General features: G+C 52.2%; 8 protein-coding genes and 2 long non-coding RNA genes across 17 annotated transcripts; 6 read left to right on the forward strand and 4 right to left on the reverse strand.

The window, feature by feature from the left end:
* Nucleotides 1-1,151: 1,151 nt before the first annotated feature.
* Nucleotides 1,152-9,607, forward strand: KLHL40 (kelch like family member 40). The gene is made up of 6 exons (XM_008154593.3): nt 1,152-2,426; nt 3,612-3,772; nt 4,051-4,158; nt 4,292-4,477; nt 5,679-5,825; nt 6,593-9,607. Exons 1-6 carry the CDS (start codon nt 1,257-1,259, stop codon nt 6,702-6,704), a joined length of 1,884 nt encoding a protein of 627 aa, XP_008152815.2. The 5' UTR covers nt 1,152-1,256; the 3' UTR covers nt 6,705-9,607.
* On the reverse strand, nt 7,449-14,674 carry HHATL (hedgehog acyltransferase like). Its single transcript, XM_008154586.3, has 11 exons — nt 14,569-14,674; nt 14,139-14,206; nt 13,534-13,647; nt 13,197-13,391; nt 12,617-12,826; nt 12,068-12,239; nt 11,469-11,613; nt 11,330-11,365; nt 8,255-8,456; nt 7,746-7,887; nt 7,449-7,587 (listed from the first exon to the last, which is right to left on the reverse strand). The coding sequence occupies exons 1-11, from the start codon at nt 14,672-14,674 to the stop codon at nt 7,463-7,465; spliced, it is 1,515 nt and encodes a 504-aa protein (XP_008152808.2). The 3' UTR covers nt 7,449-7,462.
* Nucleotides 14,675-21,964: 7,290 nt separating this feature from the next.
* CCDC13 (coiled-coil domain containing 13) lies at nt 21,965-52,792 on the reverse strand. 3 transcript variants are annotated; one of them, XM_008154578.3, is made up of 16 exons: nt 52,631-52,792; nt 51,132-51,358; nt 48,826-48,974; nt 46,632-46,774; nt 45,428-45,517; nt 41,704-41,820; nt 40,452-40,556; nt 38,200-38,361; nt 37,306-37,482; nt 35,609-35,815; nt 33,626-33,768; nt 33,058-33,141; nt 30,780-30,902; nt 25,674-25,825; nt 22,954-23,068; nt 21,965-22,396 (listed from the first exon to the last, which is right to left on the reverse strand). In XM_008154578.3, the coding sequence occupies exons 2-16, from the start codon at nt 51,350-51,352 to the stop codon at nt 22,237-22,239; spliced, it is 2,148 nt and encodes a 715-aa protein (XP_008152800.2). In that variant the 5' UTR covers nt 51,353-51,358; nt 52,631-52,792; the 3' UTR covers nt 21,965-22,236. The 3 variants fall into 3 exon arrangements, with proteins under 3 accessions (XP_008152800.2, XP_054585652.1, XP_054585653.1); XM_054729677.1 differs by lacking the exon at nt 52,631-52,792 and adding an exon at nt 52,409-52,443; XM_054729678.1 differs by lacking the exons at nt 21,965-22,396; nt 22,954-23,068; nt 25,674-25,825 and adding an exon at nt 30,078-30,153.
* Nucleotides 52,793-52,803: 11 nt separating this feature from the next.
* On the forward strand, nt 52,804-60,184 carry LOC129152138 (uncharacterized). The gene is made up of 3 exons (XR_008558859.1): nt 52,804-52,858; nt 56,413-56,724; nt 59,692-60,184. It is a non-coding gene; the product is annotated as an uncharacterized LOC129152138 (long non-coding RNA).
* Nucleotides 60,185-61,134: 950 nt separating this feature from the next.
* Nucleotides 61,135-70,025, reverse strand: HIGD1A (HIG1 hypoxia inducible domain family member 1A). Of its 3 annotated transcripts, none has more exons than XM_054729680.1 (5): nt 69,950-70,023; nt 69,692-69,760; nt 64,298-64,412; nt 63,109-63,243; nt 61,135-62,158 (listed from the first exon to the last, which is right to left on the reverse strand). In XM_054729680.1, the coding sequence occupies exons 3-5, from the start codon at nt 64,392-64,394 to the stop codon at nt 62,109-62,111; spliced, it is 282 nt and encodes a 93-aa protein (XP_054585655.1). In that variant the 5' UTR covers nt 64,395-64,412; nt 69,692-69,760; nt 69,950-70,023; the 3' UTR covers nt 61,135-62,108. The 3 variants fall into 3 exon arrangements, with proteins under 3 accessions (XP_054585655.1, XP_054585654.1, XP_027990697.2); XM_054729679.1 differs by lacking the exon at nt 69,692-69,760 and adding an exon at nt 69,128-69,360 and having other exon boundaries at nt 69,950-70,010; XM_028134896.2 differs by lacking the exon at nt 69,692-69,760 and having other exon boundaries at nt 69,950-70,025.
* Nucleotides 70,026-70,087: 62 nt separating this feature from the next.
* Nucleotides 70,088-83,886, forward strand: LOC114228543 (uncharacterized). The gene is made up of 3 exons (XR_003614696.2): nt 70,088-70,320; nt 78,547-78,713; nt 83,617-83,886. It is a non-coding gene; the product is annotated as an uncharacterized LOC114228543 (long non-coding RNA).
* A 7,410-nt stretch (nt 83,887-91,296) lies between these two features.
* Nucleotides 91,297-123,268, forward strand: ZNF662 (zinc finger protein 662). Its single transcript, XM_054708134.1, has 5 exons — nt 91,297-91,352; nt 91,616-91,667; nt 115,883-116,009; nt 116,658-116,771; nt 120,635-123,268. The coding sequence occupies exons 1-5, from the start codon at nt 91,297-91,299 to the stop codon at nt 121,666-121,668; spliced, it is 1,383 nt and encodes a 460-aa protein (XP_054564109.1). The 3' UTR covers nt 121,669-123,268.
* ACKR2 (atypical chemokine receptor 2) lies at nt 93,269-106,920 on the forward strand. The gene is made up of 2 exons (XM_028134739.2): nt 93,269-93,323; nt 102,194-106,920. Exon 2 carries the CDS (start codon nt 102,208-102,210, stop codon nt 103,459-103,461), a length of 1,254 nt encoding a protein of 417 aa, XP_027990540.2. The 5' UTR covers nt 93,269-93,323; nt 102,194-102,207; the 3' UTR covers nt 103,462-106,920.
* Nucleotides 106,908-108,995, reverse strand: LOC103300174 (5-beta-cholestane-3-alpha,7-alpha-diol 12-alpha-hydroxylase). Its single transcript, XM_008157049.3, has one exon. It carries the CDS (start codon nt 108,859-108,861, stop codon nt 107,368-107,370), a length of 1,494 nt encoding a protein of 497 aa, XP_008155271.1. The 5' UTR covers nt 108,862-108,995; the 3' UTR covers nt 106,908-107,367.
* Nucleotides 123,269-123,336: 68 nt separating the features above from the next.
* KRBOX1 (KRAB box domain containing 1) lies at nt 123,337-128,672 on the forward strand. 4 transcript variants are annotated; one of them, XM_054729817.1, is made up of 5 exons: nt 123,337-123,426; nt 125,033-125,114; nt 126,971-127,097; nt 127,622-127,729; nt 128,406-128,672. In XM_054729817.1, the coding sequence occupies exons 2-5, from the start codon at nt 125,082-125,084 to the stop codon at nt 128,516-128,518; spliced, it is 381 nt and encodes a 126-aa protein (XP_054585792.1). In that variant the 5' UTR covers nt 123,337-123,426; nt 125,033-125,081; the 3' UTR covers nt 128,519-128,672. The 4 variants fall into 4 exon arrangements, with proteins under 4 accessions (XP_054585792.1, XP_008152769.1, XP_054585793.1 ...); XM_008154547.3 differs by having other exon boundaries at nt 127,625-127,729; XM_054729818.1 differs by lacking the exon at nt 123,337-123,426 and adding an exon at nt 123,571-123,620.
* Nucleotides 128,673-137,629: the final 8,957 nt, after the last annotated feature.

Raw genomic sequence — 137,629 nt, forward strand, 5'->3', positions numbered from 1 at the left:
AAAAACCTGGGGGTTTGAACACCTAGAATAGTCGAATCCTAGGAAATTAATTTTCTAGCATGTCTGACACCTAACAGTGTTAATACCCTGTGACTGTGTCCTCCTAGGAATACAGAACCTCAGTGCTTCTGAACCTCAGCAGAACTGAGCTGAGGCCCTCCTACTCTAACTCCTCCACCTCCTCATAGGGTAGGAAGGGAAACTGAGGCTCAACAGAGAGATCTGACCTGCTCCCGCCTCCACAGAAAAGTGGCCACCCATGCAGGAGGCAGCCAGTCGGTGATTCTCTCTCATCGTTGATGTTTTTATCTCTCCCTCTTTCTTCCTCTCTGAGATCAATAAAAATATGTAGTTTGCCCTAGAAGGTTTGGTTCAGTGGATAGAGTGTCAGCCTGCGGACTGAAGGGTCCCAGGTTCAATTCCGGTCAAGGGCATATGCCCGGGTTGTGGGCTCGATCCCCAGTAGGGGGGTGTGCAGGAGGCAGTCGATGTTTCTCTCTTATCACTGGTGTTTCTATCTCTCTCCCCTCTCCTTTCCTCTCTGAAATCAATATATATATATAGTTTGTTTTTTTCTCCTAAAAAGTGGCCATCTTGTTTACCTAAGACACCTTCTTGCTTTCTTGCACAGTTGAAGGAGCGTCTCAGAGCTGGGGCAGACCTGGGAGAAGATCTTCCCCTTTTAAAGGGGGGTGCAACAAGGTCCCCAACGACTGAATGCCATGCTCAAGTTCTCTGAGCACAAACCCAAGCACACTGTATCCAGAGGTGGCTGGAGCGGGATATACTCCAGAGAGGAAAGAGAGGCACCTGATGGAAAGACCCAGAAGGCATGAAGGGAGACCCAAGGTGGGACTCCAATACCCGCCCCTCCCTGATGGAAGGGGCAGAGCTTGGGTCATCCCCTCCCCCAAGGGGCACTGCCCAACCTAGGAATGCGATCAAGGCCATGCTGTGCTCCATTTAGAAATGAGGCCATGAGGCCCTCCTCTTTCCAGGAGGGCCCAGAAACCCCACTCCCCGTCCCATGAGTCCGCGGGGCTGAGTCAAGGCTGCTGGGAAAGGGCCTCTGCCCAGCTGTCCCCTCTGCGTCATGTGCAGGAGGCCAGGCAGCTCGCCTTACAGGGCCAGGCCCACCTCTATATATAGCCCACCAGGACAGCTGCGCAGACTGAGCACCGCCCAGCAGGAGAGCAGGGACTACGGAGAGGAGGCCCCCCGGCACCCCTGGTCCCCCGCACCCTAGGCCGCTCACCATGGCGCTGGGCCTGGAGCAGGCGGAGGAGCAGCGGCTGTACCAGCAGACGCTCCTGCAGGACGGGCTCAAGGACATGCTAGACCACGGCAAGTTCCTGGACTGTGTGGTGCGGGTGGGCGAGCGCGAGTTCCCGTGCCACCGCCTGGTGCTGGCCGCCTGCAGCCCCTACTTCCGGGCGCGCTTCCTGGCCGAGCCGGAGCCGGCGGCGGGCGAGCTGCGCCTGGAGGACGTGGCCCCGGACGTGGTGGCCCAGGTGCTGCACTACCTGTACACGTCGGAGATCTCGCTGGACGAGGCGAGCGTGCAGGACCTGTTCGCGGCGGCGCACCGCTTCCAGATCCCGTCCATCTTCACCATCTGCGTGTCCTTCCTGCAGAAGCGCCTGTGCCTCTCCAACTGCCTGGCCGTCTTCCGCCTCGGGCTCCTGCTGGACTGCGCGCGCCTGGCCGTGGCCGCCCGCGACTTCATCTGCGCGCGCTTCTCGCTCGTGGCGCGCGACGCCGACTTCCTCGGGCTCTCGGCCGACGAGCTCATCGCCATCATCTCCAGCGACGACCTCAACGTGGAGAAGGAGGAGGCGGTGTTCGAGGCGGTGATGCAGTGGGCGGCCGGCGGCGGCGGCGACGCCGAGGCCAAGGCCGAGCGCCAGCGCGCGCTGCCCACCGTGTTCGAGAGCGTGCGCTGCCGCCTGCTGCCGCGCGCCTTCCTGGAGAGCCGCGTGGAGCGCCACCCTCTCGTGCGCGCCCAGCCCGAGCTGCTGCGGAAGGTGCAGATGGTCAAGGACGCGCACGAGGGCCGCCTCACCGTGCTGCGCAAGAAGAAGAAGGAGAAGGGGAAGGAGGCGGCCGGGCCCAAGGCGGCTGACAAGGGCACCGGCGACGCCAAGGCAGAGGGGGAGGAGGAGGACGACGAGCGCGTCCTACCTGGCATCCTCAACGACACGCTGCGCTTTGGCATGTTCCTGCAGGACCTCATCTTTATGATCAGCGAGGAGGGCGCCGTGGCCTATGACCCGGCGGCCAATGAGTGTTACTGCGCCTCCCTCTCCACGCAGATCCCCAAGAACCACGCCAGCCTGGTGACGAAGGAGAACCAGGTCTTCGTGGCCGGGGGCCTGTTCTACAATGAGGACAACAAAGAGGACCCCATGAGCTCTTACTTTTTGCAGGTGCCTTGCCAGCCCTGGGAGGGGGCGGGGTGGCCAGTGCTGGGGACTGGGGTCAGCCTTGGGGCCCAGGAGAGACCTGTGTCTACTTGTTGGTGAATGTCCTCGGTCTACGGTGAGCTGTAGACCAGGGAGGTTCACTGACAGCCACTTGCCTGAAAGCTGAAGGCAGTGATAGACAGGGGACAGTGGCTCCATAACTTCGGTGTCTCAGCTTCAGGGGGATGTTAGCCCCAGGATAGTCCGATATGTTGGAGGCCTTGGCCCTGCACAAGGGTTGGGGGGTCAGGCCCAGTGAGAAGGAGGAGCAAGGTCAGTGTAGGGGTTCTGGGCAGGGCCTTTGCCTGAGTCGGGGACTGGAGTGTGGAACAGTGTGTCCCAGACAAAGGGATCATCCTGCCTAGTCCTCCCATTATACAGATGAGGAAACTGAGGCACAGGAAGGACCAGTAGAGTGGGGTGCCCAGTCCAAGTTGTAGTGGGACTGTGGGATCTCAGAGGGCAGAAATGGCTTCCTGGTGGCAGGCCCTGTAGGTGTGGGCCTTGCCACTTGGGTGGAATCTGGAGACCTGAAGGGGAGGGCGGTGGAGAATGAGCCTCGTGAGTGGTGGGCACAGGTGGGCACATGTTCATTCCCTCTGGGCTTCCATTCATAAGTGAGGGTATTATTCCTCCTGCTTGGTAAGGTCATTTGAAGGTTAAATGGCAGGTATAAAGTGTTCATCAGTACAGGGCTCAGTCTTCAGAAAACTTTTCAAAAAGGTGAGCCACTGGTGTTGTTATTATAAGACTGTCCAGGTGGACAGGAGACAGACTCGCACCGTAGGCTTTAAGGGGTGAGTGGCAGAGCTGGCTGTGAGTGGGTTTCCTGGGCCATGGGATGAGGTGGAGAACAGGGGACAGGGAGGTGTACAGGGGAAGGGCCCGGCCCCGGGGAAAGCTGCCCCATCCTGGTGCTATAACGGCGATCTTCCGTCATCTGCCTGTTCAGGAATGGGGTGGAGGTAGGTCAGCTTCCTCACCCAGAAAGGAGGAGGGGCACTGCCTCCAGGAACCACCTCCACCTGCGCTGGCCCTACCTGGAGTCTTGGACTCCTCGGTGACCTGGGTGGTCTGATGGGGCTGAGCTGGGCTGGGGCTGGGACTGGGGGCGTGGGGGCGGAAGCTGACTGGACCCCCGGTCCGCAGTTTGACCACCTGGACTCGGAGTGGCTGGGGATGCCGCCGCTGCCCTCGCCGCGCTGCCTCTTCGGCCTGGGAGAGGCTCTCAACGCCATCTACGTGGTCGGCGGCCGGGAGCTCAAGGAGCGGGAGAGCAGCCTGGATTCGGTGCTGTGCTACGACCGGCTGTGAGCGCGGGCAGGGGCGGCCGCCGGGGCGGGGGTGAGGATGCGGGCGGGGCCTGGCGCCAGGGGCGGACCGTGGGGTGTGGCCAGGAACCCGACCGAGACCTGAGACCCGGTTAGGTAGGGGCGAGGCGGGATGGTTGGCAGGTGAGATGGAAGCAAGGAAACGAAGGTCTGGGGAGTTCTGGTAATGTATCGGGTGCACCCCCTATACGTGTTGGGTGGGTGGGTGGGTGCAGAGACAGAGACTGAATGTGTTTACCCTCTCCCCTCCCCTCCAGGTCGTTCAAATGGGGAGAATCGGACCCGCTGCCCTATGCGGTGTACGGCCACGCCGTGCTCTCCCATATGGACCTTGTCTACGTCATTGGCGGCAAAGGCAGCGACAGGTGAGGCTGCGGCCTGGAGCGGGTGCAGCAGAGGGCTGCGGGTGTCCTGGCTGCCTGGGGAGGGACTGGACCAAGAGGGGGGAGGTGCCCTGCTCCCGCTTCCTGGCCCTCACTCACTGCCTCAACCCCACAGGAAGTGCCTGAACAAGATGTGCGTCTATGACCCTAAGAAGTTCGAGTGGAAGGAGCTGGCTCCCATGCAGACGGCCCGGTCACTCTTCGGGGCCGCCGTCCATGACGGCCGCATTTTTGTGGCCGCCGGGGTCACCGACACAGGGCTGACCAGTTCCGTGGAGGTGTACAGCATCACAGACAACAAGTACGCCGCTTGCCTCCTCTCTTTCCCCCTTCCCGGGCAGGGCAACCAGGGACCGAGGGCCTCCCTGGAACCCCCTGGCTGTGTGGCTTTGGGCCCATGCCAGTCCTCTCTGAGTCAGCCCCGGAGAGCAGCATAGCTCCTGGATTGGGTCTTCACAGTTGAGCTTGGACATCAGCACAGAAATAGTCCCTCTCCCCTGATCAGTAGTGAGGTGGGCTTCCCCCACAAGGTGGGGCGAGGGTGATGGCCAGCCTGGTCGGCAGGAGAGAGCTCCCAGGAGTGGGGTAGGAGATGCCGGGTTCCTCATTCAGAGACTCACACCAGGCACTGGCCTGGTACCAGGGATGCAGGGGAGACCAAGCCACCCTGCCCTGGGAGGTCAGGAAGAAGACAGCTGTGATGGGAGAAGGATGCCCAGGCCAGGGACAGTTGGTGCCGAGGCAGTTAGGAGAAAAAGGCTGGCCGTTTGGAGGAATTGCTCAGGTTGGATGGAGTGTGGCGAGGGAGGAACTGGGGCTGCAGAGGCGGCCAGCAGGGCTGAGGAACTTTATCCCAAAGGCGATGAAATGCCCCCGAGGGGTTTTGAGCTCACGTCTGTGTTTTACTAAGATGCTTCATGCAGCTGATGTAGGGGCGGGGTGTGAAGCGAGTCACACCAGCAGAATGCGTGAGCTGGGCCTGGATTCCCAAGCCCTGGGTAGTCGGGGACCTGAGAGCTGTTTTGGAGGGTGGGGATGAAGACTCCTTAAGAGTAAGTGGACTGTGGGAGAAGGGGTCAGGGCAGGAGTCCAAGGGGGTCAGGGGGCTTAATGGCCACTGAGCTAGCAAGTGGGAGCAAGTGGGAGTGGGAGTGAAGAAGGGACACTGGGGAGGTCCATAGTGGATCCTGGGGGGCAGGTTGGGTAGCATGTCAAAGGGACAGTGAAGGGAAGTATTGGGGGGGGGGTAATTGAATGGGAAAGGAAGTGAATACCAGAGGGAAGGGGAAGGGGAACAGGGTTGGCACACTCTGAGGCCTGGGCAGGGGCACCAGGTGGGCATTCTTGAGAAGGTCCAGAACAGGAGGTTGTGTTGAGAGCCTGGGACCCTGGGGTTCAGATTTCAGAGGGGTGCGACTGAGGCTGTGGGCGCTGGGGCGGGACCGTCACTCGGTTTGCTGAGGCCTCCGGGTGTTGCACCTCCTCCCCCTCCCTCCCCCCAGGTGGGCGCCCTTTGAGGCCTTCCCGCAGGAGCGCAGCTCGCTCAGCCTGGTCAGCCTGGCGGGCACCCTCTATGCCATCGGTGGCTTTGCCACTCTGGAGACTGAGTCCGGGGAGCTGGTCCCCACAGAGCTCAATGACATCTGGAGGTGAGCCTGGCCCCGGGGAGGTGAGGGGCATCATGAGCAAGGCTGACGGCTCACAGCATCGTGGCCGGGCACCGAGGCACCTGGCAGGCTCTTTGGGGGAAGAGCTGATCCCTCTTCTGAGAGCCCTGGTGGGAAGGGACAGTAGACCCCGTTCAGCCCCGGTTCTCTCCAGTTTGGTTGGGAAAGTCTGGGTGTGCACACATGACACCATGCCCCACCGTGGGGCCCAAGCTTAGGGCACAGACCCATGGAAACAGGTCCCAAAGTAGAGGGGCCCTTTCCTCTCCCCTCCCTCCTGGAGGCTCTAGGGGGAGAGCTGGGGCCAGGATTGAGATTTGCCCGAGCCCAGTTTCACAGAGCCATTGCTTTCCATGGCTGGTCCTTCCTGGGGATGGAGGGGAGAGGCCTGGGCCACCTGGGGCACCTTCTGATCCGGCAGCCTCCAGGGGGCATTGCTGCTGGGAGAGTGGGAGTTGGGGGGACTTGGAGGGCTGAGGAGGGAAATTCTACATCTCGAGGGAAGATGTAGACCTTCTTGGAGGAAGGTGCCCTTCCTGGAATGTGGGGTGGATGTTCTCTGGGGGTGAGTCTTGTGGGAACCTTTCCCAGAACATGGGAAACCTCTAGGAGTGGACCATTCTCCAGGGCTGGGGTAGGGTGGGGTGGGGACTCCTCAGGGGTGGGCCTAGGGCACCCAGCCACCCCTTCCTGCTGGGTCTCCCTCTGAACTCGGCTGACCAAGCTCCTTGTCCCTGCCCCGCCTGCAGATACAATGAGGACGAGAAGAAGTGGGAGGGTGTCTTGCGGGAGTTGGCCTATGCCACCGGGGCCACCTTCCTACCGGTGCGACTCAACGTGCTGCGCCTGACCAAGATGTGACCAGCCCGGAGGGCCTGAACGAAGCACCGTCCCATCCTGTGGCCCGCACGGGCCGGGCCTCCTGGGGGCTCCAGGGATGAGGCTGGGAGAGGCCAGAGCCCACCTGGACCGGTGATAATGGCCGAGTGGCTGCTTCAGCCGGGGAAGGTAATAGCTGCCCAGTCCTAGCCTTGGGGCAGGGACGAGGAATTTTAGGCCTCTCTGGTGTCTCTGTATCCCCCTGTTCTTGAGCCAGAACCTCAGGGTCATATCCCAGGCTACATCCCGGGCCTGTCCCAGCCAGGCTGTGTGCCAGCAAATTCCCCGCAGGACCCAGTGCTGGCTGCCAGATGGGAACGGTCCCCACCGAGCGCTCCCTGCAGCACAGATAGGTCTCCTTCTGTGAGAAGAATAAAGTGCCTTCTGAGCGGGCAGCTCAGGGTCCGGAAGCCGGGGCTCCAAGAGTTAGTGACCGGCTAGTTTGAAGGTTTGGGGCTTTAATGCTCAGATTTGGGGTTACCCGGGTTGGTGGTCTCTGCCCTCCATGTGGGTGTCTCCTCCACACTGCGTGTGCCAAGACCTTGATCCTCTCCCCGAGGCCCAGAACTCCCTGCTCCTCACCTTGCGTGGACAAGGAGCCAGAAGACTGCTGGGGGGAAGGGAGGGACCAGCCAAACTGTGATAGAAAAGTCCTTTATTCTCTTGGTCAGGCCCCATCTGGCCTGGCCTGGCCTGGGCCCAGGAATGGCTGAGCCGAGCCGTCCCTCCCCCCCTCCCGCCTACTCCGACTTCAACTTGTCCTGATTCTGCTCCTCCTCTAGCGCCAGGGTTCGCTCTCGCTCCTTCACCAGCTGAACACCACAGTAGGTGACAAACAGGATGGCCAGTGTGGTCTGGGGAAACCCTGTGGAGGGAAGAGGTCCTGGATGACGCTCCTCAGTCATGCCCCTCCCACTCGACCCGCCCTGGGGAATTGCGGTGAGGTGGGGGCATTGCAAAAGGTCACGGTCCTCGAGGGTGCTGCCGGGCACGTTCTGTATCCACCCCCCTCTTGTCCCTCACCTGAGAGTATCAGGCGCCGGGCGACCAGCTCTGTGAACTCCAGGCTGTTCAGGCTTACAAGGTTGTACATGATGATAGCCCAGAAGTTCATGGCCCCAAAGATGCCCCGGACCCTGCGAGACATCTGCTCCGACATAGAGGCCTGCACGGCGCAGGAAAGCATTGTCAGTGTGGCAAGAGGCCCAGAGGGAAGAGGTCATGGTCAGTCAGAGGCCTTCCTACATGGCCACGGAGGCCCTGGGATATGCCCGGGTCTGAGAGTCCCAGGCCAGGTCTCTCTCATTGTTAAAGATGGGCAAACTGAGGTCTGGAGAGAGGGCAGGGCCTGACCAACATAGCCAGCCTGGGGGTTCCACACCACATAGAAGGCAGGGAGGGCCAGATACCCCCAGGGGAGCCATTGTCCTGACAACCAGGAGGGTGGTGGTGAGAAAGTTCTGGACTGGGGACCAAGGGTGGCTGGGAGCCTTGAGAGAGCAGCGGTGCCCAGCCAGCCCCTCCCTGCTCACCTCCATGTGTGCCAAGGGCTCCCTCTCTGCCAGCTTCTGCACCCAGAGCTCAAAGTTGAGGCCAAAGCAGTTTAGGAGTGACCACAGGTAGACAATGTCACAAGGCCCAAGCCACAGCGTGGTGACGGCAAACGTGGCCACGGAGGCCGCCAGCTCGGGGATCACCTCAGAGTGCTCCCCGCCGATGTGGTCGTACACGTACCTGTGGGAAGAGGCGGGTAGGAGACGGGCAAAGGGTACCCAGCAGGGACAGCCTTCCTCGATGCACAGTCAGCATTCCTGACCTCAGGTGGCTTCTCTCCGTGGACCCAACTTCGGAAGGTGGAGGGCTCAGCCCGGGACTCCAGATCTCCTCCAGCTATGCTCACTCAGTCCCCGGGTGGCCGCATCCAAACCCAAGGCTCTGAACACTGCCTATGCTGAGGAGCCCCAAACCTGCGTCTTTAGCCCAGTCTCCCTCCGAACTCCTCTATCCCACCGTTACCAGACTCCTCACTTGAAGGGCAGGTTCCCCGATCCCTGCCCAAACCCACTGCATCCCCATCTCAGTTCATGACACTACCGTCCACTCCGTGGTAGGCCGGGAGCCTTCGTGCCTTCCTGCATACTCAGTTCCCACCTCCACCCACATCCGCGCCTACAGATGGGCTCCACTCAGCCCGGGCCACTGCTCACCACCTCCACTACCACCATCCTAGTCCAGGCCATCTCCTCCCACAGAGATGAAGGCCCGTCGCTAGGTCATCTCCCTGCTTCTGCCTTGGCCCCCTACCCTCACAGCAGCTAGCGGCATCATTTGAGAGTGTGGCTTGGATCACATCACTCCCACAATCAAACCTTTGCCCCCATTACAATGAGAATAAATGCAGCTTCCTTGCTGCGGCTAGACGATCCCAGGTCCTCTGGATTCTGCCCACCTTCTCACCGCATCACCACCATTCTTGCCCTCGGGAACTCTGCTCAGGCCTCGATGGCCTTCCTGTCCCTCAGACACAGCGAAGTCCCTGCCTCAAGGCCTTTGCACCCGTTGCTCCCCTATCGCGAATTATCTTCCCCACATTCCCTGATCTCTCAAATCTCAGTTCACATATCATCGCACAGAGGTCTGCCCAGATCCTGTGGCCAGCCTCTATCCCACTATGCTGTGTGCATTTTTCCATAATGCCTACCACTCCCTAAAATTGTTTATGTGTGTGTTTACCCGTTTGTGGTCTGTTTCACCCCACTAGACTGTAAGCTCCATGAGCTTGGGGTCTTTGCCATGCTCACTGCTGTATCCCCAGTGCCTAGAACAGTGCCTGGCACGTAGTAGGTGCTTAATAAATATTTGTTAAATAAATTCAGTAGACAGCCCATTGAGTAACATCCTTGACCTCTTCATTTCCAGTGGTTTCTTTTCCAGTCCACCTCAGCCACCCACTCCCATGGCCACACCCCAACTTTGTCACCACTTGAAATTTCACTAATTCCCATTCTTCCCCCAGTCCCTCCTGGCCTGGCCTCCCAGCTCTGTTCTCCAATCTCATTGGCACCCACCCTTCCTCATCTTCCTTAACAGGCTTATATTCAGTGAGTCATCATTATAAATAACCTAAAACCCCTTATTCCTCACCTCTTTCTTCTTCTCACCCACCTGGGAGGGCCCAGTCACCCACTTTCTCCTCACCAGCACCCAAGAAGCTAAGCGCTGATGGGGGAAATCTCACACCTTCACACATCAGAGTCCATAAATCCACTGTCTCCAACCTCACCTGGGCTCTCAATGCCAAGTTTTCTCTAGTCGGCTTCTCCCACGCTCTGCAGTGGATATGCCACCCTTATCTCCCCTTGTCAAGGGGAGTGGGTGTGGGGGGATCTAGGCAGGAGGGTGGAAGACACACAGATGCCACCTCCCTCCATGCCCCCAACCCTGCCTCTCTCAGCTGATGACCTCACCTCCTACTTCATGGAGAAAACCAGAGCCTTCAGGTGGAACCCCTCACCTTCTACATGAACCTGCTATCCTTCGGCAGCACGATGGCTTCCTGTAACCTGAAGCCAGGCCTCTGCTGGTCCCATCTCCTTCTCCCTCCTCAGGGTCCTCACTCCACCCATCAGTCCTCTATCCTGCATCACCAACTCCTTCCTCTCTATGCAGTACTCCCTCCAGCACCCAAGCATGTTCCACTATTTCTTGTCTTTAAAACCCCCACATCTCCGCCAGCCACTCCTCTGTCTCCCCCTGTAGTGCCAGGCTTCTTCCCGGAGAGGTCCACACATGAATTCCCCTGTAGTTCCTCAGTTTTTTTCTCACGCCTCACCTGCCCCGGCCTCTCCCGTGAAAGGCTGAATCAGGACAGTGAGGGAGATGATCCATGCCCCCAACACTAACGCTCAGTGTCTAGCTTCCGTGACCCCAGCAGCACCTGGCCCAGTTGCGCCCACCATACCTGGATGGTCTTCTCTGAGTTCCAGGATGTCACCTGGCCTTGGCTTTCCTCCTGTTCCAGTGACCACTCCTTTCAGTCTTTTCCACCTGCTCTTACTTCTCCCCCAACCAGAGTTCTTCCCGGCCCAATCTCGGCTACCCCTTCTTTACTCTTCTCACTCTATTCTCTCTCCTTGGGACACCCCAGGCCGAAAGACCACCCACACCCATAATGCTCAGAGTTCCATCCATCCTCCAGGCTTCTCTGAACCACCTCCCTGAACTTCCACAGATGAATCTCCCAGAATCCAACCAGACATTTCTCCATTGGAACCCTTTCTGGAAACCACACCTCCATCCTCCCAGGCTGTAGATACGAGTCTGGGAATCATCTCCCTCACTGTCCTGATATCTGCAAATGATGGCCAAGTCCTGCCCAGGCTTCCTGTTGTGTGTCTCTACTCGGACTGTTTCTCTCACCTCCAGGGCCCCACCCCACAACAAACCTCTATGCCTTTGACCTAGACTTCTCCCACGATCTCCTCCCTGTCCTCCTTGCTTCCTCTGGGCCAGGGGTGATCTTTCCAAACATGGGCCAATCTCTGCACTGCCTGCTCAAACCCCTGGCACGACGACTGTGACCATCTCCCCACCCCACCCCGACTCACTTGCAAAGCCAGTCATTGATGCCACGGTCAAAGTGCCTGTGGGAGGAGGGCAGCTGGGTGTGAATCACGTCAGGGAAGGGGCTCAGGAAAGGCAGGGAACCCAAGGGCGTGTCCCCAGATGCCCGATGCCCACACTCACGTTTCCGCAAAGATGTAGAGTGCTGTGATGCACTTGGGAGGCTGGGGCGGGTCCAAGTGGTCGAGACGCGCCACCGTGTTGACTATGCCGAACAGGACAGCGGCCTTCACCCAGTCATACACCAGGTTTGAGTAGGCGAGGGCAGCTGGGGACAGCATGTTGTCACGGCCTGACGGGTGTTGCACCTGTCTTCCCACCCCAGACACCCAAATCTAGGGAGACTCACTGAGTCTGGTTTTCTGCTTCTGACAATCTCCAGGTCCGGGAGAAGGTCCTGCTGCCCAGATCGCTCTATGGGCACCCCGCTCCCCACCGCCTGGATCCTGGCCACCCCAGGGAGACCCCATCCCATTGTGGAGATCAGCCCGAGGCCCCAGGGAGGTGGAAAGGGCTCTGTCCCATACCAGTCTGGCTTCACAGGACAAAGAGGACAAGTCCCACACATGTCAAGGAATGAGTTCCTGCTCCCACACCCTCAGATAGGTGCTGTGCCCTTAGGGTGTCAGCTTCCCCAGCGGTGACCCCATAGGAATATAGGTCTATCTTTCTGGGGTGCTGGCCCAGACCCCATCCCTGTTCTGGGTCCCCCGCGCACCCACCGAGGGCGCTGTCCGGCAGGCGGCTGGCGAACTTGAGGTCACTGGGGATGGTGAGGATGTAGAAGAAGTGGAAGAAGATGTCCACGGCTATGATGGCCGCCACGCTGAGGCCCGCCTGGGCCCGGATGTGCCACAGCTCACCCTCGCGCCTCACCGGTTCCACCTGGCTCACCTGGGGGATGTCAGGATGTGAATGGGAGTCACTGACGTCCTGGGGATCTGAGGGTGAGGGAGGCTTGCCTCCATCCTGGCAGCCTGGCCCGAGGGTGAAAACACCCGAGGAGGGTTCGCAGCTTGCTAGGGGAGACCCAGTCCTGTCTTGGGAACCCCATTTGAGTAGGAGGAGAGTCCTGTCTGGGAGGAGACACATCTCCATCTTGTGATCCTTGGGGGGACGTAGAGGGGATGTGGCCCAGTCCTGGGGTCTGAGGAAGGCCGTCATGCCTGAGGAGGGGGCACAGCCCGCCCTGGGAGTCCTCTCAGAGACGGGAGCCCCTGCATGAAGAGGGACAGTCAGCCCAGCTCTGAGAGCCACAGGGTGCCCCTCACCTGGGCATGGAAGCGATCAAAGGTCATGATGGGCCCGAAGAAGAAGAAAGGCAGGTAGAAGTTGTACTTGAGCAGGTCCGCCAGGGAGTAGCGGCGATCCGGGTGGGCACAGCTCTCTAGCGCAAAGCTGGTGCACCGCAGCACCGTGAAGCCGCTGCCCCCCTGGAACAGCACCTCTTGAAGATCAAAAGTGCCCGTTACAAACCCGTTCTGGATGGGAGAGAGCAGGCCGCCAGCTCACCAGGTGCCCCTGGTCTCTGGGAAGCCCACCCAGCTTCCCCAGGGGCCCAGCCTGGTCCTGTCCCTTCCTCTCTCCAGACCCAGTCAACGTTGGCCATTCAGGGCCAATTCGTGGTAAGGGCTGGGGCAGAGCAGAGGATGAGCTGGACACGTCCGTCCCTGCTTTGGTGGAGGGGACCACCTTGTAGGCAAGGCATCCTCCATGGTAAAAGGCTGGGAGACAGCTGGGAAAGTGAAGGAAAGGCTTGGGGAGGTTGGGAGGGAAGGGCTTTGGATGGGGTGAGTGAGGTTTGAGGTCCTATCCCTGCCCCCTCTGCCCCTGCCCCTCCCTGTTGCACACCTGCCAGGAGATTAGGGGGTCCAGCTTGAAGGAGGCTAGGCTGGCCATGCCGAGGCCCAGACAGAGCCAGGGCTGACCCAGGAGTGAGGCCACATAGTGGCCGACACAGTGGCCAAGCAGCAGCAACAGGTACCAAGGGCCCATCGTGCCCACCACGGCCAGGGCTCCGTACACAGCATACATCCAGGCGCGGAGCTGTGGGCAGGGGGGAGGGGGAGGGAAGGCTTCGTTTACCTGTCCATACGCATGGAGGTGGGACCCCGGCATGGCTCCCCACACCCCCTGTCGCTGAGGAGGAGCTGGTGGGGGAGGCTGGGGTGGCTCAGGCCCTGCTCACCTGCGGAGCCACCATGGTGCAGAGTTTAGCAAACAGCACATGTCCGGAGAGGGTGAAGAGGATGACATTGCGGAAGGAGCTGAACCACATCACCCACTCGAAGTCAGCCACGTCCTGGGTGGGCCCGGGCAGGTTAAGGTGGGGCGGGGGCAGGATGGGCTGGCACTCCGGCTGCTCAGAGTCCCAGCACGTCCCAGCCCCCAGGTTCTTCTTACGCGTGAGAGCAGAGCCATGGCTGGGAGCCCTGCCTTCCCCTCTGAGGGAAGCACCAGGCAGGGAGACAGAGAGGCGTGAGGGGCACCCTGTGGGCTGCTCCGCCCCTCAAAGCTCACCCTCTCCCCGGCCCGTTGCCTGACGTGAAACCGTTATTGCATGCTGCTGGAGGCCCCTGCTAGGCATGTCTCCATTTACTTCCTGAATGAGCAGGGTCTGGGCAGGAGGGGCCAGTGGAGAAAGGGAAGGTGCTGGAGCTCACATGAGAGACCCTCCCCATTGTGAGCCCCCTGAACATATGGAGAAGGGGAGCATCAGGACCGGTTTGGGGTCAGAGAGATGTGCCAGGGGCCAGGGACCCCAGTCAGGGACCTGGGGTGTGAAGGACCTACCATCTTCCGACCAATGTACTCCCAGCCGGGTCGCACAGACTCCCGGAAGGCCTTCCTTTGGGCCCCATCTGAGAACAGAGTGTGGCCTCAGCGGGAGGACCGCCCCGCCTCTCCCATGCCTGCCCTGCACGAGGCTGGCCCCCACCTTAGAAAGCCTGCGTCTCTCTCTGCCTGTTTCTCTCTGGGCCTCACTGTATGTCTGGGCCCAGGTCTCCCTAAGTGTCTGAGTGTCTCTCTCTCTCTGTGGCTCTGTGTCCAGGTCTCTGTCCGTGCTCCTGCGTCTGTGTCTCCCTGTCAGCATACCTGGCTCAGCCCAGTCCCAGGGCCCAGAGACTACTGGAGCCTCTGAGTTTCTGGCCTTGCTGGTTGGAACTCTGAGGCCCCAGAGAGAGAAGGGTCCCACTCCCCTGCCCAGAGGCCCAGCGGTTACCTTGTGAAGCCTCAAGGAGGCCTTGGCCAGCATAGGCCAGGGCCCCACTCAGCACCAGGGAGTACAGGCCCAGCTCCGCCGCCGGCAACGCTGTCTTGATGCCCATAGCCTGGATGTGGCTGGGGAGACAGAGGGGGCGAGGGCACCGCTGACCCCCAGTCCTGCCTAGCCCACCTTATGCTCCCCCACTGAGGTGGTGAGGACCCCACTCTTGAGACTGCCCCTCTTGCCTCCTGGGGGTCTCATCCCATCATTCTTCCCTCCCCCCATCCCCAACTCCTCCCAGGCCTCCCCCACCTCCAAGCTCCTGTCTTTCCCCTTGAAACTCTTGAAAGCACACTCTCCACCCTCAGCCTGCCTTCCTCAGCTTCATTTACTCCCATACCTTGCGGGGGGCTGGTCCCCACCCTCTGCTCATACTGCTCCTGCCCAGGCCTCAGGTGCCCTTCATGGGGAGCAGCCCTGTCTGCATCACCTCAATCCGTTTCTGGCCCTCCGGGTCCCCGCCCCCTTCAGTAAGCCTCCCTCAGTCCTGACAAAGCCCCACCCCTCCCTGTCCCCTTCTCTGACTTCCACACCCTCCTGAGCCGCCGTTACTTTCCCTGACCTCCCCAGGTCCAGCCCCAGCACCAAGCCTCCAGCCTCTCGCTGACCCCCACGCCCTCAGTCACCCCTTGAGCCCCAGCCTGCCCTGTCCCTGGTCCCTGCCTGTGTCCCTGGTCCCTGCTGTGTCTCTCAGTGTTCTGTGTAGTCAGGCCCTGGATGCTGGCTGGAGGCTGTGCTATTTGAAGAGTTGCCCTGGGGTAGCGGGAGTGGGGCCAGACGGGCACCAGGGAGGGCACTGGCCGCTGTCCAAGGTGCTGACCGTATCAGGCTCAGGGCGAGCCTAGCCACTCCCTTCTACCAGAGCCTGGTTTGCCCCCAGGAGCTCTGCTGGGCCATCTCTGGGACCTCAGCGAGCACCTATTCCTTCCCTATCTGGCTCCAGCCTGGCCCTGGACCTTCCCAAGGGCCCCGTGGGTGACAGACTCAGGGCCCAAATTAAAGGGGAGGTGGGGGGGACATGTATCGGCACCCTCTCGGGCTGGGCCGAGCCAAAAGGTAGCAGGCATGGCTCTGTCTCCCAACCCAGGTCCCCTCCCTCACCAGGTCTGATAACGGCTCTCCTAGGCCCCCAGTGTCAGCATTCTCCCTATTACACAGGTGGAGGGGCCGTGGAACAGAGAGGCGCGGGGACCTGTCAAGGTCGTACAACAAAATGGACAGGATCAGGGGTTCTCAGTGAGCCCCTCTGGGGTCACAGGTAAAAGGACCATTGCTGCCCCTTCCCAAACCGGGGGGTGCTGCTGCGCCCGACTTCTGCGCGGCCGGCCTGAGGGCTGAGCCGCCTCCTCATCGGCCGGCGGGGGTAGGGAGGCCCCAAGGATCAGGTTAATGGAGCAGGAGCTTGAAACCGGAGCACGGTGAAGAGCCCGCGAAATAGCTTTGTCAGCTGCCTCCCACTCGCCACTTTCCAATTTTAGCTCCCCGTGGCTGGTGCCGGTGTCCCGAGTGAGGCCTCTGAGCAGGGCCAGGGCTGGCCCCCGGCCTGGGACCTCTCCCAACAGACCCCCAGACCTGGGCCAGTTTGTGGACACAGGAGTCCCCCCTGTCGCCTGGTCCTGCCGGCTTCGAGCACACCTGGTGTAAGAGCCCATGTTGGGACCTGAGGTCTAAGATGAGGAGCCTGGGGAGGGCTCTGAAGGTCTCAAGGATCCCAGAGTAGCTGCATCCCCGGCTGGCACTGACCTTGAGGAGGCTGTGAGGGGCCCTGGCACACTGCCCACCTCGGGGCTCCGGGGTCCTGCGTCCAAGCGTTTGTCCGTCCGACCAGCTGGGCTCTGGGGCCACGGTGGGGTCCGTCCAGCCCTGGGGTCCCCACCCCCTCGAGGCCGTGAGCGGTGAGTGGTGACAGCAGGAGCAGGGGGAGGAGGAGGGCAGGGAGGAGGTGGCCTGCCTGGAGCGGAGCTGAGCGGAGTGGAGCCGAGCCGAGCGCTGCAGAGCGGCTGGCCACAGGGAGCCGCAGGGAGGATCTCAGTGGGGGTGGGGGTGAGGGTGGGGGTGGGGGTGGGGGTGGGGGTGGAGTGGAAGGGGTGGCCAGTGTCTCAGAAAGGGACACCTGGGCCTCATTTTAACCTGCCTCCTTGGCGCATAGAGTCTGTGCCTCCTGTCACTGCTAGCCAGAACTCCCCTCTTCCAGGTGTCCCTTGCTGGTCTCTCCAGGCCTGTGATCCCTGCGGCTACCACACACACACACACACACACACACACACACACACACACACACACACACACACACACAACTTGCATGATCAGCTCCAAGAACTCCAGCCTGCACCTTTACAAGGGAACTCCCATGGGCTGACCCAGGGCAGACCACCTAGCCCTGCCCTAGGCCATTCCATCAATTCCATCGTGCAGAGAGTCCCCAACCAACTGGGGCTCCTCTGGGGGAGGTGAGGAGGGGGCAGGGCCTCACTCTGGGAAGGCGCAGCCAAGTCCGCAGCCCAGCCTATCGGATGGGGCCACCCTGAGAGGACAGGAACCTCTGATAGTCCCCCTTTAAAACAGGGGCCTCAGAGTCTATGGGGGACTCTTCATGCAGGTGTGTGGGGGCCAGAAGTTGCTGTGTGACTATAATCACAGGACAGGCCCTGGTGCCACTGCCGATCCCAACTCTGGCCACAGGCTCAGGTGCAACTGGGAAGCAGGGCCTGCTCGCCTACCCCCAGCAGGGGCACTTCCAGGGCCTGAGCAAGGCCTGGGAAGGAGAGAGAGACCCATACCCTCCCAACAGTGCTTCTAGGCAGTGAGCTTCCTCCCAAGCATGCAGGCATGCTGGCCCAGAGGCCAAAGCTTGGAGACCCCCCACACACACACTCCCCACAGTGGCTAGACCTGCATCACTGGTCCCTGACCCTGAGAAGTGTGAGGGGCGATTACTGCACAGTGTGGGGGCTGGGTGAGGGCTGCCGTCGGGATCCTGGGCACTAGAGGGGCCAGCATCAGGGAGGGGTGCCCGTGGGAGTTAGGGAGGGATTCCTGGCCTGGGGTGGGGGCCACCTGAGCAGAGTCCTGAGAGAGTCGAGGGTTGTTAGGAGTAAGTTCATCCCGGTAGCCAGGTCTGGTTCTAAGGCTGGGCATGGATCAACTCTTAATTTCACCAGCACCTGGAGGGAAGGTGTTACCCTTAGCCCCACTTGATGGGAAAGGAAACTGACGCACCAGGAGGTTACATGGTTGAGGCCCGTCCCCTGAGCTTCTTGAGCGGACGGCCCTGCAGGGGCCAGAACCCAGCTCCCACTCGCGCTTCTGGCGGAGGCCACCGTGGCCCTGGCCGGCCATCCTGCCTGTGCCCTCAGGAGGCTCGAAGACAACGGTCTTGCTGGTCTCTCCAGGCCTGTGATCCCTGCGGCCACCACACACACACACACACACACACACACACACACACACACACACACAACTTGCATGATCAGCTCCAAGAACTCCAGCCTGCACCTTTACAAGGGAACTCCCATGGGCCGACCCAGGGCAGACCACCTAGTCTTCCTAGTCTGAAGAAGCGGACAAGGTGGTTTGGCTCCACAGTTAAGAGCACAGGTCCAGCCAATTCACTTGAACCTGAGCTGCACCTCGCTGGTGTGACCCCTTCTCTGCGCCCCAGATCCTGCCCTGACCATGGTGCGTTCCTGAGGGGCTCGGCAACTCACTCCATGGCCAGGGCCTGGCTCACTAAATTGCTCATAAAGAGAAGCTGAAACCCTCTCACTGGAGAGGCCCAGAGAGGCAGGTCTCACACACACAGCAGATGTTCACCCGGGGACCCCCTCACAGCGGGGTCTCTAGGGAGCTCGGCATGGAGGGCTAGGGAGGCCCTTGGACCTGGGGCTGGATGGCCCAGCTGCACTCTGTGTGAGGGGTGGCGGGAGGCGAGAGTGGCTGGTGTGGCCAGTCCACAAAACGAGGGGCAGGAACCCAGCACAAGCGTAAGACCAGCACATGGACCTGGGGTCACAAATGGAAAGATGTGGTGGGCAGAGTTCCTTTTCATCTCTGCGGGGGTTTTCGTTGTTGTTGTTCAAAGTAAAAATGTGGGGAAAGCTCCCGTGTGTGTGTAAAATTGTTTTGTGTTGGTTGTGTGCGTGGTGTGTGTGTATGTTTTGTGTTGGTTGTGTGGGTGGTGTGTGTGTATGTTTTGTGTTGGTTATGTGTGTGGTGTGTGTGTGTGTGTTTTGTGTTGGTTGTGTGGGTGTGTGTGTGTGTGTTTTGCATTATGTGGAGAAGGGAAGGGCAGGCAGGGACTTCCTTGTGGGGTGGCGGTAGGCTGGCTGAGACGGGGAGACGGAGAGGCTGGTTCTAGACACTGGATGCGGGGCCCAGAGGAGGGACCCAGGGCCACTGGAATGTGTCTGGGGCTTGAATCAGCCTGAGCCGCACCGCGGTCTTGTCTAGCTCAGCTGTGGAGCCGCAGAGGCCCCACGGGGACGGTGGCCAAGCCACACCCATGGCTCTACCAGGTCTCACCTGTCAGTGTGGGAACCTGAGCGCCCAGGTCGGCGGCACCTGACTGGGGTACAGCCAGGGAGAAGCCTCACGTGAGGCCTCTTTGATTGTCCTTGCCCCTCCCCCTCCCACCTCGTGGCTCTGGGCAGGGTGTTCTCATCTGTGAAAGGCAAGTCCAGCCCACCTGCTGCCACTTGCCAAGGGCTGGGAACGGCCCCCTCAGGCCCCAGGGACAGGTGGTGCTGCTCAGGAGGGGCCCTGGGCGTTAACCTGGACGGTCCAGGCTGCCCCCTCCCCAACCTGGGGTAGGTCCCTCAGGGCCCCAGTCCTTGGCCCCTTTGACAACTCTTCCTTCCCTTCAGAATCCTGCTCCCAGGCTCCCCTGGGCCTCTCCCTCCCACCCGCCCCCACTCACACCTCGGAGATCTGGACAGCCCCTCCGCACCCAGAGCTGGGCCATGAGCCCGGGAGCCTCAGCAGGGAAGGTGGAGGCTCTGCGGTGCCACCTTCTGTCTGTACTCCCACCCCGACCCCTGCCCTCCGTTTCCCTCTGGCTGTGCCAGGAGCTCCCTGAGAGCAGGAGCAAGTCTGATGGCCGAGGGGCTGGCGTGCTGTCGCCACTCACTGGTGGCCGGCCGGCTCAGTGGGTGGTGGCCTGGGACTTCTTGGAGCTCAGGGGCTGAGTCTGCCTCCCCTGGACCCCGTGCCCGGGGCAGAGCTGTTGGACGTGTTGAACTGAGAGAGGCACCGCTAAGGCACACGTTTATTAGCGCTGATTGTGTGCCGGCTGCTCCTCTAGCACTGGACACTTTTAAATTCGGTGACTCCTGAAGAGAGAGTCTGGTGGGCATGGAGGGGACCCGGAGTAACCAAGCTGGGTGCTGACGGGAGGTGCCAGCAGACGCCACGGGGACCCCTGGCCCACAGCTCCCCAGTTAAGCTCTCGAGGTTGCCCGTAGAACCTGTAAGTGAACCAGTTGTCTTTATACCCACCTCTGGCCCAAGCAAGGACTGAATGCCCGGGCTGAGCTCTGCAAGGTGCCAGCTAATCAGTTTACCCCAAAATGTGCAAACTAGATTTACTATGCCTGATGGGACTTCCCCCAACTTCTCTCTTATGTACAATGTTTTTATCTCTGTGGACCAAAATCAACCCATGGTTACACGTCCCTCGTGCAGAAGTAAACAGCAAGCTAATAACCAGCGAAATGTCTCTGAGTTATTCTTTGACACCTACAGCAGCCCTGGGTGGCAGGGGGTAGGGGGGTGGGGAGAGGGTTCCTATTATTGTCCCCATTTTATGGACAAGGATATGCAGGCTCAGGGAGGTTAAGTAACCTGCCCAAGGCCACACAGTTGGTGAGTGAGGAAAGAGAACTGCCCCTCACACCCCCACCTGTTCAGACCCTGTGGCCGGATGCCCCTTCCTCTCTCAGACCCAGCCCTGAGCCAGGAAGGGTAGCAAAACCACCCTTGTGTGGTCAGTGCGTGAGCCACGCCACGCTACACTCCCTGAGTTGACCCCCACTGATCCGTCCATCCCTGAGGATGGCTGGCCCTATGCCTGCTTCTCCCTCCCGGGGACTCTCCTGAGGGCCAGAGCCTGCACCCCACATGCTCAGATCACCCTCTGGGCTCCCCTTCGCCTGCAGCTGAAGGTCCCAACTACTCGGCCTGGTGTTCCGACTCTGCGTTTGGTCCACTCCCCATGTCACACGGCCCCCTCCGGGCCCAGGCCCTCTCTCGCTCTGTCCGGCCATCAGAATTGCCCTTCCTCCTGACGGCCTTCACTGGCCCTTGCTGGGGACCTCTGGCCCGTGTCACCCCATGCAGGGTCAGCTCGGGTTCAGCACGGAGTCCCTCCACAGCCGTGTCCCTGAGGAAGGCCCTGAGCAAACGGGGTCCCAAGAACCCCACGTGGCTTCCCCTGGCGGGGGGGGAGGGGAGTTCACAGTCTGTGCTCCCAAGTTTGTGAGCCACTGCACACGTGACACAGGGACTGGTCTTGGTGTGTGGTAGCATGCGTCTACACCCACACACATACCTGTGTGCAGCAGGCCTGTGTGGAGGGGCCTGCGTGTGCAGCCAGCCCCGTCTGGGTGTGCGTGTCTGGGTGCGCGTGTGTACACCTGCGACGGGTGCTCCCATCTGGGAATGTGTGCGTCCGCATCTGTGTGTGGGCCTGCGTGTGCACAGGGGTGGCCAGGGTGTCCAGGACAGGCCTGGGGTCTCTCCTGCAGCAGTCCCCCTGCTGTGGTGAGGAAGGGGCACCGTGCCTTCACCTGGACTCCTGCCCCAGCTCCAGCCCAGCCCCACCACCGCCCTCCGCCACCAGCAGCCACTGGAAGCAAATCGAGGTGCCTCTTGGAGCAGCTGGCGGGGGGTGGACCTGCCCAGCCGCGGGGCGGGCATGCCGGGCCTGCTGCACAGAGGCCCCTGCTTTCAGAGGCAGGCAGACCAGGGTTCAAAATCAGCTCCGCTTCCTTCTGCGAGCCTCGGTTTCCCCAAGTGTAACACAGGGTGACAACCCCTTGGTTACGAGAGGACTAGATGGACTCAGGTTTCCACAGTAGGTGCTCACGCACTGGGAGCTGCAGCGATTATGAACAAAGTCATTATTATTACAAGTCCGAGGGTCTGCATCTAAGGGAGAGCCCTGAGGAGCGGGCCGACAGGTGGCTGAGAGCATCGTGCTCCCACATCTGCAGAGGGTGGGGAGGCCACAGATGGAGTCATGGGGGACGGGGGTATAGGAATGCCCTGGTGAGGGGTGGGGTGCGGTGGGGGCGGGTGGCCTGGGGGATGCGTCCAGCCTGGAGCCCGAGGGCTCTTCTGTGCATATGAAGTCACGTGGGCGCGCAGGGGCTCCTGCTGGGCCCCAGGACAAGGGCGATGAGCACCCATCTGAGAGACGGCATCTGTCCACAGCCAGCTTGTCCCAGAGCGTCAGAGCCGAGCAGGCTGCTGGGCCTCTCCCTGCGGCAGCCACGCCTGCCGGGGCTCTGCCCAGGGCTCCGCCGGGGCTTCTACCTTACCCTCCTGGTCTGTCACCTCGGGGAGCCCCTCCCAGGAGCAGGGCTGAGCTGGCTGCCTCATCCGGCCAGAGCGACACCGGCCGCCATCCTAGCGCTTGTCCTCCTTCTGCTGCCGCAAGGCCTTCAGGAAGACCCCTTTCACCTGGCCCAGGGTCTCGTGGTACATCCGGAAGTCCTCCTCCTTCCCCCGCAGGGCGTTGTCCAGGGCAGCTTTCAGCATCTCGTTCTCCTCTGCCTGGATGGCCAGCCTGGACCCCATGGAGAGAGGGCTCAGTGAGGCCCTCGCCGGTGCACGGGCGTGCGCACAGAGGACCCTGGGACGGGACCTGCTAGCACAGCTGCCCTTGGGGTGCAGGCTCCCTCTGACCCATCCCATCCTCCCACAGACCCGTGGGGGGAACACCACGTGGGCTTCCTCTCTGGGCCCTTCCACAGCCCTGGGCCTAGCAACCAGGTAGCTCCCCAAAAGGCTGGCTGCCTCAAGGATGGAACTCATTTGTAGAGGTGCCCCCTCCTTCCTTTCCCATCGCTGCATTTGGCCTGGAAAGGCTTAACTGAGCCAGAAAAGTGGGTTTGGCAACCCATGCTTAACAAAACTTCTCTTGGGACTTTGGGGTTATCAGGGTCACCGCTGAGTCTCTCCACCTCCGGATGGCCAGTCGCTGAATTACAGGCCTCCCGCCCGCGGCTCGGCGGGGCCAGCCTTCTGGACAAGCAGACGTCAAAGGGGAGGGACGTGACCCTTCTGCCCAGCTAAGCACCTCCACCCAGACCATGCCACCCTCCGGGAGACAGGGCAGGGCACCTGGTGGTCATCTCCTCCATCTGGGATTCCACGGGCATGCTGGAGAGCTGGGTGAAAGGCGGGTCCTTCTTCTCTCTCCCATTTGGGTTGTGCCTGGTGTTCGAGGTGGGCAGACCTGTGGGGCAGCAGCATCCACTTTCTGTGACGAAGCCACGGCCCTGTGTGAACACTCTCCTTCTCCACCCCCCGACTGTCCACTTCCTGCTTCTCCACTTGTTGAAACATTAGAATTCCTTCAAGGTGCTGGCAAGGCCTGCCTCCCTCCGGAAGCCCTCCCTGATACCTGCGCTGCATTCCCCTGGACACTGGCTTTGGCCTCTGCTATAGCCCCGGCTTTGTGGTTCCTCTAGTTCCTCTGTCCATCTTTGTACTTGACAAGTTTCTGGAAGGCAGTGGGGCCTGAGGCCTGGCCTGCGGGCTGAGCCTGAGTCTAGGCAGTCACTTCATCTGATGCCCTCCTACCACTGGGTCCCCTCCTCTAGGGCCCATCCCGGCCAGCAGCTCCATCCATCCATACATACAGAGGGTCCAGGGTGGCTGGGATCAGGGACCATGGCTGGGCTCACAAAGAGAAATCAAAGCCCAGCTGGTGGGGAGCTTGGGCACCGTCAACAGCATCAGAAAACCTCTGTGCTGACAAGGCCCTCAGGCTGTGTGGTCCTCAGGGCGATGGGCTCAGGGGAAATCACCTGGCATCAGCAGACCTGGCTTTCACCCCCTGCTGTGTGGCCTCAGGTAAACCATCAACCTCTCTGAGCTGCTTTCCTCACCTGTAAAATGAGGACAATAGTTCTCGCCTCTAGAACTTCGTGAGGCCTGAGTGAATGCACACATGTGGGTCGGACCACCTCCTCAGCACCCACGGCTTCTCTGACGTCACCTCATAGTCCCTGCCCTCACTTGCTCCAGCTTCACGGCCTCCTTGTGGTTCCTCCAGGCCTCCAGCTGAGCTCCCAGCGGGGTGCCTTTTCAGAGTACCCCTGTGCCTCCTCCCACTCCCACCATCTCTGCCGGCCGCCCCATAGAGAGCAGCTGCTCCCTCTGCCTCAAGCCACAGCACCTAACCTACCATGTCTTTTACTGCTTTATCTGTTTCTCGTCTCCCTTCTTCACTGGACTGAAACTGTCATGAGGGGCCAAACCCCAGGATCGGGGCTCCTCCCTTTACTGACTGGGGGCTGCCCTGCCAGTGCCACAGGCCAGCGGGTGGCAGAGGCCACAGGGGCACTTTCTCCCTCCCCGGCAGCGGCCCCTCACGGTCTGGCCAGGATCAAAGCAGTGTGTTTAGCCCTCCTAGGCTGGGAGCCTGGCTGCTGAGCGGGAGGTGAGCTTCAGGCCCGGAGACACCACATCCTGGGGGGCCTGTTCCTGAGGGCCCAGGGGGTCAGCAAGGCTAAGAGCCAGGACCTTCCTCAGCCTGGGTCCTCAGCAGCACCGGAAGGCCCGAGCCCTGGGCCCGGCTGGCGAGAGCGGGGAGAAGGGCACACTCCCCTCTGTGTCTCCGTCCTGATCCCGTCTGGGCTGGCACCAAAGGTCTGAGGGTCCTGGGCTGGGGGACGGAGGGGGAAGGACTGGGGTGTTGAGAGGCAGGGCAGTGGGGACAGAGCCTCGAGGGGTTGGGATGGGATGTCCGAGGGAGGCAGGCCCAGCCCTCCACACTGGACTCCCCGCACCGCCCCCCCGACCCCCGCCGGGAGTCAGCCACCCCAGAAAGGCTTCTGGCTCTGGCATCCTGCACCCCCAGCTCGACCCAGCCCTATGAGACGCTAATGCTGCTGGCTGGAAGCTGTCCCTTGAGAAACACTGTGTCAGAGCCATAGACCTTTTGGGTTAGGGCCGTGGTCGGCAAACCGCGGCTCATGAGCCACATGCAGCTCGTGAGCCGCGGTTTGCCGCTCTGTTGACTAATGAGTTTGCCGACCACTGACCTAGACTTTCGATTCCAATAACTACTGGCAGTTGTTGTTCCTTGTGATTAAGCCCCTATCCCAGTGGTTGGCAAACTCAATAGTCAACAGAGCGGCAAACCGTGGCTCGCGAGCCGCATGTGGCTCGTGAGCCGCAGTTTGCCGACCACTGGTTTAGGACAATAAACGCCCTCCACAGCTGGGTGTGGTCCTAGGAGAGGACCTGGCCAAGGCCATGGAAGCAGAAGTGACAGCAACCTCAGGTTCGCTCCCTCCAAGGCGAGGAGCAGGCTGAACCCTTCCCTTCTCCCCTCCGTGCTGCTGGCGGGAAGCGACCTTAGGCCATGAGAGGGAAGCCGAGTGTGGGGATGGTGGGGCACGTGACAGGAGTCCCCAGGCCTAGGAGAGGCCCTTCGCGGAGCTGATGACTGCTGGGGGCAGAACGGGTCCTCTGCTGGTCGGCCTGCTGCTCTGGCTCCCAGCAGGCCAGCTCTGCTCCACGCCCATGTCAGCTCAGGACAGAGGGCTGAGGGCTGGGCTGGGGTGGTGGCTGAGGGCATCCAGCCAGGGCACTGCCACCTTCCGCTAAGGGCTCACAGGTGAGCTGGGCCAGGGCCACCTGGGGCGAAGGCACTCTGGGGCTCCTGGGTCTGCCTGGGAGGCGGGGACAGAGGACAGGGGGCAGCAGGGACAGGCAGAGCCCACCCTGATGGAGCCTCTGCTTCCCACAGTCTCCTCTCCGGGCTGCTGGCTGGCTCCTCCATTAGCCGCCAGGCTTCCCCGCCCCGCCCTGGGCCCCGGGGCCAGCCCTACCTGTTTTGCTCCTGGAGGCTGATCTCTGAGAGGCCGTCCTCCCGGGCTCCAGGTGCATCCTCCCCAGGTGCTGCTCCAGCACCACGCTGCGCTGCCGCTCCTCCTGCAGCCTCCTCTGGGCCTCCAGAAGCCGGCCGTCCCTCTCCTCCACCCTGGGGGCGAGACGAGGGGCTGCCGCACTCCCTGGCTCCCAGAGAGGTGGGCACGTCTTACATGGGCGGGCGGCGGTGGAACGGGCTCTACGTTTGATGCAGTGACACGGGAACGTGCGTTTAAAATCCCTATCGCACCCGTTCCCTCCGAGGACATCTGCACCTCCTCACTCCCAATGCCTGCTCGCCAGCAGCAACCACCTTGAACACGTCTAGCTGCTGCTTTGACTACTTACTGCCTTGTTTCCACAGATGCTTATGCGGCCATGTTTTATGTTTTATTTCTTTAGAGAGAGGGAGGAAGGGAGGGAGAGAGAGAGAGACTTGTTGTTCCACTTGTTTATGCGTTCACTGGTGCTTCTTCTTATGAGCCCTGACTGGGGATTGAACCACAACCTCGGCGGCGTATCAGGGCGACCCTCTCGCCAACTGAGTTACCCAGCCAGCGCTATGCCTCTCCTTTTAAGGTTTAAATACAATCGTTTGACTTCCGGCTGTGCAACGTGAGAATTTAGTTTTACTTCAATTCCCTCCTCTTAGGACCGAGCGAGCGTCACCTCTCCACCTCCCCTGTCTTGGCTGAATCGATATGAGGTGGTGTATTGGTTTCCTGTCGCTGCTGTAACAAATGGTCCGCAAACGTAACAGCTTAAAATGACACGAGTTTATTAGCTCACAGTTCTGTTAAGTCAGAGGGTTCGGCAGGTTCCGTTGGTGTCTCTGCTCCAGGTTCCACGAGCCAGAGCCAAGGTGCTGGCGGACCTGGGCTGGTCCCTGGAGGTTCTGGGGGAGCATCCGCTGCCCGGTTCATTGGGGTTGTTGGAAGAAGTCAGTTCCAATGGATGGACTGAGCTCCCGTCTCCTGCTGGTTGCTGGCGGGGTCATTACCTTTGAGAGGCCACGTGGCCCCTCCCTCTTCTGAGCCAGCCGGATACTCTCATCACGCGCTGAATCTCTGGGGCTTCTGCCGCGTCTCTCCGACAGACCCAGCTGGAGCAATGTCTCTGCTTTTAATGGCTCAAGTGATTACACTGGGCCCCCTGGTAATCCAGGATAATGTTCCTATGTTGGGGTCCATAACAATAATGACATTTGCAAAGTCCCTTTGGCCCCAGAGGGGGACCCAATCCTGTCTACCCCAGGGGGTTGCATTAGAAATGTCATGGTTACATTTCCTTTCTTAATTGTTGCTTCTCTTGGGTTTAGTGATTGCCTTCTGCTTATTATCATTTATGGCTATTACTATTGTTATCTTCTACATGCCTGGCATGAATTCGTGGGCCTGGAAGGCCTTGCTATTTGGTTATTTCTCATGAAGGACTTGTTTGACCTCACTGGGGCTGGAGGTAAGTCCTTCCTGTGGCAAGGTGTGGTGGCACTGGCGACTTTGGTGACACTCAAGGCTCAGCTGGAAGGCCGGGACGCGCTGAGATTGAGACAGGCAAAGGTTACAGACACACATGCAGATCAGAGTGGCTGCCGGGAAATGCTCAGGGTTGGAGGAACTGGTCTTTGCACCCTTGTGACGAGTCAAGAAGGAACTGAATGGTGACAATTTTGAAAAGTACAAACTACTAACACCAAACAGTACACGAACACAGTCTACAGTCTCTTAACACAACTTGTTCAAGCATGTTCCTTAAAACTTTATTTGCAAAAGCAAAAAAATCTCAAACAACCTAAAGGTCCATGAACAGGGGAAAGAGAATAAGTGGTAACTAACATATTCATACCAGGGAGTTCGATGGAATATGAGAGAGCTGTGCTGGTCAGCACCATGGCTGCCAGCATAATGCTCATGTGTAGCTAAATGAACATTAGACAGAATTAAAAACTCAGTTCCTCAGTCACACTGGCCACATGTAAGTGGTCAAACCACACGTGGCTAATTGCTTCTTCTTTGATCAGTAGCTGAGCTGAGGAGGTTAGACTCTCATCTGCCAATGGCTTTGGTCCTAGCAGCTCCCCAACACTATGTGCACCAACCTCATGAAACTCCAGATATTTTTAAAGACCCGCCCTTTTTACTTTGTAATTGATTTTCATTCTATTTCGAGCGTTTGACCAAATGGACTGAATGGCAATGGGAAGGGATGACTACCAAGTCATTAGTGAGTGAATGTTTTGATGTTAAAAATTTTTGCTTTCACGAGGACTGTAACTGTTGGGATAGGGATAAAGAATACTCAGATGAGGAGATTCCCCCTATCAAGGAGTGAATTTAATACAAATGATATAAGATCTCTAGGAAGATCAATATTACACATTATATACATAATACCATATACATAATTTGCCATTACTTGTGAACATTTTAAATGTGCATATTCTTTGATTCAGAGATCCCACTATTAGAGGTTTATAACACGGATATACTCCCACAAACATGTAAAGATGTGCATAGTGTGAGTCCACCTTTTAATTAATTATTTATGTGTGTGCATCTACAGATACACATATATACACATATATATATACACAAAAATATTTTTGGATGTACAGAAAAAACATTTTGAAAGTTCTAATAGATCTTTTCTTTTTCTCTTTTTAAAAAATATATATTTTTATTGATTTCAGAGAGGAAGGGAGAGGGAGGGAGAGAGAGAGAGAAACATCCATGATGAGAGAGAATCATGGATCGGCTGCCTCCTGCATGCCCCCTACTGGGGATCGAGCCCGCAACCAGACACGTGCCCTTGACCGGGAATAAAACCCGGGACCCTTCAGTCCGCAGGCCAATGCTCTATCCACTGAGCCAAACTGGCTAGGGCCTAACAGATCTTTTCTGTGAGGAATGGGAAATGGGTGTGGCGGGGGGGGGGGGTGGTTGGAAAAGGAGTCTCTTTGCAATAAGTTATATCTTTGTCACAGTAAAACTTCCAATCTCGTAAGCCAGGGTGAGAGCAGAAGACGTGAACTTGGGCTCAGACAAGGCAGCGAGCTTCGAGCGAGTTCTCTGCGTAATTCTGGACTGAGACACTCTCCTTCTACGAGCCAGGGAAGCGGTAAGGACGCTCGCAGTCCACCAGGGCCTCAGTGGGGGACAGAGCACTGATCATGAGGAAAATGAAAACAAGGCCAGCACTTGTGTGCTCAGGAAACCCCAAACCAATAAATTAGCATAAATGACCAAGCAGAGACCACTGAAACCCCAAGAGCGCCACAGAAACAACAGCAGCGCCGTGCTGGAGGCGCACTTTCACGACCTAAGAACTTCCACAAGCCATTACGCGTGGGGCGGTTTCTGCTGCGGAAGCAGTTAACTGAGTCACCTTGGTTCACAAAACCCCCAACACTCAGGTGCGACTCCAAGGAAATGGGAGAGAAAGCCTGAATGGGTATATTTCTCCCATTGCATTTCCATGATAGAAAAAGAATTACTGTCACTTTTCTCACAGACCTGAGCATGTCTGAAAATCAGATCCTCCCTGCGGACTGCAGGAAAAGTCAGCAATGAATGCTGATCACTTCCTGCCGCTAAGGTGGTGGCCATCCATTGACTACTTCCCAGCACCCCTTGCTCCTTTGGTAACTATATTCTCTTTTTTTCTCTTTTTTAAAAAATACATTTTATTGATTTTTTACAGAGAGGAAGGGAGAGAGATAGAGAGTTAGAAACATCGATGAGAGAGAAACATCGATCAGCTGCCTCCTGCACACCCCCTACTGGGGATGTGCCTGCAACCAAGGTACATGCCCTTGACTGGAATTGAAACTGGGACCCCTCAGTCCACAGACCGACGCTCTATCCACTGAGCCAAACCGGTCAGGGCTTCTCTTTTTCCCTTTAACACGCTGCCCCTCCTCCAGCTGTGAGTACCTGGAGGTATTTCCAGTCAAGATGCCTGGCCCGTGTCCAGGGAGGGACACAAGAGTGACCTAGGCCAGCTAGACCAGGGGTCCTCAAACTTTTTAAACAGAGGGCCAGTTCACTGTCCCTCAGACCGTTGGAAGGCCAGACTATAGTTTAAAAAAAACTATGAACAAATTCCTATGCACACTGCACATATCTTATTTTGAAGTAAAAAAACAAAACGGCAAAAACACCCGCATGTGGCCCGCGGGCCGTAGTTTGAGGACGCCTGAAGACCTTCCCCGCCAGAACCCACGGGCACTAGAACTGAAAGCCATCGGGCCTTCGTTCCAGCGGCCCAGGGGAGACCACCCCAGGTCCCCGCTACCAAGATTCCTGGACCTTCTCGAGCTTCTCTCCTGCTCTGTGCCTGGAGTCTGCCAGCACCCTCCAAATGCCTGCCTTTCCCTTCGCTTGGCCAGAATCGGTTTCTGTCGCCTGTCACCAAAGCGCCCTCACTGACATGTGATACGGCCTGTTAGGGTGGAAACTCAGTGATGTCCTTTATAGTTGCACTGTGGAGGTCACATGGGTAGGCCATGTGTTGGCCAGGGCACCTGCATTTCTTGCCAAAGGGTCACTTGAGTGAGGAGCACTGATTTATCTGAATGGAAACCTGTCAACAACCCCTTGGAGAAAACCGTGCCTCCTGGTCCACCGCCTCGGGCCACACGCTCCCCTCGCCTCCCCGGAGAGGTCCCAGCTCGGAGCTCCCAGCTGCTCTCTTTCCCTCTGTAATCCCGGACACCAGTCTAGCCTCCGATGGCGCCCAGATAGCGCCACACTCACCGCAGATTTTAACCACTGGTGGTCGATGGACTGATTTCACTACCCCAGGGAGCCTCTCCCTGAGACCCCCACCTGGGGTCCACCTGCCTGCAACAGCCTCGTAGGACAGGGCAAACCAGTGTGACGACAGGGCCCCAAGGGTGTGGGCACTGGGTGTGGGGACATGAGCTGTTTCTGGGAATGCCCTGGACCAACACTGTGGGAGCCAAACTCCCCAGTCACGTGGACCCAGTCACAGACGAGGCCTGGCCAGGCTGTGCACCCCCGACCCAGGTAGGCCCGTGAAAGGGAGTCCCGGAGCCCAGGTGTTACCGTTTCTGCAGGACTGTGACAAACTCGGTGAGCCGGTTGCGTTCCACCTCGGTGGCCTGCCAGAGAGCCTTGAGCTCTGTCACCTGGGCCTGCCAGCCCTTGTGTTCTGGGGAGTCCAAGAACCTGGGGACCAGGACAAAGGCAGGATGAGGTCATTTGAGGGGTTACCTGAAGACGTACTACGATGGTGGCAGAGTTGATGGATATTCAGGGGTCCTCAGAGATGGCCAGAGAGGAGGAAGCCACCCCAGTCCCCGCTGGCCCCTGGTCTTCCACCCCTGGCTGCTCCTCAGCCACCATTCTTGGCCCTGCTCAGGTCTCCAGGCCTCACGGAGCCGGCTCCACACCAGGCCCCCCCAGGCCCCACCAGGGCACCTCTGTTCATCCAATCCCCCACAGGGGCCTGGAATAAGTCTGGCGTCCACAGTAGTTGGCTTTTGGGGACCTGGGCTGTTCTGGGTACCTGTGTGGCCTGGGGCCTGGCCTCCCTGCCCAATGCCAGCCTGCCCCAGCCCTCTCACACATCCTGGCTTGGTCCCAAGCCCAGCCCACTCTGCCAGAGCCCGGACAGGTGGCTTTATGAGCGGGTCCGTTTTCTCCAGCCCTGATCCGGACCATCACTGCTTCCCTCCTTACCACTGGGCCTGCCTACCAGCCCTCCCCCGTGGCCGGGGTCAGGACAGAAGGTAAGCTCGGCCTCACCCCAACCCCCCAGAGGCCACGTGCCTTCACCTTTCCCAGTGAGACCCTGGTGACCCTGGCTGTGCCCAGCATCACAGGACACAGACAGGCCAGCCCAGAGGCTGGCGCTCTGTGGTCTTGGGCAGGTTCTCCCGTCTTTGGGTCCTGGTGGTCCCTCTGCACAGGGTGGGGGGTCCCTGAAGACGCAGGCTCCATGCTCTGACCAAGGCCTTGCTGCTCTGCTCAGGGTGTGGTCTCCGAGTCGGCAGCCGGGGCATCGCCTGCGAGCTGGTTGGAAGTGCAGGATCCCAGTCTCTGGCCCAGACCGGCGCGGACTCAGAACCCACATCTAACCTGGCAGGGCCCAGCTGATCCTGTGAGCACCACGGTCTGGAAAGCCCTACTCTAGCTACCTCCTTGATCTCCCATGTGGGGGAGCACCCTGCCTTACTCCAGGCACCCCGCCAGTCTCCACGCCGTCCCTGATAGAAACCTTCTCTGGGTCACTCCCGTCCCACGCACACCCGTCCTGCCGCTGATGGGAAGGGACTGCAAGCTCCATGAAGGCAGGGCCCGCACGTGGTCAGGTTCAGCAAACATTTGCATGTGCAAGAAACCGGCTTGAGAACCAGCAGGCTGGGCGGCCCAGGAGCACACGGCGATGAGCACATGCCCCCTGCATCCCTGGGGCATGCCAAGGTCGCAGCCACACAGGCCTGGAAGGGACCTCGGGAAGTCATCCTGTCCACCTCCCCGATCCTCCTACTGTGACTACAGCCTCGGAGACAGAGCCTGTCCTTCTCTGGGGCAGGAGGAGAACTGTGGTGGGAGCCCCCTGGCTCCGAGTTGGCCCCCTCCCCCCTCACGTGCCTGTGACTCCAGGCTGCTGAGCGGGGCAGCTGCAGGGCTGGCCTTGGCCATGGTTCCCGTGCTGCCAGATGCCAGGCCAGAAGTGTCTCGGGCACTTCCTGGGAAACGGAAGCCCTGAGAGGACCAAATTGCCCAGCAAGTCAAAGGTGGGCCTAGAGACCCTCTCAGCGGCTTGGACCGGAACCTGAGCTGACCTGCCTGAGGGGTGGGGTGGGGGAGGGGCTGGCAGCAGGGGCATGGTTCCAGGGGACAGTGGGCAGGGCTCAGAGGCAGGACAAAGCCACCCTTTGTCCGTGAGCAGGCAGGAAGAACAAAGAGCCCATCTGAGAACAAGGCTGGATTCTATCACCGAGGAGGAGGAGGGGAAGGAGGGGCTGTCAGGGCCCTAAAGAGGGAAGGCATATGATGGAAATTCTCCCCCAGAGGCTGCTTCTCAGCGGGCAGGAGAAGACAAGGGGAGGGGCTGGGCCCTGGGCCCTGCAAGATTCCTGTTCTCTCTGCAGGAGCAGGGACACTGGACTGCGAGTCAGAGGCCAGGACTGGTTCCAAGCCTCTCACCTTGGACAAGGCGCTCCAGGTCCTCCCTGCCCTCCACGTCCTTATGTCGCCTTGGGAGAGTTCCCAGACTTGGCCTGGCCTCGGTTTCCCCTCCTTTTCACGGGACGGCAATCCCGGCTGAGTCAAGGATGGGCAGGACTGGGAGGGCCCGGGGATGCTGGCTTCTTACCTGGGTGAGGCCCCGTGAGGACTGGGCGGGGAAGGCCACGTGGGAGCAGATTCCACGAGTGTGTGGCCCAGGCTGGTCACCGAGCTGTGTGGAGGCAGAAGGGGCTCGTCACCGGGGGGAGGCAGGCTGGCCCCGCGGGGCCTCACCGGCTGGGCGGGGAGCAGGGGCTAGCAGGGCCCGGAGCCCCGAGGAGGTGGCCAGTGCTGGCCCTTGCAGCAGCCAGTGGCCTGGCTGCTCTCCTTTGGAGAGAGCTCTTGCTCAAAACAAGAAAACGGGAGACATCAGAGCCTCGAACCATCGAGCACAGGTCTGTGCTGTGGGTTCTAGAAGCAGGTGAGTCCCGAGAGGACGGTGCAGGGAGCTGCACCCGCAGGCTCCGGACGTGACGGGGCCTGGGCCTCAGTGCCCTTCAAGCAGATGCGGGGCCAGCGGGGCAGGAGAGGCCCACGTGCTGGGAGGGCGCCGCCACAGCCATCGCCAGATTCCCAGCAGAGGCAGCAGCAGCCTCCATTCCTCTGAATCCCTACCGTTCACTTCCCGCCCCCCCTCCAGCCCACGGCCCGCTCACCGAGGGGATCTGAGCCTGCCGCGATCGCCTGCCGAGGCCGAGGCCGGGGACTTGGCCAGGCCCGGGTCCTCCGGGACCTCGGTGGAGGCGGGGTTGACCTCGGACCGACTGGACCCCTCGCTCACGCCTTTATTCCGATGATACTGCAGGGAACAGACACGGGATCGATTCTCAGGGTTTGGCTCCGGGGCCCGGGCCGGCAGGAGGGGGCCTTGGCTTGGTTCCGGGCCTTTCAGGGGACGTGAAAGAGGCTTCTTTTCAGGAGTGAGACGCGAGGCCTGTTTGGTGCCGGCGCTCCTTGCATGATAATGACATTGAATAATGCCTCTCTTCAGAAGGGAGCTGCCCCCGGTGCGAGGCCGGACTGGGCCAGAGAGCTGTTCCACATTCTGGTCCCAAAGGTAGGCACAGCCTGCGGGCGATCAGAGGCTGACGTCCTGAGAGGGCCCCTCGCTCTCGGCCACCCCACCCTCGCCGCCAGCTGGAGACTCTTGGAACTTCCAGACACCTGCAGCCAGAGAGGCAGCCGGCCCCCATCCCTCCCCGCCTCTCCCTCCTCTGGATAGCGGTGAGGCCTGCCTGAAGGACCCCAGCAGGAGGTCAGCAAGGAGTGGGCAGCCCCACCCGTTCTGAGAAAACTTGTCTGGTGGGCAGTGCTTGCCCCCAGCCGGCTGGTGACCTTTGAGGGAAGGGTCAGCCCTCAGCCCCCATTTGTGTGCCCAGAGCCCGGAGAGCGCTGAGGTGGGGATGCTGGAACGCCCTGTGTGCCCCCACTCACTACCACACATACTGTCCCCAAGCCTTCCTCCTCCCGCTGGCTGTGCCTCCGCCCGGGGCTTTACCACAGCCGGTCCTGTGGCCCAGGCCGCCCTGCCTCTGGAGAGGAATGGCCACCTGCCAGCACCAGCCGGGGGCTGAGGGCAGGGATGCTCTGAGACACACCTTTGGCTGCGCCGGTCAAGCTGGCTGAGGGGCTCCCGTCACCGGGAAACCTGTGTGGATGTCCAGGAATCCTCCCCAGCGGCCACCACAGCCCCTGCCCCCAGCACCCTCAGCACCACAGGAGGGGGCCACAGAGCCCTCGGGCCTGACTCCTAGCAGCCCAGGCCGCACCCGCAAGCGGTCGGCCAAGGCAGCGTATCTTCCGGAGCTCATGTCTGAGATGCCCTTCCTGAGCATCTGCCGCGATGATGCTACTATGGTCTGTGTCTCCTCAAGGGGAGAAAACTGGAAAATGATGGCGCAGTGTGACGGGTTTGGCTTGGGGATGCACAGGGCGTTCGGAGGGTGCCCAGGAGGAGGGGTACATAACAGAGAACGGGGGCCCTGGAGCTTCCCAGAGGGGCTCATACTAGGTAAGACCTAAAGGCTGAGAGGCAGCTGGCCAGGCAGGGTGTGGGGGAGGAAAGGGAAGGCGTGAGCTTCAGGCATGCGCACAGGCCTGGGGTGGGCAGAGAGCAGGGCCGAGTGAGCAGCTGAATGGCATCGCTGTGGCCAGAGCGTGCAGGGACAGGAAGGGTGAAGAGAAGGCGCAGGAGGGGTGGCAGCAAGAGCTGGTCACACGGTGCCCGCCAGCTGGCTGAGGAAGTGTCGCTTCCTGCTACTGGACTGTGAGTGTGAAGGCTGCACTCCAGCCACCACCTTGGGTCATGAGGAGGAGGGGATGAGCTGGAAGGAGCCTGGGCCCTTGAGGACTGGGTGAGGACAGGGTGATGGGGAGCCAGGGACAGGTTTTGGGCAGAGCAGGGAGACAATCAGGTGTGTACCTGAGAGAGGACAGGTGTGTGCAGAATGAGGGGGGGCGGGGGGAGGGGGCGCGCGCAGGTGGAAGCAGGGAGCCAGGGGGTGGCCCCAGGCAGGATGCGCTGCCACCTGAACAAAGGCAGGTAGAAGGATGTGGGCGGGGCTGAGAAGTCTCTGGATGGTGCTCGGACCCGCCAGGAACAGGAAATGGATGCTGGGCTGAGCCAGGGCCCTGCTCACCTGCACGCTGAGCTGCCCAATCTCCAACTCCAGCCGCCGCACCTTGGCCTCCCGCTCAGCCACCATGGCCTGCAGCTGGGCGACCAGGCTGCTGCTCTGCTGAGCCTCGTTGTTGAGCTGCTGGTCCAGGCGGTGCTGGGAGGCTCGCGTCTTTTCCTCCTGCAGACTCAGGCTGCCCAGAATCTCCTGCAGCTGCTTCAGCTGGACCTGGGGGGCCGAGCAGGAGGGCAGGCGAGGGTCAGCCATGGCCCCTGGGTAAGGAAGGACAAGGGGCGACCGACCCTCCGACCCTCCCCACCACCACCACCACCAGCAACCCACCATTCCCTGTGTCTGCAGGGACCTAGCTGGGACACTTGTGTCCCTAGGAAAGCACTCGGGCAGGTGGGGGCCATGCCCTTTTCCTCCTCTCAACTTGCTTCTCCCTGAGATCGGGGCCAAGGACGGCCAAGGGGCTCTCGGGACAACAGAAAGCAGCTCAGATGGCGGCCCCTCAGCCAGTGCGGGGGGCGGGGGCACGGGGGGGACATTTAGGCAAAACAAAAACTTATCCCCCTCTGCTGGGAGACCGCCCTTGCAGGCAGTCCTGGCACCCTCACCAGGAATCCTTCAGCACCTGCCGGAGGCCCCATCCCCCTGAGTGTCCTGCCTCCGGGCCAGGAAGGACCCTGTTGGTGACGCGGAACAGGAGGGGGCTGCTGTCCTCACCTCACAGTGGAGGGAAACGGGGCTCGGAGAGCCCAGGGGCACTGCTGGCGAATGGCAGGGCGGGGCGGGGCTGGGTTGCAGCTCTCATCAGGCCACCTTCAGTGACAAAGAATGGTGGCACACGGGGCCCTCAGAGGACAGCCAGCCCCGCCCCTCATTTCAAAACAGGGGGCTGAGGCTCAGAGCGGGAAGGCAACTGGCCTAGGATCACACAGTGAGGTGTCCCCAGAGGCAGGCCGGATCTCAGTCTCCTGTGGCCCGCCCACCCCCCCACCCCCCTGGGGAAATGATCATGGACTGGGGGGCGGTGCCTACGCCTGCATCAGTTCCCCCAGGTACCCCGGTCAACCAGGCATGACCACCTAGGGCACAACTTGGAATTCAGAGTCAAAACTCGGGGGTGCCGCAGGCCCCAGAAAGAACAGGCCAGGCTGGGGTCAGGGCCGCAGTGCGGCGCGGCTGCTCATCAAAGAAGGCTTCGCAGTCAGATAAGCCTGGTTTTGACTCGGTTGTGCGGTCTTGGGTGACTTATCTAGCCAACTGGAGTCTTAGTTTCCCGTCTGTGAAACCGGGGTGTAATATAGACCCTCGGGGTTATCTTGGGGACTAACCATTATACACTGCTCCCCCAGGGCCCAGAGGGGAGGGGCTCCGTGTTGCCACACAGACAAGGGTTTGTGCTGGCCCCTCAGCTGTCCCTCCCATTCCCTGATGAAAAATAACCCAAGGTGTCATCCTACTCCTCCGCCCTCACCCATTTCTTTCTCCTTTGGCGCCCACAGGCCTGGTGGCTTGTGCCTGACATCCGTCTCAGACACCGTGACCTCTAGACGCCCTTGGGCAGCTTCTGAGCTGCTCCTGCCCCTGGGGGAGCATCTGGAGGCAATGGGCTGCTGGGTCATGCAGGTGGCATTTGTGGGGGAGTGAGGGCTCACAGGGGCCGGGGCTGGGGCTGGGGCCGGATCACAGGTGTCTGGGAGGGGCCGTACCATGAGGGCATCGATGAGCTCGTCGTCATGCCGGCCCTTCTCCACGAGGGTCCCCATTTGACTCCTGAGGGTCTTCACTTCGCTCGACAGCACCTTGTTCCGGGACCTCACGCCCTCAAACTTCTTCTTCAGCTCTTCCAGCTCTCTCTGGAGGGCGTCCCGCTCAGCAGCCAGTTTCTGGAACCAGAAAGCGCAGTCCCGGGCAGGGCTGAGCGGGCCCTCCGGCACACCTGGTCCCTCGCTCCCGCTCACTGGGAGACGACGCCCAAATGGGAAGGGGACTTGTCCAAGGCCACAGAGCAAGTCAGTGGAGCCGGGGCCCGAACTCCAGCCCTTGCCCGACCGAGCACAGGGCAGAGGGCACCCGTGGATGCCAGCCCTCCTTCCTCGGCTCAAGCTCACACGTGCCCAGGAGCTGCCCAGCTCTGCCAGAGTCAGGCTGAGAGGAAATGCACTGGCCACCTCGGGCCACCTCTGGCTCTCCTCCAGGGGTGGTCCCCACCCCACCCCCGCCTGAGCTGGGGTAAGAGAGGAGCTGTGCTTCCATGATGCGGGCCTTGGGGTTGATACCAGGCTGCCCACCTGCCCCAGCGCTGCTCCTTTAAGGCCATCTGGGCCCATCACACGTCTGGGGCCGGGACACTTGCCCTCTCCTTTTACAATGGACGTTTCAGATCCAAACCTCCCCGTCAGCCAGGACGGGGCCACCAAAGTTCACGAAATGGGCTCTGCCTGAGGACCCGTCAGGCGGCTCGAGCTGATCTCAGGTTGTGAGGAACATACACAGCGGTGACCCCAACCCCCGGGGTCTCCTGCCTCTAAGGGGTGCCTCCGGGTCCTTGCAGGGGTGTCATGATCTCCAGGCCCCACCGACCTCCCCGGGGCGTGCATTACCTCCCAGCCTTCCTGCTTTTCCCTTTCCAGGTTGCGGATCCTCAGCAGGTTTTTCTCCTGTGCCGTCAGCTTCCTTGGGTCGGGACAGACGGACAGCTCGTCGATGGCTGCTCCCACAGACTGGCTCTGGGTCTGTCCCAACTGCTTCTCAAGCTCTCGAACCTGAGGGGGGTAAGACTCGCTGTTCCACAGCCGGTCTGCAGTCAGACTCGACTGCTCGGAGGGCCACCCTGAGGGGTGGCGGGGGACCCCACCGGGCAGAGGACACCACAGTTCCAGATGGGTGTGGAAGCCCCATAGGAGGGGGGCTGGGGAGGGGAGGGATCTGAGGTGGCACCTTGAGCAAAACAAGAGAAGACGCTAGAGAGGGTTCGCTTGGGAAGGGGAAGCATCAAAGTAGATGAGAACGATCACCCCATCGCCGAGGGCCTTGGGGCCGAGAAGCAGAGGTGTAGCCCCAGGAACCTGGGAGGGAGAGGACAGAGGACCTCAGAACAAGAAGAACTCTGACAGACAGACCACCCAAGACGTGGGGTGCTCCTCGGGCGGCCCCGGGTTCCCGGCCAAGTGCGAGAGATGCCGCAGAGGGAGGGCAGGGATTGGAGGCTGAGAGACCAGCTCAGAGCCTCACGTAACTTCTTGAATCTCAGGTCTCTCGTCTGTGACAGGGCCCTAAGGGTATATATACCCTGACCGTGTCTGAGCCCGGGAATCCCCAAGATGCTTCTTGGAATGACAAATCCTGGGGCCCCCTCCGGACCAACAAGTCAGAGCTCCAGGGGCAGGGCCTTGGGACCCGGGTGGTAAACAAGTGCTTTGGGCAATACTACGGCGGCCCAGGGGCAGCCCGCAGCCCTGGTCCAGCTCTCATAGGCTCTCGGCAAGTGGCAAGTAGGTGGCTTTACCACACGGGGGCTGGAGTGGATCATTCCTAGGGTCCTTCTAACCCTGGTTCCCATGTCGACGTAACATAAATGATGGAACAATGTTGGGTAAACCTGAGCGGGTGGGGGCGGGGGGGGCGGGGCAGCAAAATTCACCAGGCTCACTGGCAAAGGGTAGCCGTGAGGCCGTGAAAGCGCAGGTCCACGCCCTCGCGTGGCATTGTGTGGTGATTCCATTAAGCATGAAAGCGCACGGGACTACTTTTAAAAGTTCATTTACGCACCTTAACAACAACGATAGTGACTGTGTGGCGTGCTTATTATGTCCAAGCACTGTGCTTTACAGACGTTATTTCACTGAACCCACAACGACCCATGAGGAAAGGACTGTCACCTCCATTTTCCAGGTGGGGAGACTGAGGCACAGAGAAGCGATTTGCCCAAGGTCACAGAACTTGTAGACCCATCGACTCAGGCCACACTCAGACGCGAGTCTCTTGAACCCCCAAGGGCCCCCCCACACACTGGTCATTAGTTATAGTTTTTCGAGGGCCTTTCCCTCCTCGGGTTGGTTTCAAGGATCCCACGGGAGACCCCGGGGGTAAAAGCCACCCAGGTGCTGTGACCCTGAAGTCCCTGGGATGAGGGCAGAGTGCTCGGCAGCTGTGGTAGTTACACACCTGCTGCTGTTTCTTGGTTTGGAGGCAAAAAAAGGGGAAATGAAGCACAGCTAACCCCGGTCCAGCGCTGCCCCGGGCCTGGCGCTGTGCTGAACGCGTGGCACACCCTGCCTCCTTCGGTCCTCCCACAGCCCCGGGGGGAGGCACTAAGCGGAGTCCAGGGTTTGCAGATGAGAAAGCAGAGCACAGAGAGAGGAAGTAACTTGCCTGTGGCCACACGGCTGGTGAGTGGAGAGCTGGGATCGGAGTCCAAGCAGTCGGACTCCCCCGCCTCTGAGCCTCTTAGGGAGGCTCCAAGTGTTTAGAACAGAAAGAGGGAGACGAAGCTGAGTTTTTACTGGGTATGAAAACGTTCAAAAGTCTAAACGCATCTGGACAAAACTGGGAAAAGCCTACAAGGACACCAGTCACGCAAGTTTACACGAACTGGAGGGATATGCCTGGAGTCGAATAAATCAGAGGCTTTGGCTCTGCGGAGCGCCAGGGCCTGGCACGTGGTCACGGTTACATAAATGCCTGTTCGCTGAGTAACAAATTAAAATCAGGCTGGTTGGGGAGAATGGGAAACGACGGCCCTGCACGGGGCCTTTTTGGGGTCCTGCGTCTCTGATGTGGGTCCCCGTGGATCTTTCGGGGGGCATCTCAAGCCCTCTGTCCAGGGCCGGGAGAAGTCTGATGACTCACTCACCTTGCTCTGCAAAACGAGAATCTGTTGAGCCCGGCCCCTCCAGGTCCCCGGTGAGGACAGGAGCTGCTGGATGTTCACGTCTTCCCCAACCTCGTTGGCCAACACCTGGAAAGGGCGGGGCCTTCAGTGTGGCCCGGAGAGAGGGCCCGGCCTGTTCGGAGGCGGAGCGGGTGCGCGGGGCTCCCAGAAGGCCCGGCCTCTGTCTGCACAGCCATCCTCCCCCCCAGAGGCCAGCGGCCCACCCTCCAAGAGCAGATCTCCCCGGGAAGGCGGCAGGCCCCGCGTCCCCAGCATTTCTTGGCGATGGGTGCTTAGAGCCGACAGGGAACTGCTGACAACACCCAGGTGGGGGCCCCGTGCTCTTGACATATTCTGGGATGAGTGAACCACGAAACTGGCCGACACCTGCTTCCTTCGTTTGTTCGCCGGTCACCTAGCACTGAGCTCATGCTGGACGGCCACAGGGCCACGCCCTCGGTGAAAGCCACTGACGAGGGGCCGAGGCTGAGGGCGGCGAGGCAGAGGGGCTGATGGATGTCAGTCGGGGACGTTTGGCTCCAGAGGCCCCGCCTCCAGCTCTGAGCTGGACACGGCACGCTCCGCCTGTGCCCGGGCCCGCTGAAGCCTGTCACGGGAACCCGACCGGGCGCACCGCGTCCCTGGCGCTTGTTTCTACAATAGAACACTGTTTTGGAAATCTGAGTGGTTCCAGCAGGAGAGACAAATGCCAGAGAACTCACTGTGTAAATAAAAATAAATAATGGGCCCGCTGGGCCTGCGTCCCAAGCCTGAGCCTTTCCCTTTGAGAGGGGGCCTGAGACACACAAACAGCCTATTCATTTTCTAATATTACCGACGGCAGCGGGCACGAGGCAGGTCTGGGCTTCCAAGTCCAAGGTGGCTTGTGGAGGAGAGACCCAGGGTCCACGGGGGTGCACAGGGCACAGGGCAGGCTTTAAGGACTCTCCCTGGGTGGACAGCACTGGCCTCCTCGCTCCAGGGCGGGGTGGGCTCCCCGTGGGCATGCATGCAGGGCTCCCCGGGACAGCCAGCAACCCCACTCGCCCAATGGCTCTATTTCCAGGGCTGCTGGGAGGAAGTGACTGGGTCTGGAGCCTGACCCAGAGCGAGCAGCATGATGCCCACGGGGCCAAGCCCTCGCTCGTCCTGAATGGAACCCATTGTCATGCCCGCCGTGCCCCGTCCCGATGCCGGCCCCAGCCAGGAAGGCCTGGGCCTGGCGCTGAAGTACCTTCTGGGCCACCCGGAGGTCCTGCCTCAGAGACTGGACCTGGTTGCGGAGATCACTCATCTTCAGGTTTGCGGTCGCCAGTCTGTCCTGCAAGGCCTTCAGCTCCGGGGTCTCCGGCTGGTGGGGAGAGACGGGATGGAGCCTCAGCAGTGATAACCATCAGAGCCCCCGTTATCCGAGCACGTGCCGGGGGGGCCCTGCCGAGGGCTCAGCGGGGAGCTTCTCATTCCCTCCTCACCAGCCCCTGGGAGGAAGGTTCCGCTGTCAGCCCCTTAGAGCTGCAAAGCGGAAGCTGGTGGGTGGGGGGTAAGTCCCCTGGGCTTTGGGCACCTGGTTGGGAGAGAGGGAGGTGAATGTGAATCCTGTCAGCCCAACTCTGGGGGCTGAGCCCTTGGTTCTGAGTGTTGCAAGAGCGCACACTCACACACACACACACACACACACACACACACACACACACGGTGGCCAAAGACGGGGAGCCACAATTCCAGGGCAGTGGTTGGCAAACTCATTAGTCAACAGAGCCAAATATCCACAGTACAACGATTGAAATTTCTTTTGAGAGCCAAGTTTTTTAAACTTAAACTTCTTCTAACGCAACTTCTTCAAAATAGACTTGCCCAGGCCGTGGTATTTTGTGGAAGAGCCACACTCAAGGGGCCAAAGAGCAGCATGTGGCTCGCGAGCCGCGGTTTGCCGACCAGGGTTCCAGGGTGTGCGCCCTCTCTGCTGTGCTCAGAGACCAGCACACAGCTCCCCCATCTTCACTGGGAACAGAGAGGGAACTGGTTCCTTTGCAGGAGGGCCACCGCCATCTGAACGTGGGGCCCCCCTCTCCTGGAACCCCCCAGCCAGTGAGCTCGCCGATCAGAAATATGGACCCCGTTTAATCCCCAGACGCTCCATTTCCGTGGCTTGGGGAGCTGTGGCAGCCATGAAAACTCTGCTTCCCGGAACTCTTAGCCACGTTTTTTGTTTTTTAAATAATGTTGGATTTAAACTATTCAATGGGACGTTTTCCCCAATTGCTGCCCACTTCTCTGTCTTCAGTAGAAGTTTGGCGTGAAAGGTGCTCCAAGGTCAGCCCATTCACACCCCTACCTGAGGTGAGGACAGGAAGGTTCAGGGCGGGGCAGTCACTTGCCGTGGGGCACACAGCCGGTTGGAGGTGCCAGGAGTGGGGTCAGAAGCCTGCTCCTCCCGCCCCCCCACGCGCTAGCCGACTCGCCCGCGTAGGCTGTTGCTGATGCCCAGGCACCGGGGCAGCCGGAGTGCTGGCCGGTGGGCAGGGTGTCCCAGCAGCCAGGGCACAGGCCGTCCGCTCCGGTCCCCACAGGCCAGGCGGGCTGACTTCTGGGAAGCAGGGCGGGGGCTGCGGGGGCTTTCCGAGCCTCCCTTAGCAGACACGACAAAGTCTCCAGTGTCAGCACCGCTGGGAAAGGCAGATCCGAGTAGCCCGGGTCTGGGAAGCCCAGCGGGAACCCCCTGGCCGCACCAGGTTGGCTCATTATGGAATGGGTATAAAATACCACTTCCCGGTCCTGCTCCCACAGCACCACCGTGAGGCTAAACAGAATCACCGACGTGAACAGTTCTGCAAGCTGGGAACTTACACAAAACCCAAGTGCATCCTTTTTTTAATCCCCCCCTTTTTTTTTTATGTGTCCTCCCCGCCCCCCGCCCCCACCCCCACCCCCGTCTGGCTGCCTGCCCTCCCTTCTCATTGCTGTCGGGCACGGTCTTCTCCCAGCGACTCTGCTGCTTTGACTCTGCCTTGGAGTGGGGAGCAACGCCCCCTGCCGGTCAGCTCTCCGGGGCCAGGAGCCCCACGGGCCCTGCTGGGCGGGGAGAGCACGCAGGGGGCACCTGGATCTAGAACCCAGGCAATGACGTCTCTCCAGCCCCCGGTTCCTCATCTGTAAGATGTGGGGCGGGGGTATCACCAGCCCCCAGGGGCCTGCTGTCTGGGGCGGATTCTGCCAGAGGGCGATGCCAGGGGCCCCAGCCCGACTTGTAAAGGGGGCTGAGCGCCAGGCGGTGCTCCGGTCGGGGCTGGGCCACGGGCATGGGCAGCCGTCAGCCCTCTGCTCTGCCCGGCCGGGTCCTCCCGTCCCAGCAGCTGGGCCAACCCACCTCCTGCCGTTTCGAAGCTGTGTCCGCCCAGAGTGAAAGTCCACAGGGTCTGAGCGGGGCGTGGGTCGGGGCTGTTTTCTTGGAGGGGATAACTGAAGCCCAGCCCATGGGGGGCGGCGGGGGGGGGGGGCAGATAGCACCAAGGATGCTCACACCACCGCCTCCTGCAGCCCCAGCGGAGGGAAGGCCGCCCGCTCCACTCTGAGCAGTCCTCTGAGGGGGGCATTGCCTTTGCTCTCTCTCTCTGGTCAGAAGATGCCCAGGAAAAACCCAGGGCACTGATGAATGGAGACGGGCAGCCCATCACCCGCTCCTCCATCAGAAGCCGTCCAGGCTCCCTCCAGCCACCCAGCTGCCATTTGAGGCCCCCCACCACGGGGACCCCACCCCAGCTTCCTTTGGCTCACATCCCCCCCCCCCCCCCACCCCTGCCATGGGCCCTGGGCTGCAGGCCAAGGTTTTCCAGCTGACAGACACCAGCTAGCAAACATGACAGACATACCGATGCTGCCCGGCCTCTGAGCCTTGGCTTGCCTGTTGGGAGGCCCCACCCGCACCCCCTTCTCCAGCAGGGCCCCCCTCAGGAACCCTCCTTCATGCCACCTCCCAGCCGCCTCAGACGAGGGGTACGAGGGGTATGCTCCCTCTGTGACCGCAGAGCCCAGCCCCTCTAGAAGGCCCTGCCCCCTCCTTCCCTCAACATGGCCACTCATCTGCCCTCTTGGGCTCCCCTGATTTTTGAGTTTCTGGGTCGCAGGGCTCAGAAGATCCTGTCAGTCTCAACAAGTGCCCAGACCAGTGCCTCCCCGTCCGGGAGCTCTGGCCCGGGGCACCGAGGCGCTCAGTGCTCTGGATAAACCAGGAAAGGCCCTGCCGCTCAGCCCAGTCCCTGCCGAGGACCAGCCCTCCTCGCCCCCTCCCCAGCCAGGCAGGTTCACAGACCGGCCCACAGGAGGCATATCTGCCCTGGACCCCAAGGGGCCCGGCGCTGCACGCTGAGGCCTGAGCTCTCCCCGGGACGGGCATGAAGCCACTCGGTCCTGAGTGGGAGGCAGCCGGGGAGGAGGGGCTGGGAGAGGAGCTCTGGAGTCCTGAGGCTTGGACCCGGGTCACCAGCTGGCTGCTTTCCAGGGGGATGCCCGGGGAGGCCTCCTGGGATGCTCTCGAGACTCCGGTAACGAGAAGAATTCTCACAAAATAAACTGCCCCCTCCAAGCAGGGCTCCGTGGGCAGCAGTGAGCTCCCTGTCCCGGGGGTAACGCAGAGGTGGGATGTGAGGAGGATGATCCGAGTGAGGATGCTGTGAAGGGTGCTGGGCTGGGAGTGGGCGGCCGGTGGGACCAGGCCCTCCCCTCTGGTCCAGAAATCCTAGGGTTCCAGGTCCTCGGGCCCCTCCCGAGCCCCTCTCTGCGTTAGACCCGCCCTGGCCTCTGCTGGGGCATCCCTGGCGGGGCTGTTGCTCCCTCATGGCTGCTGTGCGGATGCTGCGATGATGGCACGGCTCCCCAGTGGGGTGGAGGTGGAGCCCGGACAGAGGCACCTGGCCCCCCGTGGCTGCCCGCTGACTCCCCGCACAGAGGAAGATGCATACCAAGGCGCTGTCTCCCGGCTGGGCCCTCGGCAGCTTAGCTCCTGCGTCGGTGGCCCCCTTGGCTGGCAGCCTGGCCAGGGCCGTCTGCAGCTGGAAAAGCAAACCCCACACTTAATATTTAATTCTGCTCAGCAATCCGGGAGCCCTAACAGCCGTCTGGGAGGGGGGTAAGGAAAGACGGACTTCCTGGTTCAGACGAGGAGACGCTGAGGACCTGCTGCCTGGGCCCATGGCCAAGACCATCACCACATACAGACGGGCCACCAAGCCATCACGGCTTCCTCACACGAAGCCCACACCCTGTCTAGCAAGGCTGGGCATGGCCCGCCCCCTCCTCTCTGACCTCATCCTCTTCCACACGGGTCTCCTCCCAGACCTTCTTCCCCACTCAGGGCCTCGCACCTGCGGGCGCCTGGCATGGAGGCCCCTCTGCCACCTCTCCCAGCTCAGCCTCCAGGGACCCACCGGGCATGCTCCCTCCTCCAAGAGGCCCTGGGTGCTGGTCTGTCTCCCAGGAGGGCGAGAACCAGGCCTATTTTATCCCTGCAGTCTCCCCGGGGCCTGGCACAGAGCCCGAGGCGGGTCTCAGAACTGTGCTGTGGGAGAAAGCAGCTCCGGGTCCATGCCAGGCGCGGGGAGGGCGCTGCGGAGCCACAGAGTTGGGTTTGCAATCGGGCACCACCACCTGCTGTGCGACTCGAGGAAGCGCTTCACCGCTTCCAGCCTCGGCTCCTGTGAGGAGAGGCTGGGGGTGCTCCCTGGCACAGGGACTCCATCCCGGCTCCTAGGGGAGCTGCCCTGCCTGGGCTGAGCCCTGGCCCCGCGGGAGGGCTCTGGGATGAGCTGCGGGGGGCAGCAGGCAGCAGAAAGAGGAAGGTGGACGGAAGTGAGGCCGATTGGGAGCATGCGCTTTGCAATGTGAAGTCATTTACTCCTCGGGAAACCATAGGGGGAGCCCTGCTACCACCGCCGTGGGACAGATGGGGAGACCACCTTGCTCGACGGCACCTCTCCATGACCTCTGCCCCCTCGCTTCCCGACACACTTCCCCCTCTCAGGAGGCCACAGACTGAGGAGCTCGCTGCTCACACTGACCCACAAGCCCCTCAGAAGGAGCCAACGCCCCCAGTGCGGCTCCCTCCCTGGAGGGGTGGCCCGGGGTGCTGAGGCCCCAGCGGAGACAGGGGGGGCCAAGGCGCCTCACTTCCTGCTCCAGCTCCCGGATGCGATTGCTCAGCTGCTTCACTCTGGTCTTCCCACCCTCGGACTCGGCCATCAGCACCCGGTTCCTCTTGGACAGCTCGACGATCTTGGCGGCGATCGCATCCCCAGCCACGCCGGCGGACCCTGGGGGTGAAGGAAGAGAGGGCGAGGTCAGTGGAGAACGCAGGCCCACACGGCAAACGCACGCTCCACTGCCAACCGCCAGGGCTTGGAGAGGGGCTCGGGAGAGCCCCCCCACACCCGGGCACCTGGAACCCAACCCCAGCACGCACCGCAGCCACGCGGGGACTCGGCACGCCCGAGGAGGATGGCCAAGTGCCAATCCTGACCAACGCCCTCCTCGGTGACAGGCTCACACCTCCACACCTCCTGCCCCGAGACTTGGCTGTGCCCTCCAGGGCTGACTCTGGGGGGGACAGGGACTGGCTTCGGCCCATGGGATGCTCGCAGACAAGGTGGAGGTGGAGGCGGAGGGGGGGGGAGCCCTTGTGCAGGTAAACTCGCCCTTGCTTGTGCCACCTCCCCAGGAACAGCGCACCCAGGCCAGCTGGCTGGTCCCAGGAAGAGGGAGAGAGGCTCACAGAACAAAGCTCACCCACCCCAGCCCGGCCTAGACCAGCTGGTCCCCAACCCACCCCCAGAGGTTGGAGCTAAATTAACGCTTCCTGCTGAGCACTGCTGAGGGGGTGTGGTTGTTTCTTACGCGGGATTCTGTGGTAACACCTAGTGATACCGATGCACGTGCTCATTCAGTCAAAACCTGGTTTCTACCATGTGTCGAACCCTCGTGGTGTTAGGGATCCAATGGGGAATGAAAAAGGTGTATAGAGCATGAAAAACAACCAGCATAAATATGCATTCCAATACCTGGGAGGGATGAGTGTTAGGGAGTAAACTGACGCTGGGCAAGGGGGTGAGAGTGATGGGGGTGGTGCTGCTCTCGGGGTGTCAGGGAGGGCCTCTCTGAGGAGGTAAACGTGTGAACAGAGACCCGGATGAATGAAGTGAGAGGCCAGTCAGGCAGAAGCGTGTTCTCAGCGGAGGACATAGCAAGTGCAAAGGTCCGGAGGCGGGAAAGAGCGTGGAGTGTCTGCGGAAGCAGCTGGAAGGCCGTGGGCAAGGAAGGGCAGGAGGCTGCAGACGGGGTGGCTGGAGGGATGCCATCGAGGAGGCCGCGTGGGGTGGGGCCTAGAGAGGGCAGGCGGTGGAGCCATCGCTTCTCTGCAGCCTTGCGCAAGGGCCGGCCGCCCTGCACGTCTGAGCCCCGAGCCAGGACGAGTGTTTCTGCTCTCACAACACTGAGCCTGGTCTCCCGCGTTTTGTTTTCGACAGGAACGGCCGGAGCACGGAGGGAGGCGCAGTAGAACCCCAAGGGCGGTCAGGAGGCCAGAGTCCCTTGCTGTTGAATTTGGAACCGGTCCTCTGGGTGCTCCCACCCTTTAAGGCATTTAAGACCAAAGGCAGGGAGGGACGCTCTGGCAGATGTCGGGGAGGCCCGCTGCTCTCTGCCATTGGTGACACGGCCTTTGTGGTTTATTGGTCAGCCACCTGGGAATTGCTCAACGGGCACACAGGGAGCAGAGGCCAAGGTCCCCACCAGACCTGCAGGGCCAAGATCCAGCTCACACCCCACAGGGCTAAGGTCAGTCTTAAACCCACAAAGCCACGGCCCCCACCAGACCCATGGGGTAAGGTCTCCACCAGCACAGCCAAGGTCCAGCCTGGACCTGAAGGGCCTCAGTCCATTCCGGACCGTGCTGGGTCCTAGGAAATCCCCGGGGGAACAGCTGGCTTCCCCGTCTCGCCCACCTCTCCGGAGCAGCAGTGCAAGCAGAGTCAATGCCTGCTACCGCTGGGGCTTTTCCACGTGCAAGACTCAACGTCGGGGCCAGAGCACCCCCAGAAAATGGGCCCTGCTGGCCCAGGGAATACACAGCGAGCGAGCACCGTGCAGAACCCTCCTCGGGAGCCCCGGCTGAGCCACAGTCCTTCGATCCCTGCCGCTCTCCCCCTCCCACTTCCTGCGCTGGCCTGCCGGCCTGCCCTCCGCTCCCCTCTCCTTCATTTCCAGGACTCATCTGGACCAGCCCGACCACAGCGGACCCTCAGCACCCTCCTTGGGCACCTGCCGCCCGGAACCTGCTGTTTGCCCATCGCCACGATGGCGGAGCTACCTGTGAAGGCAAATCTGTCCTCTTCTAGCTTCTTCTTCAGGTGTTTGATCTCAAAGTCCCTTTCCTTCAGCAGCTTATACAATCGCCCGTTCTCGTCCACCGTTTCCCTGAGCTGGTGGCGAAGCTGCTCGACCTCGTCTTCCAGCACCCTGCAAGGCACAGGCAGCGTTACGGCCCCCGCCCGGGTCCGCGGTGCCTCGCTGGGCACCGGGTGGTGGTGAGAACTGGTCTGAACAAAACAGGAAGGGGGAAATTAAGGGACCCTCAACGAGCGGATTTTAACATACTGGTTTCAAAATTGGGACTCGGTGCACACGAGCCACACGCACGTGTGCGCACACACGTGAGAGGAGAAAGAAATCTGAATAACATGGTTTACTATGGATTCAACAGAGAGAGATATAAGACCTCCACTCAGAGAATTCATCTTCCTTTTAAGCATCCATGGAACATGTACGAAGGCAATTGACTAAAATTATAAATCAACACTAGAAAAAACAAAACGGCAAACTTATTGTATGTTTGGAACTAAAAAAAACCCCAAACTCCCACTCCTAAGTTATGTGTGGATTAAGAAGAAATCCCAAATGCATTATACAGCATTCAGAATGGACAGACTGCAGAAGCAATAAAGATCACAACTTGTGAAAGGCAGACAAAGTGATGCTTAGAAGGGGACTGACAGTCTTCGTTGCACACACACACTAGAAGACCAAACAGAATTTGTCTAAGGCAGTGGTCGGCAGACTCATTAGTCAACAGAGCCAAATATCAACAGTACAACGATGGAAATTTCTTTTGAGAGCCAAATTTTTGAAACTTAAACTTCTTCTAACGCCACTTCTTCAAAATAGACTTGCCCAGGCCGTGGTATTTTGTGGAAGAGCCACACTCAAGGGGCCAAAGAGCCGCATGTGGCTCGTGAGCCGCAGTTTGCCGACCACGGGTCTAAGCCTTACGTTGAGGCTAGGTCTCCATGTTTTCGGGAAACCTGACAGAAAATCAGGCGGTTGGCTGGCTTTGTATGTTATAAACTGTCTGCAAGGCTCTCTTCAGAACACGAGTAACACGGGACAGAGCGTCTGCGATCACTTCCTTTGCTAGGAATGGGACGGGCTCCCTAGCGACAGCTGCTCAGGAAGTAAGTACATTAGAGAAGGTATAGGTTATAGAAATTATTGTTGTTGCTGTTAATCCACCAGTGGCTCAAGTCTCCCTCACTTCGTTTCCCGATTTGGGGAAAGATCATTTGCAAATAGCTCCGGGGTTAACTTGGAGCTAATATTTGAGAGCCATATGAATTTTCAATTATGGAGAGGTCTTTTATTTTTTATCAACTAGCATTTTTAGTAGAACATTTTGAAAACTGAGAAACCATAAAAAGTAGAATTTGAAGATGGAAGAAAAAAAAAATCCTGGGTGAAGCCAGAGGCAAAGAGACAGCTCAACAACTGCAGTGATTTTTATGTAAAAGGACAAACAGAGAATTTTGTGTCAATACAGACTCCTGCTCCTAGTAACCAGTAGAGATCGACATGCACCCATGGACGTCGAATTCGGAGCAGAGTGCGAAGGTTATGGACGCTCTTCGAATTTTCCACCCACTGTAAAACCGCAAGGAACCCACCCAGAGCTTCTGCAGGACAGCCAGCTTTCTGCGTCGTTAGGCCAGGAAAGGGACGCTGCCCGGGAGAACAATCCCAGGTGGGAATCGGAGCCAGGATTCTCAACGAACCATCAGAATTAGCCAACCAGCTCCTCAGAAACCCAAACACCGTCTCCATGAGAAACGACGTAAGAAAATCCAAGTGAGCCCTAACTGGTTTGGCTCAGTGGATAGAGCATCGACCTGCAGACTCAAGGGTCCCAGGTTCGATTCTGGTCAAGGGCATGTGCCTTGGTTGCGGGCACATCCCCAGTAGGAGGTGTGCAGGAGGCACCTGATCCATGTTTCTCTCCCATCGATGTTCCTAACTCTCTATCCCTCTCCCTTCCTCTCTGTAAAAAATCAATAAAGTATATTTTTTAAAAAAAGAAAGAAAATCCATGTGAATAAACTACATCCTGATGAGTTCCAAAATGCCAATTAAACTTTAAGTGGTTTTTAAGTACATTTCATACCCAATTTCGTCCACAGACCTACCAGATTCTAGAGTCTTTGATAACCATCTGTGCCAATATACCTCTGCGTCTCAACTTATAAGCGCATGTGTAGTCAACCTGACAGTCCTACTATCTGCTATCCGTCCTCCCCCGCCTCCCGACCTCCCTGGGGCGCTCTGGGGAGAGTTCAGACGTGCATGTACCCCCGCTCAAAGCTGCTTTGCGAGTTTTGCTCCCCGGCTTGGAGAAGGCTGAGGCCATCGAAGACCTCCGAGGGCTCCTCTGGGTCACCGTCTCTGCTGCTGAGGCTCAGTTCCTTTTCCTTCTGCTTCTCCATCTGCTTCTGGAGCCGTCTGTGCTGCATCTCCTGCATGGCCTGGAACTGGAGCCGCAAGGTGTCCTGCGAGCCTTCCTCGGCTGCCATCTTGCCCTGGGAGTAGCAAAAAGGGCCCGAGCTGAAGCGAACCTCACAAAATGCACATTTCCCAGGAGGGCTCGGTACCTAGTCAGCAGGTCTGCAGCCCCCCAACCCTGGAGTTGGCTGCTTAGCTTTGCATGTGGCCACGTGGAAGTTCAGAAGACCGCCCCTCCCCATCTCAATCCCCTGAAAACCAAAGTTGGGCTGAGCATCCTCCTCTAGCCCTGACTATGCCCCCAAACCTTGCATGGCCTCAGAATACTCTACATCACTCAGACTCAATGCTTCCCCCCTTCCTGTCCCCTAAAACAGTGGCTCTCAACTCTGGCCGAACATTAGAATCTCCCAGGAGCTCCCAAAATATGACTTGGGCACGTATTGGACCAATGAAATCCCAATTCCCAGGGATGGGACTCAGTCATGACGTTTAAAAGCTTCAGGAGATGCCCGTTAACCCCGAACCAAGTCCAAAGGCATCAAAGGCTTTGAGGGATTTGGACGCCGTCTCTCCTTCCAGCCCGCCTTCCCCTTGATAACGCCCCTTCTAGGTCACCTTGCTCCTACACCTCACCGAAAAAAGTCTGATTAGCCTAAATTTACAACAGAATCCAACGTACTGTTTCTGTAAAGGGCCGGACGGTACATATTTTAAGCGTTGTGGGCCAGAAGGCTCTCTTGCAGCTACTGTATTGTGCCATTGCAGTGAAAAGCAGCCACAGACAAGACGTGAGTGGGCAGGTGTGGCTGTGTTCCAATAAAACTTTATTACGAGAATAGGCAGTGGCCTGGATTTGATCTGTGGGCCTTGGTTTGCCAAGCCCATCGGGAGGAATTTCACCTGCAAAGGTGTCTAGAGATGGAAGAAGAGCGGGGGCTGGCCCTGGAGCGGGAGGACGGGGACAGGGGCTGCCACCAGGTGGCGCAGTTCCCGCTCCCCCCGCGTGTGGGGCGCGAGGCCTCCGCAGCAGAGGCCAGAAGAGGGCGCTGGAGGTCGGGCGGACCAGAGTCTGCCACCTACTAGGCGGCTTGGGGCAGGCGACCTACCCTTGGAGCCTCACTAACCCTGGAGCCGCGCGGAAATGAGGGCCTGGAGAGGGAGGAGGCGGTGCGTGAGGATTCCCAGAACCAAGGAGGGGTCCTCGCTCTGCGTGGGGCGCGCAGGGAGCGTCCGGCCGGGGTCTGCGCGCCGGGCGGGCGTGTGCGCTCCGGCTCCGATCCAAGGCCCCGGGGTGGCGGGCTCCCTCGGCTCCAGCCCGCGCCCTGCCGCGCCTGCCCCGCACTTACAACGGTCACTCCGCTCCTGCTGTCTGGGGGCCACCGCGGCGGGGTCACCTCTGCCGGACGCTGCTCGCGCTGCCCCGGCAACTGTCGCCAGGGAAACCAAGCTACACCGCCCCGTCACGTCACCGCGAGTCTGCGGCGGCCCAGAGGGCGCCGGGAGTCCAGAAAGGGACCGAGGAGTCCAGAAAGGGACCGAGGCCGGGGCGGCCCCGGGGGCGGCGGTGCGGGGAGGTCAGGAAGGAGGCGCGGGGGCTGGGGGCGGGTGTCCTGTGCCTTCGGGGCCGGAGGTTCTGACAGTTTTGCGGGCCGAACGTTCTGCGCAGAGGGGCACCTTCCGCAGCCCTGCGGGGGAGCTGAGAAGGGGGACGGCCCCCCACCTTGAATGTCTTTGGAAAATGTAAAAAAAAACAAAACAATGCGGGGGGAAAGGTCGTGCTGTGATGGTTAGTTATTGCTCAGGCTGTGTGCTTAAAAACGGAGCGCAGGAGCAGGGCGGGGAGGGGCGCACAGAAATATTGTAAGGGAGAGTTGTTTCATGTTGGTGTTGGGACTGCAGTGCTGTTTTCATGTTTGCACTTTAGAGGAATTTAAATATAATGAACGTGGTTTATTTTCATAGTAAAAAAACTCTTGTTTTTTTTTTTAATATATTTTATTGATTTTTTTACAGAGAGGAAGGGAGAGGGATAGAGAGTTAGAAACATCGATCAGCTGCCTCCTGCACACTCCCCCACTGGGGATGTGCCCGCAACCAAGGTACATGCCCTTGACCGGAATCGAACCTGGGACCCTTCAGTCCACAGGCCGACGCTCCATCCACTGAGCCAAACCGGTTTCGGCTCTTGGTTGTTTTTTTTTAAGGCACTCCCCAATTTAAGCCACTACCATATTCAGGGCTATCTGAGGGTGGGAGACAAATCTCTAGGAAAGAAAATCCGAGGAAGCTTTCTGATTATTTACCCAGGCTTTTATACTTTGAAAATCTTCAACTATCTCATTTTTTTTTCTTCTTTTCCCCCTCATAAGGCAGTCCCTTATAGAACATGCACAAAGATGCAGCATCAGACCATTCGAGCACAGTATCACAACCAGAATGTTGACATTGACACAACCCACCTGTCTTATTCAGATTTCCCCGTCTGACCGGTATTCATGTGTGTGCATGTTTAGTTCTATACCGTTTTACCACATGTCAGTTTGATCGCCAAAGTGTAGAGAAGACACTGAACACTTAAATCACAAGGATCTCCTTGTTGGGCTTTTATAGCCACACCCGCTTCCCTCTTGCCCCCGCCCCCTCCTTTGCCAAGCCCCTAACCCCTGGTGATTGCCAATCTGTTCTCGATTTCTAAAATTTTTGTCATTTCCAAAATGTTTTCTCAGTGGAATAATATAGGGTGTAACCTTTTGGGGTTGACTTCCCCCCCACCCCTCAGGATAATTCTCTGGAGGTTTATCCAAGTTGTTGTATCAATAATTTGTTTCTTTTTATTGCCGAGCCGTTTTCCATAGTATGGATGTGCCCAGGTTTGTTTAACCCAGTGGTCGGCAAACTGCTCCAGAGCTGAGGTTTGCCACTCTGTTGACTAATGAGTTTGCCGACCACTGGGATAGAGGCTTAATCACAAGGAACAGTAACAGCCTGTAATTATTGGAATCGAGAGTCTAACCTTTCACCCATAGAAGTACTTCTGGGCTGTTTCCAAGTGAGGGCTGTTACAAATAAAGCTGATATGAACATTCATATACAGGTTTCTGTGTGAACCTAAGTTTTCATTTTTCTGGAATGCCCAGGAGTACAGTTGTACGGTAATCACATGTTTAGTTTAACCAAAAAAAAAAAAGCAAAAACAAGACAGCCAACCTGTTCTGTAGCTGGCTGTACCATTTTACATTCCCACCAGCAATGCATGAGCGATCGTTTCTCCATATCTTTGCGCTGTTTGTGTTGTCACTATTTTTTAGTTTAGCCATTCTAATACGTGTGTGGTGACATCTCATTGTGATTCTGACATTCATGATGGATAATGATACTGAACATTTTCCTCATTGTGCTTACTTGCTATGTGTATATCCTCTTTGGTGAAGTGTCTGTTCATGTCTTTTCGCCCAATTTCTAATTTTTGAGTTTTGAGAATTCGTTATATGTTCTAGATACTAGTCTTTTGTTGGGTATGTGGCTTGCAAATTTCTTCCCAGTCTGTAGCTTGTCTTTTAATTCTCTTTGCATGGACTTCAACTTTTTACATTTTTATTAGGTCCAATTGATCAATTTCTTCCTTTTTTGGTGCCAAGTGTAAAAACTCCTTGCCTAGTCTTGGATCCCAAAGACTTCCCTGTAATTTTCTAAAAGTGCCAGAGTTTTATGTTCATGATTTATCTTGATGTGATTTTTGCATAAATTGTGAGATTTAAGTCAAGGTTTGGTTTGGTTTTGTTGCCTATGAATGTCCAGCACCATCTGTTGAAAGATATCCTTCCTCCATTGGATTGCTTTTGAACCTTTGCCAAAAATCAGTGGGGCAGCCCGGCTGGTGTGGCTCAGTGGTTGAGCTTCAACCTGGGGTGTGCAGGAGGTCACAGTTCTACTCTCGGTCAGGGCGTATACCCGGTTGCAGGCTCAACTCCCAGTAGGGGGTGTGCAGGAGACAGCCAATCAATGATTCTCTCTCACCATTGATGTTTCTATCTCTCTCCCTCTCCTTTCCTCTCTGAAATCAATAAAAATATATATATATATATATATTTTAAAAATCAGTTGAGCAAACTCAACAACAGGACAAAAAAAAAAAAAACAATTGGAACCAGGCAAAGGACTTGAATAAACATTTCTCCAAAGAAGATATACAAATGGCCAATAAGCATATGAAAAATGCTCAACATTACTAGCCATTAAGGAAATGCAAATCAAAACCACAATGAGCCAGGCCAGCGTGGCTCAGTGGTTGAGGTTTGACCTATGAACCAGGAGGTAACAGTTGGATTCCTGGTCAGGGCACTTGCCCAGCTGCAGCTCCATCCCCAGTGGGGGGCGTGCAGGAAGCAGCCAATCAATGATTCTCTCATCATTGATGTTTCTGTCTCTCTCTCCCTTTCCCTTCCTCTCTGAAATCAATAAAAATATATTTAAAAGCCCTAGCCAGTTTGGCTCAGTGGATAGAGCGTCGGCCTGCGGACCAAAGGGTCCCGGGTTTGTTTCTGGGCAAGGGCACATACCTCAGTTGCAGGCTCCTCCCTGGCCCAGGCCCTAGTAGGGGTGCGTGCAGGAGGCAACCAGTGTTTCTCTCACGTGGATATTTCTCTGTCTTCCCCTCTCTTCCACTCTATCTACAAATCAATGGAAAAATACCCTCAGGTGAGGATTAAAAATAAAATTAAAAAACAACAACCATAAACTCACAATGAAATACCACTCCATATTTAGCTGTTTTTTCTCAAAATGGAAGTAAGCTTTGCTGCAGCTTAAAGCCAGGCTCCATAATCGGATTTGGTCGTTGTACCAGGAGTGTCTCTTGGGGCTAGACCTACGCCAGTCATGGTATTACCCAGAACACTAAGCCACCAGTTTACTTTAGGGGACGGTGACCCTTATCCAGAGGCCCTCCCTTCCCAGAATCAGACACCCAAGAAGCCAAGAGTTACCGGAAGGATATTGTGGGTACGGATTCAGAGCAAACAGAGGCAAACTGCCTTGAGATATTTTTGCCCCAGGGTTAAGTCTTATTAAATATGCCTCTTCTCAGCCTGGGGCTCCCGCAGAGATAAAAATTGTTCACTTTTTCCAGGTTCAAGTTCCTGTGGGCTGGAAGGTGCTGGATACACACTGTCAGTCCTGCCTCTTCAACTCACCAAGGATTTGGGCTTTTGTTGGCCATCAGCCTCTCACTTAATGCCACTTCAAGTCTTATTTGACCCATGGAGCTGTTTTGTCTAAGATGTGTTTGTGTATATGGCGATCTCATTCATCATATGTTGATTTTACTAGGAAACTAAATGTTCTGCCAAGACTCTCATTAGTCTTTATTTAGTTCCAAGGGATCCCTCTGATGGATGAGATCCACCCTGGCTCTGCTTCAAGCTCTCAGCACAATGCACTGGTAATATAATTTATATTTGCCCCAAACTTTCTCAATTTCACTCTTGGTTCATATCACTCTTGGTCTTTCAAAACACATGGATGGAAATCAACTGGTCTCCGTGATCATCGTTTTCCCCCCTATTGATTAGGTCCCCAATGCCTGTGTACTTCCCAGTTTTTCATTCACCTCCTGCAGTCAAGACCATTTGTATATGGGAATCTCACCTTCCTTCTTATAAAGGCCAAAACAAATATTGGCTAAGGATTTTAATTTATGAAAAAAAAAATCTGAGGATAGCCTGGCTGGTGTGGCTTGGTTGGGCATCATCCCATACACCTAAGGATTGCTGGATTTGATTCCCAGTCGGGGGACAGGCCTGGGTTGTGGGCTCAATCCCTGGTAGGGGGCATGCAGGAGGCAGCCGATGGATGTTCTGCTTTCACATCTATTTCCTTTCTTCCTCTCTCCTCCCTTCCTCTCTCTAAAAATCAATTTTTAAAATCTTAAACAACAACAATAAAAAGACCAAGTTTAAAAAAATTTAAATTTGAGGATAAAATAGCCAAAGTATACTGGAAAAAATACTAGACTTGGGACCTGGATGGCGAGTGTGTATGTGTGGTGGAAGGTAGAACAAGTATTTCGTGAACAGACATGACTCTATGTACCTGCCTTCATCATGCAGTCTCTCTTCATGACCAAGGGTCTCAAGTACTGGATTTGTGCCCAGCTCTGTCGCTTTTCACTCGTATGGCCCTGAATAAATTTCAGCTCTCCTCGTTGAAAAAGTCAGGATAATATGTACTTCAGAGTTTCCGAGGAACGAATGGAAGAATCTTAAAGTATTTTATATACAGCAAAGCTGTGTATATACGTAAAGTATTATCATAGTGGAACATGCATTGTGTTTTAAACTCAAACGTGACAAAACTTGAAAAAAGGTGAAGTTCATTGTGGCCTAGAAGAATTTTAAAAAGCTCTACCAAAAGTATAATTTGGGTAGTGTTTTAACTTAAGGCGTGCACTGAACTCACTGGGAGTGAGGGGGAACTTTCGGGAAAGGAGCAGAGCATAAGCAAAGGGTTCGGGCAGAGCTGGGCACAGGGCTTTGGCATCAGCGGTGGCACCGCTGTAGGTAGGTGGCAGGACGGAGGTGAAGGACCTAGGTTTACAGTGGTGGCAACAGGGAGAGGAAAAGGACAAATCTGAATGTTGACTTTGCTTAGGAAAAACTGGCAGGCCCTGGTGACTGGTTTAATAGTGATAAATGACAGGAGGAAGGAAAGATGCTTGAGTTTGAGCCCAGAGTGTGACATCGCTGACAAATGGGTGAGCTGGGAAGGAGCACCAGTGGGCAGGACCCTGAGTGTGGCTGCAGACAAGCTGAGTGTAGGTAATAGGGCTCTAGCCAGAAGGTATAAGAAGCTCAGAATATTCCAAAGGACCTATTCCTACATTCCTCTGAGGGGGGCAAATGGACGCTGGCCTCCACTGTAGACCCATTTGTCACTACTGAATTTAGGAGAAAACTGTACAACTTTTGTCTTGCTAGAAACAAATTCTTTGGCCTCGTTTCAGTGACTTAGGGGAGGAAAGTAGGCTCTTGAAGACTACAGCTAGGATGCCTGGGCAGTGCTGGTTCTTTTGTGAACTCAGGCAAATCACTGAGAAAGTGGCAATCCCGTCCAGGCTGGTGCATGTAACATTCCCTTTCTCAGATTTCTCCATTCTATTTGAAGAGCTTTCAAACAGGATCAAGAATATAAATAATTGGCAGTCCCAGTATTTGACACGTGAGAACTTTAAATACCACATGTTCATTTGGCTTTGTTCTGGCCTAGTAGGTATGTTGCCACAGGCTATAGATCTAGAAGAGCATTGATCCTAAATTTCAAGTTCCTGTAACTCTCTGAGTAGCATTTCCTCAGGAATGGCCTACATGGCCAACCCTTTACTCCAAAATTCTGATACAGAAGGGAAGGTACTTTGAGGATTTATGTAAGTATGGAGTCAAATTCTAGTTCTCATCACCAGATGTTACTGTTGCTTGCTAACTAGACATAGGTAACTTCTTTGGGGACAGCAGGATCCTGAATGTGAAGAAAACCAAAAACTATTTATTCTAATTAATTCAACAAAGACTTACTGAACACCTATATGAGCCAGGTGCTTTGGATGAAAAGGATTAGACTAGTGGAGGAGAGGCACAGAAGCAACCCCACATCGATGCTTCAGTGACACATGACAGTAAGCCGAGGACTCCAACTCTCAGTGAAAAATCAGCAGACCACCCCCTAAGGTAGGACATCGTTTCCCCAGGGATACCGTCCATCCGACTCCAACCCTGGATTGGGCCCCCGAGCCCAAAGTCCCTGCTGCATCCTATACCTACTACCCACCATGCTTTTGGTCATCCCTTATTTAATGCCACACTCCCTACTCGACTAAGTTTTAAGGGCAGGGCCCACATAGCTCCTGTGCTGTTGCATCTCCAAGCTTCACACGGGTAACAGCAATGATGGACTGTGTACTAGTACTGATGCGTCAGGTGCTATGCTCAGCCCTTCACATCCGCCATTGCACTTAATCTTCCCAACAACCCCAGGCCCCTGGTATTGTCCTCACCCATATAATGATCTTGTTTTACAGATGAGGAAACCACGGTTACTCGGCTAGTAGGTAGAACCATAATCCCAGGTCTGAGTCAAGCAAAAGTAGTGTCACATCCACTTAAGCTCCTTTTATGAACTTCTATAACCTGAGGCCAGCCTGTTCATCCACCCTTCGAAGGGCAAGAAACCCCACTCACTTTCTCTTGGTCACGTTTACTGCCATCTCAACCCCTTACTGTGGTTTTTTCTATTCTCTGTCATTTGTCCAGATGTTTTCTCTCAAATTAGTATTTATTTTCACAAAATCAATCATATCCTCATCTATTAAAATGACAAATTTCTGAAACTTGTTCCCAATTTTTTTCTTCTACAGAAACAACTGTTAAGATGGCCTACAAGCATCTCCTATAACGTCTATTGGAAGCTGATTAAAATTCCTAATAGCTTATATTTTAAATCATTTTCTCACAGACCCATCGATGACCTAAATAGGAGCATAGAAATGATCTAGACCAATCTCTCACCTCACAGCGAGGAAAAGACTGAGAAAACCCTGACTTGGTCCAGGTTATACAGTCAGTGGTGAGCCAAGACCATGCCATAACCTCTTAATTTTATTTATGACAAATAAAACTAATGCTGCCACTCCAGCATTAATTTCACAAAGGCCAACATTTCAAGTCTCTAATACCTGTTGGCATCTACCACTTGACTATACAGGTTCCAGTCCCAAACCTACATCCTTCTTTAGCTATTCGACATTGGTTAGTTACTTGAACTATTCATGCCAAAGTCCTATAGCTCCTAACGCTTAGGGTTGTTAGGAAACTTAAATGACATTATACTTAAAAGGTGCTTACAGCAGTGTGTAGCACACAGTAAATGCTCAATAAATGTTAGCCATTTTTCCTGTTTGGTAAATATTCTTTAACGATGGTTCTTACTAAAGGTACAAAATGCTCTCCCTCATTTCTGGAAACTTAAAAAAAAATTTTTTTAAATACATTTTTTTGGGTTGATAGTATTACAGATATCTCCCACTTCTCCCATCCTCCCAGCCCATACCCACCCCCCAGGTCTTCACTACCCTATTGCCCATGTCCATAGGATATGCATATCCTAGCTAATAAAAGAGTAATATGCAAATTGACCATCACTCCAACACACAAGATGGCTGCCACAAGATGGCCAGCATGGAAGTGCAGTTGGGAGGGACCAGACCTGCAAGGGAGGGCAGTTGGGGGTGATCAGGCCAGCAGGGAAGGACAGTTAGGGCTGACCAGGCTGGCAGAGGAGGGAAGTTGGGGGCGACCAGGCCTGCAGGGAAGGGCAGTTGTGGGGGACCCAGGCCTGCAGGGGAGAGCCGTTGGGGGGGACCAGGCCTGCAGGGGAGGGCAGTTAGGGGTGACCAGGCCTGCAGGGAAGTGATTAAGGGAGCAGTTAGGCATCAATCAGGCTGGCAGGGGAGTGATTAAGGGGTGATCAGGCTGGCAGGCAGAAGTGGTTAGGGACAATCAGGAAGGCAGGCAGGCAAGCAGTTGGGATCCAGCAGTCCTGTATTGTGAGAGGGATGTCAGACTGCCCGTTGAGGCCTGATCCTACCAGGCCTAAACGGGCAGTCAGATATCCCTCGAGGAGTCCCAGATTGGAGAGGGTGCAGGCTGGGCTTAGGGACACACACACACACCCTGCACGAATTTCGTGCACCGGGCCTCTAGTAAGTATATAAGTTCTTTGGTTTATCTCTTTGGAAACTTAATTTTTATGCTACTTTGAGGAATGATTTATTTTTCCATATTGAAATAAATACAAGCCATTTGATGTGTTCACTTACTTTAATAACACTACATTTACCATGTTATCACCATGGAATGTAATTCAGGTTAGAATTTCACAAATGCAATAAAGCCTTCTGTAGTACACCAGAGTTTTTGTATAATGTCTTTCCAGAGCTTGCTCTTAAATCAGTCACCATTTCCATTATAGATAATTTGTTTAGTTTAACATTTATGATTCTTACAGAGAAAATGAACATACAGCAAATATTTAAAAACTTTTTCATTACCTATGTGTTAGCACTTAAAATACATATATCTATTTCAAGGTGACATTTAAAAATGATTCTAATATAACAGCAGCAAAAATATAATTCTGCAATTAGAAAAGAGCTAAACTGGGATCCATAATTATTTTACATTTACAAGTGTGACTCTAAAATAAATACTACCTTCTAGCAGCTGTTATCAGCATGTTAGGTTTGGTTTAAACACACACACGTTCAGTTGTGGGGGTTTGTAACATTATATGCCATGCACTGTTCTGAAAGGGTTCTTTAAGAGCCAGTCAGCCCTAAAAACTGAAGTCCTCATTCAGTCCAAAAGGCAGGCAGAATAAAGTCAAAGTAACTGGGGCAAATAGGATTCCTACATAACATCAAAAGCATGTGAGATTCTGCAGCAACTGGGAGTACTTCAGGATTGGCATGTTGTTCTTGCTTAGAACTAATTTCACCAGAAGAGTTTAACAAGGTGGACATTTTACCACATCAAGTGCATTTAAAATGACGTATTTCTTATGTGCTAACCTGACGCCCCTGAATGACCTAGCTAGTGAACTAGTCACTAGTAATTTAGTCACCTGGGAAATCAAGCCTGCAAAATAGGAAGTCAATATTCAATGTGTCATTGTCTGACCCTCTCAAATGATTTATTTTCAACATAAACATATAACCTCAATATGAGATGTCTAACTATAGCAAACACCACCAAGACCAAGACAGCATCTCTTCTTCTATGGTTTAGGTTTTGCCCAGAATTCCTTATACATGGAATAGCCCATACCTTAAAACAAAGAAAATAAAGAAAAAAGAATGCTGGTTAAGCATTTAAATATATATTTTTAATATTAAGAAAATTAAAAATGGCTCATAAAATAGCTAACAGTAGCATCTTTGCTAGCATGCAATCTTTATAAAGGGTACAAGACCCCCGGCTGCTTACATTCTTGCCTTCTTAAACAATTTATATTTCTAAAATTCTTTTTAATTTCCCAAGTAGCTTGAAGCTAGTATGACTAGCTTGGACTGTTCAATATTTATCTGGAAAGTTTAAAAGGCACTGCTCTTGCTACACAATACCAGATAAAGTCAATGAATCATAAAGCCAATAAAAGCATGTAATACCTACATTTAAAAAAATCTTTTTTATCTTCAACTCAATAAAACAGCAATCATAGGTCTTTTCCAGAAAATGGACTGCTTCCAACCCTATGCATGTCTAGGCTCTTCAGTGAAATTATAAACTCAGTGATGGACAGGATTGTCTTTCTTCCTTTATAACCTTAGTAAGTAGGTTTACAGTTGTGAGTACATTCTTGTATTATTTATTTATTTACATGTATTATCATAATTTTTTATTAAGCTAATTATATGTTTTTCTCCTTCATCCACTGTCAGTTGTACCTTATGATATGTTTGGCCAGATGAATTAAGACTCTCTACTATTTCATTATCTATAAGTTCTAATTTTCTTCTGGCCAGTTATTATTTATTAATGATTATATTATTTTCCATATGAACAACTATAAACCTACTTCCACCCCACCCTGTATCATACACAGTCAATTTATATCACTAATTGAACTATTTTAAATTAATCACTTTTCTAGGAAAATAAATACAAGTGATATCTGAAAACTGCTTCAAAGTTAGCTAAAAGTATGTACCTTGTTTTATTAACAAAGAAATTAATTAATGGGAAACCACAATTTGAAATTTCCTATAGGTACCTACCAAGAGTCATTGCAGCCACAACAAAACCTTGGGCTGCCACACGCATGTGGATCAGGTGAAGGGACATTTTAGTATCTCCCCTGTTCTTCAATTTATATAATCCATATGCAACGATTGCTCCAAAACCCGCCATTCCTGAGAAACAAATAGGCACAATTATGTTAGATACATGGGGACAGGGAACCAAGATGATTTCACCACCAATCAATGTACTTTCTACTATTGTATATTAAAACTAGTGGCCCAGTGCATGAAATTCGTGCACATTAAAGGGGAATTAATTAGAGGAAATATTTTAATATTGCTATTTGCCCTTTCTCTATAATAGAAGTGTCAGAGGTGAAAGAAAGTAAAATGTATATGAAAATCTCCCTCCTGTCAGAGTCTGGGGCGTTCCATGACCCAGAGTCAAGTCCCCGCCCACCTGTGCACGCCTCAAAATCTCGCGAGACCCAGACCTGGCTGGCCCCACCCCTGTCAAGCCCCGCTGGGCAGAGGGCACAGCCTCAGGTCCCCCTTCCCCACCACCTCCCACCGGCCCTGGTGCAATGACCATTTGCATATTAGCTCTTTATTTTATAGGATGCTTATGAGACCATTAATTAGCTAACATATATGTCATGTTTTTAATTCCCTCCACTCAGAATCAAAAATCCTGAGATGGTAGCAAAAAGTAACAGACTTATAAAGTTAAGATCTTCAAAATGTGGGCTTGTGAAGCCAGTAGATAAATTCATTTAAGAGAACCAGGGAAACTCTTCCTTTCTGACCTACTTCCCACTCTGAAGGGAATCAATTAATATAACAGAGACTGTAATAAACCATAATTATGAGTAGAACGGCTTTTTAAAAAAGCCTTGTGTGAGGGGAAAAGAAGACATATGTAATAATTTCAACAATAATAAAAAAACAAAAGATAAGCCTCTTGAGTCCTTCTAGCAAACCCCAGAGACTAAGGGAGTCCAGTCCCCAACACATTCACTGAAAGAAGAGTCAATAAAGCAAGAAGTCTAAATACACACAGAAGCATTTTTATAATGATAGTTATATCATGCCAATCGCAGCATATTTCAACCACACATGAAAAAACATTTGAAAATAATGCTTATGGATGTATTTGATGAATTGATCACACTTCAATTGTGTTACAGCATACAATAGATTATCAGAATGTCAAAGCCAAACTTACCAATAGGGACAAATGGTGCCTCTTTAGCTTTTCGGATAAATTTAGACCCCTGACCTTCATCATATGAAGCAAGAGAAACATCTGTGTTGGATGACATACTGATTGAAGAATCTTCCTGAAAGAGAATTTCCATGAGGTTCTGCAATTAAAAGCAACTAGAACATTAAGTGACTGGATGTACTTAAAATAATCCTAGTTTCCATAATCTGGTATCCATGAACTCTAAAAAACATTTCTCCATACACCAGTTCCTTTTAACACGTCACTGTTCATAACAGTGCATTTTTAAGTAACTTTTGTCAATTAAAATAGTAGCTATTAATTTTCTGACTATCTTCATCCTTTTTAAAAAATTTTATTTTCTTCATCCTTAATTCAACTTGACAACTTTAAATTAATCAAACCAAACTGTTACTCCTTATTGCCTCTTCAATATCATGGTGAAAATACTACTAAGCACTTTTAAGTGTAGTTGAGTGCATGCAGTCTTTATTGCTTTCAATTACAACTGGCTGACTTATTCCAACATGCTACCTGGCTTCAGTTCTCGCCTCTGAATAGTTTCCAACAGATTACACTAATCTTCATTATTGATGGTGGCTGTCTGTGGGGAAGGTTACAGTTATTCTGAATAGCCAAAATTTCTACTTGACTCATTGTTTACTTATTTTAAGGACAAAGCTTTTATTTTAATATTATTGCTAGAAATGTCTCCTTTTAAACATAACATGTTCAATCGAACTAATATTTTTATAACAGGGTTATAATTTTTAACAATATTGCAGCATAAAATCCAACTATATTTTTTTATTTTTTAATATATTTTATTGATTTTTTACAGAGAGGAAGGGGGAGGGATAGAGAGAGAGAAACATCGATGAGAGAGAAACATGGATCAGCTGCCTCCTGCACACTCCCTACTGGGTATGTGCCCTTGACCAGAATTGAACCTGGGACCCTTGAGTCCGCAGGCCGACGCTCTATCCACTGAGCCAAACCAGTTAGGGCCAAACTATATTCTTTTATAATGAAAGAATATCTCTCAAGCTTTAGCTGTCTTTCCTTACATACCTTATATTCCCTGGGCTTCTTAAAATTCTCTTTCTTTTATATTATTCTTTTAAATAATATCAAAAAAGGCAAGATATTGGCCTGATCATTATACAAATAAGGGGGCAGGAAAAAAGATTATTTTCAATTATCACAGGGACTAAAGGTTCCATTCTCCCATTTCAATCATCTTCCTTTACATAGGAAGCTAGCAGGCATTTCATCACAATGAGGTAACAAATTTAGTTTCACCTTAGTCACAGTAACTATGTATACACTTCCTTCTTCACCAATCTGATTTGAACTGCCTATAAACTTTACCCATAGATAAAATAAGGGAGTCAAACATAGTATGTATGTGCACAATCTCTGATTGGTGTCAATTACAATAAAGTCAAAAGTCAATTACCCATGTGAAATCTTACCTTCACTTCTGGGCGTTTCGTGTGCATTATACTCCCTCCCATACAATAGCCCTCATTCAACACTGCTCTTCAAGGACTGTTAGAGTGGCTAAGGCCCTCAAAGAAAACCCAACTCGAGAGATGAGGTTTGCCTACTTAGTTTGAAAAGTGAAATCATCCCTCCAAGCCCCCATCTCCACTGGCAAGAGTTGATTCCGTCATCTGACAGAAAAGACAACCTTAATCCAGAGGAGTTATGCAATATCACAGAGTAAGATGAAAGAACTCAGATTAGAACCAGACTTTCTTTTTTTGTACTCCATTATCTGCTAATTGACTAAACCCCTACTTACTGAGCTTTCTATTACTATATACAAGGTTCAACAAGCTCAAGGTTCACTATATTATCTGAAGAGATAACACACAGAAATGATTGATGGTTCAAAAATTAGATTTTAAAAAAAAGGACATGACAAGAATGTGATTACTTGTCAATAGCATAACAGAGACAATTAGACCTGAATTTAGAGTGTGATGTTTTTAGCTAAAGTGGTTTGGGAAGTTTCACAGAGAAATATTTGAAGATGGCCTTCAAGAAACTACATAAATGGACTAGATAAAAATTAAACATTGTATTTACTTTAGGCTACTATGTCTATTAGTTGCCATCATAACTAATCATGAACTTCTCAAATGCATAACTATTATCACAAATTCTCCTTCCACCTCCCCTGCAAAACCCACATGCTAATCACATTAAACATCTTAAAGAATAGATGATCTCTATACCTCCAAGCCTTTCAGAAGCTGACTCCTCTAACCTTTTGCACTCGGATGTCGAGTGTGACTCTAAACATTGTATTTACTTTAGGCTACTATGTCTATTAGTTGCCATCATAACTAATCATGAACTTCTCAAATGCATAACTATTATCACAAATTCTCCTTCCACCTCCCCTGCAAAACCCACATGCTAATCACATTAAACATCTTAAAGAATAGATGATCTCTATACCTCCAAGCCTTTCAGAAGCTGACTCCTCTAACCTTTTGCACTCGGATGTCCAGTGTGACTCGACATGGTTAGCATTAGAATAAAGGAATCGAGAAAAAAGCAAGCGAATGCAAAGGGCTAACACTTTTCCCTTTTCATCTCCTTCATAGCTGATTCCTCCCATTTTTCAGCTTATCTTAATTGACCTCTAGAAAGTCTTCTAAAGGTGTTTTGGTTATGCAGTCTCATAGAATGCTGTTTTCTCTATCGTAACCCTTTCTTATAAATGCCTATTTAACTGTTTCTTTTGCTAGAATCCTTGAAGTGAGGAGGCCACATCTGTCCTGCTTGTATCTACAAGTATTTCCATTGCCTGGCACAATGCTTTGCATGTAGTAAGTACACCACAAAATGTTGAATACATTTAAAGGTAATATTTCAACAATTAAAATTACTCTCAGGTTTAATCAGTTGGTAAGAAGAATGCTGAACCATATATACCTTAAGTATTTGTTTGTTTTTTAATTCTTACATTTTATCTACGAAAGGAAAAAAATGGTAACCTCAGTAGGTCTTGGCTTCTTGCAATCACAAGAGACAAAACTATTATATACCACAATCTACTTTTAAAATCTAGCACCTTTTTTTGCAGCTATAAAAGCATGTTTTCTTCCTTTGCTTTAATTATTCCTAAACTAAGAAGTCATTTGGAAATTGTCTTTAAAAGCAAGAAAGTAGGCCTGGCCGGCATGGCTCAGTGGTTGAGCATGGACCTATGAAACAGGAAGTCATGGTTTGATTCCATGGTTTGAGTCCCTGTCAGGGCACATGTTGGGGTTTGGGGCTTGATCCCCAGTGTAGGACATGCAGGAGGCAGCCAATCAATGATTCCCTCTCATCATTGATGTTTCTATCTCTCTCCCTCTCTCCCTTCTCTAAAATCAATAAAAATATATATTTTTTAAAAAGCAAGAAAGTAGGTAGTTTTTGCTCTCCATTCTCACATCTGGATCACTAATTGTCCACCAGGCAATGGAGCAAAAGCCTCCCTCTTCACTTCCCCCTTTGCCAATGGAGCAAAAGTCCCCCCCATCCTTTCAGGAGGGAGAGGGCTGAGGGCTGGCTGTCTCGGTCCTGTATATAAAAGAACAGAAGAAAATCCACCGATTTCCATTCCTCACCTATGATACAACTCTGAAGTTTGTATGGGTAGGATATTTTGCTTTAAGTGACTAGATAATCTGTCTGATCCAGGATACTTTGTGTGAACATTTCAGGATAATATTAAGAGAAACATTAAAAATCCAACACTTAAATTATATTTTATAGTGTCTGATAAATTCTGTTATAACACTCTCTGAATATAAGATTTTTATAACTCTTTCTAATTACCACCTAGAAGTTTCCCAAGAATTCATGATTTACAGCCACCTAAACTGAAAATGGCTAACATTTAAAGTACCAGGGTCAGTAACTATAAATCATATAATTTGAAAATAACAACTCATGATTAATTCATGTGAACAGCCTTATTTTACGGATGGAAAAGGGGTTAGGAAGGCTTATATATATTGCTCAACAACAGGAATGCATTTTTGGCAGGGTGGGACTAGAACCAAGCTCTCCTGACACATTATCCAGGGTGCTTGTGATTGACAATATATTGCCAAACCATCCTTCTTATGATGCTGGTAGATTTTTAATCTGGAAAAATATTAAAATCCATTCCATAACAGAAGCCTGCATCTCTTTCCGTGAATTGTAAAACAAATAAATAAAAAATATGTAAGTCATGCCTAACATTAAATGGAACCTTCTTCCCCAGCTTCTTATCTAACAATTTCAATTGTGATTTGAAAAGATTTATTTCCCACTAGCACCACGTCTAGATTTCCCTGATCGTTTCCTCATCCACACACAGCAACTGACACAGATTGCTCACAGAAAGTTAACAGGTGTGAAAAGGAGGCACTAGTAACCAGATATTCAAAGCCAGTTTAAAAACCACGCATTACTCTGTCCGTTGAGTAAGACACTACTACTACTGAAGACCTTTCCAAACACCACGGAAGATGAGCTGACCAGCATCAGGTGACGCAACAGCCTGACGGGTCCTCGCAGCTGCCATTCCGGACTCAAGAACTACCACCTAACAACAGTGATCTCGGATTTTTGATTTTGCATCGGTCACCTGTCAGCTGGTTGAAAAAAATGGCTGCCAAGGCCCCACCCTGAAGATCCTGACTCAAGATGAGGGTGAGGACCCAGGAGAAGCCCTCCCGCCCCGTCAAGTGACTGGTGCACACGGGAGCTCAGAGCAGCCCTGGCACACACGACCCAAACAGGTTCGTCATGCCGGGGCCCGGGACTTGGATCGCTCACAGCTTTCTTTTCATTCAAACCGGTCCTGCTCCGAAGTGCCTTTGGCAGGGATCATCACCGGGAGGGGGGAAGAGCTGCTTCCCACACCGCCAGGAGAGAAGGGCGAGTGACACTGCCGAAAATCATCTTGGCTGCTCCCTTCTAAGCCCAGGCTATGTTTTGTAATCTCCAACCGGAAGAGGTGTAAATTCCGTCTCAGATGCTTTAAACCGGGTTGGAGGCCTTGTCCCTCCCTAGGGCAGGCGAGGGTCTCGGAGGGTGGGAGGGCAGGCGAGGGTCGCGGAGGGTGGGGGGGAACACGGGGTCGGGGAGAGGACGAAGCGCGGACTAGAAGGTCGTGTGCTTTTACGCCCTTCTCTCAACCTTTTCACCTTCCTTGCCCTCTTTCTCCCTGTGACCTTGTCAGGACTCCATGGCCGAAGCGCTCGGCCTCGGCCTCCCGATCAGTCCTCACCCACCGCTCGGCCCCGCTCCGGCCCCAGCCCCTCCACGGGTCACTCATTACTGTCCCATCCGGGCGTCCTCCCTCCGGGCCACGATTCCCTGCACAAACGTTTGCCTCACCTCCGCGTGGGCTCCGTCTCTCCTCACCCGACGGGGCGTCAGGCCTTGTGTTTGGACTCCCCAAGCTCCCTGAACCACACGATCCGGCCTTGAGTCCCCAACTACACCTCGCCCCCATTACCCCAGGCCTCGCCCCACTCCCAGCCTCGCGGCCCCCAACCTTCTCAAGGTGCTCTCGGCACAGCCCAGCGCGGTCCCACTGCCTCCCGCCCCAAATCGGGCGTCCCCGCTCCCAGGACCCCTCCACATTTCACTTACCAAACCCAACGGGACCGCTCCAACTCTAGCCGGCTTCTGCCCCCGCCCGCGCGCGCCGTCGGGCCGGCTTCTCCACGTCCCGCCTACAGTCGGATCCAGCCAATCAGAAGGTCGGAAGCGGCCGGTGTGTGCGTGCGTTGTGCGCGGTGGGTGGGGCGGCCCGGAGCGGGTTCCCGATTGGCTGGGGCGCCGCAGGGGCGAAGTCCCCTGCTCTCGCGCGGGGATCTCGTCATAGGTGAGCGCTCCGGTGTGGGGTGTTCGCGGTGCTCCAGGGCCGGAGACTGCTGGCCGGAGGGTACTTCCGGTTACTCTCGCTCTTTCCCCCTAGGACAGGCGGGCCCCGTGTGTGCGGAGCCCGGACCGCCTGCAAGGTCAGTTTTATCTAAGCCGCATGGCCCGCGGTGTGAGAGATCAGGGGGTCCAAACCACAAGACCAGCGATTTGCTAGGCGAGGAAAGGTTTCCCCTAGGCCTAGGGGCGGGGTCCTTGTTTTCCCAGTTTTGCCCCTATTCCGGGGCTTTTTGCCCTGGTGAGTTTGTATACGTGGCCCATGGTCCTTGCTCAGCTCATGACTAATTGCCTACAACATGTATATCTATATCTATAAAAATCGATAATATCTATCTATAAATGTCAATATAGTCTCTTGATTCCCATCGTTTACACACTTCTGTAAAGAACCCCCCTCTCTGCTCCACTCACTGCCTTGGATATTGATTGCCTCTCTGCTTTCTCCCACTCTGTCTCTCCCAACAACGACTTAGGGCTGTTTTTACAGTCTGCTAATTCACTGAGAATGAGTGCCTCTTCTGGGAGGCACTGCCATACTCAATGGCACTGCAAATAGGCTTTTATTGACTGATCTCTGGGCTCTCCAAGTCATTTTGCCCTCATACTGAGTGCAAAGCACCATCTGCTTATCTTGATGGCTTAATGAATCGAGGGCTCGTAAAGGCAGCTGACATCTGAATTAGATCCAGTTACAGTAAACACAAAATAATGGATGGAAAAATCACTTTCATACCTCTGGGAGAAAAATGGATTATACAAAGAGACTCTTCACTCCAATTGGTGGCCCTGAGGGACTCCCTCTTATGCTGATGCTTTTGCCTAAGGACTGGAACCTGCCTGCCCTGTTCTGGGAAAACCAGAAAAGAAAGGTTTTTCTGCCTGACCCAAGTTCACTCTGAATCAGCAGTCAGGTGCTAGCCATCAGAGTCCGGCCACTTTGCTTTATAAGGGCCAGGAAAGGTTTTTAAATGATGAGTGTTAAGTAACCACTAAAAAAGTGAGCTAGTTTTGGGCCGATGTGGCTCCGTGATTGAGTATTGACCTATGAACCAGGAGGTCATGGTTCAATTCCCAGTCAGGACACATGCCCTTGTGGGCTCGATCCCCAGTAGGGGACGAGCAGGAAGCAGCAGACTTGCAGGAGGCCGCCAATCAATGATTCTCTCTCATCATTGATGTTTCTATCTCTCCCTCTCCCTTCCTCTCTGAAATCGATATATATATATACTTAAAAGCGAGCCTGTTGCCTGGCACAGTGTGGCCGATCAGAGAGAAATCACTGGCGCCGAGAGGTGTTAAGTGTACTGTCCAGATGGTAAATTCCCTAGAAACTGGATGGGCTGTTGCTTAAGGGCAGTTTACCAATAACTTAAAAAGATCACCTTTTGCTCATTTGCTTTTACATTTAGCTGGGATCTGGAATCCTTGTGACCCCTGGGCTGTAGTGAGTGAGCTGTCCACGGCCTCCCCTTACCTGCAAGTATCTTAAGCCAGAAGCAAGCAGAACCACATGCAGCTATCCAGACAGCCTGTTGTACACCAGCGCATGCTCAGTGCCTATCATTCTCTAGGCATACAGCTGTGCATTTGACATACTACAGTGTCACTGATCATTAGAAGAGCTCCATCAGGTCGATGTTACCATCCCCATTGTACACACAAGGAAACAGATTCAGCGTGGTTAAGTAACTTGGCTTGGGTTTCCATAGAGCAGGGATGGGGAAAGTCTAGCCCGCGGGCTGTACAAGACCCGCAAAATCATTTGGTCTGGCCCTGCCAGAAGGTATCAGGGGTGAGTTAATTAAATGTTTAACCAAATATAGCATGCTAGTGTTTAAGTTGATACTTTTTTCTTTAAAAACATATTTTTATTGATTTCAGAGAGGAAGGGAGAGAGAGAGAGAGAAACATCAATGATGAGAGAGAATTTAAGTTGATAATTTTGTATGGCCCGTGAATAATGTTATAAATATCCAAATGGTCCGGCTGGCATGGTTCAGTGGTTGAGCATCAACCTATGAAACCAGGAGGTCACGGTTCGATTTCTAGGTCACAGTTCAATTCCCTGTTAGGGTATGTGCCCGGGTTGCAGGCTCGATCCCCAGTATGGAACTTGCAGGAGGCAGCCTCTCAGTGATTTTTCTCTCATCATTGATATTTCTATCTCTCTCGCCCTCTCCCTTCCTCTCTTAAATCAACAAAAATATATTTTTAAAATAGTGGCATTATCAAACACTGCAAAAATGTGGAGAAATGATCGATCATACATTAGTGGTGGGAATGTAAAATGGTACAGCCACTCTACAGAACAGGTTGGCTGTTTTTTTCTTGTCCCAGTCAGAATACTATTGGGCAAAGCATTCCCAGGAGAGAGGAGTATCAAGCCATCTCATACTGGCCAATTAGAGAAGGGACAGAGGAGATCTCCCGTCTGTCCCTTAAGCAGGGTGGAAGTGTGGGTGAGTTTTGGATGGAGAGAAGAGGAAAAGAGATAACGGTCAGTAAGAGGGCCACAGAGTTTGGAATATGAAAAATACACTTTTTGATCAATGCAGAGTACATATTGAGAAGACTGTAAACCTGGGCTTTGGTAGAGGCAAGGCACAGGAAAATTGCTGCCCATATGTCCACATAGGTGTGTCAGACTTCTTAGGGTTTTCAAACAGGAAGATTAGCTCAATAGGTGCAAACAAATCTTTGTACTCTAGGCAGTAGCCCTATTGAGTTGATGACTAAGGCAATCCACCTATGTGATTTGCCAGGTCAGGGGAGAAAATGGGAGTGGTGGGCCAGGAATGATGGGTAGTTCTGGGTGGGCCAGTGTGAGTCACCTTCTCCAGGGTTAATACCAGGAGATCAGGCCAAGGGCTTATGCTGCTCGTTTTCTTCACCTTTTCCCAAATTCTAGTTTTGTCAGTTCTCTCATCCTCTGACTTTTCTGATAGGACCCTGGAGTTGAAATAGCTCCAACTTGATAGATAGGGACCCTGCCGTCCAGAGAGAAGGGACTTGCCCTTATTCCTACAGCATGCTGATTTCAGAGTTGGATTAGAAGGGCCTCTTGGCTACCAACCCCTTGCACTCACTCTGTCCTCTACCAACAAGGCTTTCCTCTTTGAGTCTTCTCCCCATTGTACCAACTAAGAGGCAAAAGGGACACAGAATGGGACATGGCAGAAACTTGAAGGGGTTGTCTCTCAACTGTAACGTATGGAGAGGCAGGAGAAGTTTTGGGGCAGAGGTTTGTCTTCCATGACCCTATTCTCAAGAGAAAGCCAGTTTTAGATCACATTTTTTATTTTATTTTTAAAAAATATATTTTATTGATTTTTTTACAAAGAGGAAGGGAGAGGGATAGAGAGTTAGAAACATTGATGAGAGAGAAACATTGATCAGCTGCCTCCTGCACACCCCCTACTGGGGATATGCCCGCAACCAAGATACATGCCCTTGACTGGAATCGAACCTGGGACCCTTCAGTCCGCAGGCCAGTGCTCTATCCACTGAGCCAAACCAGTTAGGACTAGGTCACATTTTTAAAATGTAAACTCTGAACTAACAAATTCTGTGACCCTTTCATAGATCTCTTAATATTTTATTAAACAAATACTGGGACCTCTTTAAATGTTTTCTAGCACCCCTTTTTAAGTAGCTTTTTGAAGTTTGTTTACTTACAGCTAGGTCTGTATTTCTCTCCCCTGATGAATGTGATGAGGACTGAATGTCTCAATGACTCCCCTCTGATGACCACAAGGCCATCATGGAGGGAGGCTTAGGTTGTATCCATGTATCAAAGGAATTGTGTAATTTCCACATATAAAGCGTTGGAGGTGTTGATCTCTGACCTCTGGCCGATAAGCACTCTCTACTTTTACAATGCAGTCCCTACAAGTACAACATCTTGCCTTTATTTTTTAAAATATTTTTATTGATTTCAGGAGGGAGAGAGAGATAGAAACATCAATGATGAGAGAGAATCATTGATTGGCTGCCTTCTGCACGCCCCACACTGGGGACCAAGACCACAACCTGGGCATGTGCCCTAACTGGGCATCTGACTGTGACCTCCTATTTCATAGGTCGACACTCAACCACAGAGCCACATGAGCCGTTCCAAAATGTTGCTTTTAAATTTTGTCTGTATCTCCCCTCCCCCAACAATTTGACATAGTCAAGATATGGAGCAACCAGACTCCCAGAAGAGCAGAGATGTAATGTAGGATGAATTGATAAGTGCCCACCTGGTGAGATCCCTTAATGTCTTCCTTTTGTGTCCTCCACCCTTGCCTTGCCTGCCTGGTGATGCCATATCTAAGTTCTGCCCCTGGGCTGGTTTTCTTTTCAGAAAGTCTTTTTTGCTTCAGGCAAGCATCATAAACTAAACCTGCTTAACTGTCTGGCCTCTCTTGTACCCCTTCCTTCTCAGACCCCTCAAAATCAGATGTACTCTAGTTCTCTTTAGACTGGATAAATGTTCCATGGATGTTCCTGTCTGGGTCAGGAAAGGAACTCCAACTTCCCCTGAGTCAGTTAATTTTAAACATTTTGGTTCTACTTCTGTATAATTTAGGATTGGTGTACCAGAGAGAACCAAAAACTCCGGAGATTGATCCTGGGACCATAATTTCCTAAAATGTTCAAGGAAGAAAAAAGGAAACCCTCATCATGGCCACACTGAGTCAGAGATCTATGAGAAAGTGAGGCCTAAAAAGTAAAAGGCTAAATCCTTAATTGCCACCCAGGAGAAGTTGGAAAACCTCATTAAGTATGTTGGTAAAATTCTTTTGGGGAAGTTTTTTATGTTCCTGTAAAAAAAACAAACAAAAAAAAACCCTGATAGCAAAAATCAAGCCTTCAACCTTTAAGAGGGGGTGTGCCCAGTTGTCACTGAATACCTCCTTATTCCAAATCCACCCTTCATTACTTTTCTTGTGATATTAGAACATTTCTTCATTGCCAGCAGGCTCAATGTTGTCAGTAGGGGGTGCTAGAGGGCAAATTTCATCCATGTGAGCAGGTGGTGTCCAACCCTCTAGCCTCTGCCTACTAAGAACCCCAGTTGCTTGCCAGGCAAGGCCCATAGTATTCTGCCTGCCAGCCTCAGCTTCTGACTGTGTACCAGCTCCAGGTCAGATGACCCAGTGAACTCTGTCATCCAGTGGCGGCAATCACACCCTCCAAAGAGACCTGTGTCCCAGCGTTAGGGAGGGGCTCCCTCCTATCCCAAGTTATTTCCTTCTTTCAGGGGGTATTCTTTAGAGTTGGCTTTTATTTCCTCATAGTAGTTCCCTTTAAATAGTTACTAATTCTTTATATTAAACTTTCCTTTTTTAAACCATTGTGGTTACGGTCTCCTCACTGTCCTTTCATGGGCCATGATGCTGAAAAGGCAGCACTTCTCAATTCGGACTAGTCACATTTCAAGAGCTCAATGGCCATGTATGACTAGTGGCTATTGTGTGGGACAGTGCAGCTCTAAATCATGGCTTGACACATACTTAATGGGAGTGACACTTTGGAGTATAGTTTAAAAAAAAAAGAAATTGCATAAAAAATATTGGACTTAATTCTGTAGCTTTATTGATCATATTAATACTAGAGACCTGGTGCACGAATTCGTGCATGGATGGGGTCCCTCAGGGTGGCCTGCGGGGATTGAGCCAAAACCCACAGTCCACCGCCTGCAGCTCCCGCTCATCCTGGCCCCACTGTACCTGCCACGGGCTCGTACCCAATCAGTTCCCATTGGGAGAGGCTTGTACCACTGCAGCAGCGCTCGCCAGCCGTGAGGCCTGTGTCTGGCGCCCTCCCGAGGGGAGTGGCCTACGGGATTGGCTGAAACTGGCTCTCCGACATCCCCTGAGGGGTCCTGAATTGTGAGAGGGCGCAGGCCAGGCCAAGGGACCCCACCAGTGCACAATTGGGGCAGGGGAGGAATCACAAGAGGGCTTCAGGGCGTGTCTGACCCATCTTGCTCAGTCTCGATCAGCTGGACCCCATCAGCAAGTTAACCTACAGGTCAGAGTGTCTGCCCCCTGGTGGTCAGTGCATGTCATAGTGAGCGGTTGAGCAGCCTTAGCATATCATTAGCATATTATGCTTTGATTGGTTGAACAGTAGACCGGTCACTGGGTGACTGGACACTTAGCATATTAGGTTTTTATTATATAGGATACTAATATTGTATTTTTTCAACCATTTTCTTGTATTAGATACAAATGAACATAGTCATGATTATGTGTATTATTTTAGGAATCAAGATTTTCAGTATAAAAGAAAAGTCCAATCACAGAATCAATAATTTAAGTAGGAATGCTGGGCATTACTATTTGACCTTGTTACTCAATCTTATTTTCTTATTGTTGATATTCACCTGTGCATTGATATCTTGAAGAATAAACAAACTGTTAAAAATAGCAATTAGGAGACATTTTCTGACTTAAAGGGAATATTAATAGAATGAGTCTATAAATTCTGACCTTGAGTCAGATGAAACCATGTGAAATATTCAAAATTCAATTGGATCTAATTTTAAAGATCCTTAGGAGTTGCGGTGTACCTAGTTCTATGAATATTAAAGAATGTACAATTCCATCAGTTCTTCATATCATAAATGCAAAAGACACTATGGCCCTGGCTGGTTTGGCTCAGTGGATAGAGTGTTGACCTGCAGGGTCCTGGGTTCAATTCCAGTCAAGGGCACATGCAGGAGGCAGCCGATCAATGATTCTCTCTCATCATTGATGTTTCTTTCTCTCTCTCCCTCTCCCTTCCTTTCTGAAATCAATACAAATATTGAGATTTTTTTTTAAAAAAAGACACTATGGAACATGAAGTTCAAGGGTCTTGAGAAATTTACATAATTTTACTTTTTTATGTGAAAATATTTACGTATCTTAACATATGTACATTTATAAATCTTGATTTCAAAACTCAATCAGGTAATCAACTTGACTAGGAGCTGCAGACTTTTAAGGAGAAAAAATATGTAACACAAAACTTGAACCCAAGGAAGTAGTCTAGGTGGTCACTCCCCTATTTATGTTTTTAGGTATAAATTTTTGTACTAACTTTTTTCTAGAGTATTTTGAAGCAAATCCCAGATACCATATCTTTTCCCCAGTTAATACCACCTGGATGTTAGGGAGTCATTAACATAATTATATAGAGCGTTTAGTGTTGCCCATGGGGTCTCCAGCAAGGTTCTCAGCTTCCCAGCCCACTTAGCTGCCAGCAGATAGCTCCAGTTCACTGGTGTGATAATGCCTTCTTTAGGTGCAGAAGCATCTGTTAACCTGGTAAGCTTTAGGATAAAGCATAGAAATCTTTAAGAGAGGACACCCCGCCCAACCGGCGTGGCTCAGTGATTGAAGTCGACCTATGAATCAGGAAGTCACGGTTCCATTCCCAGTCAGGGCATATGCCCGGGTTGCGGGATCATTCCCCAGTGGAGGTCGTGCAGGAGGCAGCCAATCAGTGATTCTCTCTCATCATCGATGTTTCTATCTCTCTCTTCCTCTCCCTTTACTCTCTGAAATCAATAAAAATATATTTTTTAAAAAGAAGAGACTCATTAATATTCATATTATTTTTGTTAAGAAAGTGGCTTTTCATATTCAATGTGTTTTTTTTTTTTTTATTTGCCACGGGAGTGTGGGTTTGGTCTGGTAGAATGATAGTTTTGTAACTGATTTGAAATATTTGATCAATATAGGTTATTTTATTTTAAGGTGAAATTTTACTAAATTGTTCTTAATATTGAAACATCTAAGAGACCTTTAGATTCCTAATATTGCCAAAAGAACGCCCAGCCTAAGAAAAAGTCTTATAAGAATTAATTTGAGCCAAACGGATGACAATTGCCAGGAAGCAAAATCTCAATGGATCGAGAACATGCTCTGGAGAATGACAGTTTTACAGCTTATTTTGTGCATTAGAATCAAAGAAGACATACGGAGAGTTTAACAAGAAATCCATTGGTGGCAGGTTAGGGAAGCGGGTGAAAGCAACGCAGGGCAATCTCAGCGGTTGGATAAAAAGTAAAATGGAGAGACACATACTTCTTTTACATCGCTGGGCACAGAATGGTTCACATGGAGATGGTATGTGGGCACCCAGGATAACATTGAGGGGTTGGTGCTTTGGTGGGAGGTTGTGCCCTGAGGAAAAGGAGATTACTCTGACATTCCAAAGGTATGTTATCACTGAGGCCAAGGGCTTTGGAGGTCTCTATGAATTGTCTCCTGACTTACCTTGTGTGCTACTGGTTTTGATGTAATTGTGGCTTGTCACCTTGTATCTTCCAGGGATGGTCTAGAGCCCCACAGAGTCATGGCGATGGTCAAAGGAACATCATAGGGGTCTTTCCATCTGGGTTCTTCTTTGAAATTGCTTGTCATGGACCTTGTATCCTGCTGGAACCTGTGTGTTGTATGTCGTCTAGGATGGTCTGGGCTGCAAAGGAATCCAGGATGTAAGTGAGTGCTTGACAGTGAGAAAGTAACAGATAAGTAAGAAAACTCATGGTTGAAGTGACACTAGTGGAGTCCCAGCTAGAATGATGTTGATGTGGCCTGAATTCCAACATCTGGTGGATGGTGGGATTGCAGCATCAATTAGTGTTCATCTTGATCCTTTGAAAGGTTTTAGGCTGCGTAAAACTTGCTTAGTGCCATAGTGTTGCTTCTAGCTCACCAGAGCTTTGGAGGTTGGAATAATGTGTGGTTTGTAACTTATACACATGTTGAAAAAGTTTTTCCAGAAAATGAGAACATTAGTCTGAGTTTAGATGTGAGCCTATCTTTTCCTGGGGAAGAATGCATTTTTTGGAGTTTTTCTGTGATAGCATCTGCCTTCCAGTAGGGGTCGCTGTAGACTACCTAGACTGAAAAAGCATAACAACTCAGACCCAATGGATGGCTCCTAGTGTCCGGACCATATCTTATAGGGTGCTTCCCCGCTACCCCACTTACCAGTGGCAGAAGAAAGGCAGTGCACACAATGAAAAACTAATAAATAGGAAAACCCGGGGGCATGCCTCGCATGTTTTATTCTATCATGCTCCTTCCTCCAATTGTGCACTAAGATGCCAGATCTGATGAGCAGGGGAAGGAAGGAGGGACCTGGAAACCGTGGGTTGCCCATTTTAGTGGAAGTTATAAATAGATAGGACAAGATAGCAAGCTGTTAGTGTTCAGGCAGCCTTTTCTATACAGCGACCCCATTTTGTTATTGTCCTACACTGGGAAATGACGGGTCTAGGGGTTGGAACAGGGAGGGTACTCATAAATATTTACACGCTGGACTGCTTCCTCTCAAGCATTTCTCTTTACATACGTCAATTGCTTTAACGTACTAGACAGAGCTTTCCCAGGCAGAAAGTCATGCTTATAAATCCAGTACACTAAACTCCTGTACTCTGAACAAAATAGAATTTGAGAAGCATTCCTGAGGTCAGGCTATTTGAGTGGAGGGATGGTCAATATAGGGAAACATCAATTAACATTTCAAAAATGCCTTCCTCCCCCTCCCCCCCCCCCCCCCCCCCCGTCCATTACCAGGGCAATGTGACCACTGTCTCTTACACAGATGTTCCCTCTACTTTTTGCCTTTTGTGTTCATCATAGCTTATGTAACAGAGGAGGGGAAGTTGCCATTTAACTTTTTAAGTATATATATATATATATATATGTATATATTTTTTTTTTAGAAATATATTTTTTTATTGTTTTCAGAGAGGAAGGGAGAGGGAGAGATAGAAACATCAAAGATGAGAAACATCAATGATGAGAGAGAATCATGGATCGGCTGCCTCCTGCATGCCCCCTACTGGGGATCAAGCCTGCAATTCCAGCATGTGCCCTGACTGGAATCAAACTGTGACCTCCTGTTTCATAGGTCAACGCTCAAGTACTGAGCCACACCAGCAGGGCAAGGGTTGCCATTTTAAACAAGGTTAGGGTTCTTAACTTGGGGATCAGTGACAGAGTTCAGGGAATGCTGAATTTGGATAGGAAGAAAATGTACATTTTTATTTTCATTGGCAAAATTGGCATCTCCTTCGATTATGAATGTAGGCAACAAAAGACAGCAGTATTAGCAGGACCTTGTCACAGGTACCTTGAAATATCATTCACACTCATTATTGTCATGGTAGCTGTAAGGTCTGTCACTAGATCTTCTACATGTGTTAATAATGGAATGCATGTATTACTATATCATAAATGTGTTTAAAAATAACTATTTCAGAATACATTTTAAACTTTTGGTTTTAAAATTCCCTTAAGATAACTGCAGACCTGCATTTATGGAAAAGAATACAGAGAGGTCCTATGTACCTTTACCCCGGTTTCCCCCAATGGTATCATCTTGTGAAACTGTAGCACATCACCACATCAGGACACTCACATGGGCACAATCCATGGGGCACCTGCAGGTCTCACCAGTTGGACATGCACTCGTTGGTGTACATATGTGCGTGTGTATTTAGTTTGATACAGTTTTGTCACGTGTAGATTTGTGTGATCACCAGGACAGTTCCATCACCGCAAGGATCCCTCATGCAATCACCCTTTTATAGCCAGGCACTCCCCTCTTCGCCCTCCCTCAACCCTGCCATTAACTAATCTGTTCTCCATATCTGTAATTTTGTGGTTTCAAGAATGTCATATCACGGAATCTGTGACCTTTTGAGGTCTACATACTTCCAAAAGTATGTAACCTTTTGAGATTGGCTGTTTTTCATTCTGTATACTTCCCTGGAGGGCCGTCCAAATTCTTGGGTAAATAACGGTTTGTTCCTTTTGTCCTCGAGTAGCGTTCCATGGTAGGCATGTACTCAGCTTGTTCAGTCATTTGCTCACTGAAGGACATTTGGGTTATTTCCAGTTCTGGACTATAATTTTTTAAAAAAACATATTTTGTTTTATGGGTTAAAAACATTATTCTGAGATGGAATCCAGGGCTTTGCTACACCTCCCAAGGGACCCATTGGCACAAAAATGTAGTTGTAAAGGGGAGAAATCTGTATCTCCACCTTGTTCCCTTCTATCCAGAGGAGCTGGGTGGGAAGAGGGACAGGGAAGGGCAGTGTTTCAGAGCCTTGGCCAGGTCTTCTGGGCGAGACCTGGGGCAGATGGTCTGACATCGCAGCCACATCACTGAGCTGACCCTGACCGTGATGAGGGGAGTGGGTGGGGAGGAGAGGCAGAGGATGAGGACGGACAGAGGAAGAACGAGAGAGGCCCAGGCACACAGAAACCTGAAACCCCACCATTGTCCCCAACCTTAGGAATATCTGTCACACTCACCAATGAGTCATGTGAGTGCTTTTCAGGAGACAAAGTAGTGACCATGCTGAGTCCCACACCTGGAGCTGCAGGGTCAGGGGACAGCTGTGGGGGGTGAGCTGTGAGTGGGTGGAGAATTCCAGGAAGCAAATCCTAAGAACTAGAGGTGATTGTGATAGCATCAGCTCCTGGGAATTGTAGCGGGGTGATTCCCTGCCAGAGGGAAGCCCATCCCATTCTGTGATCTCAGCTGACACTGAACGAAATTTAACTTATTAACTGTCTCTGGAGGAGTCAGGACGCATGCTGTGATGGCCACAGAGCGAGCATTGCAGCCCCCTAAGAACAGCCCCCTGACTGAGAGGTTTCAGGTGGAATTTGTGCTGTCTCCTGCTTGTTATGCCCAGCCCTATCTGGTACATGGCGGCCTTGATAGAAGTCTAGTGGCCACGTGTCAAGAAATGCCAGTAGTTAGGAGGAAAAGGCAAGAGCTAGGGCAGTGGTGAGCAAGAGTCTGCAGGAGGAGACCGTAAGTGGTTAAAGTAAGCCAGCCACCCTTGTACCACCGACGAAGAATGAAGGGATCTGGGCGTCGACCCCACTCACCTCCACAAGAAGAGCAGCAGCGACCAGGCAGTCTGTGCCTCCTGGTGCGTGAACAGCTCTACCCACGGAGCATCAAACCTGAATCTGATCAAACTCGCAGCTTCCATGAAACAGAGTGTAGAGAGGCGTGTTAAACACGCCGAGGGTGTGTTCAGCACACCCAGGCTGAGGGGAACTTTACATGCAGGGGGACCAACCAGTTTCTTCAGTAAGTTGTGAGGAAAAGCAAAAAGATGGAGGTGAGAGGAAAACTATAGAGTTGTACAGGTTTTAAAAAAATACAGCCGCCACTCACAAGGTATGGACCTCATTTGGATCCCGATTCAAACAAACAAAATTAAGGAAAAAATTGATGAGGCCATTGACTGGCTATTTGATGATATTAAGGAGTTAGTGTTCACTTTTTTAGGTGTGACCATGGTCAAAGTTAATGTCATTTAAAGGCACATACTCAGATATTTACAGATTACATGCTATGATACCTGGTATTTGCTTCAAAACAATATAGAAAGTGGTAGGTGGATGGAAGTGTAGGCAAAAAGATGGGTCACTAGTTGATACTGTTGAAGCGGATGATGGATGCAGAGGGGTTCGTTATACTGTTCTGGCACTTTGAGGGTATATGTTTGATATACCCTCAAATGCAATAAGCAACTTAATAAAACTACAAAACTTGTCTGGTGAGGAGAGGGAAACATCTGGATTTGGAAGGGAAGTGCAGTCAACCAACTGGCTGGGGGTCGAGGGTAGGAGTGGGGGAGTCAGGCTACCTGGGCCCTGGGCAGACCCTGGGAGAGGGCCTCCCGGATGGACAGATGGGGTGGGAAGGTGAAGGAGTGTCAGGCGAGGTTTCCAGTTCTAGATTGTTGATTGGCAGTAGACGTTTCAGTTTCAAAGACTTTGAAAGTATTGAAAAGAAAATAATACGAGGAATGAAATTGGCTGCAGCAAGCGGGAAGCTCAGCCTGTCCACGCCTCCCACTCACTCCCAGGCTCAGCTGTGAACACTGCCAATGAGTCATAAACAGCCAGTGAAACCAGTGAGCCACTGAGCAATAATGAGTGAGAGATCATTGTGCATACACCAGAAAGACAGTTTGCAAACTGGGAGCACACAAGCCAAAGCATGGGATGGAGCTCCGGGTGTGTTGTTATAAAGCAGCTTATATAGTGAGAAGGCAGTGACTCTTTATTCTTCACAGCAACTGGTTGTAATACTAGAATTTTCTTAGATGGTAGGGAATTGATCCGTGGTTACCTCTTTCTATCTTGGGAAACAGCTCAAGTTTTGCTCATGATTTTTCAGAGGTATGACCAAGGTCAAGTTAATCTTACAAAATAAGCTAAATTAACTTTGCTTGTAGGATTCAATTGGTTCTGTCTACTGATAGAGTTTTCAAGGCTGATTCTTTTTTTTTTTTTTTTAACAGCAGCAGCTTCCAAAGCTCTCCATAATGTTGTCTTCTTTGCTTGGTTCCTAAGGGCATGGCCAGCTGCTGCTGTTTGCCATCCCAGATGTCTGGCTGGCTGGGCATCCTGGTTTCCAGTCATTTGCTCCCAGGAGCAGACAGCAGTCCTCGTGAGAAAGGTTCCAGAGCCAACAACAACAGAGTGGCAGAGCTGATGGAGAATGGATATCATCAAGCCCAACCCAATGTCACGGCTCTGCAGACAGGGAAACAGCCCCAGGAAGTGGGGTGGCTGGTGGGGGCAACACAGAAAGAGGAAATGGAAGAGGTGAGATGAGCAACATTTGCTTCCTGTTGTGCCGTCAATGGAGCATGGTGGGAAGAGGAGTGGGCCTGAGATTCTGGCACATCTATTCAGAGTGAGTAAACACAGGCACTGGCAGAGCTTGTGAACTGGAGGGCACGTCTGTGGTTCAGCAACTCCAATGTGAAGAACTTAGAGGTGAACCACACTGACCCTCTGGTGGGCTCAGCCCAGATGGGGTGACCTTTGCCCAAGGAAGATAGAAATGGAGAGAAAGAGGCAGAGTGAGATCGGACGGGAGCCAAACTGGGGCTGTTCCATCAAAAAGCCAGTTTGTCGAGTGCTGGCTCGGCCAAGGTAGCCCACTATTTCCTGCTCTCTGTGGGTAGTGCCAGGTCCTCTGCGTGCAGACGGACAAGGCTTCTGACCCTGACCAGGACGAAGTTGCGCTCTTGTAGGGAGACAAATTGCCCCTGAGCTCATTCCTATACTGACGTGGGAAGCTCAGAGCAGGGCATCAGGGAGGCCTAGAAAGATTTCTGGGGCGGGGAGGCGGGGGGGGAGGGCAGTGGAGTACAGGACGGATGAGGCTGCAGGAAAGGTTCACAGATTCAGTCAGTGCTGCCTAAAGAGAGAAGCAGGTGTTTTGAAAATGTGATGCCACTTCTCACTGCCATAGTCCCTGTGTGCAACATGTGTGTGTCAGGAGCATGTCAGCGTGGTGAAGATGTTAAAGTCACTGTTCTGAAGTTGAAGCAACCTCGTGCCCTGTGCACCTTGGGTGCCTGGCTTCAGAGGCTGGGTCCATTCCCTTCCAGGGCAAACAGTCCTTGTACATCTTTCCTTTTTAAAATACTTTTTCAATTGCATTCAATATTATATTAGTTTCACATGTACAGTATAGTGGTTAGATATTTATATAACTTACAAAATGATCCCCCCTGAGTCTAGTACCCCTGATACCATATATAGTTGTTATAATATTATTGACTATATTCCCTATGCTGTACTTTACATCCCTGTGACTATTTTATAACTGCCAGTTTGTACTTCTCAATCCCTTCACCTTTTTCACCCAGCCCCCAACACCCCTCCCACCTGGCAACCATTAGTTTTTTTTTGTATCTCTGAGTTTATTTCTGTTTTGTTTGTTCATTTATTTTGTTTTTTAGATTCCATATGTAAATGATATCATAGGGTATTTGTCTTCCTCTGTCTGACTTATTTCACTTAGCATAAATACCCTCTAGGTTCATCCATGATGTTGCAAATGGTAAAATTTTATTATTATTTTTAAAAATATATTTTATTGATTTTTTACAGCGAGGAAGGGAGAGGGATAGAGAGTTAGAAACATCAATGAGAGAGAAACATGAGAGAGAAACATAGATCAGCTGCCTCCTGCACACCCCCCACTGGGGATGTGCCCGCAACAAAGGTACATGCCCTTGACCGGAATCGAACCTGGGACCCCTCAGTCCGCAGGCAGACGCTCCATCCACTGAGCCAAACCGGTTTCAGCAAAATTTTATTATTTTTTAAGGCCAGGTAATATTCTATTGTATATAGGTACCACATCTTCTTTATCCAATCATATATCAGTGGTCTTGTTTTCTTATTCATTCAGCTACCCCATTTCTTTTGTATGGAGCATTTAATATATTTACATTTAAAGTAATAATTGATAGGTATATAGTTATTACAATTTTATTATTCATATTTTTATCCTCCTCCTCCTCCTCCCCCTTTCTCCTTCCTAAAGAAGCTCCTTTAACCTTTATCATTTCTTGTAATACTGGTTTGGTGATGATGAAGTCCTTTTTTTTTTTTTGAGAGGGAGGAAGCAGGAGAGAGAGCTTGAGAAACATCGGTGTATTGGTTGCCTCTCATATGCGCCCTGACCTGGATCAAACCCATAACCTAGGTATGTACCCTGACTGGGGAATTGAACCCACAACTTTTGGTGTACGGGACAATGCTCCAACCAACTGAGCCACACTGTCCAGAGCTTGTCTAGGGAGCTCTTTATTTTTCCTTCAATTTTAAATGATAGCTTTGCTGGGTAGAGTAATCTTGGTTGTAGGTCCTTCTTTTTCATCACTTTGAATAGCTTATGCCAATCCCTCTGGCCTGCAAAGTTTCTGTTGAGAAATCAGCTGACAGTCCTATGGGATCTCCCTTGTAGGTAACTAACTGCTTTTCTCTCACTGCTTGTAGGATTCTCTGTTTGTCTTTTACCTTTGGAATTTTAGTTATGATGTGTCTTGGTATGGGCTTCTTTGGGCTCATCTTGTTTGGGACTCTGTGTTTCCTGGACATGTAAGTCTATTTCTTTCAAAAGGTTAGGGAAGTTTTCAGTCATTATTTTTTCAAATAGGTTCCAATCCTTTGCGCTCTCTCTCTTCTCCCTCTGGTACCCCTATGATGTGAATGTTGGTATGCTTGATGTTGTCCCAGAGGCCCCTTAAACTATCCTACTTTGTTCTTGTTGTTGGATTATTTTTTCTTTTGGCTGTTCTGATTGGGTACTCTCCACTTCCTTGCCTTCCAAGTTGCTGATTCAGTCCTCTGCTTCTTCTATCCTGCTATTGATTCCCTCTGATGTATTCTTCAGTTTCAGTTATTGTGTTCTTTATTTCTGACAGGTTCTTTTTTATATTTTCTACCTCCATTTTTATGTTTCCTGCCCTGTTGAAGTTCTCACTGAGTTTATCTATTCTTCCCCTAAGTTAATTGCAACATTATGACCAGTGTTTTGAACTCTTATCTCTAGCAGATTGCTAGCCATGACTACAGCAGATGAGCTGTTGTGTGTGGGCTGACCCCATGGGATGGGATTCACTATTGCAGGGCTCTGGTGCCTGCTGAGTTCACCCTTTTGGTGTGTTGTTTGTGGAGCTAATCAGGTGGTACTCTGGTGTGGTCTGAAGCTGGTCACCAGGTGTGTTGGTTCTGGGCCTTTTGGGAGGTCTCCAGTGCATTCCCAGGGCAGCTACTGCCTGTACCCAGTCCAGAGCCACCTGGTAGGACCTACAAAATGATCTGTGGTTGGTAGTTGCCTGTGCTGGGCTTGGAGATGCCGAGGAGAGGCTCAGCTGTGGACCAAGGCCAGCTGCCATTAGTGACGGGTTGGGGGCTGCTTGACTGACTCCCCCTAACAAAACAAGATATCCTGATTCTTAACTGACAGGTGGAACCAGTCCATCCTATCTCCACCCCTCCTCCCAGTGTCCGTGGGGCTTCTTTTTTATATCCTTAGTTATAAGAGTTTTCTGTTCAGCTCCTCTTCAGGTGGTTCTCAAGGGTGGTTATTCTATAATTTAGTTGTAATTTTGATGTCGTCATGGGAGTAGGTGAGCACAGCGTACGTATTCCTCCATCTTCCTTGTACATCTTACAGACAGCAAAGACCTCAAGCTCCCCTCCACTGTGACTAGTTTCTCTTGCTGCTGTGCACTGGGCTATCTCTGCTTTTTAAAAACTCCTCGCCAAGCATATGTTTATTAATTTAATTTAATTTTTAAAAGAAATTACCTGTATTTTTTTTTTTTAATTTTTATTGCTTTCAGAGAGGAAGGGAGAGGGAGAAAGAGATAGAAACATCAGTGATGAGAATCATTGATTGACTGCCTCCCCCATGGCCCACACTAGGGATCGAGCCCGAAACCTGGGCATATGCCCTGACTGGGAATTGCACCATGACCTCCTAGTTCATAGGTTGACGTTCAACCACTGAGCCACACTGGCTGGGCATGTTTATTAATTTTAGAGAGAGAGGTGTTTGATGAGCCCTGGCTGCAAATTCAGCTTGAGAGAGGGAGAGAGGGGTAAGAGGAGAAAGAAACATTGATGTGAGAAAGAGAGATCGATGGGTTGCCTCCTGTACACGTCCCAACCAGGGATCGAATCCTCAACCTAGGTATGTGCCCTGGCCTGATAACGAATCTGCAACCTTTTGATGTACGGAACAGTGCTCCAACCAACCAAGCTATCTGGCCAGGGTTCTGCTTTCTTACAGTAAAATTCCAACTAATAAATATAGAAAGAATTGTGGAGATGGATAATCACCATTTGGCAAACACCACAGTACTAACTGTCAGAAAGTGTCATTGACAGATGCTGCCCTGGGAGCTGGCGGAAAGCAGCTGGCACTGCCCCTGGGTGGAGAGCACTTCCTCTGCATGAAAGAATTTGCACAAGTACTGCCCCGCTCTCTGCCTCTTGGGCTCCTGGGCAATTATCTCGGCAGCAGGGCAGAGAAGGGGAGTCGTGAAGGAAAATCTCAGGGTGTGAGATTGGCCGGCGCTGCTACTGGGCCGGTCAGGATTGGGGTGGATCTGTGGAGGGCAGGATGATTGACTGGAGAGCAGTGGGGTGACCTGGGCCTATCAGGCCAGGCTCAGCCCTTCCTGGAACTCCCTAATACTAACCCTGAAACCTTGACTGACTTCCCCTGACTGGAACCTGCCCAGTTATAGGAAAAAGGCCCAGCCCTTGCTGGGAAGATGCCTCAGTGAGTTCCAGGGAAACAGGTTGCAAAGGCTCTGAGCTCCCACCAACCACCTGCCCTGTATACCGAGGAGTAGGTGTTTGATGAGCCCTGTCTGTGAATTCAGCTCGACAGGAAACAGATGGTTTGAAATTTCAAAAGAGGATGAGACAAGTTGAACAGAAAAATAAATAATGATGTTCATGGAATAAAATGGATACCCATGAGTCCATACTGATAGAAATGAATGAATAAATAAATAGGGAGAAAGGTCAACCTTTTCTTAGAGTAAAATTACAATTAATAAATGTAGAAAGAATGAAGGAAATAGAGAATCACCATTTGGCAAATGCTGCAGTACTAATTGTCAGAAAGAGTCATCGACAGATGCTAAAGTTAGTGGGCAAATATTTGTGTAGTTTCCAATTATCTCCCACAAGATGCTTAGTAATTACAAATGAATAAATAGTAATTTCACTGTGGAAAATCCTGGCAGGCACCACGTTACCAAGTGACCAAAGTTGGCATTGTCACTCCTGAGACACTGAAATCGTGTCCCTCCATATGACCCACTGTGAAGGACACAACGTCACTTCTGTGGTGGGCCTGCCTGAGTGCATGTCCTCAATCTAATTATGAAGAGGCATCAAACCAAAACTGAGGGTCACTCTACAGCTCTCTTTAAAACTGTCTGGGTTATGAAAGATGAAGCAAGACTGAGGAACTGTCTTGGAATGGAGAGATTAAGTAGATGCATCCACCAAATGCAATGTGAGATTCTGCTTTAGATCCTGGATCAGAGAAAGGACATAAGTAGGACAGTTAAATATTTTACCCTTTGTTCTTCCCTGCATGATCTACAATAATAATCTGCTTCATGTTTATATTTACTGCTATGTTGCTAACAATTACCTGAAAGAGAAGTTGGGGTGCTTCACTAGCCTGGAAAAAGTTTAGCTAAATCAGAAAGCAGGTCTAATTAAGCAAGTTTATCTATATATATAAAAGCCTAAGTGACCATCACAACCAAACAGATAACCGAACAGGCTGCGTGGGGCAACTAGACCGGCAGGGGGCTTAGTGAGGGGTGACCAAACGACTGAGCAGCAGGCTGCATGGGGCGACCAGACTCACAGGAGGGGCAGTTGAGGGTGACCAGGCCAGTGGGAGGGGGATGCAATTGGGGGTGACCAGGCCAGCAGGGGGGGCAGTTAGGGGCGATCAGGCAGGCAGGCAGGTAGGTAAGCAGTTAGGAGCCAGTGGTCCCAGATTGTGAGAGGGACATCCCCCAAGGTTCGGATTGGAGAGGGTGCAGGCTGGGCTGAAGGGACCCCCTCTGTGCACGAATTTTGTGCACCGGGCCTCTAGTATATATATAAAGCCCTCGCTGGCCCCAATTGCAGGGGTGTGTTTCAATCTGTCATTGTCGATCATGAATTTGGTTGACACTTCTATTATAGAGAAAGGGCGAAAAGTGATATTAAAATATTTCTTCTAATTAATTTCCTTTCAATGTGCATGAATTCATGTACTGGGTCATTAGTTTTGAAATAAAAAAGTTATAAAGGGGAGTAAGGGTATGAGGAAAAGAGCCCAGGTTCTAGACCTTGGCCGTTCCCCAGGATGGAACCAGGATGCTGTGGCTTTTGTTGGGCAGCTCGCTGGACCTTATTCTCCCAATTGGTATCTGGCGTTTAGAGACTTAGAGCCTCCCCCCTTGGAAGGTCTCTCCTTGCTATCCCAGGCGTGGCCTCCACTCTATGTGGCCTGTGGGTTCCAGAGAAAAGCAAATGTCTAGGTCCTTGTGCACCTCTCTGGGAACAGGAGCTTTCATCATGCCTGTCTGAGGAAGGCACAGAAAGGGAGACAAGAAGGAAAAACTCAGGGTGTGAGGTTGGCTGGTGTGCAGCGGGGCAGGTCGGGATTGGGGTGGATCTGTGAAGGGCAGGATGACTGACTGGAGAACAGTGGGGCGCCCTGGGCCTACCTGGCCAGGCTCATCCCTTCCTGGAACTCCCTGCTCTTGGAACGCCCTAATCCTAACCCTAACCCTAACCCTGGAGCCTTGACTGACTCCCCCTGACTGGAACCTGCCACTCAAACTCAAACTCTGGTGTGGAATCTCATGAGCAAGATGGACCAGTGTCAGCTTCCCCAAAGACAAAGATGCCAGCAAGGGAGAGACAGGGGAAGGTGCTGTCATATTTGAATCTTCCTCCCATAGGATACAGGACACCCAGCCATGGTTTTTATTCAGGAACCACTTATCGAGCTGCTAGTTCTGTCCAGGACTTTGAAGGACAGATAGGATCTGGGCAGGAAGTGACTCTGTAGAAAGGGCGAGCCCAGTGGATTAAACAGCAATCCCAGAGGGGGAAGGCATGCCAGCTATGACAGTTCTACACCATATCCAGTCGGTGTCCATGGTTTCTCAAGCACAGTGATGCTTGCTACGTGGCTGAGGGAAGAGCTACACCTTGTAGGGCACCGTGGCCTGGGAGGAAGGATAGTTTGGGAGGAAGGCCTGACCGGACCCTCTGCATCCGTTCTTTTGTTACAGTGCACCACAGACAGCCCCCTGTGGTGGCAGGTGGCACTCCCAGGAATACAGACTCTGTGTGTGTGTGTGTGTGTGTGTGTGTGTGTGTGTGTGTGTGTGTTGTGTACATACACACACGGGAGGAGGGTAAGGACAAACACATGAGGTCACACTGGGCAGGCCCCTCACAGCACCAGGGCCTCTAGGATCAGACATCCGGATCCACACCATCTAGTGGCCAGCTGCACAGTTGCAGCTGAGACCAAAGCCCTTCTGAAAATCACACAGGGAGAAAGCACCACTCACTCGCAGCCTCTTGGTCCCCCAAACCCACAGCTAAGTAGGCACTGGGATGAGCCTTGAGTTGAGCAGATAGACCACTTGGGGTCTGTGTAACCCAGAGATCCCTCTCTCACAGGCCATGGTTCCTCCACCCCTTGTCCCCAGTTTGGAAACTGATGGGGATCTTCCAAAGAGGTGTGGTTGGAGTCACATTTTTCCCCAAAATAATTAGACTGTTTTTGCGGGGGGGGGGAGGGGGGGTGGCAGGGGTGGATACTCCTTCCTGGGGGAGGGTGGGGGCCGGTCATCTGAGCTTGACTTGTTTTGGATGAGAACAGTTTGTGGCTGTGTGGTGAGGTGGGGCTCAGGGTGTGTGAAGGAGGATGTATAAAGGATGTTGCCCAGAGAGGGGAAGAGCTTGGGAAGAGGAACACTCCCTCTGCACTTCCCTGAGGAAGGACCAGGCGCTGCTGCTCTCCTCCTGTGCACGGGGTGTACATCCCCAGGCAGGTGGGTCTGGCTCCGGTATGCTATGGCCACTTTCGGCGTGGGGTGGGCATGCGTGGGGTGGGCCCTGCCCAGGGATTACTGAGAGAGACTGGATCCAGTGGCCTAGAGCTTTGGGGGGGGGGGAATGTGTGGGGAGAGGGAGGTGCTGATGGGTCACTGTGGAGCTTTCTCTTGAGGGCAACTGTTGGGGCAATTGCCCCAACAGCTGGGCAGGGTAGTCTGCTGGCCCCTTCCTTGGTTGACGCCGGCTCTGAGAATCTGCTTTGTGGATTCTGAAAATCCCTGAGAGTTGGCTAGGGGACTTCAGGCACTTCCCTTCCTCTCTGGGCCTCAGTTTCCCCAGCTGTACAATGATGGGGGCAGATGAGGTGGTCTCGAAGGGTCCCTCCCTCCCTTCCTCCCTCCCAGGGCAGAGGTTCCCCAGCTCTGTGCTCTTTTACACACGTCCACGCTCTCTCCTTGTGCTCCCCATCCTCTCATGGCCATCCCCTCCAAGTTCTCAGCCCCTCCTTCTGCCCCAAACAGCCCCAGGACTCCCCCTGATCCATCCCATACAGAGCCAAGTGTCATTTTAGGGCCTGGAAGGGAACCAATCGTTACGGGCCATGCCCTCATTTAATTATTATAAAAATTCCACCGAAGGAGGCATTTTATAGGTGAGAAAACGAAGGCTCAGAGAGGCTAAGTCATTTCCCCAGGGTTACTCAGCCATTAAGAAGTGGACCAACCTGTCCTTCCATGCTGTCCCATGCTGTCTGTCCTTCCATGCTGTCCCATGCTGAGTGTACCACCTCCCAGGGGGTGTTGGTTGTGTTTCATTTTGAACCAGCACAATGCTGAAATATACATCCAAGGAGCTCTAGTGGTAGAATTTCAGGCAATAGTGATGGAAAAAAAGAGAAAAAAGAAAAAAAGAAAAGCAAGAACAGTTGGGGAAAGATAACAAAATGTTTCTTCTACTACAGCAGCTCCCTGAACAGTGGCCTCTAAAACTGCTTAGGTTTCATTATCTGAAATAAGCTTTGGGAAGGAGGGGTTGCCTGTGATTTATCAATGTCACAAACGTTTCCTGGTAGGAACGAGGAAAACAGGGAGTGATGTGGGGTCCCAGGGAGCATGGGGAACAGGCGGGGCTCAGATCTCCCAGGGAGCAAGCAGGAGGCGCCCTGTCAATCAGGAGGAGTTGGGGCGGGGCCACCCTGCTGGAGAGCGGACAAGGCCACTCTCTTCCAGCTAGACTCTGTGATTCCACAAATCTGGGGAGGTTTGCTGCAGCAGAACACTGATAAGATATACCAAAACGTTCCCAAGGTTATTTCGGAATGGGGGGAAAGGGAGTGTAAGATTATGGGGCATATTTTTTCTTGTATTTGCATATTTTATATGGAGCCTATATTACTATTGTAATCAGGAAAGATACACGGTAAAAAGGAAAGAGAGAAAGAGAGTGTGGGGTCATTGGCCCAGGACTCAGTCAGTGGTCGGGGTTAAAGGGTTAGAGTCAGCTCTGCTAGCTTGCGGTGTACCGCCCCCCCCACCCCCAACCCCCGCTTCTTGTGAAACCAGGGAGTTGACACCGTGCAGCCTCTTCACAAAGGAGCCGGGAAGACTTTCGAGGATTGGAATATAAGAGTCTCAGGAAGTACTGAGCCCCAGGTGACCCTGTCCTCAAGCGCTCTTGACACAGGCGGTGGGCAGCTGTGGCACAGATGTGGAAGGTGGAAGAGGGAAGGGGGTGGGAGACACAGGCAGGGAGACACAGAGACAGTCAGGGTTTGCTCAAGCTACACGTGACCTACACGTGACCCTGTCCTCAAGCGCTCTTGACACAGGCGGTGGGCAGCTGTGGCACAGATGTGGAAGGTGGAAGAGGGAAGGGGGTGGGAGACACAGGCAGGGAGACACAGAGACAGTCAGGGTTTGCTCAAGCTCCACGGGGTCCTGAGAAGGGTTGTGCCAGCGGTGGGGGGAAGCAGGGCGGGCGGGGGGGGCGGGGTGTGGGTGTGAAGAAGTGTGGGAGACCCAGCTCCGCCCCGAGGCGGCCATTCATGAGCTCTCTCCCTGGGGGTCATTCCCGGGCTCTGGACTTTTTTCCTCATATCTTCCTCCTGTGGCTGCCACGTCCTTTTCCTGTTTTTCTATTCCCACACCATCAGACTGGGTACTGCTGTTTTCAATGTGTTTTTTATATCGTATTGAATCCAAATGCAGCAATTCCCATGGTGGACCATGTCCAGGGCAGCCAGCCTCCTGTGAGGTCTGAGAGAGCTCAGCTCCCAGGGTGTGGTCAGGACTCCGACTCTGGAGCTGATGGCAGGGACTTGATAGCTAGTCTTGACGTCCACTTGCTGTGTGTCTTGGGCAAATTACTCCCCCTCTCTGAGCCTCATTTCTTCATTTGCAAAATTGGAATAATAATAACAATGCTTGTCCCATAAGGTTGTTGGGAGCAGTAAGTGCATTAATACGTAGAGAGCCTGGCTGAGGGGACCACAGCTGGCCTGCTGTCTTCTCTGCGAGGTAATGTAACTTTAGTGTTTAAGAGCATGGACTCTGGCTTTCAGTTTCTGGCTCTACTACTCACTTGCTCTGTGACATTGGGCCAGTTCCCTGCCCTCTCTGTGCCTGTGTCCTCAGCTGTCAAACAGAGCTAATAATAGTACTTAACTTCCATACAGTAAATGAGAGGCTAGGTGAGTTATATCCAGCATCCCACACAGGATTCCATGGTGTTAGCTGTTACAATAATTGTATCAGACTTAATCCTCATGAAACCCCCGGCTGTGTTTATTTTATGGGTGAGAAAACAGGCTCCTGGAAGTCAAGGGCTCCAGGGTGGAAGCCTGACTTTGTCTCAGGGCCGGCAGGGCTAACAGAGTGGGGCGGTGGGGGGAAGCGGGGCGGGCGGGGGGGGGGGGGTGTGAAGAAGTGTGGGAGACCCAGCTCCGCCCCGAGGCGGCCATTCATGAGCTCTCTCCCTGGGGGTCATTCCCGGGCTCTGGACTTTTTTCCTCATATCTTCCTCCTGTGGCTGCCACGTCCTTTTCCTGTTTTTCTATTCCCACACCATCAGCCTGAGCGATAGCACCCGGGTCTCCCATCACTTCTCCATCTCTAGTCCCATCCTTCACCCCTATTTTTGAATGAGCATCCCAGACTCCGGGCCTGGTTTCAAATCCCAGCTCTGCTACTTGCTAGCTGTGTGGCCTTGGGGAAGTTCCTTAGCCTCCCTGTAACTCAGTTTCCTCCCATGTAAAGTAGAGGTGATAATAGTACCTGCCTCAAAGTGTTTTTGCAAGGATAAAATGAATTGGTGCGTGTGGTCAAGTTTTGAGAACACAGCCTGGCCCCTAGGAAGTGCCGTGAATGTGGTGGGTATTACTGTTATTGTGTTGTTGTTGTTGTTGCTATGGCCACAGTAGTGTTTAATAGCTGCTGTTTTCCCAATCCCAGAAGGAGATCCCAGTTCCCCCAAAGGCAGATTTTCTGCCACGTGCCCCAACACCAGAGCGCTTTCCGCAGCCAGAACCTGTGGTCAGGGTGTGAGTTTACTTCTCAGCTCCTGATTCAACTTGGTTAGCCGCAGCTGGGCTGGGCATGCAGGGTGGCAACGCCAGGGTTATAGGCAGGGGGGTGCCCATTCCAAGCTTAGCCAGGCAGTGCCTAGTTGGAACTCCATTCTACCCCAGACCTTCTGAAGCAACGAGGGGAGCCTCAGGGGTATTGGGGTGGCCACAGGGCACATTCCGTGACACTGGTCCGGGAGGCTGCTGAACATGACTCAAGTGGAAATAGTGGGGCTCTGGGCGGGTCACGCGGCATTGTCACTGGCTCCCAAGGCTGCGGGGGCAGAGTTGGCTCAGGCCGAGAGAAAAGCTTTCAGAAGGTTTTTGGCTCAGCTGTGTCCAGGGTGTCAGTGTGGGAGGCAGAGAGCCAGGTAAGGGAAAACGAGGCAAGAGAAGGGTGGGAGACAGGTGATGGTGCTGATTAATGCCAGCCCCCTGGGCAAATGCCAGTCGGTCACAGGAGGTGAGGGGATCCTGAGGCTGACAGGTGACCTGTGAGTGCTGGGCCAGGGGAGGGGGTAGGGAGGGGAGGAGGCTGGGGCAGGCTTCTGGGAAGGGAGGGTTTAGGTTACATTTGAAAGGATTAGAGTTTTAAATTGTAAGGAAGCCAGCAAAAATGACTGTCCACTAGAAGTGATCTCCAATGTTTTCCTTGGTTTTTATTTTGAAAGCTGGCATGGCCTCTTGGGGTCACTTTCGATGCTGTTTATTTGTTCACTGGTCTCATGCACTGTGGCCAGCACGCTCAGCGTGGGTGTCTGTGACCAAGAGGGGACCTACACGTGACCCTGTCCTCAAGCGCTCTTGACACAGGCGGTGGGCAGCTGTGGCACAGATGTGGAAGGTGGAAGAGGGAAGGGGGTGGGAGACACAGGCAGGGAGACACAGAGACAGTCAGGGTTTGCTCAAGCTCCACGGGGTCCTGAGAAGGGTTGTGCCAGCAAAGGTTTAACGATCAGCTCTTTTATGGTGGTGGGGTAGGGGGCACACACAGGAGAAGGGGGGCTCCAATTTGTAGCACTTGCCATGGTGTAGACATTCCCACCAGGACCAATTTCCAGCTACTAACTTCACTGAGTGCAGATTGGTTAACTCCGTGACTGTGTGTGGAATGCCTCCTGGACGCCACAGAGCTGGCTCCGGGTCACAACTGACTTTGAATCTTCTCTGCCACTCGTTGCTGAGGCCAGAAGTCCCACGGCCAGAGGCTCATCCTTCAAATCCAAGTTTGGTCCGTGTGGAAAGGGGAGCTGGGGAGAAAGAGTCACCAGATCTACTTGTGTTCATTCTTGGCTCCATCATCTACGGAGGCAAAGCCGTGGACAACTGGGCTTCACCTCTCCAAGCCTCAAGTTTCCTCCTCTGGAAAATGGGGGTCATAATAGTACTGCTTCCCAGAACTATGGTGAGGATTACCTGAGGAACCCCACGTGAGGGTGCAGCCCATAGAAGGAGCTCAGCTAGCATGGCTGCCTTCTTGTCAAGATGGATGGAGACCATCCTCCCCCTCATCGCCTCACCTGAGACTCCTCTGAGAGGCCTTGAGGTCCTCAGGAGGAGACCTGCTCTCCAGCCAGATATTCTTTTTCTTTTCTTTTTTTTTTTAATTTCTTTATTGATTAAGGTATCACATATTTATCCTCATCCCCCCATCCCCATCCCACACCCCTCCCCACACATGCCCCCACCCCCCTGTTGTCCTTAACGGCTGGTTAGGCTCATATGCTTGCACACAAGTCCTTTGGTTGATCTCTCCCCTTTACCCTCACCCTCCTCTACCCTCCCTCTGAGGCCGGACAGTCTGATCCATGCCTCCTTGTTTCTGGGTCTTTTCTTGTTCATCCGTCTATGTTGTTCATTATTTCCCCTAGATGAGTGAGATCATGTGCTATTAGAAATACACTTATAAGAACCGAAAATGAGACAAGCAATGATGGTTATGGTGACAGGCAAATGAATCAGTCTGTAGTGAGTTTCTTTCTGGGCCAACAGTCCTTTTGAGACCCAATTTCAATGTCCAACATTTCCTTATGTGTACATGTCAGCACTGACATTACAGTTCTGGATAGTGGACAAATGGTGGTAATGCAGGTCCGACTTTCTCTGGTTTGGTCCTGGGCAACCTGCAGTGATGCACAGCTGCTAACTGCTAGTATGGGAGGGCCACGTCAGCGTCTTCCATCTCTGGACTGCTTCTCTTCTGTCTTCATGGCTGGAGTAGTCCTGTCTCAGAGTTGTTTTCTGAAAATATACAAACATATTCTCGACCAAAAGTTAGTAAAGGAATATTTTCTATAAATTTGACTTGGGATCCCATTTCATTTTTTGCCCAAATGATTTTCCTCTGGCTTGTTTTGACACCTTGTGTGTTTTTCATGGGTGTCTTGCTTTTAGCCTTACAATTAATTTTCTAAAGTATTAATTTTCTAGATGTATCCAGCCAGACATTCTTGCTAAGTCAAAGCTGGAGCCAGCCCAGGCAGCAGCCTCAGGAAGTCACCAAGAGGATGATGTCATTGCCCTAGAGATAAGCTATGGTTTGCCTCTGTGCCCTTGGCTTCACTGCAGGGGGAGCTCGGCTGACCTTGTCCTTGCTATCCTCTTTTTAAAAGCCCTCCCCCTCAGCCTGTATAGAGTTCTCTGGATTCCCCTAAAGTTCCACTACAAAGCTTCATTCGGGATTGCCTTCCTACGCGCTGATTCATACGAGGATGTGAATAACTGACGCCCCCCCCCCATTCATTCCTCTTAATGAATGAATGGGGGGGGGCGTCAGTTATTAAGGTGTCGCTGGATAAACTGAATGAAATCAGGCAATAAGGAAACGTGAAAGCCAAAAGAGAAGAACCAGAATGGGGCTAGAGGGACAGTTAGGGGTGAGGTAACAGAGACCCGAAGAGCAGCTAGGAGCATGGGGTTCATGGCTCAGTCCAGCCACTGACTGCTCATTGTATGCTTTGCACAAGTCGCTCCCCTCCTTTGAGCCTCAGTTTCCCCACCTATAACTTGAAGGAGGTGGACAGGGTTCACTCTTACTCCCTCAGTCTGAGAGTCTGAGGTTACAAAAGGTCACAGGAAGTATATCACCTACTGCCACTGCATCAAAACCCACAAAATCAGTGGCTTGAAACAACACAAAATTATCATTTTCATGTTCTGGAGGTCAGAAGTCTAAAATGGGTCAACAAAGAGAAAGAAAATGGGTCAACAGGGCTGCATTCCTCGGAGGCCCCGGGGACAATGTGTGCGTTGCCTCTTCCAGCTTCCAGAGAATACCTGCCTTCATTCTAACCGCATCCCTCTCACTGCTGTTTCCCTTGTCACCTCTTCTCTGACTCAGCGCTCCTGCCTCCTGATGAGGACCCTGTGATTACCTTGGATAACCTAGGATCCTCTCCGCATCTCAAGATCCTTAACTTAATCACCTCTGGGAAATCCCTTTTGATATAGAAAGTAACATAGTCACAGGTTGCAGGGGTCAGGAGGTGGATATCTTTGGGAGGCCGTTACCTGCTGACCATAGGGAGGCTGTGTTTTGCAAGGAGGCTCAATGAAGCCTTGGGGACATCAATGGTGGAGTCTGCAGAGGCCAGACCAGCCAATAAGGGCAATGTTCTGGGCAACCAAGCCCTCCTGAGCCCAGATCCCACCTCTCAGGTGGCTCCTTTCAGTAAGCTAGACAGGTCAGGTGATTGGGACCAGAACGATGGGATGAGGGACAAGGCACTGTCCCCAGGATTCAGATGCAGCTAGTGCCTTCCTCCGAGGTGGTGAAAAGGTTGCTTTGCTTGTGGAGTGAGTGCCTTACAGGACTGCCACAGTGGGTATGAAGGTGCCTGGCCATTTCCCATGTGTACCTGGGGCGGGTGGTTGCTGCTGTTGATGAAAGTGGTGGGAGGGGCTGGCGGGTGGCCTCGGAGATCCAGAGGACCTGGAAAGACTCCCAGAGAGAACGATGAGGAGGCCGAGAGGAAAGGGAACAGAGTGTTCCAGGTGGTGTGGGCCAGCCTAGGGCCTGCTCATCCTGACATCTGGCTTTGATCAAAGCAATCGTCAGACTTGGTTGTTTGTTAAAGCAAAAGTCAAGGTCCCTGAGAAACCATGTCAGGACCAAGTTCAGTGATGATAGAGCAGAACTGCTGGTGTTTAGTTAGTGGCAACTCCTGACTAATGAATTCCAATCAGGCCCCAGAGCAGAAGAGCACCTCCTCCTCCCAACCCCACAGCACACAGACTCCCAGCGCCAGCCACGTGCTGGGGGTGTGCTTGCTGCTGCCCAGGAAAGGGAGGGGCTCAGGGACCGGAGACCCCAGAGGCACAGGAGCTGAATGGAGGACCAGGAAAGGAAGGCATAGATAGGGCCACGTTCCTGAGGCCAGTCAGGAGCAGAGCCCTGGATAAAGCCGCCCACTCTTGAGCTCCAGGCGTGGCGACAGGGTGTGTGTGTGATTTTCTTGGCATCTGGCCCAGACGCCATGTAAATAGAATCCCATGGGTGGGACAAGGAGTAGGAGGATGCCAGGGTTGCCCTGGGAGAGGTTCTGCCTCAGCAGCATTGGATATTTCCATCAGCTATGAAATCACAGCGCCAAGGAAACTAGAAGGGTCCGCTGAGGACGTGAGTCAATATCTGTTTCAAGATTCTACCTGGAAAAGTAAAATAGACAAAACTTATATTAGAAAGGACTGGGGAAAATGTTTATAATCTATAATATTAAAAGCGTAATATGCAAATTGACCCAACAGCCGAACACTGAAACGACCATCAGGACCACACTATGACACCCACTGGCGCCAGGCCAGCCAAGGCGGGTGTGATGCGATTGGTCGGGGGCCCGGCCATCGCCTCATAATAGCCCTGCACAGGGAGGTCCAGGCCACTGGCCAGTGGGGCGATTAATCGCGGGGAGCTCCACGGTTGCCTCAAAGAGGGAGGCCCAGACCCCTGCGGCAGATGGGCGGGGCCTCCCTCTGTGGGGAGATCCATTACAGAGCCCCGGCCAGGTGGGCAGGGCCTACCTCTTTGGGGCGATCGATGGCAGGGCTCCCAGACTGTGAGAAGGCGCAGGCCAGGCTGAGGGACACCCCTTTCCCAGAGTGCACGAATTTTGTTCACTGGGCCTCTACTATCTGTATAAAAAGCTAAAATTCTTACAACATAAAACCTTTTATAGAATTAGAATCCCACCCATTAAAACAATAATTTATTCACACAAGAAATAAAGCTGGAATTGAACATATTAAAAAGTTCAATCTCACCCTAACCGGTTTGGCTCAGTGGATAGAGCATCGGCCTGCAGACTCAAGGGCCCCAGGTTCGATTCCGATCAAGGGCATGTACCTTGGTTGCTGGCACATCCCCAATAGGGGGTGTGCAGGAGGCAGCTGATTGATGTTTCTCTCTCATTGATGTTTCTAACTCTCTCTCCCTCTCCCTTCCTCTCTGTAAAAAGTCAATAATATATATATATATTTTAAAAGTTCAATCTCCTTTGAATCAAAGAATAAACACTAATATGCAGAGGAACAGGTGGGGGTGGCTTGTGTTCCTCTCTTTGTGGCCCGTGATCATGGGCAGCCTCCAGACCCCACTCTGGTGGCTGTGCAGGGTTGCCTGTTTGGGCCACATCTCCCTCCTTATCTCCTTCCTCTCTCCCCTCCCAAACCCTCTCCCCATGGTGAACAATCTAGCACATTGGACATGATGTTTCTGTTCTGGAACACAGGACAAGATGGAACCTAATCTTGCTTCATGATAGTCTCTCATCACTGCTTCGTGTGAGACTCTCTTTTAATAACACCATTAAACTTGGGGAACCACCATCCCAGAGAGAACTTGACCATGCCTCTGGCTTCTTCTGCCTAGGCAGCTGCTAATCATTCTCTGACTTTCCCTTTCATCTCTTTGTGTGTGTGTGTGTGTGTGTAGTGCATTTATATTAATTTTATTAAAAGAATATCATGCATATATTTGTATGGGACTTGGAGGTAGTGGACATATTCCAAAGGTAGAATGGTGGTGAGGGGGTGAGGAAGGAATCTGGGATATCTCTCATGTTTCAGTCTTAGGTGACTGAGTGGTTGGTGGTGCCATTCAGTTAGGTAGACACAGGAGAGGAGAAGAAGCTGGTGGGAAGGTGATGGACTCAGTTCTGGGTGAAGCAATAATTTGAACTCATATTTATTGAGTGCCTACTATGTTCTGGGCACTCTTCGTAGGGCTTGAAGTGCTTCACATGAATTATCACATTTAAGCCTCAAAAGAACCCCATGAGTAGGCACTATTAATTATCATGATCACTTTAAAGATGAGGAGATTGAGGGATGGAAAAGTTTAGTAGTTTCTATCAACATGATGGATCACTCCTTTCTGCTACAAATCTGAAAATACTGGATAAAACATATTAAAATATTAAATATAAAAGAAAATATTGATATAAAGCTATACTTATAAATAAAATACTGCAAATAAAAGCAAGGGACACTCTCAGGTGATGGAAGTAAAGAAGGCTCAAAGCCAGAGTGGGCACACTAGACTTTTATAGATAAAACAAGCCCACTGAAGAGAAGCTCTCATTCAAAATATATATATATAAGCCCCACAAAGAAGAATAATGATAAGCCACACACAAGGAAAAGTATGAGACAGAATCAATAGATGAATTGGTAGCCCTAAATAAGGAAGAAAAATCAGAAAGACAGTACCAGTCTTTTTAAATGACGAGGGAGAAAATAAAGAAGAGAACCATAAGGAAAGAAGTGAATACCTACCCAAGGTGACATCACTATTCAGTGTAGACTCGGGCTCCCACACTTATGCTCATACTTGCTCGGCTACAGGCACTGATGTAGACGTGAAGGGTCCATTGGACATCCCGGAGCAGTAGAAACTGGGTTTGAAGAGAGGGAGGGATTGCCTAGCTTCATCTTATTTCTCCCACACTACTCTCTGGTCTGCAGCGCTCCAGGACAGGATGTATCCTCTCGACATGGCCACCTCCCCTCAGCCACTCACCACCAAGGACGCCAGTTCCGAGAACAGCAGCGCCTTCTATGACTATGAGTACTACTTGGACCAAGCGGCCTTCATGCCCTGCATGAAGGACGAGGTGCTGGCCTTTGCCAAAGTCTTCCTGCCGGTCTTCTACAGCCTGGTCTTTGTGCTGGGCCTGAGCGGGAACCTCCTTCTCCTAGTGGTCTTGCTCCGGTACGTGCCTCGCAGGAGGATGACGGAGGTCTACCTGCTGAATCTGGCCATCTCCAACCTCCTGTTTGTGGTGACCCTGCCCTTCTGGATCATCACTGTGGCCTGGCATTGGGTCTTCGGGAATTTCTTGTGCAAGATGGTGAGCACTCTCTATACCATCAACCTCTACAGTGGCATCTTCTTCATTAGCTGCATGAGCCTGGACAAGTACCTGCAGATCGTCCATGCTCAGCCCCACCACAGGCTGAGGACCCGGGCCAAGCGCTGGCTCCTCGCTGTCATAGTGTGGGCTGTGGCCCTGGCTGTCTCCATCCCTGACATGGTCTTTGTGCGGATCCATGAAAACCATGAGGGTGTGTGGAACTGCCATGCGGATTTCGGGGGGCATGGGACCATCTGGAAGCTCATACTCCGCTTCCAGCAGAACATCCTGGGGTTTATCCTTCCACTCTTTGCCATGATCTTCTTCTACTCCCGCATCGGCTCTGCCGTCGTCAGGCTGAAGCCCCCAGGCCAGGGCCGGGCTCTAAAGGTAGCCGTCGCCCTCGTGGTGGCCTTCTTCGTGCTGTGGTTCCCGTACAACCTCACCTTGTTTCTGCACTCGCTCATGGACCTGAAAGTCTTTGGGGACTGCGAGACCAGCAATTACCTGGATTATGCGCTGCAGGTCACAGAGAGCATCGCCTTCCTTCACTGCTGCATCACACCCATCCTCTACGGCTTCTCCATCCGCTGCTTCTGCCAGTACCTAAAGGCTCTCTTGGCCGAGTTGTTTGGACGGCGCCAGGGACCATGCCCTGCCCAGGCCCCGCTGTCCAGCTGTTGTGAGAGTAGCAGCCTCACTGTCCAAGAAATGACCAGCATGAAAGACCTTGAGGAGGGGCAGTCTGAGGACTCCCCCAACAAGGGGGCTGTCGGGGGACATAAAGCCTCAGCGGCCATGCCACAGTCCGGTGAGAGCAGAGGGGACCCAGCTCAGCTGGGCATCCACCCAACCTCTTCTCTCCAAGGGCCCCAGTGACCACGTTGCTCAGCCCAGAGCTCGGTTCTCAGTTCTCAACCCTCAGCAGCACCCGCTCACTCCTTCCAGAACATCATACTCCCTGATCTGCTGCAGTGGTTGCCCAACTGACCTCTGTGTCCTATTGTCACCGTCTCCGATCATCTAATCTGCACCCAGCAGCCAGAGTGATTGCAACATCTTCGGCCTTCATTGCCATCTCCCTCCCAGAAGCCTGAGGCCACCCACCCACCAGGCTGCTCCTGGCCCTCTAGTTCAGCTGGGGAAATACTGGTGTTGTTTTGTTTAATGTTGCAACCTTGGTGGTGGCTCCAGAGCCTGGCAATCCGGAGGCTCTGGAGATGCAGCACCTGGGAACCTGCTGAGGGGGAAAGGCAGGCGTGGCTCAGTCCAGGAGAAGGGCTGCCCACCCTCCACCCTGGGAAGTGTGGCGAGGGCATTCGCAGCAGTTACTACCTAGGAAAACATCTCTTTTCTTCCTGGGGTGCCTGGAATTGCACCATTGGCACGTCATTCCTGACTGGCTTTGTTACAAGCTTTCCTCAGAGAATACACATAGTGGGCTTTTCTCTGAGGGAGAGAAAAACTGGTGCAGAAATGAGAACTGCTGGGTCAGGACAGGTCTCAGTCTTCCTACTGCCTCAAGCCTCTGCAAAGAAGGAAGGGGGACCCTTGGAGAGGGTGTCCCCAGCAGTCCCCATGGGGGGCCAGTGGCGGGCATTGGCCTGTAAGTGCACTCTCTAATTCTGGGAACTCACAGCTTCCTGGGAGGCCTGTTGTTACGTGGACGTCCTTGGCTGTGGGATGGGACACTTGTATTTACTTCATACCGAACCACCGAGGCTTCCCTCTGTCCCAGACCCTCAGACAGGTCACAGGATCCATGAGGTTCGCTCTCAATTGAGTCTCTTGGCCGTGACTCAGTGGACCGGAGCCCTCAGCCCTTCCCCAGCCTGTCCACAGGCCAGGCTCCTGGCCCGTGGTCCTTTGGGTGTGGGGGGAAAAGACGGGATGCAGCACCCAGGTCTGGGCAGGGTCAAGGAGGTATGTGAAGGCCCTGCCACTTTGCTGCATTCCACACCTGCGCTGGCACCAGGCCTGGCTATGTGGGCAGGTTGTTGGGGAGCTCCCCATGGTCAGCCCCCAGCCTCTCAGCCCCCTTCTCCCTCTCCTGTGCGCCCTACTAACTCTGTATACTGCTGGCTCCTCATGGAATAGGATGGGATGTCCCATCTTCTCCTAACCAGTCAAAGCTCTGTCAGGCTCCAGGTCGGTGTCATCATTTGGGGGCAGCTAGACCCAGAGAAAGGCAGGCCCTGACCCAGAGTCACGTAGCTGGTGGGGACAGACTCCTATTAGTCTATTATCTGGGCAAAACTCAGGCAGAACAGGTAACCTCAACAGGAAGGAAGAGGCCAGTCAGGGGTGTGGGGGAGGAGTAGCAGAGAGAAGCCCCACTGGGCGGTCCTTGCAGGGGGTCCATGCTGCTGAGGCCTCCCTCCACCAGGACCCTACACCAGTTCCCATGATCACAGGCCCTGCCATCAGCCAGCTGCTGCTCTGGCAGCTTCCCCTCCCCCTCTCCCAGCCCTGGTAAGCATGCCTGGCAACAGGGACTGTCTCTAGTTCATATGCCAGAAAACTGAGTGAGGGCACGGAGGGAAGGAAGTGATTTGAGGACGTGAAGTAAGCCGAGACTGGAAGTCAGGTTTCTATAATTTAATCCATATCTGGGGAATTGGGGGGTCAGAGATGAGGAATACGATACCAAGCCCCATGGCCTCCAGTGTGGGGAGGGGACAGGAGGAGAAATCCCGGTCAGACAGCAAGGACACATAACAGATGTGCTGTGATGCAAACAGTACTCGGGGAGCTCCAGTAGCTGGAGGCCAGAGGATGGGATGGGACCAGACCTACTTCCCGGAGTAGCCGGCACTGGGGTTGGCAGGACAAGCAAGCAGCTGTGCTTTCTAGACCTAGAGAGTTCCACTAGGGAAAGCTGGTGACGTTGAATTGCACTGGATGGACAATTTGGAGACTAACTGAGGCAAAACTTAAATATCAGGTGTGTGAAGGGAATGGGGAACCAGAAAATAAAATAGTGACCATTAGAGATGCTTTTAGAAAAAGGTCTCTGGCAGCAGAGTGGGCAGAGGGCCTGGCAGGCCGGGTGTGGAGAGAAATGCTTGAATCACTCCTACATGAAGGCAGCATTTCTCTACTGGCTGTCCCTGTCTGGTGGCCACTACCCACACGGGCTGTGGAGCACTTGGAATGGGGCCGGCTTGAACTGAGACGTGTTGGAAGGGTAAAAAGTGCATACCAGATTTCTGAACATACAATACAACATACAGAAGATGTTTTGTAGAATTGTACCCCTGAAACCTATATATTTTATTAACCAATGTCACCCCCCAAAATTCAATTTTTTAAAAAGTACATACCAGGGGGAAAAAAGTACATACCAGATTGGAAAACAATACCAAAAAGAAATCTAGAAATATTCTTTATATCGATTACATGTTGAAATGCTAATATTTTCGATATACTAGTATGGGGGTAAGTACAATCATTATATATAATAAAGAGGTAATATGAAAATTGACTGTCACTCCAGCACACAAGATGGCTGCCCCCATGTGGACACAAGATGGCCACCACAAGATGGCTGGCAGGGGAGGGCAGTTGTGGGTGATCAGGCCAGCAGGAGAGGGCAGTTGGAAGGGACCAGGCCTGAAAGGGAGGGCAGTTGGGGGCAATCAGGCCTGCAGGGGAGGGCAGTTAGGGGCAACCAGGCCTACAGGAGAGGGCAGTTGGGGGGAACCAGGCCTGCAGGGGAGGGCAGTTGGGAGCGACCAGGCCTGCAGAGGAGGGCAGTTGGGAGAGACAAGGCCTGCAGGGGAGGGCAGTTGGGGGGGATCAGACCTGCAGGGGAGGGCAGTTAGGGGCAATCAGGCTGGCAGGGGAGTGGTTAGGGGGTGATCAGGCTGGCAGGCAGAAATGGTTAGGGGCAATCAGGCAGGCAGGCATGCGAGCGGTTGGGAGCCAGCAGTCCTGAATTGTGAGAGGGCAGTCGGACATCCCTTGAGGGGTCCCAGATTGGAGAGGGTGCAGGCTGGGCTGAGGGACAAGCCCCCCCCCCCCCTGTGCACGAATTTCGTGCACCGGGCCTCTAGTATATCATAAAAACAAATTTTACTTGCTTTATTTTTTTATTTGTTATTTTTTAAATTCTTTATTGTTTAAAGTATTACATGAGTCTCCTTTTCCCCCCATTGACCTCTCCCAGGCCGCTCCCAACCCCCAGCACATGCCCTCACCTCCCTACTGTCTGTGTCCATTGGTTATGCTCATATGCATGCATATAAGTCCTTTGGTTGATCTTTTACCCCTTCACCCCTTCTTTTATTTTTAAAAAATATGTCAACTAGGATATTAAAAATTACACTTGTGGCTTGCCTTGTATTGCTATTGGACAACATGGTTCTAGAATGAATTCCAGAAGACATGGAATAGTATTGAGGGGGAAAATTAAGGTGGAGGGGGGGAGATGTAGGTCACATTGCTGAGCTCCTCGTGGGTACCCGCTTCTATCCCGCAGGACTGGTGGAGGCCTGTGTCACCTCCCAAACTGAGCTGCCTCCGGACATTTCCCTTCCTCTGGCCTTCCTGTGAAAGGAGGGCCTGCAGAACCCACTGTGAGGGGGCTTGAGCGAGAGAATGGTAAGCCTGTGAGGTGACTAGAAGGAGACAAGAGAGCAAGGAGGACCACCAGGACAGAGGTAGGGGTGCCGCAGAACCCCAGGGAACAGTAGTCGGTGGGGGTCTTGGCTGCACAGGAGCAAGAGGAGGTGAAGACTCCTCAGGGAGCCCCTCTGGCCAGGCTTGCGCCCCCCTTGGCAGAGCTCACTCAGGGGACCGCAGGCGGTATCGGAAGCGCACGTCATGGCTGGGCTGCGTGGTGCCAAAGCCCCAGCGCTGGGGGTCCACGGGCGGCACAGGCGTGTCGGGGTCCACCAGCTCCAGGTCAAAGTGTGTGATCATGAGCAGGACAAAGAGCTTCATCTCGCTGAGGGCCAAGAACCTGCCGGGACACATGGAGACCCCCGAGCCCCAGGGCATGGTGTAGTGGTGGATCTTTTTGCCTGCCTTGTAGAAGTCCACCTTTCGGCTGCCATCGGGGTTGAGGAAGCGGTCGTACTTGAAGGCAGTGGGCTCGGGGTGGATGTCAGGGTCCATGTGCACCGAGAGGTAAGGGAAGAGGGCCACGATGTCTCCGCTGCGGAGCCGGTACTCCTCCCCACTGGCCATCGTCAGGACGTGGTCATCGTGCACCACCCTGAGCAGGGTGGGCGCTGCCCCCAGCCGCAGCGTCTCCTCCATCACGCTGTCCAGCACTGGGGTGCGCTGCAGGGCACTGACGTCGAAGTCGAAAGACTGCCCGGCCTCCCCCAGGACCCGGGCGGCCTCCTCTCTCAAAGCCTGCATGGCTTCTGGGTGCTTCAGGAGGAACAAGAGGGCCCAGAAAGAGGTAGGCCCCGTGTTCCCCTGGGAGGCCCACAGCATCATGAAGTTGAACTTGTCCTGCATGGCCGGGGCTACCCCCTGCTCCCTCAGAAACTGAAGCATGTAGGCTATCCAGTTGCTTACGCCATCCTTCTCCAGGTTTTCTTTCACAGAGAGGGTCTTGTGGAAGAGCCGCTGGAGCCGGCCCACTTCCAGCCACTCCCGGGGCCCCAGCAAGGAGTAAACAAACCTGGGGAACAGGCGGTCAAACTTACGGAACTGCGTGAATAACTCCTCCGCCTGGAGCAGGTCCTGCTCCGTGTCCTTCGTGTAGCCAAACAAGCTCAGGTAGCCGGCCTTGAACAAGACGTTGTAGCAGAAGTGAAAGAGGCCATCCTCACGCCAGCTGCTGGCATCCGGGCTCGGGCCCGCGGGTCCCAGGATGACCAAGGACAGGCAGTCCCGCATGGTCTTGTTGAGATCCTCCAAGCCGTTGCCCATGAGGTGCTTGGTGCTGGCGGAGTGTATCATCCGGTGGTCGCCTGGTATGGACTGGTACCCAAATACCTTTAGCACCAGTTTTTCCGCATACTCCACGAAGTCCAGCTTTCTCTTCACGTCCTTGAGGATGGGGCCGAAGGAGAGGGGGTCCATGACGAAGGTGAAGAACTGGCCCCCTAGCTGCACTGTGAACACATCCCCGTGCTTGGCCCGCATGTGCTTCAGGAATTCAGGCATATTCTTCCGGAAAGCCATGGCATGGCCCAGCCAGGGCACAGAGCCCTTGTCCAGAGGGGGCTCCTGGGGCCTGCGCTGCCGGAGTAGCCCCAGCAGGCACAGGTACCCTACAATGACCACCAACAGGGCTCCCAGCACCGGACCCCAGAGCACCATGGCTGTGCTCTTCCAGGTTAAACTCTGGACAGACTGTCCAGAGAGCTTTTGGGAGGCCTTGACAAAGGAAAGGTCTGCCCACACGGACCTTGCCCTGTGGCTGCAAGTTACAGTAAATAACCCTGGTGAGACAGTGAAATTATGTGGAAGTGAAATTAGCACTTGCTAGAGCCTGGTCATGTGGGGGAGGAGGAGGTGGGACCAGGAGGAAGGCTGTAGCTTAGGGTCACAGCCCCTTACCAGCTCCAGCATGTTCTCTACAAAGCCTTCCTTGCCTCTACTCCCCCCTCCATGATCTACTGACCACTCACCCCTTTATTTACTCCTGTGCAATGATGCATTAATTTGCTATCTCATTCATCATAAATGTACCAAGCATTAACTAAGTTTCGCATCCACCCCTTCCTTATCCGACTTCAGTCTCTGAGCCTCTGGCCTGGCGGCCTGGCCCTGGCCCAGCTGGTTTGCATACTTGTCTAGCAAGGACACACTGGAAATCTTGAGAAATTATGAAATTTCTTTACGGCAGCTGGGCTCCTGACAACCGGCCCGTGTCACATATATTGGCGTTAACCTAAAAATAAAAAGCCGAAGTGAGAGGCAGCTGGTGTTTATTTAAGATCAGACAGAATCAGATAGTAGAGGCCTCTGTGAGGTGTCAGGTCAGGTCCCTGCCAGCAGGCCCCAGAAGGAGCAAGCTGTCCCATTCATCCGGTGGTCGCCTGGTATGGACTGGTATCCATACCAGTCAAGCAACCCAGCCCATTGTTGCGATAGGTGAAGTTCAGACGTAATCCAATCACTTCTGATCGCCCCCGAATGACTCTGGTTTCCTAAATGACCTGCAAACAGGGACTCTGTCTCCTCAGATAACCACAGGATTTCCACATGCCCTCCTGAGTAAGCTCCCTTTGCGTGTGCAGGTCCACTCCACAGGGGCTGGAAATTTCCCCGCTCTTCCTCCACGCTCAGGGCACAGCAGGAACTCAGCACCATTAACTCTCTCCAGCCTTAGAGTCCAGTGGGCAAATTATGGGCCAACTCCAATGAGCTGAACGTAGTCCTCCAGTTTTTAATGGGTGGCGGTACCACCTTACATTCATTCTCACCTTCATTCATTCATTCATTCATTCACTCACACCCACTCATCCATTCATTCCCTCCTTCCTTGGAACAGCCCCATCTATCCTTTCAACAGATATTGACTGGTCATTTACTGCCAGGAATGTTGCTACAACCTGAATGAGACAGACGTAGCCCCTGCCCTCGTGGAGTTTATGGTCTAAGGGGAAATATATTAGATCATTGCCCACAGAAGTATATCGTTACAATTGTGTTAAGTGCTGCGCAGAGAAGAGCAGAGCGGGAAGGGGAGTGGGGAGTGGGGAAGGCTACACTAATCTGGTGGTAATTAAATGAAGACCTGGAGGATGCCAAGGCCAGGTGTGTTGGGTGGTGGTGGTGCTAGAGATGGAGATAAAGGTGTGTGGGGTGTGCTGCTCAAAGCATCTGTCAGGGTTGTCGTAAGGTACAGGCAGGGTGCACACCTACTCTGGGCCAATGTGGCTGCAGAGCTGAGGGGAAGCGCCTCCAGCAGGGTGTGGCTCCCCAGGCTCAGTTTGGATTCGTGCTTTGACCCACCGCATTGAACCCTTTCTCACCAGCCACGGGCTGTCTGGATCTGTGGTAGGCCAGTCAGACAGACATGAGCAGAGCAAGGACCATGGGCCAAGTACAGAAGGTCACCAGGTGGAAAGCCTCAGGTGCCTAGCAACAGACAATTGTAGGTGGGGACCTCATCCCCAGGGTGACCTCTCCTTCCCTAGCACATCACTGGCTTGTCTTGTGGTCTGGACCTCCCTGACCTTTCCTCCCTACGGATAACATCTAGGCCTCAGTTGTACTAGTATTTCAGCTCTAGGCCCCAGGAAAGCAGCAAAACCAGACAACCGACCCCAAGACTGACCTCAGGGCCAGCTGCATGGAATAATGACCCCCTGCCCTGGTGCCCACCAATCAATCAGTGGAGACCCGAACCCTGAAAGGACACACCTGGAAAGCTGCTGAATATTCTATTGAGATCTTGCCCTGGGACCTCCCCTAAAATCTCCACCCTTAAAACTCAGAGGAAGGAGGATCCAGTCTCTCCCTCCTGGGAGCATGCCTGCACCCCCTCCCTCCCCCTGCCCCTCCAGGCCTGTCACCTTTACCTCCCTCACTTCCAAGCTTGTTTCCTAAACCCATTTCTTCTACCAATTACTTCTTCTAACTCTGTGATCTTATAAATTAATGTTCTCTTGTAGTTTGAGTCTTGGCTCTGAATTCTTTCCTAGCCAGAGCTCAAGTGCTGAGGTTGCTGAGCCCAGGTCCCAGTCTGGCCCCACAGGTGCCCTTCCCGCTGCCGCCAACAGATCCAGACTTAGGGGCGGCCAGAGGGACCGGCAGGGATTCCTGGCTCTTCCGCCGGCAGAGGCCTCCCAACTCCTCCGAGTAGACCCGGGGCTAGCGATCTAGACAGAGCAGGGCACCCCGAGACAGGTCTCTGCCCTCCCATGCTCTGCAGAACGTAGGGGCGGGGTTACCTCGGCGGGTAGGATGGCCAGAAAGGACCAACAACACGCAGAGGCGGCCTCCGGACGTGCTAGAGCGGCTGCGGGGGGGGGGGTGGGGTGGTGGGAGGGGGGCAGGGAGAGGGGGTCCCACGGCCGGAAAAGCGGTGATGCACTTCCGGCCCTGTAGTCTGAGCTTTGGTTTAGGGGTCCACGCGTAGGCGCTCTCAGCCCGTCCCTCGGGGGGAGTTTGCGCCAAGGCGCTGTGTGTCTGTCATTTCGTCTGCAGAGCAGTCAGTAAGGCAGTGAGGCTGGTGGTGTCAAAATTTCTGCTCGGGTCCGAGTTCGTTGTCTTGCAAAATTGAAGAATGAGTTCACGGACAAAGACGGTAAGCGGAAGCAGAGTTTATCGAGAGACAGAGACAGACTCCCTGCTGGAGGGAGCCGCAGGGAGGGGGCCCAACCGGGTTGCCAGTTACGTTTCTTAGTCTAGGGGTAGACAAATGCTTTGCTGGCTTCTGCTTGGTTCTTGCAAAGAATTCTGCCTTAGTAACACCCGAACATTGTAAAGCTCACGTCTCCCCGCACCCTTCCTTCCTGCCCGGTTGGGTTGCCCGTTCTGTCGGAACAGGGCGTGGTCAGCAAGCTGCATCCCGCCCAGGTCTGCAGTGTCCTCCTCCTCCTCCACACGCCCCGCCTGTGACCCCGCCCCTGACTGCCTAGCCCTCGCCTATCTCTTCCCTGGGTTTGGAGGAGGACTAGCTGCGGGGAGCCTCCTTCCCTCCCATCACTGCTGTTTCGAATACGCACGTTGAGCGAAGCCACCACTTGGCCCAGATTCGGGGGAGTTCTCAGAAGCCCCTCGAGAGCATGGTTTCGGTGTCCTTCCGCATTTATCCATAGATGGCCCAGGATTTTGAGCAACTGGGCACCGACCAGAAGGTTCCGTTTATCTGTTGTGGTTACCATATTGGGGTTCTCTGTGCCATCTCTAGTCCGTTTGCACCGCCAATCCCCCCGTCTTTTTGCCCTTTGTTCCAATTCTAGACGATATTGACGGCTCCCCCCAATGCCTGCCACTTCCTGCCCACCGCCTCACCCCCAGAATGCAACAGCAGTCCCGTTGGAATGGAGGTGCAGGGGAGAAATTATTTCACTCTGCCTTTAGGTCGGGTAATAGTTTCAAAGGGCTTACTTATGGTTCCTTTGCCTTCCTGGCATCCAGGGTTTCTTCTTTTTTCCCCTCAGGAATTGAAGGGAACTCCTTTATGGCAGCTGGGCTCTTGACAACCCGGCCCATACCTGTGTCGGTGTTTAAACCTAAAAATAAAAAGCCGAAGTGAGAGGCAGCCGGTGTTTATTTAACATCAAAGAATAGCTATTCAGGAAGCACTGATTCAGGCAGAAACCCAAAGAGTGTTCTGATTATGGGGTGAAGGGAAGGCGAGTAATTATGTGAATAGAAGAGACTGAATATACATATGGATAATGGCCAGACCATCTAGAAAAATAGAACGCTGACCTCCAACCTTAAGCAATCAGCCCAGGAAGGTAATCCATTATCTGCAGTAACCAGTCCAAGTCTAACTACTATCTGTGTCAGCGAGTCCAGGAAGCCGCAATAATCCTTGTATCCCCAAACAGCCAGAGTTTGATTAATATGCTCCCCGAGCCAATGACATACAGTGTTCTGCTTCTAGCCACCCCTCATGCCAACGAGTCTCCACTCAGAGCACACCCGAGGCCTTTTTCCTACTATAAAGCTTTCCCACTGCTCTGCCTACTTTGAGTTTCTGCCAAATGCAGGTGACTCTGGCCAACTCCCTTGCTATAATAAACTCTGAATAAATATGGTTTGCTTGTTCCTGTTTGGGTGGTCTTCATTTATTTCCACAACTCTGTTTAAGTTTAACTTCCTGACATGCTGTGTGATGCTAGGTAAGCCATTTCCTCTCTTTGGACCTTATTTTCAACTGAACATTTGAAGAAATGTTCAACATTTATTTTATTCAACAAATACTCCTTGGCACTTGAAGAATCTGGGCCCTAAGAGGTGCTGGGCACTGGGCGGATGTTAGAGGCACAAAGATGGACATATCCAGGAAGTCATCTGTTCTCTAGGAATGTAAAACAGTAAAGGAAGGCAGATACAAGGCACATAGTCAAGTGAAGTATATACTAGCTTATGTCAGCATCCACCCTACAGGGGTACAGAGAAAAGGAGAAGTGTGGTCAGTGGGGAGAGGACCTGGAAAGGGTTCCCAGAGGAAGCCTGTGGTGTCCCGGGCAGTGGATGTTTCGGGGAGATCTTTGGAGGGAAGAAAGGACCACAGAGACGAGGTGCCCTCCATCATCCTGGAGAAGCCAGAGTGGCACGAATATTGCAGCCTTCACCTCTTCCTGTGGAGCCCTGGCCTGTGTAGAGTGTGGGCTGCTGGGTGTGGGGCTAGCATGGCTGGCAGGACCCCTGGGGGTGGGCCTCTATGTCAGGCCCTCCCCTGTCTGGAGTGCCCCTTCCCCACACTGGGCAGCCCCCGAGTGGTCCCAGGGCACACTCACTTCCCCATGGGCGGCCCAGGCCATGGCCAGGCCATTGGAGCTGCTGCTGGGACAGCCGGCACTGGCCCTGGATGTGCCTGGTGAGTGCAGCACCGGCACCACAAAGCTGACTCAGTTGTGCCCCCCAACTCTAGGCCCAGATTAAGGGCGGAAAGAGGGTAGTGAGGCACCCCCGGGAAATTGGGGTACATCCCAGAGTGGAGAACCTGGAGGAAGAGACTGGGAGCAGAATGGCTTTGACACTCCTCAGAGTGACACATCAGGAGAAGCACACACGCAGCTGGCTAGCTGCACATGAGCCGAGTGCTGGGGCAGAGGTGGTCACCGCGCTGTGCGCAGTGACAGTTGCCCAGAATTTCCATGACACCTGTTTTACAGAACTGGTTATGTTTAAGCTAGGTCTTGAGATGAACATGAGTTTGCAGGCTCAGGAGGGAGGACCTGGATCTTCAGGCAGGGGGAGCTGCAGGTGCCAGGGGTCAGATCTGGGCAAAGAAAGGGTTTGAGTTCCTAACAGGATGGTGACAAGATAAAAGATAAGTAAGGGTGGTGGCTGGGGATGATCCTTGGCAGGTAAATTGGGCCCCTGAATAGTGAATGGGGGTGTTTACAGTGCAGAGGATTTGGACTTTTTTAGGTAGGCGTAGGTGAGCCAGCCTTTGAGCCTTGGAGTGCAGGATAAGTCGCTGTGGGGACTTCATAGGCAAGAATTGGCAGGAAATGGACCAGACTGGTGCCCCCATACAATGGAGATTTCGATCCTGATTGAGGCAATGGTTGGGAATTATAAGTCTTGATGGCGCTAAGTGCTCTTTGTTTCTTAAGAGGGTGAGAGAGAAAGGAAAGAAAAGGTGCAGGAGCTCTGGCTCTTGGAAGATTCTGGAAAAAGGGGACATTGAGACTGGGGCCTGGGGGAGAAAAAGCAGGGTGGGGTGTTTTAGAGAGTATGTTGGGGTTGGGGAGAGCAGAGAGTAAAGTCAAGAGTTTGAGTCTGTCCTGTTGAGTACAGTTTCCAGAGCAACTTGAGTGTTCTGGAAGCCCTTAGCTGCCTCCTGGGCTGGTGGCAGTGACATGGAGGGAGAGAAGAGAAGGGGTCCTACATAGGGGCAGGGCGGGGGTGGAGGGGGTGGGGAAGAAGGGTGAAGACAGAAGGCAGTATGGCATAGCAGGTAAGAGCCAGAGAGGCAGACAGGCGGGAGTTGTGTCTCAGTCTGTATCCTTGTGGGAAGGTAATCTCTGATCCTCGGTTTCCTCTTCCATAAAATGGATCTAACACCCTCATAGGTCATGAGACCTACACAAAGTAATATCTGTGAAGTGTTTGGCGCAGGCTCAATGAGTGGTGGTTGCTTTTGTTATCACCATTGGTGACCTCTGAAGGAGGACTCATTGTGGGGAAGGATATCACCTAGAGCAGTGGTCGGCAAACTCATTAGTCAACAGAGCCAAATATCAACAGTACAACGATTGAAATTTATTTTGAGAGCCAAATTTTTTAAACTTAAACTTCTAACGCCACTTCTTCAAAATAGACTCGCCCAGGCCGTGGTATTTTGTGGAAGAGCCACACTCAAGGGGCCAAAGAGCCGCATGTGGCTCACGAGCCGCAGTTTGCCGACCACGGACCTAGAGCACAGACAGTTGTTTCTGGCATAAGGGATGGGAAGGGGAAACCTGCACAGACTGTTGGAGGAGGTTTGCTGAAAAGAGATGAAGAGACTTGAGAATACTGATGGCCGATCGCTTTCATCTTTGTAAGTAGGGGCAAAATCTGCTGACAGTTCCTTTAGACATTCAGAATCCAGAAACTCAACCAGCATCCCCTCCAGTATCTCTTGGTGCCTGGTGTACCCCTTACTCCAAGCCTCGGTCCTGGGATTGTCCTGAGGGCATTTAAACACGTGTTGTTTCAGGGCTCAGTGACCTTTGAAGACGTGGCTGTCTACTTCTCTGAGAACGAATGGACCTGCCTGACCTGCACTCAGAGGGCCCTGTACAGGGACGTGATGCTGGAGAATTATGGGGCTGTGGCTTCCCTGGGTAAGGGTCTTTCCCCTAGGACTCTGTCTCTGTCCTTCAGAGTTTCCTGGTTCCTTCTTCCTCAGAGGCTCTGGAATCTTCGAGAGCCCTCGGCTGAGAAGCACCTTCAGGCTCATGGATTCTTAATGACCCAACCTCTGGTTCCTGGGCAGTAGGAAGTCCTGTTACCAATTCAGGCCACACCTAGGACCTCCTTGCCTCAGGGTCAGAGCTGCCTGCCTCCTAACCCCTTTGCTGTGGGTACAGTGGGAAGGGAGCAGATTCCTGGTGCCCCCCGGAGCCCTCAGTTCCCCATCCCCTAAATTCGGGAGATGCAGCCTCGTACCACATGGCCATGCAGATGTCTGAACTTGAGAGCTCTAAGAGAGGGAGAGAACCAGAAAGCTCAATTCCTCAGTGAGTGAAATCGCCCATTTGCTCACTCAAACTGTTATTGAGCATCTGCTCTACTTGCTGACCTTTGGAACCTCTGGCTGCTCCTCCCTGGGTGTCTTCCCCTTTCCCTGGATGTCCTTTTCTCGTTCTCCCTGGTAATTTCCCTTCTTTCCCCTCCTTCCCCTGGAGACACAAGCCTTGGGGGGTGGAGCCCTGGGATTACGCTGTGTCGCCCCACTCACCTGTCTGTCCCATTTCCTTCCCCTCAAGCAGCATTTCCATTTCCCAGACCGGCTCTGATTTCCCAGCTGGAGCGAGGGGAAGCCCCCTGGTGCTCGGCTCCCCAGGGAGCTCTGGATGGAGAGGGCTCAAAGGGCATGTGCTCAGGTGAGTGGAGACACACGTGTCAGTCACCTGACCAGTTCCCTTGTCTCAATCTTTACATTGTAATAATTATGTGTTCTCTTAACCTAGTGTCGTGAACAGCAGGGGGATTCCTTTTTGTTCTCTGTGTTCCCATGGTTTTCCATCTTCTTGTTTTATTCCTCCTGGCTCCTCTGGGTGCCATCTTCATTCACATGTTTTTTCTCTTCCCCATCTTTGATGTTCGTACATGGCCGCCACTTACCTTTACTCCCGACTTTTCTGTTTACTCTGATTGAGGTGGCCTTTCCACCCTCCTGGCCTGCTTATAATCTCCAGCAGAAGACTCTGACTGCCCTTTGGGGCATCACAGCCATCGTTATCATGATAAATCAAGAAGTTTCAATAACCCTGAGCCGAACAGTTCCTAGTCCTCAGGGATTTCTGGTGGGGAAAGCCGTGGCATTCGTTTAGGCCCAACACAGGGCTTTCCTGCTCCTAACTTCTCAGTGAGAACTCTGACCCCTTATTGCCTCGTTAGCCCCATTCTATCTTCTCCCCACGGGGGCATTTTTGTGGGCACAGTGGGACTCAAACTCTGCCCTCAATTTCTCCATTCTCACAGTTCCTTGCTGCATCTATCAGTCTTTCCATGTTTGGAAACTCTTGATTACAAGTAACAACCCATTTCAAACTGGCTTAAACAGTAAAGAGGAATTTATTTATTTTTAAATTTCTTTATTGATTAAGGTGTTACATATGTGTCCTTATTCCCCCAATACCCCCTTATCCCCCCACTCATGCCCTCACCCCCCTGTTGTCTGTGTCCATTGGTTAGGCTTATATGCATGCATATAAGTCCTTTGGTTGATCTCTCCCGAGGAATTTATTATTTCATGTAACTGGGAAGTCCATAGGTAGAGAGGGCTGCAAGTAATTTGATAAGAATTTCAATCTCTGCTCATTTCCATCTCTTTGTATGTTGGCCTTGTCTACAATCTGGCTCCTCTCATGATTGTAAAGGTGATTGGTAGTTGTGACTCATGCCTGAGAGGGAAGTGAAGCAGGCCTTCTGCAGACTTGAACCATTGCTAATCAGAGTTTGAGTATTGTTCCAATGAACCAGCTTAAGTCTTATGCCAGCTCTAAATCAATGACTGTCCAGGGAAATACTGTGCACCAATTGACTTGGCTTGGACTGTGGTCCCTGAATTGATCTCATGTAGTGAGTCAGGTGGGACAACCTGCTTAGCTTAGACTAGTGAGAGTCCTACACTAGGAGCTGGAGTTGGGATCACTTCCACAGGAAGGGCATGGCTTCTCCATAATGGGGGAAAGATAGAATGGATGTAGGGAGATAACTACAGGGTCCTCTGTATTCTCAGAATCTCATTGCTTACTCTCCCTGCCACCCAAGGGAATTTAGGCAGAAAGCCAACAGCTAAGTTATTCCTTAAGCCATACCCTAGCTCCCTGAACTGCAGCAGATCTCCCTGGAGCTCATGCTCCTACTCACAGTCCACTTTTGTCTCAGAGAAGAGAAGAGAAGAGACTACTCAGGGAACACATAGTCCCTGGCTTTAGCAGCATTAAAAGGTTGTCATTTGGAAGGTGTAGAGTTGATTTGTTTCTTTGGAGGCTTCAGATGGGCATTCCAAAGGGACAGATCTTAGCTAAACCCAAAGAATAGTGTATTAGAGTGGACTTTTGTATAGCGTTGTCTATCATTAGAGTAAGAAGTGACTCTGGAAATGGCTGAGTGAGGCTGTGAGGCCATTTGTTATGGAGAGACCCATTGTCGATTCTTTGTGGAAGAGATGACAATAGAAAGATGGATAGGAAGGAAGGAAACTAAGAGATCATGGTTTCCTGACATAGCCTCTGGTACAGCTCCTTGCAAGTCCATCGTATCCTGAATCTTTCCTAAGTGAAAGACTGAAGAGACCTTATCCTTTCCTGTTCTTGACATTTTAAAGTGAGTGATTTGTTTTCATATTTTGGGGAACTGATGGAATAACAATTTCATGTACCTCTATTTCCTATCCTTTATATATTTTTTATTTTTTTTTATTTTAGAGAGAGGGGAAGGGAGGGAGGAGGGAAGGAGGGAGGGAGGGAGAGAGAGAGAGAGGGAGAGAGGGAAGAGAGAAACATCAATTTGTTGTTCCACTTATTTATGCATTCATTGGTTGATTCTTGAATGTGCCCTGACTGGGGATTGAACCAGCAACCTTGGCATATCAGGATGATGCTCTAACCAACTGAGCTACCCAGCCAGGGCTTATTATTTATGTTCTTATGCCTCTTAAGTTTCAAGTCATCTGTGTTGCCAGTCTTTCCACCCACCTTCATTCTCTTCTTACAACTTTCATCTCTGCTTCCTTCCTAATGGGCTCCACTCCTCCCACTGAGCCAGCCTTCTCTATACCTTGGCAGGCTATCCATTACTTTTCCTTTTTTTGTTGTATGCTACCCTTCCCTGCATCAGAAGGCTCATCTGGGGCTTAGTGTTTCCCTAACGCAGTGGGGCCTGCCACAGAGTCAGAAGGCTCACACTGTACACAGTGTTCCCTTAAGACACACTGTACACAGTGCTCCCTCCTGCCATGGTGTCCCTTCCTGCTTGGATTTCCCATCTTGAGCAGGAGGACGAGCCATTGAACCTGAAACCACTTACTGGTAAGTGAGAAGGAAATGAGCACTTTTCTCCTAGTCACATACTTTCCTCTGTATTTCCCGTTGTAAAATGTTAAAAGTCCATTTTACCATTTATTTTCTAAATAAAAGATCCTCTAAAAACCTATAACTCAATCAAGAGAAAACAAACTCCAAGCTTCCAGCTTCAATTGAACAGGCACAATTAATTAAATTGGGTGCATTTTGGGTCATAGACTCAAACTGAATAGATGGCCTACAGTCAACCAACATTTTAAAAGTAAACATTTGTATTTTACTCATTGTGTTAGTTGCCAAGGATAAAAAAAAAACAACACAATATTTGGTGCTTATTCCAGAAGGGCTCACAATCTAATAGTAGGACATTATATGGAAATGTATATTTATAGCAAAATATGATACTGTGTTGCCGGAACCGGTTTGGCTCAGTAGATAGAGCGTCGGTCTGTGGACTAAGGGGTCCCAGGTTCGATTCCGGTCAAGGGCATGTGCTTTGGTTGCGGGCACGTCCCCGGTGGGGGGTGTGCAGGAGGCAGCTGGTCGATGTTTCTCTCTCATTGATGTTTCTAGCTCTCTATCCCTCTCCCTTCCTCTCTGTAAAAAATCAATAAAATATATATTTATAGAAAAATATTATACTGTGAAAGAGGTGTGAATAAGACCCTATGAGAAAAAAAAGAGGAGGCAGTCTTTTCCCAGCTCTGCCTCAAGTAGTTTGGGGAAGTACTTTTCATGGAAGCCCTGGTGATTGGATTGAATGAGAAGACTCCACTTCCTTTTAATGTTAACAAGTACGAGGGAGATTCTTCTTGCTGCTCCCCTCTATGTGTGACGAGCTCAAGTTCCGCAGCTATACCACAAGGATTCTTGATTTCTGACCAGGTCTTCTGCCCTGAATCCTGGCTTGTTCTCATTTTATAAACTAGACCACCTGGAAGTAATTCTGATTTTTCCCCCTTAGATTCAATTGGACTATTTCCCAAGAGCACCACTGCCCCCATGCTTGGGTCTGGTGCTGAGATTCACAGCCCTGAGGAACTCTCTGTCTAGTTGTTGCCTTTTGATTTTGGTGGCTTTCTGTGTGTTAGCTCTGTTTTGTCATTTCTGCTAGGTCAGGCCTCTGGCACTTGAAGAGAAATGGATATATTGGTGACTTTAGGCACTCTGTCATGGGTAATCAAGACATTTGCAGCTCTGATTTCTTCTTTCAGAGGGTGTGTTGAAGAGTGATGAGAAAGAAGATTTTATTCTGAAGGAGGAAATTTTTGAGGAGCCACAGGACCACATGGTACCATCAAGAGGACCCCCGTGGTGTGGGTCCCGGAGATTCTGGTTTGGAAAAACCTGTAAAGAGGAGAAATGCAGGTTAGGAAGATGGTGTGACTACCCCAATGGGGGAAGTGTGGAGAACATTACAAATGATATCATGGAAGTGATTGCCAAAGATGAAATGATCTCAGTAGAAGAGAGTTCAGAAAATACTGATGTTAACACCCACCTGGTTATACATCAGAAAATTCTAAGTGAGCAGGTATTCTGTATCTGTGAAGAATGTGGCAAGTGTTTTGATCAAACTGAAGACTTGTATCAACATCGGAGAATTCACAATGGAGAGAAGGTCTATGGATGTAAGGAATGTGGGAAGACTTTCAGTTTTAGATCACATTGCATTGCACATCAGATAATTCATACAGGTGTAAAACCCTATGTATGTCAAAAATGTGCTAAAGCCTTCATTTGGAAGTCAAAACTGATTCGGCACCAGATAATACACACAGGAGAGAAACCCTTTGAATGTAAGGAATGTGGGAAGGGTTTTAGTCAGAATGCAAGCCTTCTACAGCATCAGCGAATCCACACCGGGGAGAAACCATATACATGTAAGGAGTGTGGGAAAAGCTTTATTCGGAACCCAGCCCTTCTTCGACATCAGCGAATCCACACTGGGGAGAAGCCTTATGAATGTAAGGACTGTGGGAAAGGCTTCACGTGGAACTCAGATCGTGCTCAGCACCAGAAGATCCACACTGGAGAGAAGCCTCATGAATGTACTGACTGTGGGAAAAGCTTCATTTGCAAGGCAAACCTTATCCGACATCAGAGAATCCATACTGGGGAAAGACCCTATAAATGTAATGACTGTGGGAAGGCCTTCAATCAGAAATCTGTTTTGATTAAGCACCAGAGGTGCCATGCTAGAGAAAAAACCTATAACTGTCAGACCTCCCACCTTCTGGAACATTAGAGAATACATAGTGGTGATACTTGTTTATGATATTCATGATACAGGAACCCCAGAGACAAAATGAGATGACTGTTCACATTTGCTATGGCTCTAATAGCCAGTATTACCTTTCTCCTCCTGAACAGATAACCTGTACTCTAGCAAGATTGGTCCCCCTGTTCAACCATGTTCATATTAGGCAACATTTAGTTGAGCACTTACTCTGTGCTAACCACTATACATACATCCTCTAATTTTTCTCAATCTGATTAAGGTAGATATTCATCCCCATTTTATAAATGAGAAATCTGAGGTTGAAAGGTTATAAAACTCATTTAAGGTTGCTTAGCCTGTGAGGGCAAGAAGGAAGAGAGCAGAGTCAAGAAAACAGAGAAATGAAGCTGTATCACTAATGACAGTATTAAAATTGTATTATTTTATGTTAGGGGCAGTGATTTTTTTCCCCTGAAACTACATTGTTCTAAAATGAATATTATTTATGCAAACCACCCTGGTATAGCTTCTTTTGATTTTGCCTTAGCATACCTACCCCACCAACAATGTATCTTGTGATGATGCAATTTCTTGTTAGTAGGAAATGAGATCCTAACCCCCTGCTCTTCCATATTTAAGTCTTTGGGGCGTGATCAGAGGAGCTCCTATAAAGGTCCCAGGTTATGCATACCATCCAGAACTTGAGATAAAATAACCTTGAAAAGATGTGACTTAAGTTGCACACAAGGACCTTGTGGATCCCGGGGGAAGTGTTGGTCTCAATAGGATATGGCTGAGGTCAGGATGCTTCCTCTGGACCCAGCCTTCTTGGTAGAGTGGTTGTTTTGTGGAAAACAACGGTTGAGCATGAATGTGAGGTAAAGAGAGCTGTAACTTTGAGCTCCATGTGGGGCATCACAGTGGCCGGGTAGGAACTAAACAAATGAGGACATCAACAGTGGCGGACAAGTGAAGTTCCCTGAACCGGCCAGGACAGGCTGAGAAAGAAATGCATGGGGCAGTGTGGTAGGCTTCTAGCTGGGGCCTGGACTCACTTCTCCCTGCTCCTGACCTTCCCTCATTCGTGGTGGCTCTCTCTACGAAGGACCAAAAAGCACTGCCTTTCTGACATCCTGGGGGTCTTCTGGATATAGAATAAGATCGCCACTCGGTTCCTCGACTTCCATTTACTCAGCAAACATTTCGGAGGCTCCTCTGCCCTGCGGCCTCCACCCCGTCCAGGGTAGCCCCTCAGCCCAGTTCAGATCCCCCTCCAGGCTCCAGATTGCTCTTCCAGGCCCCGCAGGGAAAGGCCCACCCGCAGGTGGAAAATACGTCCCGCGGGGGCTGGGCCTGTCTCTTCCCGGAAGTGGCTTCCGCCTCCAAGGGGAGGGACTCCTTAGGCGGGCTCCGCAGCTACGGGGACGAAAGCTCCGCTTCTAGCTCCCGCCGCAGACTCCGCCTCCTTCCGGAGGAGGTCGGCGGTGCGGGGAGCCGGACCCGGGCTCGGAACCCGGGGGCTGGGGAGGAGATGGGATTTATCTCGCCCGCCCTCCGGTCTCCGAAGGCTTGTCTCGCGGAACTAGGAGGAACCACCGAGATGTGGGGTCCTCCAAAATTACTAGAGGGAATCTCAAGGGCGGTTTGGGTCGGCGGGTCCGTGTGAGGAAGTACTTCCGGGGCGCAGCCATTGTTCACGCAGAGCGTTGGGTTTGCGAGCACCCGCGGGGCCGCGTGCAAAGCCTCTGTTCGTTGGGACTCGGCGTAGGCCGCTCAGAGCCCAGGGTGAGCGGGTCTGACTCGGCCCGAGCAGGAAGGGGAGGCCCTGCAGGGAGGCGAGAGCGGCGGCTGCTGCCACCGGGGTCCTCATCCCGCCACCGGGCCCGGGTCGATCCTGTCGAGAGGGGGCGCTAGCCTTCGTCTCCGACCCCCTAGTTTCTCGTCCCCAGCACAGCCAGCGGCCTGTTTATTCTTTTGGGGTACTGATAAAATGTGAGGGGCGTTGACACTGAGGTTCTTAAGAAGTCTTCATTGAGCTCCAGGACACGCTGTCCCCAGAGAATAGGTCCCTCGGCCGTTTCAGCCCCTCTGGTCCCGGCTGCGGAGACCCCAGCCCACCCCTCGGCCTGTGTACACCTAACGTCTTTCTCCCTCTGCAGGTGGTCCCAGGAAGTCGGTCTGGGAGCACTTTTATCTACTCACCTGGCCCGGTGTCAACCCCATCTGAAAGCTTATTAGTGTCCCTAGAGCAGGCGAAGTCTTGGAAGTACTGAAATGGTTCCCCCTCTCCCCACCCCCACCCCCCCTTCAGGGATGGAGGCTACTTAGTTCACAAATTGGAGAATGTGGAGTCCTGGATTTGGATTGGCCCATTTGAATGTTTAATCCAAAAAAAAAAAAATCCCACAAAAATCTCATGGCGAGTCACATCCATCAAGCACCTAATGTACAGTGTGCCCAGTGTTTGGCATATAATTTCCTGTGTACGGCATTGGAGATAGGGAAAGATTTCTGGGCCAAGAAATAATCCGTTATTTCTCTTGTCATTACATCCATTTAACGTTTCCTCATTGTCTTAACCCCGTGGTCGGCAAACTGCGGCTCGCGAGCCACATGCGGCTCTTTGGCCCCTTGAGTGGCTCTTCCACAAAATACCACGGCCTGGGCGAGTCTATTTTGAAGAAGTGGCGTTAGAAGAAGTTTAAGTTTAAAAAATTTGGCTCTCAAAAGAAATTTCAATCGTTGTCCTGTTGATATTTGGCTCTGTTGACTAATGAGTTTGCTGACCACTGTCTTAACCTAACTGTTGAGGTTGGTGATCCATGGGATTGAGCCTTTGGCCCTGTTAGTGCAGTGTGTTGGGTTGTGGTTCGTTAGTGGAGCGTATTGGGTTGTGATCCGTTCCCCGCTGGGTTTTTTTTTATGCTTCAGCTCCATAGCTATGCTTTCCCCATGGGAAGAAGGAAGGGAACGTTTTGTGGGGTGGCCAGTGCTGCCATTCTACTTTTAGATCAACAGTGTGGGTCCGACCTTTTTGCTTAGGTTATTTTGTTTAATGTGTCAGTATTACTAAGTATCCACTGCAAGGGACATTTATTACAAAGATATGATGACAGCATCATGACTTAAGAGAATTGGAGGACACAGCTACAAGGGGTCCCCATTTACTCAATCTGAATCACTGCTTTGGTTACCCTTGGACTTAAACCCTCCATGAGTTTGGCAGCATGCCTGCGATCTGGCCACTGTGAGATGTGTATTGTCACTGACACAAGGCAATAACTGATGCATAATAGTTGATACAGCCTCGAAACAGGGTGGATCAGATGTTGTGTGCAGGCGTTAGGGTCAGTAGAGTTATTGTGACTAATGCTTCTTTCTTTACCTTCAGCTCCTGAGACTTAACCTTTCCTCAAGACCCGAATAAAAGAGGTCAGATAATGACAGCAATGTCCTTAACAGCTGGGCCCCAGGTGAGCTGGGTTTCCTCTGTCTCTACATGAATACGTATGTGTATATACATATATATTTATATATGCATGTATGCTTATATATATGCACATATAAATATACATCCATATAAGTTGTATATATGTAAGTATACATGCATACATATACATATACAACATACATTTGTATATATAAAATCTATAAATTTCTCATTGAGGTATTATTTATCTACAATACAAATCTGAACTGAATAGCTCACTTTTTAGAAATATACACACCTGCCCTGGCCAGTGTGACTCAGTTGGTTGAATGTCGTCCCGTAAACCAAAATATCGCCTGTTTGATTCCTTGTCAGGGTGGGTTGCAGGCTCCATCCCTAGTAGGGAGTGTGCAGGAGGCAGCCAATCGATATTTCTTTCTCTCTCTCTCTCCCCCTTTCCCTTCCTCCCTCTCTAAAATCAGTTAAAAGAAAACATGTTTAAAAATATATATACACACTTGTATGACCATCACTCATATTAAGACATAGGACATTATCAGTACCACAAGCGCTATCATTTGCCATCCCAAGCAGTCCACCCCAAAGTTTACTGTTATTCTGACCTCTGTCACCATAGTTTAATTTTACTTGTTCCTGAACTTCATGTAAATGGAATCATTCAACATGTATTCTTTTGTATCTGCCTTTTTTTGTTTACCAATGTGTTTATGAACTTTACACATAACACTCCTTTTTAATTGCTGAATAGTTTTCCATTATATAATTACTAGAGGCCCGGTGCATAAAAATTCATGCATTGTGGGGGGGGGGTGTCCCTCAGCCCAGCCTGCCCCCTCTCACAGTCCGGGAGCCCTCAGGGGCGGGAGGCAACCTGGCGATCAGGGGAAGGCGATGCCCCATCACAACTGACATTTTTTAATACATCGTGTGTCATTTTTTTCTCCTAGTTGTAGTTCTGCATTATGGATATGAGTCCTTTGTCAATATATCTGTTATGAAATATCTTCTCCCAGCCTTTGGCTTGCTTTTTCACTCCCTTAGTGGTGTCCTCTGATAAGCAGATTTTTCTCTAGCCTGTTCCAAGTAAGCAGTGTTTTCTTTCTTTCTTTTTTTTTTTCATTAAATATATTTTATTGATTTTTTACAGAGAGGAAGAGAGAGGGATAGAGAGTTAGAAACATTGATGATAGAGAAACATCGATCAGCTGTCTCTTGCACAACCCCTACTGGGGATGTGCCCGAAACCAAGGTACATGCCCTTGACCGGAATCGAACCTGGGACCTTTCAGTCCGCAGGCCGACACTCTATCCACTGAGCCAAACCGGTTTCGGCAGCAGTGTTTTCTTATTGGATCTCTAACCTCACTACCTCTGCATGGGGGTGAGGAGTCATTGACAGATTGGAGAGCTCTGTGCCTGGGGTAGTGGACAAGGAGACAAGAATGAGGGAAGAACTGGGATGAAAGCAGAATTGGGAAATGACAGTAAAATGAGCAGCCCAAATAATCACCCAACTGTATTACAAAGTGGGGAGGGGCTGAGAGCTAAGTGTCAGCCATATCCAGTTCCATGTATGTCCTCCTTTTATGTACATAATTTCACTCTCAGGCTCAAGCCCACCTCCTATATAGTAGTCTGTTTGGAGGTGACTTATATTTGGAAGCTCATGTATTTGGTTCTAACTGGGAAAGTATGCTGAACTCTGGCTGCCTGGCTGCCTTTAATTTGCATCCTCTTTCCCCACACCTTCCCCCCAGGCACATGAGGGACCCAATACTCAATACACACCATTGTAGGTGCCCTTCCCAGGCCTCTCATGGACAGTGTTGACCATCACAAAGTCCTGAGGCCTGGAAGAGTAGGAGCTTGTTGTTTCAGGAGCTGCTGACTTTTGAGGATGTGGCCGTGTACTTCACTGCGGAGGAATGGGCCAGCCTGGTCCCTGCTCAGAGGGCCTTGTACAGGGATGTGATGCTGGAGAACTATGCGGCTGTGGCCTTCCTAGGTAAGGCTCTGCCGCGGGTCTCTGCCTGGACCCTCAGAAGTGAAAGGGCTCTCTTATATTTATTAGCTGACCCCAAATGCCAATGTCAAGAGTTGCCAGGTACAGACAGCCCCGGTGTCTATTTGACCTACAAGAAGGCTTTCCTTCTTTTTCCACCATAAAAGCTACTCTCCCTCCCTAGCTATCCTCCCTCCCTGCCTTAGAGAGGTACCCTCACCCTAGCATTGAACTTCCAGATTATCTTGAGAGAACTCAGCCCCTTAGTCTCCCTGTGGGAGTTGCTCCTAGGAGCCATGTGTCTGTTTCCCCCAGTGAGAATTTTCCATCCCCTAGCAAAGAAGGTAAGAAATTTCGTTTCCCCTTAAATAGAATTTTGCCTCCCAGGGTATTATAGGCTTCCTTGGGAGCATGATCCTGAGGCTTCTTCCCAGGACCCCTGTTTAGGGTACCTCTAGCTCAGTCCACCCAGGAATTGCTCTCCTCACCTCTGGCTACAGCTCAGTTTGTGTCGTCTTTCCTTCAAGCAGCATCACCCAGTTTCAAACCAGCTCTGATCTCTCAGCTGGAACAAGGGAAAGAGCCGTGTTTCATCGAGCCGCAGGGAGCCCTGAGTTGGAGAGCAGACCTTGCAGGTGAGTTAAGCAAGGGGTGCCCTTGCCAGCGGTGTCTTTTCCTTTGCTTTTATTGCATCAAAATGAACGATGTGTGTTCTTTGTGAAAAGCATCATGGAGTGCATTGGGATCCTTGCTCACACTCTGACTGCTCCGTGATTCATTGCTTCCTATCCGTTTATATCAAGCATGTCAAACTCGTATAATGAGGCATGCGGCCCGCTTGGCTGCGAGTTTGACATGCTTGCTTTACACTGTAGTAAACACCCTGCTTGAGTGTTTCACGCACTGGGATGCTTTGATCCCTGGGGATGTGTAGAAACTTTTTTCTAAATACTTGTCTGCTTGTATGCATAACCCATGGATACAGACAATAGGGTGGTGAAGGCCTGGGGCGGGGGCGGGCTGGGGGTGTCAATGGGGGGAAAAAGGGACCTATGTAATACTTTCAACAATAAATGTTTTTTTAAAATAATAGTAAATACCTGTCTGGTTATGTGTGATCACCTTTTTCCAGTTTCCCCCAGTTTTACAAAATTGGTAAACTCAGCGTAGTATTATTATCTTGTCCACTTACCAACAGAACAGATAGAAAAATTTATTTTTGCTTTTCATGATAATATATTAAAATTATATTTTTTATATTGACATACTTTAAGGTAGTTTACATATACTTTGATTTTTCCTTCCCTTTAGGATACAGTGCAAAAATAAGAAGATGTATGTACTTAGCTAAAATGATGACATATGCCATAAAATTAAAAATTCTTCAGAATCGTCTCTTCTGGGAAGACAGGACAAAGGCTTAATTCCTTACGTTTAAATACCACTTTTCAGAGTAAGGAGTTGATTTAAGAGCCATCTGAAATGATGTCAAGTATGCATTTTCTTGTTCTGCTGACACATGCATTTCCTAGATTTAATGTTTTTCATTCATTAAAATTATTCATGTTGATATACAAAGCTTGCTTTCATGTCCTTTTTAAAACAGCTTTATTGAGGTATAACTCACAAACTATGCAGTTCATCCATTCAAGATGTACAGTTCAGCGGTATTTAGTACATTCAGATTCATGTTAGCATTACTACAATCTACTTTTAGAACATTTTTGTTTTCAAAAAAGAAACCCTGTGTCCATTAGCAGTCACCATCCCTCTTTCCCCCACATTCAGTTTTAGGCAGCCACTTATTTACTTTGTTTCTATAGATTTGCTTGTTGTGGATATTTGATATTAATAGAATCATACAATACATGGTCATGTTCAGCTGGCTTTCACTTAACAGGTTTTCAAGATTCTTTCATTTTGTAACATGTTGTGCTCCATTCATTTTATGTGTTAATAATACCCATTAGATGGATAATATCACATTTTGCTTATCCATTCATTAGTTGATGGACATTTGAGTTGTTTTCACAGTTTGGGCGTTATGAATAACTAGAGGCCTGGTGCATGAAATTCGTGCACTTGGGGGGGGGGGAGTGTTTCCTAAGCCCGGCCTGCACACTCTCGCAGTCCAGGAGCCCTCAAGGGATGTCCGACTGATGGCTTAGGCCCCTCAGTCGGACATCCTTAGTGCTGCTGCGGAGGCGGGAGAGGCTTCCACCACCACCACTGCGCTCGCCAGCCATGAGCCAGACTTCTGGCTGAGCAGCACTCCTCCTGTGGAAGCGCACTGACCACCAGGGGGCAGCTCCTGCGCTGAGCGTCTGCCCCCTGGTGGTCAGTGCACATCATAGCAACAGGTTGTTCCGCCATTCGGTCGGTTTGCGTATTACCCTTTTATTATATAGGATATGATCATTAGTGTACAGTTTTTAATGCAGACATGTTTTCATTTCTTGTGGGTACATACTCTAGATATATACAGGGTGGGGCAAAAGTAGGTTTGTAGTTGTGAGTACGCGAAACAGTTCATTTTTTTTTTTTTGTATTATTAGTTATTAATTACTGGATTATTTTCCATATGAACAACTGTAAACCTACTTTTGCCCCACCCTGTACTTGCTGGGTCATAGGATAATTCTGAGTTCTGTCTCCACCCTTGTGAAGCTGGGACATTAGTAGGTAGGAAAAACTCAAGACCGAATCAAGGCCTAGAACAGCTTCCACATGGAAAGTTGACCACACGGTGGTGCTATTTACTTCTTCAAATCTGCATTACTTAAAACATTTCTCTTGTATACCCTTGATCTGGGACCAGCCTGGATGGGGCAGATCCTGCCTGCCAGCCGTGAAGCTCAGTGCATTTCCTCTAAGGAGATCACTGTCCATGACTGGGAGAGCCATTCAAGATACGCATCACCTGAGTCCTCAGAATTCATCTTCAGATCTTAAATGATGCAGTCAGCTAAAGAGTGTCGGCTGACCTTGAGAAGAAGTGATTGGCATTGGGAAGCATGTTGAACTGATGCAGCCCTTTATCCATCCTCGAGACTGCTGCTTGGGTACAGGAACAAGGTAAGGGATCATAATAGCTTTTTCTCCCCCCCGCTCCCCCCCGCTTTGTTTTCATTATTATGTTTTAATTTAAATTCTTTATTATTTAAAGTATTACATATGTCTCCTTTCCCCCTCATTGACCTCTTCCTGGCTGCTCCCACCCCCCAGCACATAGCCTTCTCGAGGACTCTGTGAGCAAGCCCTTGGTGAGGGTGGAAGAGAAGAGCTACCATTTGATGAGCACCTGTGAGGTGTTAAGCTCCTTGCATTCATTGTCTATTTAAAAATTTCTAACAAATTTCACGAGGTAGGCATTATTCCCATTTTGTTGATGAGGAAACAGGCTGGATGGGTACATTTTTTGGTCTGGTTATACAGCCCGAAGTGGCGAGATTCCATTTTAAACCCAGGTCTGACTATTTCCACAGGTCCCAACTTCTCTTTCTCCATGTGATCTGTAAGATGGAGCCCTGCCCTTGCACTGTTTATAACCAACTTAGGGAGACAAGATTCCTAAAAGGGTGTTTAATAAAATGAGGCGATAGCGACTTAAAACTCATGAAAGAGAGTTACTTTTGTTGACATGGAAATGGTCACAATATATTGATAAGTGAGAATAAGCAAGCTTGTGAATAGCAAGTTAGTCTTCAGTGGGAGGTATTGTGCCCACTGCCCAGATCTAGACAGCACGGGAGGCTTCCCACTGCTTCCTACCAGCCAGCCTCTTCTCAGGGTTAACCATTTCTATTCCACACTATAGGTTAGGGTTATCTGTTCTGCATACAAAGGAAATAATTTAGTATGTATACTTATTGTTGTTAATACTTGAACCCAAGGACATTTCCCCTTGATTTTTAGAGAGAGTGGAAGGGAGGGAGGGAGAGAAAGAGAGAGAAACATCATGTGAGAGAGACACATCGATTGGTTGCCTCAATTGGTTGGCTCCTGCACACGCCCAGACCAGGGCTGGGGATCGAATCTGCAACCCAGGTATGTGCCCTTGACTGGGAATCGAACCTGCAACACTAACCACTGAGCCATGTCAGCTAGGACAGTATGTATAGTTTTTTAAAAATATATATTTTATTAATTTTTTACAGAGAGGAAGGGAGAGGGCTAGAGAGTTAGAAACATCGATGAGAGAGAAACATCGATCAGCTGCCTCCTGCACACCTCCTACTGGGGATGTGCCCACAACCAAGGTACATGCCCTTGACGGGAATCGAACCTGGGACCCTTCAGTCCTCAGGCCGACGCTCTATCCACTGAGCCAAACCGGTTAGGGCAGTATGTATACTTTTATATTTAGATGCGTCCAGCACATGTTGTCTGTGAGATTTATTCATGTTGTTGCATATAGCAGAGACCTTTTCAAATTGCTGTTTGCTATTCCATTGACTGGATATACTACTGGCTGATGGACATTTGGGTGATTTCAGATTTGGGGCTATTGTGAAAAAAGTTACTATGCATACCCTTTTACATGTCTTTTGGTTGACGTGTTCACTCATATCTCTTGAATACTTGGATTGTTTCCAGTTTGGGATCACTGAGAATAGTGCTGCCATGAGCATTCTTGTTACCTGGCTTTTGGTGCACATCTGTAGGCAGTTCTGTTGGGGACACGTCTGGTTTGCTGGGTCACAGCATGTGTATATTTAACTCGAGTAGATAGCCAGAGTGTTTTCCAACACGGTGGTACCTCTTGCTTGTTATTGACATTCAATACCAAACAGGGTGGGTGGCAAGCGTTCCCTGGATTGCATGCATGGAGAGCAAGGAAGCAGGGGGACAGCAAATGAAAAAGTGCACAACAAAGTTCCGCGGGTAGACCTGTTGATTCAGAGCACAGGCGCAGCTCTATGGAGGAGGATGCTATCTGGGAGGGGTCGCTATCAGTCATTTACTCCATTGCCCTAAAGGGGCTATGAGATGCCAGTAAAAGGGGCTTCTCTTTCCCAGGGTTCCCAGGGGAGAGGAGAACCATGGTTTTGGCGATGCCCAGCAGGTTCCTCCAGATTGCCGGCTTGCAGTGCATCTGCACACCTTGGAGGCGGGATCTGGGCAATGCGCCCAGGCCCTGCGCTATGCCCCCTGCCTCCTGCCCTGGCTTATCAGCTCTCGGAGGGCGGGACAGTTCCTTCCTAGCACCTGGGCCCCCTGCTTTAGGCGCTGCAGCTGCCCCAGGCAGGGCTTTTATTGTGAAAGGAGCTCCCCCTTCCGCGCTTTCGGGGAAGTGGAGAGGCTGGGCCAGGACTTGCCGAAGGGACTTTGCAAACTCTGCAAACGTTCCTCGCTGATCGCGGAGGCTCGAGGCTGCGGGAGAGCTCCCGCAGACCCGCAGATCCCACGTGCATTTGCCCAGACCTCCTCTCTCAACTCCACGGCGAGCATCCCAGCGCACATCGCACACCCAGGAGTTGTCTGCTGGGAAGCTGTGGACCTTTGGTCCTGGAAACTCACATCCAGGGAAGCCTCGCAAGCCACTGTGCCAGGGCGGCCGGGGTGGCAGGATGAGCTGGTGAGCCGACTGAGCACCGAGGAGTGGGTCCAGCCATCGTGGGGGACATGGTAGGAATCGCAGGAGGGGGAGCGCGGTGGGACGGTGGGGTGGACTCCCACACAGGTGGCCACATGCAGCGCGCACCCCTGTGGGCATGGGGAACCTGCACAACCTGCGACCTCCGGGCTTGAATTGTTCCCCGAAGGTTCCATGGGGGCAGTGGCGCCTTTCATTTCTGCACCTAGGACGGGGGCACTCAGCTTTGCTGCTTCCCTTGGTGGGGAGGACCGTGATTCTGGGCTTTCATTGTGGACCCGCACATTCCACAACCTCCTCTCATCTCTGCGCAAACTCCATCCAGTCCACAGGCCGGGAGAGGAGAAGGTTCTGGCAGGCACCCATGGCAGCCTCAGACGTGTGAGACCCCTTAACGTCGCTTTATTCCACTGGAAAATGCATGTGAATTTTATATTTTATAGTCTATAGCTTAGCCACATTTGAATATTAAAAAGTATTGCCTTACGTTTATTACCATAGTATCACATTGGCCCTGGGAAGGTTCCAATGCCTGGCTCCCACCCCTCTCCACCTCCCAGGACCACAGAACAGGTGTGGGAGCGCTGGCCAGTCTGGGATGTCATTCATGAGGCTGGGGACCATGGGAAAGCCCCTCTTCCATTGACAGAGCTCACAGACACCAGCAAGCAGAAAAGATGGCCAGACCCTCTGAGAACATGACCGAGGCAGCTTAGCTGCAGCCCCCCTGCGGCTTTGGGAAAGGGGCTTCCCCTGGGTGGCTGCTGATTAGCTCGGTTCCAGGTAGAAGCTACCTGCAGGTTCCACCCACAGGCTCCCACAGTCCACTGCCCTGCCCCGTGGGGTTTCAGTTCCTGGGATGGCTCTCCTGGCTGCTTCTATGACCCTCCCCCAGGCCCATGCTCAGAGGGCACACTGGAGCTCAGGAGATACTTCTCAGGGAGTGTAGCTGTGGGCCTGCATTTTATTTTTTATTTATTTTTTATTTATTTTATTTTTTAAAAATATATTTTATTGATTTATTACGGTGAGGAAGAGAGAGGGATAGAAAGTTAGAAACATCGATGAGAGAGAAACATCTATCAGCCGCCTCCTGCACACCCCCTACTGGGGATGTGCCCACAACCAAGGTACATGCCCTTGACCGGAATCGAACCCGGGACCCTTCAGTCCACAGGCCAACGCTCTATCCACTGAGCCAAACCGGTCTCGGCGGGCCTGGATTTTAGAAGGGCTTTAGGGATTCCACGTGGGAGGGAGGGTCTCTGGGAGAACAGCTCCCTGTGCAAGGGTGTCCTGGCAGTGTTGGCACCGGAGGCCCAGAAATGGTCAACAGGAGCTGGGGGCTCAGGAAGGGTGCTTATGAGGCTGCGCGCACTCGTGTGTGTGTGTGTGTGTGTGTGTGTGTGTGTGTGTGTGTGTGTGTGTGTGAATGTTCCATCTCCCCCTTACCCACCTCCGAGTAACACCTTGTCCCCAATCCTCCTAAGTTTTCTTCTCAAAGCAGCCAAAGAGAAATTAAAGTTGAAAAGGGGGAGTGATTGAAGAAACAGAATGTGACACAAGTGTAGAGATTTTTCCTACAAAATTCCCTGCTCAGGGGCAAGAGTGTTGCCAGTCGAGAGTGGAGGCCAAGGCCATCACTCAGACGGCCCTTCCTGGTGTGCAGGAGTCTCTGAGCTTTAACGGTGTCTGTGGCAGAGCCTGTCAGGTGCCCTGCGGTGGGGGTAGAGTGCAGGGAGGGGAGAAGGTGCCTGCCTTCTGCTCTGGCAGCCGAAGGGGGGATGGATATGTTTGCTCCACTGCCGTGAGCCTTCCTGTTCCCCTGAGCCAGCCCCTCCTGGCTTCTCAGCCTCAGTTCTGGGGTTGTGTTAGGAGGCGGACTTGTCAGGATGTCCCTGTTTCAGGGTCCACTTGCCAGAGATAGGGGCCCAACGGGCAACCTCTGGCAGCAAAATGGCCTTGAGGTCTGAAGGCTTCCTTTGCTCCTCCCTCTGAAGGAAGGGAGGGTCCTGTGGTCCAGAAGCCTGGGGCCCCGGGGCAGCCAGACACTGGCTGGACCCAGCAAAGGAAGAGGCAGGAGGCTGGGAATCCTCCTCTGTAAAATGGGAGATTGGACCAGATGTTCATTGAGACTCCATTTCACTCCAAAAATGGATGATGTGTGAATAATGAAGAAGTTGAACTCCAACCCTGGTGGTGGCTCTTCTTAGCATGGACAGCTTAGATGGTGTGAGGAAGAAGGAGTTCCAGCTCTGATTCTGTCTGCTCCCCAGACCAAATCCAGGGTGGGATCCGGATCAAGGTATTTTTCTAAGGCTCCCAGGTGATCCCAGTGTGCAGCCAGGACTGAGAACCACAGGGCTAGAAGGCTGGGGTTCAAAACCGCACCTCCCCGGTAATCCCTGCACCAGTAGAGCTGCCACCCGGTGATCACAAGTTCTGAAATGGAAGGTTTGGGGGGAAATTCATCTGGGAAATAATAAATACTACATCCCCTCGTGGGGAATCCTTCCATAGAGAAAACTCCTTAAGCTCATTAAAACTTCCCCAACTTGTTTGAATATGGAAGCCTTTATCCAGTAATTCCTTAACACCATCATTTTATGGATCCAAGGTACATAAGATGGGAAAGCCTCAGAATGTAAAGCTAAAAGTCTGGAATCCTTAAATGTCTTTTTGCAAAGGCAAACACTGAGCTGCAAGACCTGAGGGCATTTAAAAAAATGTTTTTGCTGATTTTAGAGAGAGGAATGGGAGAGAGAGGGAGAGGGAGAGGAAGAGAGGGAGAGAGAGAGAGAGAGAGAGAGAGAGAGAGAGAGACCTTGATCCGCTGCCTCCTGCATGCCTCCTACTGGGGATAGGGCCCCACAACCCGGGCATGTGCCCTGACAGGGAATGGAATCGGTGACCCCTCGGAGCATGGGATGACACTCAGCCACCTGAGCCACACCGGTTAGGGCCTGAGGGCATTTTTGATTATGCCGAAGGGGCTATGAGCCTGTGCCAAGGCTTGGTGTGTATATTTCTAAAGCTAGATTGCGGCACTCACCATCTTTCCTTACAATAACGGAGGGAGACTTGATGTGTCCCAAAGACTCCGAGCTTGGATTAAAAATACTGATACATGAAGACTTTTACTGACAAATTAAAAACAAGTTTTCTTCCGGATTGTTGGGGGATATATAAATGACAGCCTTGCGGCCAACTTCTTTCTTCAGGTAACCATGGTTATCGCTGTGATGTATTTCCTACTCTTTGAGCAGCAGTATTTTAAAGAGTTGAAATCATACCAAACATACAGTTTTACAACCTGATTTTACTTCACTTTAAAAATATATATTTTTATTGATTTTTTACAGAGAGGAAGAGAGAGGGATAGAGAGCTAGAAACATCGATGAGAGAGAAACATCGACCAGCTGCCTCCTGCACACCCCCCACCGGGGACGTGCCCGCAACCAATGCACATGCCCTTGACCGGAATCGAACCTGGGACCTTTCAGTCAGCAGATGGATCCTCTATCCACCGAGCCAAACCGGTTTCGGCTTACTTCACTTTTTATCAAAGCGTGTTTCCACGCCCACATTTCTAATAACCATCCTTCTGATGCTCAGTACCAGGGTTTTTATAATCGTCTCCCTGCTGTGGTCTTCCCACTTGGGCTGTTTTCAGTGGCGCGTGGCCAGCTTCTGACTACCCATGGAAATGGGTTTCTGAGTGCCCTGCTAAGTGGAAGTCAGACAAGCTCGAGGGAACAAGTTGCTTCAGCCTCTTCATCAGAGATTTTACCGCAGCTGGCCACCCGCAAGGGCCTGGAGCATGGGTGTGGGAGGCACATCCCCTGTCTGCGTTCTGTGCCGTCAGCATGTCATCAGGCAGGCACCATGAGGGGGAAAGGGGGTCCCAGGAGAGCCCACACATGGGTCAGTTCTCCTCGAAAGAACCAAGAGCTAAAATTGCTGGAGGGTAAGCTCAGAGGGGAGTCAGTCTCCAGGTGAAGGAGTCCAGGTGAAATAATGTGACCTGAAGGTCACTCTGGCCTGGAGCCTAGGTCCCCCAGTTCTTCCTCTCCTCGCCCCGTCAGTGTGCAGGTCCCCTCACAGACACAGTGGCCTCTTCACATGCCTGAGGCATTGGGTGCAGCTTGGAGTGATGGGGAGAAGGCAGAGGGACTGAGTCAGAATGAGGTTTGTGCTGGACTAGGCTGCTGTGTGGCTCTGAGCAAGCCCTCTAGTGTTCTGAATCTCAGACTCCTCGTCTATAAAATCGGTTGTTACAAGGAGCAAATGGGATCACAGAGGTGAAAACACTCGGTGCCCCCAAAGGTGCTAGAAGAAGAATGAGGGTTTCACCAAGGTCCCACAAAAATAGGGTTTCCTTCGGTCAGGACCGAAAGCAAACAGTCAAGCAGACACTATGGAAGTCCCCACGCATTTCATGCAGTCCAGGGGGTGCTCTGGGACTCTTCGGTAAGTGTGGATCCGGTGCACAGTTCCTATTCTAAAACCGTGTTCTTGCTCCTTTAAATCTCTCTCTCCACCAGGCAGGAAATGCCCAGTGTGTGGAGAGGTTGGCCCAGTCTTTGTTCCCTGGGCCTCCGTGCTGGGTGGGAAGGCAGCCCCCACTCAGCTGCAGCCCCTGGGCTCTAACGCTGGCATTTGAGTCCCTCAAGAAGTGAAACCAGTTTTGGAATCCGAACTGGCAATCCAGGCTGAGCCTGAAGGAATCGGATACCCTCTCTGCGTGGTCACCCGCCTCACCTGCAGCTCCTGCTGCGTATGCGAGCCCGGTGAGCACAGGGCTGGCTGGGAGCAGAGGGTTTTAAACAATCCGCTGGCCCAACCACACCAAGCAGGAGTTGGTCCTAAAACAGTGTATTGGAAGTGGGGGTGGAGGGGGGATTGGCCTCACAAAGAAATGAGTGCCTTGGCTGTTTC

Source organism: Eptesicus fuscus, chromosome 18 (assembly GCF_027574615.1).
Source record: "Eptesicus fuscus isolate TK198812 chromosome 18, DD_ASM_mEF_20220401, whole genome shotgun sequence".
Classification (NCBI taxonomy): Eukaryota; Metazoa; Chordata; class Mammalia; order Chiroptera; family Vespertilionidae; genus Eptesicus; species Eptesicus fuscus.

Excerpts from the sequence above, each read along its gene's own strand:
- KLHL40 (XM_008154593.3), top strand. The coding sequence starts at position 1,257 with ATGGCGCTGGGCCTGGAGCAGGCGGAGGAGCAGCGGCTGTACCAGCAG. Across the intron at positions 3,773-4,050 it reads GTGCTGTGCTACGACCGGCT|GTCGTTCAAATGGGGAGAAT; the intron begins GTGAGCGCGGGC and ends CCTCCCCTCCAG. Across the intron at positions 5,826-6,592 it reads GAGCTCAATGACATCTGGAG|ATACAATGAGGACGAGAAGA; the intron begins GTGAGCCTGGCC and ends CCCCGCCTGCAG.
- HHATL (XM_008154586.3), bottom strand. The coding sequence starts at position 14,674 with ATGGGCATCAAGACAGCGTTGCCGGCGGCGGAGCTGGGCCTGTACTCC. Across the intron at positions 14,207-14,568 it reads CCTCCTTGAGGCTTCACAAG|ATGGGGCCCAAAGGAAGGCC; the intron begins GTAACCGCTGGG and ends CTCTGTTCTCAG. Across the intron at positions 8,457-11,329 it reads ATCAATGACTGGCTTTGCAA|GTACGTGTACGACCACATCG; the intron begins GTGAGTCGGGGT and ends CTCTTCCCACAG.
- CCDC13 (XM_008154578.3), bottom strand. The coding sequence starts at position 51,352 with ATGGCAGCCGAGGAAGGCTCGCAGGACACCTTGCGGCTCCAGTTCCAG. Across the intron at positions 40,557-41,703 it reads ACCTCCGGGTGGCCCAGAAG|GTGTTGGCCAACGAGGTTGG; the intron begins GTACTTCAGCGC and ends CGCCCTTTCCAG. Across the intron at positions 25,826-30,779 it reads GTCACAGTCCTGCAGAAACG|GGTGGAGGAGAGGGACGGCC; the intron begins GTAACACCTGGG and ends TCTCGCCCCCAG.
- HIGD1A (XM_028134896.2), bottom strand. The coding sequence starts at position 64,394 with ATGTCATCCAACACAGATGTTTCTCTTGCTTCATATGATGAAGGTCAG. Across the intron at positions 63,244-64,297 it reads GGCACCATTTGTCCCTATTG|GAATGGCGGGTTTTGGAGCA; the intron begins GTAAGTTTGGCT and ends TTTGTTTCTCAG. Across the intron at positions 62,159-63,108 it reads TGTGGCTGCAATGACTCTTG|GTATGGGCTATTCCATGTAT; the intron begins GTAGGTACCTAT and ends CTTTGTTTTAAG.
- ZNF662 (XM_054708134.1), top strand. The coding sequence starts at position 91,297 with ATGGTTCCTCCACCCCTTGTCCCCAGTTTGGAAACTGATGGGGATCTT. Across the intron at positions 91,353-91,615 it reads GATGGGGATCTTCCAAAGAG|GACCAGGCGCTGCTGCTCTC; the intron begins GTGTGGTTGGAG and ends TCCCTGAGGAAG. Across the intron at positions 116,772-120,634 it reads CTCAAAGGGCATGTGCTCAG|AGGGTGTGTTGAAGAGTGAT; the intron begins GTGAGTGGAGAC and ends TTCTTCTTTCAG.
- ACKR2 (XM_028134739.2), top strand. The coding sequence starts at position 102,208 with ATGTATCCTCTCGACATGGCCACCTCCCCTCAGCCACTCACCACCAAG.
- LOC103300174 (XM_008157049.3), bottom strand. The coding sequence starts at position 108,861 with ATGGTGCTCTGGGGTCCGGTGCTGGGAGCCCTGTTGGTGGTCATTGTA.
- KRBOX1 (XM_054729817.1), top strand. The coding sequence starts at position 125,082 with ATGACAGCAATGTCCTTAACAGCTGGGCCCCAG. Across the intron at positions 125,115-126,970 it reads CCTTAACAGCTGGGCCCCAG|GAGCTGCTGACTTTTGAGGA; the intron begins GTGAGCTGGGTT and ends TTGTTGTTTCAG. Across the intron at positions 127,730-128,405 it reads TTGGAGAGCAGACCTTGCAG|GATACAGTGCAAAAATAAGA; the intron begins GTGAGTTAAGCA and ends CCTTCCCTTTAG.